This window comes from Dreissena polymorpha, chromosome 9 (assembly GCF_020536995.1).
Source record: "Dreissena polymorpha isolate Duluth1 chromosome 9, UMN_Dpol_1.0, whole genome shotgun sequence".
Taxonomy (NCBI): domain Eukaryota; kingdom Metazoa; phylum Mollusca; class Bivalvia; order Myida; family Dreissenidae; genus Dreissena; species Dreissena polymorpha.
In genome coordinates, this window is record NC_068363.1 from 101223660 (window position 1) to 101353601 (window position 129942).

General features: G+C 34.7%; 5 protein-coding genes and 1 long non-coding RNA gene across 8 annotated transcripts; 4 read left to right on the forward strand and 2 right to left on the reverse strand.

The window, feature by feature from the left end:
- Nucleotides 1-23778: 23778 nt before the first annotated feature.
- LOC127846626 (uncharacterized) lies at nt 23779-24577 on the forward strand. Its single transcript, XM_052378055.1, has 2 exons — nt 23779-24033; nt 24411-24577. The coding sequence occupies exons 1-2, from the start codon at nt 23842-23844 to the stop codon at nt 24561-24563; spliced, it is 345 nt and encodes a 114-aa protein (XP_052234015.1). The 5' UTR covers nt 23779-23841; the 3' UTR covers nt 24564-24577.
- Nucleotides 24578-31725: 7148 nt separating this feature from the next.
- On the reverse strand, nt 31726-112089 carry LOC127846321 (RING finger and SPRY domain-containing protein 1-like; the record flags this gene model as incomplete). The annotated part of the gene is made up of 14 exons (XM_052377487.1): nt 31726-37071; nt 42307-42411; nt 42571-42726; nt 45767-45869; nt 90514-90625; nt 96052-96195; nt 97534-97638; nt 98915-98925; nt 100296-100436; nt 101614-101680; nt 106465-106523; nt 107267-107393; nt 109346-109511; nt 111863-112089. Coding segments are annotated over 14 exons (1944 nt in total), but the record flags the coding sequence as incomplete, so codon positions are not given.
- On the reverse strand, nt 37696-39080 carry LOC127843622 (uncharacterized). The gene is made up of 2 exons (XR_008032242.1): nt 38383-39080; nt 37696-38227 (listed from the first exon to the last, which is right to left on the reverse strand). It is a non-coding gene; the product is annotated as an uncharacterized LOC127843622 (long non-coding RNA).
- LOC127843619 (uncharacterized) lies at nt 53187-63266 on the forward strand. 2 transcript variants are annotated; one of them, XM_052373308.1, is made up of 2 exons: nt 53187-53269; nt 60405-63266. In XM_052373308.1, the coding sequence occupies exons 1-2, from the start codon at nt 53215-53217 to the stop codon at nt 62114-62116; spliced, it is 1767 nt and encodes a 588-aa protein (XP_052229268.1). In that variant the 5' UTR covers nt 53187-53214; the 3' UTR covers nt 62117-63266. The 2 variants fall into 2 exon arrangements, with proteins under 2 accessions (XP_052229268.1, XP_052229267.1); XM_052373307.1 differs by lacking the exon at nt 53187-53269 and adding an exon at nt 56355-56792.
- Nucleotides 64586-77303, forward strand: LOC127843620 (uncharacterized). Its single transcript, XM_052373309.1, has 2 exons — nt 64586-64707; nt 75424-77303. Exon 2 carries the CDS (start codon nt 75438-75440, stop codon nt 77070-77072), a length of 1635 nt encoding a protein of 544 aa, XP_052229269.1. The 5' UTR covers nt 64586-64707; nt 75424-75437; the 3' UTR covers nt 77073-77303.
- Nucleotides 112090-116181: 4092 nt separating the features above from the next.
- On the forward strand, nt 116182-125980 carry LOC127843621 (uncharacterized protein C5orf49 homolog). Of its 2 annotated transcripts, none has more exons than XM_052373310.1 (3): nt 116182-116379; nt 123689-123805; nt 125285-125980. In XM_052373310.1, the coding sequence occupies exons 1-3, from the start codon at nt 116215-116217 to the stop codon at nt 125432-125434; spliced, it is 432 nt and encodes a 143-aa protein (XP_052229270.1). In that variant the 5' UTR covers nt 116182-116214; the 3' UTR covers nt 125435-125980. The 2 variants fall into 2 exon arrangements, with proteins under 2 accessions (XP_052229270.1, XP_052229272.1); XM_052373312.1 differs by lacking the exon at nt 116182-116379 and adding an exon at nt 117496-117636.
- The last annotated feature ends 3962 nt before the right edge of the window (nt 125981-129942 follow it).

A 129942-nucleotide genomic window follows, 5' to 3' on the forward strand; every position in this document is an offset into this window, starting at 1 on the left:
AAAAAACGAGATTCGGTCCTGTATATTTTCTTTAATATGTTGTATGCACACATTTTGAGTGCCAGAGCATCATAAAAATGGACGAAATGTATATTTTAAATTTTAAAAATCCAATTGTTTCATTTTTAACTTTTGTTGCTTGGACTTTCTAAACCAATAAGATGAAAGTCCACAACCGTAATTTCACTGACATTTCCTTATACTTTCTACTGAGTCTACAGACTAGTGTGTAAGAACCAAAGGTATACAATGGCAAGTATGCGGAATTGTTTGCCGTTTGGCGTATTAACACGTTCGTTAACGTCAAATGAAATCATGTGATAACTCGCGAGATATGACAAGTTCCAAACAAAACGTCACTGCATATAATCGCAACGTAAATACACCATGTTCCCAAGTACAAATACACACATTTTCTGTCATACTTTCTTGTATTATGTACTTGTTGTACTACGAAAATACGACTTTTTTGGTTTCCTTGTTTTGCAAAAGTGATACCTTGCTAAAAGCATTTGCTCATATTACGTCATTTCTTGTTGCTAAGATATATGTATAATTAGAATCTTCATTTTTTTTCTTTAAAATATTCAAAATGCGATGCTTTTGTAAACTAACGAACTTAATAATATGTTTAAACTTAGCTTAATGCAATATCACGCTTCCCGATAATTTGTGTGACCTTTTCATACAGATCTGCATGCCACAACAACAATAGGTTAAATGACCATTGTTAGCAGATATTTGAACTGAATTGGATTACTATTTCTACATGATTACATATTTATACTAGTGTCGAAACACGCCAAGATTATCATTAACGCGCTATTTTCGGTGAAACCAATCTTAGCCAATCATTTATAGCCTGACAAATGTTTTTGTTTGTTAAAATTATTTCAGTATTTTTATAGGAAAGTTTACATCATGACACTCATGAAAACAAAAGCGCATAATGCTTCTTGCACATTGGACGATTAATAGTATCTAAAAAAGTACCAGTAGGTGGTGTAGAATATCTTTTTTAATGAATGATTCATGTAATACCAAACCATCTTATAAAATTGTAATTAACATATTAAGTGCAACGAGTAAAACATACCTCTTTGGAGGATACACGTTAGATAGAATTTGGTGCTATTGGAAATTGTTTGAATATTTCATAAATGGTTGTATCTTCCGAAGGAATCTACGGGACATACAGATAAATATCGTTCCTACAACAGGGCATACATTCAATTCATATAATTATTGTTTATAAAAGGCAATTTGTGCATTAGAATCATTAAATAATTGGTGTTGCAGACTAGCACCGTTGATGCAGATCTGTTGATATAACGGTGTTTCGGACTTGGGATGAAGCAGGGTCTTGACCAGACCGCGTTGTGTTAAGAATCTTGGCTTGATAAGTTGGGAGGGAAGCTCCTATATGTTTATTGTAATTTTATGGTGTACAAGCAGTCTCCGAATAGGGTACTATAGTATCCGGGAGTCTCCAGATTTGGTAAGGTGTATGTTTAGAACATGATGCTGTGGCTTATACCAGAATTCGATGGGTCCAAAACGATATCACGTTCGTGGTTTTATTTAGAATTATTTGACGTCCGTTTTGAACGAAGTCGAAAGCCGCCAGAACACACACAAGCTCTGAAACGTGTGGGTCTTGGTTTCAGATTATCGAAAAATAAATTTCAGGGAGGAGGTAGGTTTAAGAAGGTAATGGAATGAGGTTATTGTCGACGTAATCTTTGTTCTCGTCTGCGTCGGCATTGTTTATGAAGACGAAATAAAAGTTGAAACGTAACGTATGAATTGCAGTGTTTACCAAAATATATTGGCGGACTCAGGCATAGTCGGGTCCGAATGATATACAATTGTTTTAGATTGTATCACGATTTTATTAAGAAAATTAATTTAAGTGATATGATTTAAAGTTTTAAATGTAATGTGTTCAGTAAAATTTGTGGATGGTTGAACTTAATCTGAACATTACTTGTGAATGTCTGTTTATTTAATATACCGCTGTAAAACCAATGCTTTAAAGTGTTTGACAGACAGAAAATTTCTTGAAGTTCTAGCAAAAGTTAACTTATAATCATTGCTAGGTATGCGTGTACTTATACCATATAACAGTATAACTACTTTAATAAACTCAACTGTTGTATTTTCCCGGAAAATGAACAACATAAAAACCAACAAGAAAAATCAATGTTTTTATTGTAACGAATTGAGGCTGAAAAAAAAATCATGGGCATAAGTTGAATATCCATTTCGTTTGAAGATGTTTCCGGGTGCCGATTTTGAAAGAAAACGCACAATGTTTTGCATAATGATGCCCACAATTAACTCATGGTCCATCACACATGTTAGATTAACCTTTCTCATTTGTTCAACACCTTATTACAAAACTCTTCTAATGAATTAGCAACATGGAAAACACATTACATTGCCTGTTGATCACTTCCGGTCGAGATGCCATTCACGCGGCGCGCGCGAATTGTTCTTTTGCAGACGAGATTTTATATTTGAAATAACGACTTGTAATTGAGTGTAGAACGCAGTCAATTAAAGCAACATTTAATGACCAAATTATTTCTCACCGTTCGGAAGAACAGAAATTTTAAAATCGATGCTATCGGGTTGTGAAAGGTATTAAGTGCGCTACTTACTTCCGGTTTCAGCTGTCCAATCGATGACGGGATCTCGTGGACGGAAAATGGCGGCCATTTGACTGAGAAATAGTTCAATAGGAATTTTTATCGGGTGTATGTTAATGAGATACTTAAGGCAATTAACGGCAGGCCAGATTGCTATTTGAGATGAGAAGCGCTATCGTTCCTACCGATATCGGCTGCTATTGTGGTAGTCAATATACAATAAACACGAGAAATAATCGTTGAAAACATGGCTATAACATGCGATATAACAAATCTGCAATAAATACATGAAGATACTTCTTAAAGTCAAGGTAATATATTGCCGTGAAAAAAAACAACATTAAACGAACATGATCACAAGCAGGCGATCTGAAACTGCCCCAGGACTGAATCTAAGCGTACGAATAGACGCGCATGTGTAGTCTCTTGCACATTGACTACATACTACTTATAGATATATCTTGTATAAACCCATTTATGCCTAATGGACTGTCCCATCCATCTAAATTGGATCAATTTAATTCCAAAATTAGGGATGTCTAGTATATTTATTTTTATATTTAGAATGTTTCTTACAGAAATTCCTTTAAGCAAACAGCGCAGACCCTGATGAGACGCCGCATCATGCTGCGTCTCTTCTGCGTCTACGCTGTTTGCCAAGGCCCTTTTCTAGACGCTAGGCATAAATGGGTTAAGCAGTCCTTATTTTTTTATTAGAGCTACATAAGTCAAACATTCCAAATAGTGTCACATATAATCTTTCTCACTCTTTATAATTTTTATTACATACTCGAGAGGACCTTCACGGTCAAATTCCCGGGCCGGAAAACAGTTTTCTGCAACGTTTTCTCCTATTTTTATATACTTATTTGATACTTTTCCAAAATATTTTAGCTTTGTAAATTAATCAATTATTAATTAAAAAAAACAACAACACAAATACGAAGAAAATGTTACCTAGTCCCTTTATTTTCCTGATAAACTTCCCGTATTTGACATTATGGACAACGTATTTTAAATTTCAAGTTTTGGGTGAATACATATCGGCCTGAATTGAAGCTACCATGTAAATATAACGTTGTAGTCACTATGTATAAATATATTTCAATTAAGGATACATCATAGCAAACTATTAGAGACTGTTTTGGCAATTGGTCACTTGCCATAAATAAAGGACCACAAACGTGTGTAGAATAGGAAAGCAATACTGCTGGGGAAACTTGAGTTTCACATCTTTAAATTTGTATCTTTTATGGTTTTCAGAGGGTGGACAACAACATCTGAGTGCTTGTATTTTCATAGTTCCACTAGTGACACCGTATTAAATACTGCATAGGCATGTATTATGGCTTCATTTATAATTATACACCACACAAGTATAGTGACACCGTATTAACTACTGCATAGGCATGTATAATGGCTTCATTTATAATTATATACCACATAAGTATAGTGACACCGTATTAACTACTGCATAGGCATGTATACTGGCTTCATTTATAATTATATACCACATAAGTATAGTGACATCCGTATTAACTACTGCATAGGCTTGTACAATGGCTTCATTTATAATTATATACCACATAAGTATAGTGACACCGTATCAACTACTGCATAGGCATATATAATGGCTTCATTTATAATTATATACCACATAAGTATAGTGACACCGTATTAACTACTGCATAGGCATGTATACTGGCTTTATTTATAATTATATACCACAGAAGTATAGTGACACCGTATTAACTACTGCAAAGGCATGTATAATGGCTTCATTTATAATTATATACCACATAAGTATAGTGACACCGTATTAACTACTGCATAGGCATGTATAATGGACTTCATTTATAATTATATACCACATAAGTATAGTGACACCGTATTAAATACTGCATAGGCATGTATAATGGCTTCATTTATAATTATATACCACATAAGTATAGTGACACCGTATTAACCACTGCATAGGCATGTATAATGGCTTCATTTATAATTATATACCACATACGTGTAGTGACACCGTATTAACTACTGCATAGGCATGTATAATGGCTTCATGTATAATTATATACCACAGAAGTATAGTGACACCGTATTAACTACTGCATAGGCATGTATAGTGGTTTCATTTATACTTATATACCACATAAGTATAGTGACACCGTATTAACTACTGCATAGGCATGTATAATGGCTTCATTTATAATTATATACCACATAAGTATAGTGACACCGTATTAACTACTGCATAGGCATGTATAATGGCTTCATTTATACTTATATACCACATAAGTATAGTGACACCGTATTAACTACTGCATAGGCATGTATAATGGCTTCATTTATAATTATATACCACATAAGTATAGTGACACCGTATTAACTACTGCATAGGCATGTATAATGGCTTCTTTTATAATTATATACCACATAAGTATAGTGACACCGTATTAACTACTGCAAAGGCATGTATAATGGCTTCATTTATAATTATACACCACATAAGTATAGTGACACCGTATTAACTACTGCATAGACATGTATAATGGCTTCATTTATAATTATATACCACATAAGTATAGTGACACCGTATTAACTACTGCATAGGCATGTATAATGGCTTCATTTATAATATATACCACATAAGTATAGTGACACCGTATTAACCACTGCATAGGCATGTATAATGGCTTCATTTATAATTATATACCACATACGTGTAGTGACACCGTATTAACTACTGCATAGGCATGTATAATGGCTTCATTTATAATTATATACCACAGAAGTATAGTGACACCGTATTAACTACTGCATAGGCATGTATAGTGGTTTCATTTATACTTATATACCACATAAGTATAGTGACACCGTATTAACTACTGCATAGGCATGTATAATGGCTTCATTTATAATTATATACCACATAAGTATAGTGACACCGTATTAACTACTGCATAGGCATGTATAATGGCTTCATTTATACTTATATACCACATAAGTATAGTGACACCGTATTAACTACTGCATAGGCATGTATAATGGCTTCATTTATAATTATATACCACATAATTATAGTGACACCGTATTAACTACTGCATAGGCATGTGTAATGGCTTCATTTATAATTATATACCACATAATTAAAGTGACACCGTATTAACTACTGCATAGGCATGAATAATGGCTTCATTTATAATTATTTACCACATAAGTATTGCTTGCTTAGTATATACCACATACGTATTGCTTGATTAGTACGTACCACATAAGTATTGCTTGATTAGTATATATCTCCATAAGATTGACATTTTGTAAATAATTCGTTCAAGAAAAATAATGGGTTAAAATATAAAGGGTTGGAAACTTGGAATATCTGAGAATCACTAATTGTTTGTTAATTTTCCTAAACTTGGAATACCATAACAGAAGAAATAAAAAAAATCAAAATTGTGTAATACGGTTCTTATACCTTATTTGAATGTTCTTATGTCTCCCCAGAAATATGACTTGGTAAATTATGACTAATTTTTGACTGGTTAATTAAAAACAAAACGAAAACAACTACTGTTCCAAGCTCTTTCTTTCATTTGCCATCACGACGTAGTATTTGATCCATGCAGGACCCAGATTCAAACCTGTCCGAGATTTCAGAACAAATGAATTAATCATGGTTCGTTTTTATTATATAAAATGGCCTTAAAACTTTTCACACGCATGTTCAATTTGTCGTAGAGTTATGCTTTCAAATCACATGGTGCAGTAGCAAACGTGTCCGAAATATTATGGAGCACATCTGGGCAATTTGGACCATAGAGATATTCATAGCATGTACCGTAACAGCTAAAGACCAAGACAGACCAATTGTACATTAGTCCAACCTTTTGAAATCCTCGGTTTGTATTTGTTGCATTCAAATGCCAACGTGCAGAAATTTGTATAGTTTATTTCGTCATATTTGTGTTGACCTCAGCATTTCGAAAATGTTTACAATTTAAATAATTATTTGTTTTAAAAGGATGTATCAAAACAAAACATCTTTAAACTTTACAAATTGTAGTGATATAAGAGATAATTAAGCACTTTGAAGTGCATAAGGGTCAAATATAAACACTCTGAGAAAACCCATTATACGGACCAATCTGTTTCTTGCGAAACACTGACACTGAACATCGTTCAACTGCTTTATCAGTTGTAAGTATCCTATTTAAGGGCTGGTGTGTTTGATATCATGTTTCGTAAATTCGAAAAAAGCCAGTGAATATGCAATGCCACATTGCATAAAAGAAATTGAATATCAGCATTCCTAGCACTGAACGCAAAGTAGGCAACATATATAAATGTTCTCTTCAGTTCTATAAAAGTCCATTAAAACTTTTAAGTAAATGAAAAATCTCTATGGTTGAACCGTGGATTATTCATTGTTATCAATTATCTGGTAGGTTACGCAGCACGAGATGCGCTGTTTAATGTGCTCGCAATCGCAGGAAAATTCCAAATTGACATTTGAAAGTCCCCCAAAAATGGTTCTGAAAACTGGTAAAAAAATAAACTATAATATTGATAATTAATGTTGAATTTATAGTGAAACTATGCGCATTCTTAATTTGCCTACATTTTGTGCAGAACTAGCCATAACATTTATGATATAGGTTTTTCGGGTGTTGACATTATCGGTTTGCACAAGCTCGAACAGCTTTTAAGTCCAAATTAAAGTGACAGACAAAGGGTATGGAAAGTGTTCACATGGTATGTGCTGATGCCGTATTAAACCATGAATGGTAAGTACTGTTTTAAAAAGATGCTGGTCACATTAGCCATTTAATTGTCAGTCATACAGAGTACCGACAACTGTGTATACAATGGAAATTACCGATAACTGAGTAAAGGAAACTGGGTGTTCAATATATGAACATGTACTAGGCATCATGAAAAGAAACGACGGGTTTAAACTGCCTCATTTATCAAATACGTGTCAGTTCGATATATGAAATCATTTTCAAACAAAACCTAAAACCTTATGTTCCCTTTCATCTGAAATTATGACAGATTGCGCTGGTTTTGTTTCCACTGTCCAAATTCATCAAAGAAAACGGAGGCATGATTCTCGTGTACTATTGCTGATTTAAACAAGTATCAAAAGTATAGTGTCCATATCGAAACAACAAGTACATGTTTGTCTTGCTTATCACGCTCCTGTTAATAATGAAACAATGAACGTTGTTTGTTTCATGTTATCTCGTTTCATAATGATGTAAGCGACATTAGTTGAGTGTAACTCACTTCAAAGAGGACTTAAATATCGTTCAACGAATGAAAATTGCGGTTTTAAATCTTGAAAAGTGTCGGACTGGAAACTAAATTAAGTTTAGTATAATTCGAGATGAAGGTTTTATAATATATTTCTTTCGTTCGTCAACAACGTAAGCGATCAACGACATTTATTGGCTACATAAAGTCTGCACACTTCTCATCGTCAGACGACAATAAGATAGCGCACGCGCGATTTATGATCTCGCGACAGAGAGAGGAGACGATATTTTTAACCTTAAGACAAAAATCATCTAGCTGTATCGGACCTTGACAATAGAAATAAATAAAATAATAAAACAATGATCTGGTACAATTAAGATTCTATTTTAAGGTTAAATTATGAAGAAATTCTCGTCGGTTTGCACGTCGATGGAGTTTAACTTATTAAAATTGAAACTGGTACAAATACATGTATGTAATCCAATTCTAAGACGCTTTTCAAAACGTAGAGGTCCCAACATTGTAGACAGATAATCTATCATTCGTAAATAATTTTTTATAGCCTTGAAGCATATAATAAATTAATAACTTTTTAAACCAAGAAAGAACAAAGTGTGACATAAAGAGTTGCTGGTTATAGACATGGCTTTCAGTCGCATTTTGGGTATATAAACGCATGCCTTCTTGTCTCGACTTAAGTTTTCAATATACTGATTAAATCACTTTTTAAAACAAACCTCATGTTTGTCGAAAAATATGCCTCTAGGTATCTGACTGAAAAAAACAGTCCATATCGTAACATCCTGGAATTAAAAGTATGTTCCCTCTTTCGATTTACAACCACGCCTTCTCAAGGTAAAACAATTTACCCATGGATTTGTTATTTTCAGAATTTCTTGCACACCGGCAACGTACTTTCAACTCTGTTTTTGACCGCTAAGAACCTTTAAAAAAGCAATCAAATAATCGTAACAATGAAATGTTTAAAAACAAGCCTTTTATGCCTTCTTAAAGTAAAACTTCTTATGGTCATTTTATTGGAGTTTTAAAAATGTGGATACTAAAATTTCAATTAGCTTATAAAAACCCTATAAATAGTATGTAAATTTGTAAAACATATAATATCCACAGTTTGTTTTCACGTCAACTCCGCCCCTCACCCAAACCCTCTCGTTAAGTAAACCTTTTTGGTTTATTTAAACAATTATTCAATTGAAAAATCTCGAAATGGATTCAAACTTTCAAAGATTATACTCGCCCAACGTCGTTTCCTTCACATAAATCATATTCACACGATTGTTTATTAGTCAGCATAACCGGGAACAAAATAAACCAATGTGGATGGCAAAACATGTGATAAATAGTGAAAAACATACGAGTAAAACATAAATCTTTATTTTAAAGAAATATTTCATATAAATATTAATGTTGTTACCGCAATATGTCTAAAACCGCCAACACAAATAGCTATACGTTGACTTTGCCATTTCTAATGCTTTGTATCATGGATAGAGCCCCTATATTAGATGTTGGCCCGCATATTTCTACTTTATTGCCACTGCGATCATCTCAAAAGCCCTTCCACAGCAAGGCGCTTGGCCTACCTTTGTCTGAATGAAATAATAACACAACCTATCAATGATTGAATATCCTATGTAAAGAGGTTTTTAATTTGTAATTATTAATTTCGTTCAATTTCGCTCTTTTGACTCAACCAGGCTTACTTCCGGTTATTGGGTGCCATTTTGCTATCCCGGTAAGAGATAACAATGGAAATTACGCTTAATGTTCGGAATATACACGTGTCGATATAATTATAAGGATAGATCGATACCTGGGTTTTGTAACCACTCAACAGACTGAAAAACAAATTAGCAGTGCGATTCCGATTACACACATTTACTGCAGGCTTACAACAAAGGCGTAGAGTTTCCAGTAATGAATTTTGATCGTTTGTATTTCCCTCGTCTGGACAGGAAATTTCTATCCAACCGAGCAAAAATATCTTTTCCAGAGCGAAATGAAATGGCCAGCGTGGAACACACAGAGCGCTGAAATGTAAATCTTATTGCTTTCATGCAGGCCAACCACTTTATCCAAAACTCTTTAACACAACAATAACATATTAATTCATTACCTATATTAACTCATTGTCTATAATAAATATTTTACACCAAGTTACATGTGCGTGACCTTGTTTATTTCATATTGTATAAGCATTGCAAGTTTCAGATATAACCATACACATTGACTTTTATTTTGATGTTTTACTTACAAACAGAAATGCACAAGTATGTGCATTGCCAGTTTCATTTATAAACACTGTCATAGCATAACCAGTACAGACATAAAACAAGTATATACGTTTTGGTTTCATAATTTAATGGCAGAAATATGTATGCATAAGACCTACCAGTTTTAGACAAAGTGAACCTTATGTTGCATCAGCAGGCCATAACTAGACTCTGAGATACAAACAGTGCAGAAGCTTATATTAACAAATTATTTTCCCGTAAGTTTAACAAGAATAAACAAACAAGTCCATATGACACGCATTCATCGCATAAATTGTTCAGCATATATCGCATATATTATGACTCATGTAATTTATGACATTTTAAGACGCACACCCCCGCGGATCCAGGGACATTTGTAAAATTGAATGCACAATCAACTAGTGATGACCAGGGCTATTATGAATCGTTGTTTGCGTCTTTATTTGCATTACATATTCGATTTCCACAAAAAAACGAACTCCTTAAATTCAGTAAATATGTCGGTGAAATATAAAGCTAAGGACCTGGGTTATAGTAGCTTCTTGAAAAGTGAAAAATACCGCGGTTCGTTTTAATAAAGCACGTCGATTCATATTGCTGTGTACGTGGACATGAAAGCTTATTAAAAATGCAATTACTATGTGTTATTTTGTAACGGTATAAAATATTTTGCGAATTATTATTTAAAAGCAGAGCTGCACATGTGTAAGATCATTGTTCGTGGTTTTATCCGACAACGCAGAAGGAATATCTTTACTTAACTCATACAATAACGACGTCCTCAGATTCTGTAAATGGCAACAAAAGATTAAATGTGTTTTCCGTGTACCGATTTTAAGGCAATAGCTGTTTAGTGCCTCGGCACAAATTAACACCAATGTAATTACAAAATATCATCGCTAATGGCCCGCGACTTTGGATTCAGTGCAACGCTTATGACATCCACGCAGACGAGGTCTATATTGGCTTAGGCTTTTACTTGGACTGGCTTTTCTTCACTAATAATGATTAATGAAAGGCCTCCGCTGCCAGTTCAAGACGTTAATTTCCTTAAGTAACCGTCGCGCGACGCTTTATTGTGCCTCTTGACATTTCGGGACCCGAAAACCAACCGTTGTTCGGCGTTTTTCTTCGTCTAAACAAATTATTAAGGTCAGTGTAACGCGAGTTTATAAAATGATTGGTTAAGCGTCGACATTTGATGTAGAAAAATGCAGATTCAAAATATTCTAAATGATTTTTGTTGAAAATTTATGAATGGGATCATTAGCTAAACGATTTTTAGTCAAACTTCACAATGTGTACCCCCCTCTCGCCAAAAAAAACCCCACACACTCAAACAGAAACAAATAGAGAAAAAGAAGATTATCAGGTTTGATTTTTTTAATGCTTCGGTGCATTCAGTATGTTAATATGCGCATGTACTTAGTACATTTTTTAACTAAATTATGAAACAGGATTTTGGAATGAATACTGTATTTATGGACGAGTAAAAGGTTATGATGTTAGACATAATAATTCATTTTATGATCTATGTCAACATGATCAGAATGTGAACACAGGTCGATCGCTTGATTATGTTGTATGACACCACCATTACAAGCTTTTAGATGGCCGGAAAATGGAGATATTATCTTGTCCACAGGCCGACACTAGCATTCGAAAATGTTCGGTAATGTTAGCTTTAATTGGACCCGTCAACCCGCGAGATGTTATCGGTTGAACTATTCATCGCTGAAACATCTACACTTCCGGTATTCCAAAGGATGTCATGAGCCTTGACAGTCGAGCCAGAATTACGTCGAAGTCGATTGTGGTCCCCGTTTTTTCGTTCGCGTTTTATTTAAAATCAAAGCAAACTTTGGCTCGCTTTTCTATTATTTGCTCATTTCACTTTGAACAATTGCAGTTAATGGATTTAAATGTGCACGATTAAGCACATTTATTAATATGTCAAACTGATCACTTAGTAGTTTAGTTTTAGATGAACTCATTAAGTACAACAATGCGTGTATCTAGATTCACTGAACATTCATACCAACCAAAACAAACACGGCATTTAAGTATCGCAATCAAGATCTTTACTGTAAAACATCTATCAAATAAAGAAATGATTATTTCCGTAATATTGCCCATATTTTTTAATGTTTTTTTTTAATAATCCTTGATAAATATTTTTGTCACTGCTGTATCAATGTGGATGTATTTCATAAATCAGTTTTGTTGTATTTTTAGCAACTGTCACCTGACATTTGACCTCAGTTGAAATTTTTATGAAATCTGAGTTCTGTCATGCCTCGGGAATACTAAGTTTCATTACCATATATAATGTACTTTTTAAATCATTACTGTAGGCAGTTTATTTCTTCTTTAAAAGAACTCCGGTGAACAACAGGTCGGCATAATCCGTGCATTGTTCTTCTTTTAGTATACAAAGCACCTTTTTGGAATCCCAGAATCCAGTTTCGCAGATGGTTGGTCTTATAGACTGGCATGACTGACGGATGGTAAACCTTTAGTTCCCTTGTATAGGATTGACATATATTGAAACAATTTGGATTCCCTTCTTAAACTATTAATCATATTAAAGAAGTTTGTAAAGCCTCTTACTTTACGTGTTTGGAAGCTATCTGTTTACTGGTTTAGGGGTCTTGCCATCGTATCTGGGAAGTTAAAATCTATACTTCGGAACGGCTCTTGGATTGCTTTATGTCTTTTCATTTATATAATCGTTAACACGCGCCGTAGCAAAAAATCCCAATGTCCAGTACCGTAGGCTGGGAAAAGCTGAAATTAAATGCACCGTCGCACACAACTTGAAGGGAGAGGGAAATAACAGGAGGACTAATGAAGTAATGTAATAAAATAGGAATGGTTAATAGGAAAGTAAACGCGATTACTTATTTTTTTGACAGAAGAACGTAGATTAATACATTTGCTCCAAAATGCATGCTCTTTAATATTAACATAGCAACTACATGTTTTGGCTATAATTTAAATGATAAGTTTATTATTTTACTGATGTCTGTTTTACAATGAGAAAAGCAACCGAGAAATGACAATCATAACCGACTCCGGTAAACCTCTCTCCTCTTTATGTTAAGCAACGACAACGAATGTCAATTGTCTGATGTTCATTTAAAGAAGAACAGTTAGCTTTATTCGACTAAGTATTGAATAACAGAAACATAAAGATCCCATTGTCCTTAAGAACTTACCAAGTACGAAAAACACAATTCGTGTTGTTTTTAACCTTAAAGTCATTTTGTTATTTAAAATCTGCAACGATGTAGAATGTGTGAATGCTGTGCGTGGTAAAAGTAGAACTCAATTAAGAAATCAGACAACAACATCCGCATGATATATCTAGATCGAAAAAAAAAAGAATACATTGCAGACAGAGTACAATAATTGAATATCGAAGTGAGGAGTGCCTTTATGGAACCAAAACAGGTGTGCACGACAATTATATAAAAACAAGCGACAGTAGACATTTATACCTAACTAAAATATGCGACATATCAAGATAAATGTTAAAAAGACAAATTATTCGAATTAATAGATGGCAGAACTTTGAAAAAAAAACAGTAACACATGTTCAGTTGAATTAACCCGTCTAAATATTTCTTAATTGTGGCTAATTAAAATCCTCCAGACATATCAACAAGAAACAGTCTTCAAAATAACACAGGACGAGTCACAATGGAAGAGCTCGTCAAATGCGAATGGTTACGTGACCAATGGGACTTGCCATCGATCTATCAAAGAAAGGAATTATCGATTTTTTAGCAGTCCGACTGTTGGTTCTGTCAAGGAAAAGTTTTTTTATTAGAGTTTATTTACTACATGTATAGATAATTATTGAACGTGGTGTACTGGATTTGTTGTCCGCCTAGCGACCGGGAGGTCACGGGTTCCATCCCCACCGTGGGAGCGTTCTTTAGATCTTCCCCAAAGACACCAAGTACTGCTTCTAGGCCCAGGAAACAGACTCGAAAGCGTTTAGGCTTTCGAAGCAATCGAGCTAAAATAATAAGGTTTAAAAAAATCGATGCAATCGAGCTAAAATAATTAGGTTTAACCTAAACTAATTATAGAACATAGATATGGCGAATAGAGACTAATTTTCGGGGAGACATGCAAGTTGCGAATAATGATTGAGCTGACACTGGAATAGAAGCCAACATAAACACATTGTAAATAAACTTTATTTTAATACTCTTTAAGAAAGGTTTGCCATGATTAATCGACACATGCGGACGATACTAAACGTCAAAGTAGTTCATAGGAAATAATCATCGTACCATCTCACATCGTCCATCAACATATCACCATTATCAGACTAAACAAGTATTAACCGACTGAAAAAGGTGTGCTGTGGCGAGTTAAAACTATGAAACTTTCTTGCAAAAAATTAGGAAAACCACTAAGAAATGTTAGGAATATCGATACGAAAACAACCAGGTAAAAAATGCCAATTGATTTCTTTACGGAAGTTTTCCAATCTAATAATGATATATAAATGTGAATTTACATCAGATAAAGGTTGAGATTTGTATGAAACTTGTTGCCAAAATATATCAATACAAATTGGTTTTCTACAAACGTATTTGAAAACAACTATCCCCAAAGTCACTTTGGCAACATAATCTGAAACTCAGGGTGCGGAAATGCCTTTAAAGCCAAAGTATTTGAGACTTTGTATTTGAATTTAAGGTATCTCCTTAAAATATAAGGTCTTTCATTTTAGAGATAAGTCATCAAATAAGTTGCTGATACATTCTAGGAAAGCATGCTTGTTTAGATGTTTGCTATTGTTTGGTTCAGTCAACATTTGTTCAAACAATACTATACACTTATAATTTATATTTGTATCTATATCACCAAAAGAGTCCCATTTCGTTTATCAAAAACAAAAACTTGTGTTTGTAAAAAGTACATAAAACTGTTATGCACAATGTGTGTATCAATTAAAGAAGATATATTGACGACATTAGTCTTCATACAAAATCTTAAGTCAACTATTAAAATTACTACACAACAAGAATCTTTTCATTGAAGAAAAAATGATATGATTTGTATGATTTGAAAAATTAACTACATTATGGATGGATTGCTATGGAAGGTAAAGGTCATAATTGGCAAAGCACATAATTATTTTCAATATCCAGATCTCAAATAGGAAAACGTTCAAACTAAACACACTAAGCGAACTTGTTTACGTTCAGATGGTCAAATAAGAGTTTGTTTAACTCCAATATTTTCACACCTGACTCTAAAGCATTCATCAGGTCCAACGTTATTAAAGTAGAAATATATCCGTATTTACCGGAAAACCAATCCAACTTACGTACCAGACGACTTTATTATCTGACAAGTAGTGCTTATTTATCTGATAAATCCTAATCTCGTAAAAGTAAGCACTTCCGGGACTTTGATCAATTCCAATATCGAGATCAAGCTCTCAATGGACATCGATTTTTGAAAATGGCGTCAAACCATTTTCCGTTTCCGGTATATGTAGTACACAGACGATGATCTCGTCTGAAAGTTCCTTGAGAGGAAATTAGAAATCGTGTTTTGAAAGAAGAGAGTCCATGATATTACGTTGATAATCAAGTGTTTATTGAATGTAGCGTTAATTTGGCCTCTGATTTTACAAGTGTTACACATAAAACTTTGTTTTTCCCGCTGCGTAGATGTATGTATGAGCTGTTAAATGATTTTATCAATCACCAAGGAACATCGCTTTACATTGCAAATTAATGGTGTAAATGAGAATATCAGTACTAGCCTTTAATATTGAATAAGGCAAAGCCTCAAAGCGAGCTCGATTAATGTTTAATAGAAGAAACTAACAAAACACTTCAATAAAGATAATATTTGAATTAAATTATTAAAGGCACTTCCTAGCAGAAGAACGTGGAGTTCGTAAAGACTGGTATTGAAAATACGGACATGAACTTTTAATTATTATGTTCATTAGAAATTAAACAACGAACGGGCAATATTAAAGGGTTTCATGTGACCTGATGAACTGAACTGTAAGCCCAAATACCCGCCCAAAACAGATTGTAACACTTTTAGTTGCCACCATTGCAACCACAAGTTAACCTACGAAGGTCAGATCGAGATTCGAACCCGAAACCATGAGCCATCCAATGAATCAGTAATGATACCGGCCTGAATTACATTTAATTGAAATTTGTTATGATTTAGAACAGTATATTGTCAGTTCATAAGCCCACATGAGGTAATGTTTGAAAAGCCCACAAAAGCGTCTGTTTGTAAGATGGTGCTAATTTGCCGACTTTGTTGTTGAGATAAAATCTGGTAAAATATATATGGTTCGAATACCAACTGCGGATAGAGCAACAGAACAGTCCTTCTAACTAAATAACTTAAATATTTTTTATAAGTAATTATCTAAACAATAAAGTGACTTATTCTTCAATCATTATGTATACCTGAAGAGAAGATATAGAGGTGAAAGTTGAGGTAATGCATGAAACTATAAACAAATTGTGCAGCAAACAAAGATTGGTATATACCAAGGACATAGATATTAGTCTAGTATGTATGTCCTTGGCATTACCTCCTAAAAACACTAAACAATCAACTAGAACATACAATGTAAAGAACAAACAACTGTTGCTACCTTGTCAATTATAATTTTCAGGTGCACATCATCGTCTCTGGCATCAGCAATGACTCCTCCATGTTGCATACTGTACATAGATTTCACAAGGGCCAGGCAGCATATTTGTTTTATTTTCCTTTTTGAGCATTTAATTTCAAAGTAATTTCAAATTGCCATAATTTAGGAATTAATGCAAGGTAGGTTAGCGACTTTCATGTCACCCACTTAAACATATTACCGGTATTTAATACAATCGATATAACACTTTGACACTTTTACACTTGTAAGTATATATTTTTATAGTACCAAAATACTATGATTAAATTCATTTGTATATTCCTAACTACTGTTTAAAAGTCATTCTGGTTAGCGACTGTCACGTCAACCACTGTACTCAAGGTAGCGACTGTCATGCCACACACCGTACTTAAGGTAGCGACTGTCACGTCACTCACCTCAAAGTTATTTATATCTTATTTGAATCTATGTTTTATATGTGGTTAATCACATTTGATCACATCTTTTGATTGCTTGAATCAACCACATTTTATAGTATCTATTATAAGTACGAAAATACTATGATTTAATTAATTTGTATATTGACTATATTCCTAACTTCTGTTTAAAAGTCATTCAGGTTAGCGACTGTCACGTCACCCATCGTACTCAAGGTAGCGACTGTCACGTCACCCACCGTACTAAAGGTAGCGACTGTCACGTCACCCACCTCAAAGTTATTAATATCTTATTTGAATTTATGTTTTAAATATGGTTAATCACATTTGATCACATCTTTTGATTGCTTGAATCATCCACATTTTATAGTTTCTATAAACATTACACTATATGTAGTAATTATCAAATAATTAATATAGAATGTTCTTTACCAGACAGGTAAGCTCAGATGTCAATTAGGACTCTATCTCCGTCACTATGAGATATTGTCAAAGGAAGCAATATTTGTTGGTATCATGCCATTTTGTGAGGCATAAAAATTAAGCTAAATTTTTGTAATTTTTTCAATAGAATAGATCACTAGAATATAACCACTGATAGACAGTGAAAGAAACATAAATATACTATATGAAATGATTACGAAATAATTAAGAAATCGAGTTTTTGACTGTGCATGTTGCTGTTTTGAAAAGTTTGGTCCCTGAGTACATGCCAAACCAATCGTGTGTTTGTTCCTCAATGGCAATCGTCCAGTTAAATAATAGCACTTACTTGTTTTGCCCTCATTTGACACTTGTTATGTACACATAAAACGCTGACGTCATTCGTTACTTGGATAAATTTGGTGATGACGTCATCGAATGGGGGAACTCCCGGAATAAAGACAAATGTTTTACACGAAGAATACTGATGCGTTATTCGAAATATAGCCACAATAAATACAGAGAAGAATTTAAGAATATTAAAAAGCCGTAAATTTGATCATTTTTATCTATTTTATCATTATGATCAATCAGGAGACGCCGGTTATTTACTTCGAAAATGTCCAGTTCCGGTTTCCGGTTTGGATATTGCGCGCGCAGATACCAAACTTTTCAAAACAACAACCTGTACCGTCAATTACTCGTGTTACCGTAGTGTTCGCCTCGAGCAAGCCGCTTTTCGAGTTCGCTATTAAAAAATTATAGCTGAAATATTCAGGCAAATAAGTCATTAATCTGAATGAATACTAATGTCTAGAAAATATAAACTTCATGATGATGACATATTTGAGGCTTTAATTTAATCACTTGAACAATGTGAAAACAGTTTAATACATATTGACTGATATTGACCGAGGACGCACCTGTAAAAGGAAAGGTGATATCGGCAGATGACGCAGCTGTAAAAGGTGATATTAACCGAGGACACACCTGTACCATGTGATATTGACCGAAGACGCACCTGTATAACCTGTAAAAGGAAAGGTGATATCGACAGTTGACGCACCTGTAAAAGGTGATATTAACCGAGGACAAACCTGTAAAATGTGATATTAACCGAGGATGCACATGTAAAAGGTGATATTGACCGAGGACGCACCTGTGAAAGGTGATATTGACCGAGGACGCACCTGTGAAAGGTGATATTGACCGAGGACGCACCTGTGAAAGGTGATATTGACCGAGGACGCACATGTGAAAGGTGATATTGACCGAGGACGGACCTGAAAAAGGTGATATTGACCGAGGACGCACCTGTAAAAGATTATATTTACCGAGGGCGCACATGTGAAAGTTGATATTAACCCAGGACGAAACTGTAAATGTGAAATTGACCCAGAACGCAACTGTGAAAGGTGATATTGACCGAGGACGCACCTGTGAAAGGTGAAATTTACCCAGGATGCACCTATAAAAGGTGATATTGACCGAGGACGCACCTGTGAAAAGGGAAATTAACCGAGGACGCACCTGTAAAAGGCGATATATTGACCGAGGACGCACCTATAAAATGCGATATTGACCGAGGACGCACCTGTAAAAGGCGATATTGACCGAGGACGCACCTGTAAAAGGTGATATTTTCAGAGAAGACACTTTTGAAAAGAAATATTGACACAGGACGCACCTGTGAAATGTGAATATTACCGCGGACGCACATGTAATAAGTGGTATTGATCCAGGATGCATCTGTTAAAGGTGATATTGACCTAGGACGCACCTTTGAAAGGTGCTATGACCGAGGACGCACTTGTAATATATGATATTGACCGAGGACGCATCTGCAATAGGCAATATTGACATAGAACGCGCCTGTGAAAGGTGATATTGACCGAGTACGCACCTTTAAACAAGTGATGTTGACAGAGGACGCACATGTGAGACGATAATCGTGTACGCATCTTTGAATGGTGATGTTGGCAGAGGAAGCACTTGCGAAAAGTGATATTCACTAAGGGCGCACCTTTGAACATGTGATATTGACCAAGGATGCACCTGTTGACATGTGATATTGACCAAGGATGCACCTGTTGACATGTGATATTGACCAAGGACGCACCTGTTAACATGTGATATTGGCCATGGACGCACCTGTTTACATGTGATATTGACCAAGGACGCACCTGTTGAGATGTGATATTGACCAAGGACGCACCTGTTAACATATGATATAGACCAAGGACGCACCTGTTAACATGTGAATTGACCAAGGATGCACCTGTTAACATGTGATATTGACCAAGGACGCACCTGTTAACATGTAATATTGACCAAGGACGCACCTGTTAATATGTGATATTGACCAAGGATGCACCTGTTTACATGTGATATTGACCAAGGACGCACCTGTTAACATGTGATATTGACCAAGGACGCACCTCTTGACATGTGATATTGACCAAGGACGCACCTGTTCACATGTGTTTTTGACCAAGGACGCACCTCTTGACATGTGATATTGACCAAAGACGCCCCTGTAAACATGTGATATTGACCAATGACGCACCTGTTTACATGTGATATTGACCAAGGATGCACCTGTTTACATGTGATATTGACCAAGAACGCACCTGTTAACATATGATATAGACCAAGGACGCACCTGTTAACATGTGATATTGACCAAGGACGCACCTGTTAACATGTGATATTAACCAAGGACGCACCTGTTACCATGTGATATTGACCAAGGACGCACCTGTTAACATGTGATATTGGCCAAGGATGCACCTGTTTACATGTGATATTGACCAAGGACGCACCTGTAAACATGTGATATTGACCAAGGACGCACCTCTTGACATGTGATATTGTCCAAGGACGCACCTGTTAACATGTGTTATTGACCAAGGATGCACCTGTTACCATGTGTTATTGACCAATGACGCACCTGTTTACATGTGATATTGACCAAGGATGCACTGTTGACATGTGATATTGACCAAGGACGCACCTGTTAACATGTGATAAAGACCAAGGACACACCTGTTGACATGTGATATTGACCAAGGACGCACCTGATAACATGTGATATTGACCAAGGAAGCACCTGTTAACATGTGATATTGACCAAGGACGCACATGTTTACATGTGATATTGACCAAGGACGCTCTCCTAGATCAGTATTACTTTTTTACAATTCTGAAAAACAGTCTACACACCTAGACATAAGCCTCCAATAGTTATAATATATACCAGCCTGGCTCATAATATATACCAGCCAGGCTCATACTATCATATTGCAAAGTTATGTTCTATGCTGCATTTATTTATGGCGTAATTACAGCCCACGTCATCTGTGACATCATATGCTTACTGTTCTAGCTGTGATGGCATTAATTGTGTCAATTGTTTAGTCATTTTCCTCCAAAATAGCGTTTGGACGGATGTAGCCTATAGTATTACATTTAAAATTTAAATCTACAAAGTGTCCAATGTTGAAATACATTAACACAACGTGTAAATTATATACTATGAGTAGGGAATTTTAAACTTAATGAGAGAATGTATGTTACTGCTATGTATTATGTGACAGAACACTCCTGCTTGTGGTACTAGAAATTCGAGACTGAAGAAAAACATAATAATCTTGATTTACTCTTCACTGCAGTAAAAACTCTTATAAACAAAGCATTCCGTGTAATACATTAAAACATACTTTAAATAATGTCCAGGCAGTTGCTTGTTCATTGAATCACTGTTGACCGAACTAACAGTTCTAACTGTATCACAGGTATGCATCTGTTTCATTGTATTTATTTTTATTGCGAAAACATGCTTAAAATGAGAATTGGATGGCTGATGTACATATTTAAATACATGTAATGTTGGCAGCGGTCGTAAACTAGAGGAAAACGGATGTACATTTAGGTGACTAGATCTGATTGTGACAATCAAAGCTTGAATGATGAAGTTTATAAAGCATCTGTTTAATTGTTAGCTGTTTTATTGCGATATCATTCGTTATCATGCTTGAAAATTAGAATTGTATGGCCGATGTTCAAATTAACATAGATTAAATGCTGGCAGTGGTCGTAAACTAGAAGAAAACGGATAAATTGGTTACATATAGTTGACTAGATCTTCTTTTTCTTCTTCTTCTTCCATGTGATGTACAAATCTCACTCTGGAGCATACTCGAACATTTAATTGCGATCTAACTGCGATAATCAAAGCATGAATGATGAAGTTAATTAAAAAACAATCCTAAATATAACTTGTTAATACAATCAGTCAATGCCATAAACATATAAATTTCAATCAATAAAATAAAAAACGGTATTAAAAATCGAATGTTTCTCTATCTATTTCTTGATTAATGTGCTGGGTTTTCGCACAATTGTGAACTATGTACACGTTTCTTTAAGTAGTTCTAATTTCAGTAAAACGGTGAGTAAACAATATATTTAATAGTCAAATTGTTAGTATTGGTAAGTGTTCCTCTAATTCTAACCCTGTTTCGTATGGTGTGCCACAAGGCAGTACTTTAGGGCCTCTTCTCTTTCTTTGTTACGTGAACGATATGAGTATAAGCATAGACAAAGAATGCAAACTTATTTTATACGCTGATGATAGTACAATTTTATTTAGTCACAAAGATCCTGATTTTATATCCCAAAAGCTTGGTCATGTTTTAGAATGTTGTTTTGAATGGCTAGTGGATAACAAGTTGTCACTACATCTCGGAAAAACAGAGCGTATTTTGTTTGGGCCAATGCGAAAAGTAAGCAAACTGAAAGTGTCTCCAGTAAATTGTAATGGCCATACGATAAAAACTGTTAAGAAGGTTAAGTATTTGGGCCTTCAGATTGTTAATACTCTTTCTGGTGATAAAATTGTAAATAACATCGTTTCGAAAGTAAATGCAAAACTTACATTTTTATACAGACACAAAACTTGTTTAGATTTTAATTCTAGACAACTTTTAAGTTCGGCTCTTTTACAATGTCATTTTGATTATTGTTGTTCACTTTGGTTCCATAGTTTAAATTAAGCCTAAACGAACAAATTACAAATTATGCAAAATAAAATTATCAGATTTATTAAAGATTACGAACCAAGAACCTCCATTACCAATGATGATTTTGTACAATTTAAAATGTTAAATGTGAAAAACAGAGTGAAACAACTTAAATTAAGTTATATTCATAAAATTTATTATGGAAAATATCCTTCATATCTCAGCGAGAACTTAAAAATCATCAAGATCTGGAAAAAGTCATTTCATAATACCAACTGTGACAAATGCTTATTAAAAAAAACCATTCAAATACTCTGGGTCTACAGACTGGAATTCCCATCCAGACGACATCAAAAAAGTGGAAAATTTTGACAAATTTAAAAGAATCGTTAAAAAACATCTACAAAACAAACAAACTGAGATAATTGAGGACATAATTATATATGTATTATTAATATAAGAATATGACTGTGATATAGAAACAATTGGAATCTGTGATATATACTATTTGAATTGAAATGTTTTCATATTTGCAATAATATGTATTTAGTTAAGCCTCATGATTGTAATGTTTTTCATTTTTTGCTAACATTGGTTGTGTTGTCGGATTGAGACATAAGGCTAGGTTATTCACATGTTTTCTCTCAATCAAACACCAAAGTATATGTGTATAAGTTAGATCATATAACAACTTGATCTTTTTTTCCTCGTACTTTTAATGGACCCCATTGGAAATAAGCTTTTAGCTTAATGGGTTATCTATAGGTCAGATATTGCATTTCAATTGATAACTAATTTTCATAACTGTTATAATATATATATATAGATTAAATTATTTAAATATTAATATATTATTTGATTATAAAAGCTGTCAGAATAACATTGGTGTAACTATGTTTTTATGCTTTTATGTATTGTGATATTGTTATATGCGTTTGACCTAGAATGTTAATAAATAAATAAATATATATTATATCTTCGTAATGCTTCAATTTCAAACAATGCTGACGCTGTGTTTCGACGTCATAAATGAAATTTACTTCATTTTTTACACGACGTCAAACGTTACGTAAGTTACATAAGCGTCATAGTAACGCAAAATACCGCGTTAAGATGGATGGTCGTTACGAATACGACGAGGTAGTTTGCGAGTATTTGAAGAAACTAAACGCACCATCGTGCGATATACAATGCGTGAGGGTCGCACGAGTGAATTCAGAGAAGACAAATATTCCAAAGGCCAAGATGAAGAAAAATACCAGTTTAACTTTCAACGAAACCACGTGCCAGGCAACTGAACTGGAGGTATGTGCTAAATGTGAGTGATGCTTTATATATGTATGGTTGTGTTTAGTTTTACATATGAGTCGCGTTCTGAGAAAGCTGGGCATTATACATGTGCGAAAAGTGTCGTCCCAGATTAGCCTATGCAGTCCGCACAGGCTAATCAGGGACGAAACTTTCCGCTTTTATGACTTTTTTCGTTTAAATGAAGTCTCTTCTTAGCAAAAATCAAATTTAGGCGGAAAGTGTCGTCCCTGATTAGCCTGTGCGGGACTGCACAGGCTAATCTGGGATGACACTTGACGCACATGCATTATGCCCAGTTTTCTCAGAACGCGACTCATATGTATTGATTTCATGGACAGAGAAATGTTTAATCTTGTATCACTATATATCAGATGGTGATGCCACACGACCGTCGGCTGCACAATGACACCGTTGCCAACGCTACGATCACTTCAAGTGACAGATACAGTCGGTTGCTAAAATACGGACTTCTAGGCGCTGCCGGTGTTTTTGTCACATATTTTGGTTTTAAAAAGTTAAAATGAAATCACGTCGCTTGCTTGTGTGTGTTATAAATATTTTGTTCCCAACGATTCTAAAATCCACAGTATACCATGACAATAAGACATAAAAATTTGTTTGTTTCCACTAACCATATCGACCCCAATTTATGGCTCAGACGATAAACGTTTTGTTTTTGGCATTCCACGTTGAATGGTCCGTCATTTTCAGCTAAGTTTAATCGACCTACTTACACTTTTTGCGGAGAATAAGTAGAAACAACTTGCTGGCCATAGTCATATTTCCATATAACACCATTGATTCCCGGTATATATAGGATCTGACATGAGTTGTCATTTTAGCAAAATAACAAAATGTGATTGGTCAATAAACGAAAACTAAGCCAATGAAAACGCTTAAAAATGTATTACACATGTGAAATAAAAAATATGTAATGGTTGTATAACATAAGCAACAGGGTATAGCATGTGATAGAAGAATAATCTAAAGCGTTTTTTATGTCTTTGCCCTGTCTGTTGGTTGGTTGGTTTGTTTGTGCAAACTTTAACATTTGCAATAACTTTTGCAATATTGAAGATAGCAACTTCATATTTTGGAATGCATGTGTATCTCATGGAACTGCACATTTTGATTGGTGAAAGGTCAAGGTCATCCTTCAAGGTCAAAGGTCAAATATATGGGTCAAAATCGCTCATTTAATGTACACTTGCAATATTGAAGATAGCAAGGTGATATTTGGCATGCATGTGTATCTCATGGAGCTGCACATTTTGAGTGGTGAAAGGTCAAGGTCATCCTTCAAGGTCAAAGGTCAAATATATAGGGACATAGTGTTTCACAAACACATCGCTTGTTTTGTTTTGGGAATGTTTATCATTCCCATTGTTATACGCACTTAGAAAGAGGCTAAAATCCGTTTCAAAACATTCGCAACAAAAAATAAGTATACGTTCAATCATAAAAAGGACTCATTGAACTGATTATAAAAACATGTAAAGGTCCTATGTCAACAAATCCATGATCGAATACGTTATTTTGACACTTACATTATTAGATGGAAACGAGCATATATTAAAGCATTCTTTTCTAATACAATGCAATCACAGACTCATTCCTGAATCATGATCGAAATCCGTTAATTTGATATGCTTTTGAACAAAACTAAAAATTGCACTACCAATGGCACAAAAAGGCATAAACAGACAAAATAACAAGAGCTGTCTCCATCGGAAGACATATGCCCCCGACAAACGCTTTTTTCGAAACCTAAACGCGGACCCTTAGTTCAAGGTCAAGGTCAAAATTTGTGTGCGTGATGGAAAGGCCTTGTCTATATACACATGCACACCAAATATGAAGGTTACATCTGATGCGACATAGAAGTTATGAGCATTTTTCAAAACCTAAACGCAAAAGTGTGAAGGAAAGACAGACGGAAAGACAGACGGACAGTGCGATCACTATATGCACTCCTTCGGGCGAATAAAACATGACCCTGACAATACATTAACTATACATTGAAACTATTTTATTACACATAACTTACCTGGTTATCACGAATTAAAGTTACAATACATGGATGTTGTAACCTTCCCGAGGTTTCTGAAGTTGGAAGAGAACGGGGCCCGTATTTACCAAAGTCTATAAATAAAGAGTATTCTTTCAATTGGAATATTCAAGAATTGCAAAAATTCGGAGTCAAATTAGGCATAAAACCATTTCTATCTACATCACACTTAATATAGAACGTTTTGTTCATGGCATTAGCCTTATATATTTAAATACTGAGTATAGTTGTCGTGGTTATAGGTGTATTTTATTATTAAGTCTAAGAATCGGTTGGAAATAACGGGCCCGGGATTCCAATGAATACGCGTATGTCTTTTCTCTGGGCTTTCTCTACACGGCAGGTGCGCACATAGTTGTCGGCTAAAACGATTGCTTGCAAATATCAAAACACGACAGCATTTTTCGCGCTGCATTGTACATAAAATATCGTGCAGCACGGTGACATTTAGGATGTAATATATTTTAAAACAGGCGAATGACACTGGGGCAAATAATTCAAAATGTACGGGATTATATTTTTATATTTAATTTTAATAATCCCTTACCAGAAGTTTTCTTAGCCATTTGTGGGAGAATGATCTGTACACTGTGAAATAAGAATTTTAGCGTCTTTTTTTACTTAAATTTGAAAGAAAGTTGTATAAATAAAACCACCAACTTTTGTGAAGATTTTGAACGCTGTATCACCTGCAACTCACGAATGTGGTGTAAGAATGTGTAAATTGTTATAAAATAGTCGGCTTTGATAATAAATAAATTACTTTCATATATTGTTGACGTACTTTTGATTGATCATTATCGGCTCGGGTACTACTTACATGTACCACGGGTACTCTTAAGTATATTAATATGAATGCCGGGTACGGTAAATATACTTAAACGTCGATAATAGACTGTACCCCGAGTTGTATTCCCGCCAAAAATCCGATATCGTAAAACGCGATACCGATTACTGTAAAACGGTATTGCTTATCTTAAATTAACTTCTCTTAAAAAGGTTACAATACATTAAATGAACGCTTCATGTAGGAAGGTTACAATACATTAAATGAACGCTTCATGTAGGGCTGTACTCTCTAAAAAAATATCATAGTTGACAGGAAGGCATGTTTTACACTTTTTACCATTATTCAGGTGTTATCTTGCGGAGATAATGGTAGGGCATGAATAGGTGTTCACTACTGAATCCCTGAAATATGATACACTTGAAGACTATAGTAAACCATTGCACTAGAAAAGGTTACATTCCACTAAGAAACGGCCGAAAAAAAAAGTTGCAAAAACAGTCGATTTTGATTTGTGTCAAGTTCTTTCTTGCATTGTACATGACATATCTTTTTTATTGCATAAATCGATTCCGCTTAGAATGGCCTTTAAGAAAAGGTATGGTTATGGGGGTCTCTATGTGCAAAATGTTGCATTTATTTTCGCTCAAAGTTATCGCTTTTACATTGAATTATATAGGGAAACTATTTGGTGTATTATGACCTAAAAAAACATACTTTTTTATGTCCCCCACCACAATAGTGGGGGACATATTGTTTTAGCTCTGTCTGTTGGTTGGTTGGTTTGTTTGGGCAAACTTTAACATTTGCCATAACTTTTGCAATATTGAAGATAGCAACTTCATATTTGGCATGCATGTGTATCTCATGGAGCTGCACATTTTGAGTGGTGAAAGGTCAAGGTCATCCTTCAAGGTCAAAGATATGGGGACATAGTGTTTCACAATCACGTCAATTTTTTAGTATGAGTTTCGATAATATACAGGCCATTTAACAGAAAATATGACATAACTGTGAAAAAAAATAATTTTAAAAAGCAGACAACGACCGATTTAGCATTAAAATACCCGGGTACGTTAAATAGTTTTCTTAAGTTAAGAGTACCCGGGGTACATGTAAGTAGTACGACATTTACCAATCGAGCCTTAATTACATGCACAGACGTAGATAACAGTGTTATCTACGTCTCTGTTACATGCCATGGTATACTTCAGAAGGAATTAAACAAAAATATTGTTTTATTTTAATTGTAGTGCATACGTTTAATAGTATAATAAATGTTCTAGGTGGATTTAACACAATTAACACACATTAATTATAAATATCCTTAATGTTTAAAAAAATGTAATTTGCAATAGTGAAACTCATTACTTTAATTTTGTAGCTGAAGTTAAGTACACAATGATCTAGGGGAAGTTACCTGTGCTTGCCCTGCATGTTTTGTAAACAAGAGTTTTCTGAAATTCTTCGCGTTCTTAAACAAACCAGCCCCGGAAACCAGCACTTTGCCTTTGATTTTAAGAATATCAGAAACTGCGTGAAATGCGGGCTTATTTGCGTGTTAAAAGTACAACTAACAAATATGGTTTATTTAGAAGTGAATGAGAAAGGTTCACAAAATGTGAACAAATGAAATATCACTTACCAATCAGACGCCATAATAACGGAAAATAACTGGGAACAGAATAAGGGGCAAAACTCTGTTTGTAGGCTACATACTACCGATATGTGTTACGCCAAGAGACCTCTCACTTGGATAAGGCAGTGGAAACGTGATAATTGTAACAGATATTACAAATGTTTATTAAAAGCGCAATAACATGTCCGTTGTAAAATATGTACGTATATGGACCTAAGGTTGGTGAAATCGGCCAATTTCTTTATCCAGTGAGGTTGTGGGCTCATAGATATGACATAAGGCCACGACTTTTTTTTTTATTGGTTTACAAAAATTATTTTGAAAATGGTCCATCGGGCGGTCGAAAAAAAAAAAAAAAAAAACATCATTGGAAAATTAAGTTATTACTAATAACATCAGAACAAAGACATCATATCTTTTATAACCTTAACACAGAGACGAAAAATCAAAATATGCAATGAAAGACATCTATATCTTCAAATGAAATGAGTCACCTAAAAGCACCTTTTGTAACATCAGGATATTTTAAACACTCCATTAAATGACATGCGTTCTTCTCCCATTAAAACGAAAAACTGCGCTTAATTTCCGTAATTCGATGCGCACCATTACGCAATGCGATGCCCGTTGCATAAATCTCATATAAGATAAACTACTCATACACAAAGTATGTGTTTGCTCTTATTCGATTTATGACATCGCCCATGCAAAAAATCGAGGTAGATCGATCCCCGCGTCGTCGCGGTAATGTTTGTTAAAGTTGTTGTTGTCATGAAAACTCGTTGATTTACAACGCAAAACGTCTTATTTGAACTGACGCGAATTAATACAATCATATTTGTCAACTTGGCTTTTGCTTTATTTTGATAATTTAATCCGAAGTTTAATGTTAGCAAGTGTTTTGACTGGAATTGTAAACAAGGAGCCAGTTAAAGTCTTCCGAAAATGTGCAGTCTGTGTGAATTGACAGTTTGACGTCATCAAAGGAAAGCCGCTTGCTTTCTCAAGCAATAAAGCGACAAATTTCGCGCCGACAAAATTGGCTTCCTTTGTCTAGCAATCAACATGCCGAACCAATCGTGCGTTTGTTTCTCAGTTGCAATGCTCCAATTTAATAATAGCACGTGCATAGCTCCGCCTTCGAATCTTTTGCAGAGAACGGAGGCGGAGTTTAACGGTTAATTGAGCTAGTATTTTACGCAAGTTGAGTTCCGATTTGCCGAAATTACTCGGCCCTAAGCATTAAAACGACAAATACATTTATCAATGATTTTCCGAGATATACCGATTTGTTCCGATTTCCAAACTTTCTGTACAGTTCCTTTAAACTATGGCGGACGTGTTAACAAAATTCCTAAACACATATATTGTAAATAATGGCAGTGTTTTATTGGATTATTTATACTAATTATCAAATTGCACGGTAATACTTTTTTTTATCTACTAGAATATCGGGTTTGTTTTATATAATAAACATGTTAAACAATATAGTTGCGTCACAGACTCGGAAATAAATTATGATGCGGTCGACATTTTACTGACGCTAATTTTCCTATTGTCTGTAAATAAATAAATTTTGAGAAGTGCCCATAAAAGGACTGGTACATACTGTGTCACATTGAAAATATCCCGATCTCTGCAATATATGTGAACCAATCGTTGATTGTACTTACTTGATTTTATTCGCAACAGTACTCAAACCGGATCGTTTTTTTCTCGGTTCGCTCGTTTTTCAGTGCGGTCGGGAATAAAATATATAAAAAAAAGACGATTTTCCGATTTTATTTTTTTTCCCATTTTCCAAAAATTAGGGTCGGCGGTTTTGTAAACCAAGAAATATAAAAGTCGTGGCCTAACGTCTTTGGTCAGTCTGTACCAAATGTTGCTGTTTTAAATTTACTAATGCAATTTCATGTTGCTAAATATGATCCTTGTTCTGAGAAAACTGGGCTTAATACATGTGCGTAAAGTGCCATCCCATATTAGCAAGTGCAGTCCGCACAGGCTAATCAGGCTAATTCCGCTTTTATGGTATTTTTAGTTTCAAGGAAGTCCCTACTTACCGAAAATCAAGTTTAGGTGGAAAGTATCGTCCCTGATTAGCCTGTGAGGACTGCACAGGCTAATCTGGGATGACACTTTACGCACATGCATTAAGCCAAGTTTTCTCAGAACAAGGCTCATATATTTGCGCAGTGATGTATAACAACTGAAAAGTTCACAAGTCAAACTAGTTGTCAAGGTCATGATCATTAACAAACCAATCTCTTCGCAGGAACAATTATTTTAACATGTTCTTTCTTCCTTTAGCGTTTGCCAAAAGAAGTAGTCAAACGTGCCCTTTTGTTTTAAAGATGTGCACACGTTTAGTCAATCTTAAATATAAATCCCACCTTTGTTTTAAACTGTTGAGAATGACCCATAACCGTGACATACCTGTAAAAATATTTTTTTTTTATCAATATCTATTTTTGTACTAATATTAATATGCTGGCAATCGAATTTGGTTCAAGAGTCTCTGTTTAACTAAGGTTCAACATATTCATATATTTGTACCGCCAATTGCATTTACAGTTATGCCATGAATTTGCAATACAAATCTTCTATGATTTTCCTGTTGTATCTATAACAATTCATGCATATATCATCATGTACTAAAACTGATGCCTTCTTTAAACTTATGTGTTCTGTGACATAAACCATCAAACAAGCATTTATTTTCACACTTGTCTGCTATGTTGCAATACCTACATACCATAATATTGCCTTTACATTTTTGTTGCCCAATACAATACATGCATACCATAATGTTCCTTTACACATTTGCCTTCCTTTAAAATACATGTGTATCATAATGTGTCGTTAACACTTTTGTTATCCTTTAAAATACACAGATATCATCATGTGCCTCTGAAATGTTGTCATCCTTTGCAATACTTTTATACCTTCAAAGTGCAATTACACTTTTGGACTCCAATACAATACCAATTTATGATCATTTGCCTTAACACTTTTGTCTCCAATAATATAATTAAATGTCATGGTGAGCCTTACAATTTATGTAAGAATGTCAAGAAAGTACTTACCTCAGTTTCAAAATCAAGGATATCCTTTCTTTCAGTTTCAAAATCCATTTCAGATTGTCAAGGCAATCTTTACTTTCAATCTCAAAATTCAGTACAGAAAACAATAACACACTTGATATATATTTTACTATAAAAGCATGGTATTTTTATATAATAAGTAAAAACATGTAGTAAAAGAACATTATGTACTTAAAACATTGTGACATGCATATAAAAAGCAACTCAGTTTCTTAAATATCATTATGTCTTTTTCATGTTATTATTTTTTTTGCTTTTAGCGCAAACACAAACATTCCAAAACTAATTGGTTTCATACTTTAAGACATAACAACAACTAGCTGTACATACATATCACTATATAAATGCCACATATCACATATCCCAATTGTTATAAGACTAAAGCAACATTTTTTTGTACAAAGACATGCTAATAGACAAACAAAACTCCTAATAAAATGTATAACTGGTTATTTATACAATCATGTTCTGCATGCAAAAAAATAAATAAAAGAAAGACTAATTTGATACAGAAAATTCATTTGAATGTATAGCAGCAAAAGAGCACTTTTGCTATAAAAAAACTTGTCCAACGTAAAATCATGATAGAAAATATAAAATCAGTTATAAATTGGGGACACACAATTGTTGATTGGTTGAATTTTATTAAAGCACAGGGGCTACCTTAACACCTAGCATGATATTAATTGTCAATTAATTGTCTTTGAATTTAGGAAAAGTACAATAAACATAAAGGAAATACTTTACCTATTTCATAAAATCAAAAGATTATTATTTTTTATTTTTTTTTACGATACATACTTTACTTCCAAAATATCTAAAAGTTATTTTAAGTTGGCAGTGGTCCATTAAAAAAAATCTTGCAATCAACTACCATACAGTTAGTGTTGACAAAACTGATAAAAATAAAGAAGTAAACTACTTCCGATTACTAAAATTATGCAATATATAATATGTGCCAGTGAATTATACAATGCATAAGCCCAAATTATTTCAGAGAATCAAGTGCCACCTAATAATCTGCAAAACAATCAATAACAAAAAGTTCTAATAAAATTATGGCACTAGCAACATCAAAATCGGATTCTGTCTGCTTAGTCAAAACGTAATTTCTAACGGGAAGTTAACTCTTTCAGTGCTGGAACCAAATTTTGAAGGCCTTTGCAAACCGTTTGGATCCAAATGAGACGCCACAGAACGTGGCGTCTCATCAGGATCCAAACTGTTTGCTATTATGATAGTATCCTTTGAAAAAATTCAAAGAAAATGCTAATTTTAGAAATTCAGCAGACGACATTTTAGCAGACGACAATTTTCCCAGCATGCAAAGGGTTAAACCAAACACTAACATGGGTCTGTGATCACAAAAGTTGGGTCTGTGATTGAAAAAGCTCACCTTGTGAAGCCCCTAAACAGAAATGTTCAGTTCAAGCTAAGCTTAATCCATTTTTCTATTTTTGAGTAACGGTGACCTTGACCTTATGTAGGCCCCATGAAATCCTGGAAAGGTCTGGATATAAAGTACTATACATGTACATGTGTACTGAACAGTATATTGAATTTCATGTAAATTTAGTCTGGAGTTATTGCATATAAACATTTGTTTCCATACATGTAGTTTCTAAAAATGTCCTTTACCTTAACCTCACCTGACCCATAAATGATAATATTGCAATCTAAAGGTAGGTCTAAATACGACGTATTTATGTTTGAAGTTTTATTACAATAACTCAATTTGTGACCAAAACAAGAGCACTGCATAGCGGGTGCCAACGCTCGGCTGCGGGTGCAGTTTTGAATTAATGAAAGCTTGTCAGAAGATATTATTTTACAGGTCATATTGACCATGACCTTTGACCTACTGACCCAAAAAATGGGTGTGGCATGTAGAACTCATCAAGGTGCTTCTACATATGAAGTTTCAAAGTTGTAGGTGGAAGCACTTTGATTGGCAGAGCTAATGTAAAGGTTTAAGCACGACGCCGGATGGCATACGACCATTTTGCTATTTTTAGTAACAGTGACCTTGACCCCACCCATCCTATTCACAATTCCAAGGAGCTTGTCTTTGTACAAGATATCTACATATGAAGTTTGATGAAATTTTCCTTGCCTGATGAGCCTGTCTACAAAGCTTACGTGTACAATTGTGAATAGCAAAATAAATGCTGTGAAATCACTTTCATTTTATCTCTAAAAAGCCTTATTAAAACAGTTCATTGATTATCATTCATATTACTTACAATTAGCGGTATTAAGGTCGAAACAAATTAAAATACATAAAGTTAAAGAAATATATCATTTTACAAAAATATAAAACTAATAAAACCCCTGGATGATTAAGTTTTGTTTCTAAATAAAGCCCCATACCTTTTTAAAGATTTGTATCTTTAAATATTGAGCAAGTGTTTATGTTCATATCCTATACATGATTCAAATGTACAATTAAAGCTAAGATCTAATGAAACATGCATGGCTGTAACTAAAGTTAAAACTAAAATGAGTGTTTTCCAACCCTCTCATTTATTAAATAACCAACAAACATTAATCTTTCAAGTCTTACATCACATTTAAAAAGAAGAGATGTGTTTGTCAGAAACAAAATGCCCCCTAATGCACCGCTTTGAAGCCATATATTTAACCTTTTACCTTGAAGAATGACCTTGACCATGACCTTTCACCACTCAAAACGTGCAGCTCCATGAGATACATATGCATGCTAAATATCAAGTTGCTATCTTCAATATTGGAAAAGTTTTGGGCCATGTTAAAGTTTTCGGACGGACGGACTGACGGATGGACTGACGGACAGTTCTAAAACTATATGCTGCCCTTTGGGTGCATAAAAATGTCCATAAAGTTCAGATCAAACAAAAATGCAAGATTTTATGAATCCAAGAAATTTCATTTCAACGAAAACAAATGAATCTAACACATATATAGACCAGAAGCAATATGGAAAGCCTCACTTACTGTTCATGCTAGATCTTAGCAGCAACAGTTGTATGACTCGTAACTTAAAACAGCATATCAACAAAAGGACCATGAATTGAAACACAATTGTACAAAGTTCCACTAATGTTTGTTAAATAAGATTTCAATTTCATTTTGTAAAGCTTTACAATAGATTTGTAAACAGCACTGTGCGGTAGCAATGAGCACTGATGTAAATGCATATCCACTTATAATGAAGAACCACTATTAAACTGAACATGTTAAAATAATGATCCACTGAAAAATGTATGATAACCTCACAAATAAATTCTGATACAAAATGTTATACATTAAAAAGTGGTATGAATCTCTAGCAGTGCTCTGATTTATGAAAATATATGAGATGCGCTCTTTGAAAAGGGGGTTTAATGCATGTGCAAAAGTGTCATCAAAGAAAGCCTGTGCAGTCAGCACAGGCTAATCAAGGATGACACTTTCTGCCTAAACTGGATTTTTGCTAAAAAGAGACTTTGTTCAAATAAAAATATCACAAAAGCGGAAAGTAACGTCCCTGATTAGCCTGTGCAAACTGCACAGGCTTTTCTGGTATGACACTTAATGCACATGCATTTTCACAGAGCGCGGCTCATTTCGTACAAATGAAGTCGTACAATGCGACCCCATGGTAAAAATGCTATTTTATCATATGAAGTCTTTAAGGCTTGCTGGTGAAACTGTTGTATGGTGAATCCATTAAAAGCTCAGACAAATCAACATTGACTCTAAATGTCAAGAGGCTTCGCTTAGCTCTGTAGTAAATCCTAGAGCAATCATGACGTGTTAAGGAAATCATTGTTGTTTTTATATTGCTTAATTAAATTAAAATTAATACAAATGCGTCACAAATGAGGCAACCAAAAATCAAATAGTCGAACAATATAGATAAAGTTTGGACAGTACTGAGTTTTTCTATTTAAAGGGATCTTTTCACGGTTTGGTAAATTGACAAAATTGACAAAAGTTGTTTCAGATTCGCAAATTTTTGTTTTAGTTATGATATTTGTGAGGAAACAGTATTACTGAACATTTACCATAGTCCAATATAGCCATTATATGTATCTTTTGACGATTTGAAAACCTAAAAATTATAAAGCGTTGCAACGCGAAACGATTGAATAATTTGGAGAGTTCTGTTGTTGTTGTTTAAATTTACGAAACTACAAAGATTGCTTATACATGTATAAGGTATAAAATACTTAACCTGTGTATACCCAGCGGAATAGCTGAGAGGGCTAATGTGTTTTTACTTCAGACTAACTCCAGGACTCCGGGGGTCACTGGTTCGAGCCCTGGTACCGGCTTCTTTTTTTTCCTTTTTTAAATTTTATTCTTGATTTTTTACTGGAGTTTCAAGATCCAATGTTTACATTTATCAATATAAAGCATTTAATGACAAACTTCAAAAAATGCCAAAATCTGTGAAAAGGCCCCTTTCATTACATGGTCAAACTTTATTTTGACACCCAATAAGCAGTCACATTATATATAGTTTGCATTCTTTAATAAAACCAAACTCGTAGCGGACATGCTATTTTTCGACCATACACTTTTAAAATATGGTTCTATCAGTTCAAGTAACTTATGAAATACTATAGATATTGAACTACAAATGAATTTCACCAAGATCGCTTGAAGTCCAAATATCCACGGATTTGCCCTATCTGATTAACATTTGAGTCATGTTCTGAGAAAACTGGGCTTAATGTATGTGCGTAAAGTGTCAACCTAGATTAGCCTGTGCAGTATGCACAGGCTAATCAGGGACGACACTTTCCGCTTTTATGGTATTTTTAGTTTCAAAGGAGTCCCTCCTTACCGAAAAATCAAGTTTAGGCGGAATGTGTCGTCCCTGATTAGCCTGTGCAGACTGCACAGGCTTATCTGGGACGACACTTTACGCACATGCATTATGCCTAGTTTTCTCAGAACAAGACACATTTCTTTATCAGACACATCAGTGTTACACTCAAGCCTCGATATTATTGTTACAAATGCTTTCTATTAAAACACATGCCTTTTTCACGAATCATCAAAACAGTCTTCACTTGAGCTTTGATTACTGTCTTCATCATCACTATCACATTTATTATTTATCCCTTGAAGATCTCTCTGGTTCGTTTCTCTTGAGATATCGTGCGTAACGGGTATTTCAGCTTCTTCTGCAGGTTTGAATTCATCCACACTTTCTGTTTTTGAACTTCGGTCTGATTTCCCTGTGGTGAAATATTTCCGCTTTTCCATGAACTCACCAGAGTTTTTGGAACTATATCCATTGGCTAGCAGTTCTGTCCGTTTTGAGTCAACAGTAGCATTAGTGTCACTAGTTTGAGAAGGTGTAATGTGAGGTCTTGGACCAACGTACACCTCTTTGCGTTCTGCAATTTCCTGACGACATATTGGGCAGGTCTCCAGCTGCAGAGCACAGATGTTACAGAAACCCCTAAAAAAACGGGAACCAATCCTTGTAAAATTCTGTTCATGTCATGAATTTGGTATTATATGATGGTAAAAACTCAATTCCAAGCAGTATGCAGAATTTCATTAAAATGTACAAAGTTACCATATAAATGTTATTGAAATATTAATTGTCCTTATTTATAAATGTAACATAAATATATTGTTAATTGGAGCTTTTTCTTGATAAATCAGTGTTTATTTTTTATGTTTTACAACTGAATTGAGCGATCTCATTAAAAACAAATTCTTTTTTTCGATATATTGTTTATCATTGTAAGTGGAAAGTATATAGCATTTAGATGGATGTGAATAAAATAAAAAAGAGTGAATTCATAAATCAAGTGAAATTGAGTGATAACTCAGTTTGGTTCTATTAAGTTAATGCAAGTATAAGTAATCTCCCTTGAATAAAATATTGAATTTTCTTTTCCACAGAAAAAAAATTCTCAAAAATTATGGAAGCCAACAAATATTTAGTGAAGATTGAGCTATATGCTTTCAATGACAATTAACAGATTCTTCTTTATTTAATAAAAGCTGCGCCATGAGCGCATGATACGCCCGTCGTTCGCCAATGAAGTAGTAAGGTAATAAATAACCCTTTGAATCATTTTTTTACTTCAGTTTATTTGTATTTGAATACATGGTTTATTTTATAAGTACATGAGCATGGAAATCACGAAATTTTGAAGAACAAGGTCCCATAACTCTGGAACTACAATTCAGAATTCCGTCAAAAACGAAAGGGGATCAGGGTTTATCAATATTAAGATTGTGTTGAAATTTGAAAAAAATCCATCGAAGGATATTTGAGCTACAGTAGGACATTCAATGAAATCACGAAATTTTGACGAACAAAGTCCCATAACTCTGGAACGACAATTCAGAATTCCGTCAAAAACGAAAGGGGATCAGGGTTTATCAATATTAAGATTGTGTTAAAATTTGAAGAAAATCTGTCAAAGGATATTTGACGTAGCGTACGACATTAACAGACGGACGGACGGACGGACGGAGAGACGGACGTGGGGTATACCATAATACGTCCCGTCATAGACGGGCGTATAAAAAATCCATCGGGGGATATTTGAGCTACGGTAGGATACATGAACAACAATAACATTTAAGGTCACAGTGACCTTGACCTTAGAATGAATGACCTTGAAATGACCAGTGGTCATCTAAGTGTGCTTGCAAACCTTCATGTCAAGTTTTAAGACTCTATGTCCAAGCATACCAAAGTTATAACAATTTTAACATTTTAACATTTAAGGTCACAGTGACCTTGTGTGACCTTGACCTTAGAATGAATGACCTTGAAATGACCAGTGGTCATCTAAGTGTGCTTGCAAACCTTCATGTCAAGTTTGAAGACTCTATGTCCAAGCATACCAAAGTTATAACAATTTTAACATTTTAACATTTAAGGTCACAGTGACCTTGACCTTCAAATGAATGACATTGAAATGACCAGTGGTCATCTTCTAGTACTGGCCAATCTTTATTTCAAGTTTGAAGACTCTAGGTACAAGCATACCAAAGTTATAACATGAAATAAGAACTTTAACATTTTTACATTCAAGGTCACAGTGACCTTGACCTTCAAATGAATGACCTTGAAATGTCCAGGGGTTACTTACTAGTTCTGGCCAACCTTCATGTCAAGTTTCAAGACTCTAGGTCCAAGCATACCAAAGTTATAACAACTTTAACATTTTTATATAGCTACAGTAGGACATTCAATGAAATAACGAAATTTTGACGAACAAAGTCCCATAACTCTGGAACGACAATTCAGAATTCCGTCAAAAACGAAAGGGGATCAGGGTTTATCAATATTAAGATTGTGTTGAAATTTGAAAAAAATCCATCGAAGGATATTTGACGTAGCGTACGACATTAACAGACATACGGACGGACAGACGGACGGACGGACAGACGGACGCGGGGTATACCATAATACGTCCCGTCATAGACGGGCGTATAAAAACCAAATAATGATGATACAATTGAACAATGATCTTGGTAGCAACAATGATAGAAAGAAGCTAAAATCATTCAAGTAATGACAACCGGTATTTTTTAAAACCACTTTGCCATTTAGTTGAAAAGCAAGCTCTAATTATGCAATATTTATTAAAGATCAGCAAAACTGATGTACTTAATTACAGGCAACAGCAAAACAAAAAGCCTTGTGCTGTTGGCGAGAATAATTAAATTGAGCAGAGATATTATGTTCAAAACATTTTCATAAAGCTTGGCGAAGAAAACTGATAGATTTCAAATTAAACAAGAGCTGTCAGAGGACAGCACGCTCAACTATTCAAGTGCTTGACAGTATAACGTAAGCCATCATAGGGACATTGTTCATATTCAATAATTTATTAGACGATCTTTTATTTTTAAATAAAAAACGGAAAAAAAAATTAATTTTTTTTTTTGGGGGGGGGGGGGGGGGTTGAGAGGGGGTATAATGTGGGGTGTGGTCATTTATTAGACGATCTTTCAAAAATAAAAAAGGAAAAAATATTTGGGGTAGTACGCAAACTTAAACATAGATTTATCAATAATTTGCATATTCTAAATATAAAAGGGGGAATTATTTGTGACAAAATGCTTGATAGAGTTGTCTACTCTTGTTTATAGGTTGGGGTGATGTTGGTCAACAAGTATGCAAAATATGAAAGCAATATGTCAAGGGACAATGAAAATAAATGGGGTAGTACGAAAACTTTAACATTTGCTGCATATTATAAGTGGAAAAGGGGCCATAATTATGACAAAATGCTTGATAGAGATGTCTGCTCTTGTTTATACGAACGTTGACGAGTGACGTCACGCGCACCTGCTAAATGACCCGAGTTTCTACTGGAGGGCAAAAAGCGCATATACAGAAGCTCTATCTCAATATCTATCTCATAGTACTGCCTTGACAAAATCAACGTTTTTGTTGATAATCATGCATAATATCAAATATAATTTTAATTATGATGTCTGAAAAGACATAAGCATGCAAGGAACTTTATTTTTGAATAATATTGTTATTATTTGTTTTTACTTCAAACGAACTCGGGAGTGGAAAACCATTTAAGAGCACATACGGTATATGGTTACCACAAAATTTCTCTACTTGCACTTCTTTGCGACCATTTGAAGTTAAAACAAGTCTCAGAAATTGTAATTCTTTCAGAATAAAATAGATTTAATGAACGAAAACAATTGAGGATGAAGACAAACAACAAATAGATAGATTTTATCTTAGCAACATACCTGTATGCATGTAGTAACCTCTATATGTCTAAAAAAACTAACCTTGTTACACATTAAATTATCGATTAATGTTATTGATTTATTTAATTGTTACACCAGTTTTGACACTCTGTGTTGCAGCATAGGTGTTAAATTGCACCTTTGTTCATCACAAATCGATTATCTCGTTATGATCGGAGACCGTCCAGACAAAGACAACAGGGTGTCATAAACCAAGGCACATTGGGTCCATGCCATAAACCACATGTTGCAGACGATTGTCTGTTCATTAAACACAATTCACGATACCTCCATGACATCTCTTGGCATTTTGAGAAATCAGTAAAGCCAAATTTTAAAGCAAAAAAGAAAAGTGGCTTCAATAAAATATTTCAACATTACAAAATGACGAAATCTGTCAGAAATGGATTAACAGGAACTAGTGCATTATATAAGCCAGTTAATTGAATCATTATAATACAGTGTTCAATAAATATAATTTTAACATATTGTGCAGTATTACTGCTACGTCATTAAGGGATCCGGCAAATGTAAACTTCGCTAGTACGTGTAAAGGTTTTACGTTACTTCAGTGTACACAATACCATCATGAAAAGAAGCTATCACAATATGGTAAAAAATACTTGCGTTAAAGAAATGAAATTTATAATGTGTTTATAACAGAATGCTAGACTTTAAATTATCACTAATTATCACTAGCACGGACTCTAGATGACAATATACGCTCCGTGTCACTAGTAAAGAGATTTCAATATACATGCGAAGACAATTCAATTTGCATAATATGCAGGTTTTTTTCCGCGTTTGTATGATAAAATTTATTAACATTGGCATTCAATGTTAACGAAACGAAAATTTATTGATTGGAAAAGTATATAACCATAACATTTAAATTTTTAATGTATTCCGTTTTTGGCTTTGTTTGATAATTGATTAAATGCACCTCTTACAAGCTGATGAAAAACAACCTATCCATACCACTAAAAATTATTATCAAATTAATAAGTGTTTTATTATTTTTGCAATATCATTTATTAAAGTCTACTATCAGAAACAATAAGGCAATTTCATTGTTTTGTTTTGTGGGATTGTCAGTATTTAGTATTCCCACCACGTTTACTCTGATGCTTATAACTACATTGTTTTTATGAAGAGGGATCGATATATATATGTGAATATACATTTATTGGTACTAAATATAATATATTAGCACTATTTCTTTTAAAGATATTCATTTTTATTTCGCATTTGTTATCAAAATATTGACGAAGCAAAAGCCCTTTATACATGCTTTACGTTACTGTAACCAGTGTTTTTGCCAGTCAATGCGCATGCGCGGAAATATCGAAATGTAAACAATAACAATCAACGTTCGTATAGGTTGGGGTCATGTTGGTAAACAAGTATGGAAAATATGAAAGCAATATGTCAAGGGACAATGAAAATAATTGGGGTAGAACGAAAACTTTAACATTTGCACGCTAACTGAACGTAACGGCCGCTACCGGGGTGAGTAGGATAGCTCCACTATATATATTTCATATATAATAGTCGAGCTACAAATGGTCACAGAAGAAAACTGAAGGGGCGGATATCATGAAAAAATCTAATGGAGCATCACAATAACATATCTAACAAGACTATTGCCAAGCAATAAAAGTCCCCTTCCGGTGAAACTCCACCATTTTCAGCAATATTTTTAGTCTATTTGTTGTCATAGCAACCAGAATTCTTGATAAAGGAACAAAATGTAATGACTTGCATAATCTCAATATTGCCATCTATCAATGTTTCAAGTTTCATAAAAAAATATGAAGAACTTTTAAAGTTATCGCAGGATCTAGAAAAGTGTGACAGACAGAGCGCAACCCACATGTCCCCTCCGGTTTCACCGGTAGTGGACTAATAACCGTAAAGAAGCACAACAATAAATAAAACGGTTGCCTACCTATGCCCACAAGGTTCCAGTAACAGACACGCCTGGTTATCAAAACACAGGGTGCATGCGTCCTCTAGAACTTTAAAGTTTCGAATCAACTCCAGGCGTTTGTGTCTGTAACAAAGAGTTGTGTTGTAATTTGTAATCAGAAAGGTCATGAATAATATTTAGTTTTCTAAGGGACTACAAATGCGTCAAAGTTCATATCTAAGTGGAAATGGTTAAAAAATTGCATTAAACCCCCTTTCTCCAAAGCATGGCCCAAATATTTACCGTGGCACTATGATTTTCTCCTCTGGTGGAAGATTGCCGTAGTCATTGAAGCACTTAAAGTTGTGGTCGACCGGTGGGAACCGGAATGGTTTGGCGCCGAAATTAAACTCACACTGCTGATAGGACATGAAACTAGCTGCCGCAAAGAAGCCACTTCTGAAGGAGACATTCAGAGTTTTGTATTATTTATTTGAGTCGTGTTCTGAGAAAACTGGGCATAATGCATGTGCTTAAAGTGTCGTCACAGATTAGCCTGTGCAGTCCACACAGGCTAATCAGGGACAACACATTTGGCTTAATTGGATTTTTGCTAAGAAGAGACTTCATTTAATCGAAAAATGTCATAAAAGCAGAAAGGGTTTTCTCTGATTAGCCTGTGCGAATTGCACAGGCTAATCCGGGTCGACACTTTATGCACATGCATTATGCCCAGTTTTCTCAGAACATGACTCATTTTATTAAATGCAAATTTCACATACATATTGGATAAAATGAGAAACTTTCACTTGCATTTTGATAAAATTTGAAACTCTCACATGAAATTCTGGTATGATGTCAAACTTTCACATGCATAAATAACTAGAGCTTTGTCACAGACGTGACGTATACCCCCACATGCTGCATTGACACAGAATATTTTGCATGTTTCACAAAACAAGAGAAGCTAATTTATGGCGATTTTTAAGAATTATTTTGCCATTATCATTTATGGCCATTTTTACCATTGAACTCTTGAATTCTTTCAAATGACACGCTGTCTAATGACTGTGAACAAAATTAATGTACAGAGTCAGGGACAGTCAACCAGATTGATAATTAATTAATTAATGTAATATACCAGTTGTGACATTTTAATCAATATAAACTAATAATTGTAAAAAAAAAAGTTTTTTGTAAACTTTTTTTTTTCCGCAATCTGGTTAAAGGTCCCTTTAAAATCTCACAATGAATGACATAGTTATGGCCCGGACAAACTCATTTATGGCCATTTTTGACTTTTGAACTCCAAGTGTGGCCTTGACCTTGAAGATATCAACGTAATTCTTTCGCATGACACACCATCCAATTATTGTGAACAAATGCACCAAGTAATTTTAAAATCTCACAATGAATAACATAGTTATGGCCCGGACAAGATCATTTATGACCATTTTTTCCCTTTGTACTAAAAGTGTGACCTTGACCTTGGACATATCAACATAATTCTTTCGCATGACACACCATTCAATGATTGTGAACAAATGAACAGAGTAATTTTAAAATCTCACAATGAATGACATAGTTATGGCCCGGACAAGATCATTTGTGGCAATTTTTTACCTTTGAACTCATTGCAGATATCGACGTAATTCTTTCGCATGACACACCGTTCAATTATGTTGAACAAATGTGCCAAATGATTTTACAGTGGGTATGCTAAATTTTGATATGTGTTAAATTGTAATATATTGATAAAAACATGTTACAATAACACAAAAAGGGCAAGAACAATTTTAAATTGAAAACAAATTTCATAAAATGCAGCAGAGACAAATTAGCGTCCCAAGCCAATTGTGACAAAGATATTTTGTGCATATATTCGTCTTTTTATTAGGATCAGGACTAGTGTTTGTGTGTCGTATGAATAGATATCGTTGCAGGAAATTAAAATGATAGGTAAAACTAAATTTAGATTCACATCGTACATGCATGATATAAATACTAGCAAATTCGACTGTACAGACATTTTTTACTCAGAATTAAATATCTGGCTTATTTCGCATTTTTCGTCACATGTTCTTCTTAACTTTTATTTTAATTTATATTGAAATATATATGTTTTTTTACACATTTTATATGTATTCATTAATATTTGACAAAATCGTGCATACCCACTTTAAAATCTCACAATGAACATCATAGTTATGGCCTGGACAAGCTCATTTATGGCCATTTTTGACCTTTGAACTCAAAGTGTGACCTTGACCTTGGAGATATCAACATTCTTTCGCATGACACACCCTCCAATGATGGTGAACAAATGTGTCAAAAGATTTTAAAACCTCACAATGAATAACATAGTTATGGTCCGGACTAGCTCATTTATGGCCATTTTTTACCTTTGAACTCAAAGAGTGACCTTGACCTTGGAGATATCAACGTAATAATTTCGAATGACACACCGTCCAATGATGGTGAACAAATGTGCCAAATGATTTTAAAATCTCACAATGAATAACATATGGTCCGGACTAGCTCATTTATGGCAATTTTTGACCTTTGAACTCAAAGTGTGACCTTGGAGATATCGATGTAATTCTTTCGCATGACACATCGTCTACTGATGGTGAACAAATCTGCCAAATTATTTTAAATTCCATATTCAAACTTGACCTAGACATCATCTCGATACAACTTCTGACAAAGTTTGGTGAAGATCGGATGGAACTTTCAGGACGGTCAGACCGACAGAATGACAAAGTGACTCCTATATAGCCTCTATTACCAATGGTAATGGGGGTGTAATAAGATGTTAAACTAACATATGCACGTAGGGTAAGAAGTTGAACTTTGCCATTCATTTTAGATATGATCTGCAAATTTCACAGGCATATTGGGTAACCCTTTCCCAATGAGAAAATGGCTATGTGCAAACAGCATTAAAACCAGACTAGACTGCAAGTAACTCGCAGTCTGTTCAGGTATTATGCTTTTTGCTACTCATTAGTAAGGTTTGGAAATGAAGCCCTTTAAACTTGAATCTAGTAAGAAAGGTCTTTAATTAAATTTAACTGTCTCAGGTACTACAAAGGCGTACATATCTAAGTGGTAAAGGGTTAAAATGGGAAACTTTCACATCTACATGGATTCAGATGTCAACTTTTCACATCAGTGTGTTTTAACATGTTAAACTTAAGTTCAAGAATTTAATTCAACTAATGGTCAAGAAAACCGTTTAATCCTTTACCACTCAGATACGCATTTTGAAGCATTTTTATCTGTTAGAAAATTTAATTTAATTTAAGAACTTACTAGATTCAAGTTTTAATGGCTTCATTTCCAAGTCTTAGGTACTGATGAACAGCAAACAGCATAAAACACAGTCTGTTCTGTTTTTATGCTGGTTGCATACAGCTATTTTTCATTGCATCTGAGCGAGAAAGGGTTATCTGTACAGACATTTCTGTACCCTTGCCCCTGTTGTATATTGGCTTACCGTGCACACAGAAAGAGATCCCTTTCCTGAGGCAGTGGCACTCCATTGAGCGAGAATATGATGTACTGATTGTCTACCTCCAGCAGTAAGCCCAGGATGTCACCTGAAATCATACAAAGGTAAACAACATTAAATGATGGAATGAAGCAATTCTGCATTTGTAAACTGAGGAAACTTTCTGTATTGAAGGCATTGACTAATTATAAGAAGAATATCCCCTGAAATGAGACAGATATTTATTTATAGAGAAAGTCATTAAAACTCTAAACACATATTGTGCAAGTCATATGCAGTGAAGAATCCTGCTAAAACTTTTGTTAGTAAACGTAGGAGTTAAAGCTCCAACAAGGCTCTTCTTGGAAAAGATGACATTCTATCAGCTTTATTTTCAAGGATAGGCCTTCAATTTCAAGGATAATCATTTATTTTCAAGGATAGGCATTCTTTCAGCTTTATTGTCAAAGGTTGGCATTATATCATCTTTCTTTGAAAGGATGGCATTCTAAAAGTTTATCAGGTTCCAGTGGCTGATGAATGGCTGGGAAAAATTAGCTAGATATTTACCTGCAGACATAAACACAAATTATAAATAAGATTACAATGCAAATTATTGCTTTCTTTCAATAGTAGCAAACACATTAAACATGTGCAAGAACAAAACAGTAGTATAACAAGAACACAGCATAGTGGGTGCCAACGCTTTGCAGCGGGTGCAGTTTTGAATAAATGAATGCTTGTCAGAAGAACTTTTTTTTTTTATATATTAGAGGTCACGGTGACCTTGACCTTTGACCTAGTGACCCAAAAATGGGTGAGGCATGTAGAAGTCATCAATGTGCAGTTTCATATGAAAACAGCCTAGCTTAAAATGAAACAAGACACCATGCAAGTGTTTAAGCACCAGGTTCAGGACTTCTACATTTTAATATAAATTTATTTGTTTAGTTAATTATTTTGCAAATAAAAGATCCACAGTATCTTACACAGCTTATAACAAATTAAATACAGTATATTAATATTTTATATAAATTATAATAATAATAATGATAAACTATTAATGTAACGTGGTCACTGATGCCCCCCACAACACTGGCAAATAAACTTATTTACTTATTTATCCTACACTTAACAAAACGACAAAAGGACATAATTCAATTAAAGTTCCAACAAGATCCACTGAGTTGTAGAAAAGAAGTTAACAAACAACTTTTTTTACTTGAACAACACACAAAGGGCCATAAGTCAACCAAACTACATGCACCACAAAGTAATTCCTAAACACTCATCTACACATATCCAGCCAGTACCATTTATGCCTAGCGTCTAGAAAAAAAGGCCTTGGCAAACAGCATAGACCCAGATGACACGCCACATGATGCGGCGTCTCATCAGGGTCTGCGCTGTTTGCGTAAATTAATTTCTGTAAGAAATATTCTAAATATAGAAAGAAATATACTAGACATCCCTAATTTTGGAATAAATTGATCCAATTTAGAAGGATGGGAGAGTCCATTAGGCATAAATGGGTTAAAGAGGAGATGAAAACGCAAGCATTAGGACAAATGTAAGTACAGAGGTGTGAATGGACGAACTGACAAAATGTTTAAGGCCTCCCTCTGTAGGGGGGGGGGACATAGTAATATCCCATTCTGCATTCTGCATGTTCCTTCAAATGCCTATAGGATAAGATTTTTCCATAACACTGTTACAGTTTTGTTCTTAATTCATTTAAGCAAACACTTTTAAAATCAAACATCAATTAGCCATAACATGTATTGAATCTTTGTATTTAATTTAGCATTTAAAATGTTTTGACCTCCTGTTTATTGAAATTCGCTCAGGGCTTCTTTTAATATCAACCTTCAATACACTTCATTGCAGAATGATTAACCCTTTCCCACTCAAAAGCAAAGAGAAAATGTCTATGTGCAAACAGCATAAAACGAGAGCGCCGATGGCGTTAAAAGCATAGGTGCAAGATACAGGGAAGAATGGCGTCACGTGGTATAATGTAGTTCGATATCGCCATCCGCGAATTTCTCAAATCAATAATTTCAAACAATTACCGACTATTTAAATAGATAATCTTTCCATTTACATCAGTGTTTGAAACGCTTATGAAAAATAATTACCCAAGCCTTTCGAAATTTAAGCACGGAACAGATTTGTATCGAACTATTGTTTTCACAAATGAAAATAGCCGCTACCCTATTCGTCTGCGTCAAGAATTTGTCGTAAAACTTGTGGTAAGCGTTAGATGCAGACGTGCACAACAGATTGAGTTCTGAATACAGATTTCTGAATGCAGATTTTTATAGAAACTCCTCACAGCAGTTACTTCCCTTGCTTCGCCCAGTCAGTAACTTCTAGTATAAGGGAGGCCACTGCGTAGGAGATTGAGATTTATAGTGCAGATAGAATTGTTTTACGAACGAAATTTGTTTTAGGTTATAAGAAGATTTTTTGACATAAAAGGGTCTTAGAAAAATTCACTAAAAACGGTGTCAGCAATATTCTTGGAAGAAAACGTTAGAAAAACGTTTCCAAAAAAAAATTGTAAGAATGACCATATACTTAATTAAATAGATATTTCGTCTGATTTTTGATCAGGTAAGGCTTCATAAAGGGCAACCGATCGATGTGGATTTTTGAAATGTGGTATATACCATAAGCATAGGTGCGTAAACGCACCTATGCTAACCAGAACAGCCTGCGACCTTTTCAGGTGTTATACTGTTTACTGCTCATCAGTATCTAAAGGTTGGAAATGAAGTCTTTAGAACTTGAATTTAGTACGAAAGGTCTAAAATTACTTTAAGTTTCTAAGGGACAACAAATGCGTAAAAATACGTATCTAAGTGATAAAGGGTTAAACAATGACATCAAACTAATGTACAAGTACTTCAACAGTCATGTCAATTTTTTGTAAAAGTTTTCAATGATTACTTTACAAATTGCTATTGAAAATGCAATACTTTGGTTTAAACCTTTTCCTTGTGTAACCATATCATTTATACTTTGGCTTTATTGTATAAACACTTCAGTCACAATGATCAATGTACAAACAAAATCTCTTACAAAAATACAAAAGTAACTTTAAAAGCAATATTGAATCTTGTAATTATCCGTTTTGCTTTTTTTCTGTGTATACCTCATGTACGATAAAAATGCATTCAATAAGTGAAAGTGATAAAACAGATATTTTTGATTAAACAATTCATTGTTGGGAAAAACACTATTTAAATATGGAAATAAACAAAAAATAACATTTGCTCATTAAAAGCAACAAATGGCAAGTGTTCATAAAAAAAGTTGAATGCAAACATAACTTAGTAATGAAAAATCGAGAAAAAGACATGAATATTAAGGATACTGAAGTTATTATTTATTGATTAGTTAAGAGTGAATTAAAGGATGAAACAATCTTCATGAATTTTAACACTTGTGCTCACGAATAGTGAACAGCAAATGATAAATCAGAATAGTTACAGAAAAGCAAGATATGACATAATGTTCATAATTAAATTTCAAAACCGTGGATAAAGTGTTCCTAAATACTAAACATATTTAAAATACAGAAAATTATACAATATGTTCATTTATACTAAATACAAAGAAACCTTAAGGAAATATGTTCATAAATTATTTGAACAGCGAACTTACTGTTCACCAAAACTGAACAGTTGCACATCAAATGCAAAAAAAGTGTAAATAAGAACTAATTAAAAAACAACATAACTATGAAATATAATAATGAGTTCAAACTTGACATGTGTTCATAGCTGTTATATGGTCAATTTTGACCTTTGACTTCTAAGTGTGACCTTGAGTAGGGAGACAAATCCTACAAGAAAAATGTTGTCTTATAATAGTTTACATCTGTGTCAAGTTAATTGAAAAGCAATCTGATAGTGAACAGTTGTGTCTGAGGAAGAAAGTTTTCTGTTAGAAAAATGTAAAAAAATAATTGGTTCATTATTAAACTTATAATCATCATTTGAATAATAAAGTGTTTGTCCTTGATAATTTGGAAAATATATATGCTTGGAAAATATGTGTAGATCTTACATAGCGTTTACACTTCCCTGAAAGTTATTTGTTTTGGAACTTAATATGCATAGATTTAACTTTGTGTTTAAACATTACCAGAAGATATGAAAGACAGCAGGCCTAGTGGTGGTGCAAGATATGAAAGCCAGCAGGCCTAGTGGTAGTGCAAGATATGAAAGCCTGCAGGCCTAGTGGTAGTGCAAGATCTGAAAGCCAGCAGGCCTAGTGGTAGTGCAAAATCTATAAGCCGGCAGGCCTAGTGGTAGTGCATGATCTGAAAGCCAGCAGACCTAGTGGTAGTGCAAGATCTGAAAGCCGGCAGGCCTGGTGGTAGTGCAAGATCTGAAAGCCAGCAGGCCTAGTGGTAGTGCAAGATCTGAAAGCTGGCAGGCCTAGTGGTAGTGCAAGATCTGAAAGCCAGCAGGCCTAGTGGTAGTGCAAGATCTGAAAGCCAGCAGGCCTAGTGGTAGTGCAAGATCTGAAAGCCGGCAGGCCTAGTGGTAGTTCAAGATCTGAAAGCCAGCAGGCCTAGTTGTAGTGCAAGATCTGAAAGCCAGCAGGCCTAGTTGTAGTGCAAGATCTGAAAGCCAGCAGGCCTAGTTGTAGTGCAAGATCTGAAAGCCAGCAGGCCTAGTGGTAGTGCAAGATCTGAAAGCCAGCAGGCCTAGTGGTAGTGCAAGATCTGAAAGCCAGCAGGCCTAGTTGTAGTGCACTAGCTTTTGCATCTAGCAGGCCTGGGTTTGAATCTTGGCTAAGGCCTTTTTTATCTCAACTTTTTTACTTGCTGTTGTTATTTGTTTAGACTATTATAATCAGTATAGACTTGTTAGTCAATATATTAAATGACATTTTTCAAAAATACGAAAATGTGTGAACAAGTCCCTTTAAGGTAAAGACATGGTGTCAAATCTTGGATGCTGCATTTTAATTGGTATTTAATGATCACCAACACATGTAAAAACAACATTATTAAAAAAGGCAAACAGAAACGTTCCTTTCATGAACAATTGCACAGCGAATAAGAGAAGTACGTGTCAATTAATCACATGCTTCGTGGTGCAATGCTGTTGTAAAAGTGACATAATTTCTTTTGAACCTTAATTTATTTTATTTGGAGGTAGTTCACAGATGAAGATATTAATTAAGGAGGCCTTATCTGTCTAGATATTAAATGCCTGAATGCAGGATTGGGATAGGACTATTAAACATATTGCAGACTGTTATTCAGTTATTCACAGAAGTCAATTAAGTCTTATAGAGGAACTTTGATATATCTAACCACCACTTAACAAAACAGGCAATGAATAGTTGACCTTCAAAACTAGAAAACTTATAAAGCCATATTCATGAGATTTGTGTCATTTCTTTTCAAGATTTTCCAATTATGTTCTGATCTTGATTTCCAGACTTGAAGAAGACAGACACACTTATACTATACTTACACTATTAATAAATTTAACTTCCAACCAAAACATGTGTTTAATGAATTATTGTAGACATAAATGATTTCACAGAATGACATTTTGCTGTGCATTTGCTGTGTTTATGACAATTTGTCAAAGTCTGTTCAAATTACTGATTTGAGTTACTTTGGAGGCACATTATTCTGAACAGAAACGAACAGAGATAAACTTATGCACTGGAAAAATTCTGTTGAAGAAATCAAATTTAACTGAAAAATACAAAATGGTTCCTTTGAAAGATGTCAAGCCAAGGGTATTGTACCAAATTGGTAAGTTCATTTTATTATTTTTCATAACATGACTTCTTTCATAAAATGAAAAAAAGAATACTACAAATAAGTTATACATCCCTTGTACTTCCAATAAAATCAAAGTTGATTATACATTAGAAAAAATCATTCCAAGAAATATATGCATTACTCATTTACAATATGCTTTCTATTTTCAATGTCTAATGTATTCAACATATTTAATTAAAACTTAATCAGGGATTAAAAAGGTACAGGAAATAACGAAAATGTGTAAGGAGAAAAAAATTGCATATTGTCTCAATTTTACATAAAAATTGTCTTCTAATCTTTTTTCCTCGTAGAAAAAGACCAAGAAGGTTCTAAGTATATACACAACTATAAACTTCCCATATTGACTTTATAGATATTGACTTAATAGACACAAAGACTATTTTATCCACTGCACTTTTACATATTTTAATTCTATCAATTACCAACATATTTCACAGACATATAAAAACAATCCATTTAAAATATAATTAAAACTTTCAATCATCATTTACCTACCGCTCTGTTAATTGATTTTTTTAAATGCTTATCATATAAAAATAAAATAAAATGTCTCCCAAGGAGTTTAAACAAAGACATGGCTTTTAGAATGAAATTCTACTAACTTTGATCATTTAATTTAATGTTATATTATAACTGTTTTAATATTCTCCTCTATTGTGCTTACAGCATTTAGTCTACAATGTTAGAATAATTGAAAATTTGCCATTATAACACCATTTATAATTCGCTTTTTAACACCCGTGGGTTTTTTGGGGGCATCCTTAACTGTCTGATTGCAATCTGAGAATGCTTTGACTGTATGAAATGTGAATTTAAAACTGTTACCAAAAATTTTATATTGAACATGCTGTTTAAAATGCAACTTCTGATATTTCTATATACAATCCTGACCGTAATGTCGATTTTAATACTTAACACCTATTTACATAGTATCAAATTTTTACACCTGAGATATTATGAACTTAAATTATTTGCAAATAAATCTCTCTATAAAGTGCCAACGTCATTTTTGCTACATAACAATGCCGAAATAATTAAAACCTAAAATATTCTTTATGTAACTTCCATTCAACATGTCAATACTTAAAAGATCAGATTAAACGTTTCCGTACAGAATTATCATAAAACAAACTTCATTCAGTTAATTGTTCCTAATTAGAAAGATAATGTTCATCCAATGCCTGGCATTTAAAACTTTGCCACACAGTTTGCTTTTTCAATGCCTGGCCAAAATTTGTAACAAGATATGGGCATTATTAACATGATAATAGTGTGAACTATCCTGATGTATATAAACTGTTCTTAAATGGTACAGTTTTAATTGTGACACTTAAGTCACGCACATTTTGAGTATTAATGAATACCTTGTTTAATTTAAAAGTCTAAAATATTTGAAGAAATATAATAAGTCACAATTACTTTCAGACAAAAACATGAATAAATTTGAAAAATGTCTTGGCGTACCAACATATGTGAAAAACTAGATACCCATAAAATCAAGATGTACACAAATGTGGACTACAAATAAATGGATACTAATTTTTCTAGTCAAAAAGCGAAGATGTATCTTATTGATTTTGGGAAATACTGAAACTCTTTGATATAATTTGATATTTAACTAAATCATTCCAAGATGTCTGAAAGCAGGTCCAGCACTGGAGCTTTTACTTCAGCCATCGAACAAGCAGGTATGTGGGTGAAACATTTAAAAAAAAATCTCTGCTGATTTTGGTTTATGGCAGACAACGTATCATGCAGGGTCATGTGATTTTGTGAAGGTTTATGTGGGTCATGAGACGCATGCTTCAAGGGAGGGTCATGGTTTATTGTCAGTGTTAAAGTAGATAATAAGTGAAATACTTCACAGGAGGGTCATGGGTTAATGTGAGCCCCCAAGGGGGTCATAATTCCCAAAACTCACTAAGGCTCATTGGTAACTGTTAGTGTTCAAGTGTATTCTATGTCAGTGAGGGACGTGGATTTGTGTAAGAATTCAAGTGTGTCATGAGTTATTGGTTCACTAAAGATTATGGGTTACAAGTGTTCTAGTGGATCATGGATCCATGACTGTCATGGGTTATTGTGAGTGTGTATTTAGGTCAGGAAAGTCCCATGGTTCCCTGGCAGTTAATTGGTAAATAAGGGTGTACAAGTGGGTCATGGGTGACATGCTTCACTGAGGGTTATGGGTTACTATGAGACATCAAGTAAGTCATAGGTCAAATGCTCCACCGAGGGTCATAAGTTACTGTGAGACATCAGGTAGGTCATGGGTGACATGCTTCACTGAGGGTCATGGGTTAGTGTGAGACATCAAGTAGGTCATGGGTGACATGCTTCACTGAGGGTCATAGGTTACTGTGAGACATCAAGTAGGTCATGGGTGACATGCTTCACTGAGGGTCATGGGTTACTGTAAGACATCGAGTAGGTCATGGGTGACATGCTTCACTGAGGGTCATGGGTTACTGTGAGACATAGAGTAGGTCATCGGTGACATGCTTCACTGAGGGTCATAAGTTACTGTGAGACATCAAGTAGGTCATGGGTGACATGCTTCACTGAGGGTCATGGGTTACTGTAAGACATCGAGTAGGTCATAGGTCACATGCTCCACTGAGGGTCATGGGTTACTGTAAGACATCAAGTAGGTCATGGGTGACATGCTTCACTGAGGGTCATGGGTTACTGTGAGACATAGAGTAGGTCATGGGTGACATGCTTCACTGAGGGTCATGGGTTAGTGTGGGACATCGCGTAGGTCATAGGTCACATGCTCCACTGAGGGTCATGGGTTACTGTAAGACATCGAGTAGGTCATGGGTGACATGCTTCACTGAGGGTCATAAGTTACTGTGAGACATCAAGTAGGTCATGGGTCACATGGGCCAAAAAGGGTCATAGGTTACTGTGAGAAATCGAGTAGGTCATAGGTCACATGCTTCACTGAGGGTCATAAGTTACTGTGAGACATCGGGAAGTTTATGAGTCACATACTTCACTGAGGGTCATGGATTACTGTGAGACATTGAGTAGGTCATGGGTCGCATGGTCCAAAAAGGGTTATAGATTAATGTGAGAAATTGAGAAGCTCATGGTTCACAAAGGGTCATGGGCTACTGTGAGACTTCTAGTGGGTCATGGTTCACATGGTTCAAAAAGGTTAATGTAAGACATTAACTGAGTAATGGGTCACATGGTCCAGTTGTGGTCATGGTTTACTGTGAGTGTTGAAGAGGTCATGGATTGCATGTTCCTCTGGAGGGTAATGGGTTACAGTAAGTAAACAAATAGGTCATGCATCACTAATAGTTATGTATTTCTGTTTTCAAGATTCATAAAGGCCCTTGAGTAATTCAAGTAGATGAAGACATTATTTGACAAGCAATTCAAAACTTTCAACAAATCCTCTATCTGTCATGTCATTTCCCCTAATCACTTGCATATTATTATCACCCAACAAACTGTATCAATTCAGAGCTCTTATCAGATGGGCAAATACCATTTCCCTCTATGGTTCATTTCTTTCCCCGATTAGCTGTCAGTCTTGCTGCATATGTGGTCAAAGGCACTAAGGTGTCCATGTGGCAGATGAAAGAATGAAACAAATATATGGATTAGAGTTGTCAATATTAATGTCTGCACATTAAAGGGACAGTGAAATCATGTTTAGAGTTTTCTTGTCCACTGTGATGAAGGAATACACATTTACAGCAAATAATAGTCAAAGATTGTCTTTACCCAAAATTACAGCCACAGGATGTTTCAAAATGGCAAAAAGTAACATTTTTTCCCAAAATCTTACGAAAGCCCCCCACCAATGCCAAAATTTTCCAATAAACTGAAATGGTGATGTATTGAGTTTATTATACAGCTATACAATTCTTTAACATGTAAAGGAGAGAAACTTAATAAGACTTATTTCTTTTGTTTCAATCCTTTTCTGAAATCGATTGTATTGTGTATTTTGATGTTTTGTACTTGCCAAAAGAAATAAATATGTTAAAACTAACATTAATTTTAAAATGCAGTTAAACATTCACTTTTATTTAAAATCATATTAATCCAGTTCAATTTTTCCCAATACATGTATCATCATTAATAGCACTATTTTCCAATCCAAAAGGCACAGGCTGTGAACTATCAAGAAAAAAATCACTTATAATGTGTACAAAAGTTTATGCGATAGCAAATCTCATTATTGTAAATAATAGGGTTTGTTTTGAATTATTTATATATTTATATATTCTATGTTATGAAGTGCATCATTCAAAAATGGGTCTCATGCCAAATGTGGCCAGCACAGCTCCAGACAGCCCATCTGCTCAGTCTGGTCAGGAGCTGCGCTATCAGCTTATGACACCACGAAACCTTGCATGGCATCATAATGGAAAGCGACGCTCCTGACCAGACTCTCTGCCTGCGCAGGCTGGTCTTGAGCTACCCTCGCCACATTTGGCATCAGACCCATCGTTGCAAAAGAACTCATGATTCTGTTTTTTACTTTCAATGAATATATCATACATTAATATGTCAAAAGCTGCATTCAAATTTGTATACATTGGTATAGGTAAAATAATACCTTTATTTTAACCAATAATAAATGCCCCCCCCCCCCCTTAAAAAATGTAAAGGACCTTTATTTCAGAAAATTTGGTACTTTAAATGATCCACAGCAAAGCCCATACCCGTCTGGTTTATGCCTTGTGTAAAGACAGTTACACAATGCTACAGGACGGGTCTTCTCAAAGTCTGATTATGGGCCTTTAATTAAAAAAGGATGATTGAAGAATCAATGTTTCATTACTGATGCAGAGCTATTAAGAAATCCATTTTCTTTGTTATCAATAATTGGTAGTCAGTGAAAAACAAATTTCGACCAATATTTCAGGAAATCTAGAATAAGAGAATTGTTCACAGCTAATGATTAAACTAGAATATGGATATTTGCTTGTTTAAAGACAAGCGAAAGGAAAAGTTCCATAATATTGTGATGATTAAATAAAGGAAATAAAATAACAAACTTTTTGCTTGCTAAAGATGGAAATTTAACAATTGTCATCATCAACATGCAGTTCTAAAATATTGAAATACACACGTAATGAATGAATATTTGTTTTATGTTAATAATAATAAATGAATGTTTAAATATTGTGAGAAATACAATCATAATGGATGCAATTGTTAATGGTTTAGGTCCAACACAAGATGGTAAGTGTCAATGTCTGTTACTTGTATTTATAAGAATTATATTTCTTTTGAGATGTATTCAAATTTAGAAACTTTAATTGTGTGGGTGTTTTTTCTGCTAAACAAATACAAATAGAGAAGACTTAAAACTCCTATTGATATTATTATTTTGTATCAAAGATATATAACTTATGAACATGAGCACAAAAAAAAACTTGTTCATAATCTGAGAGAGTAACCAATTAAGTCTTATAGAACTAGTAAAGAGCAACTCATATATATTTTTGTCATAAAAATGATTGTTTTGTTGGGACAAAAAATGAAAGTCCAAATTAAATGACGTAAAAATGCAACAACTTTGATACCCTGCCTGACAGATGCCCACAAAATGTCAAAATTTGGTAAAATGTCAAAATTTGGTAAGTCCAAATAAAATTATGTAAAAATGAAACAATTTTAATATTACACTGCCTCACAGTTGCCAACAACTGAAGTCTAAACTTTTTTAGTCAAAATCTGATCATGTAAAATACAACAACCTCAATACCCTGTCTTACAGTTGCCTACAAATTAAAGTCACAATACAAATCAAATGACATACAATACATCAACCTTAATACCTAGCCATAAAGTTGCCTGCAAATTTAAGCTATGTTAAGATTTAACCAATAACAACCAAAAAGTTACAGGGAGGACAGGGTGTACACAATTTCGGACTTTCTTACATACATACAGACCAAGATGATCATTGTTTCTACCATTTATGCCTAGCGTCTAGAAAAAAGTCCTTGGCAAATAGCGTAGACCCAGATGAGACGCCGCATGATGCAGTTTGCGCTGTTTGCTTAAAGGAATTTCTTAAAGAAATATTCTAAATATAGAAACAAGGCTATTGTCAAGCAATATTGTCCCCTACCAGCTCCACCATTGTCAGAAATTTCACCATTTTCAGAATTTTATTTTTATTTTTTGGTTGCCATAGAAACCACAATTTTTGACGTAGGAACGAAATGAAATGACGTGCATAATGTCCATATTGCCATCTATCCATGTTGCAAGTTTCATGAAAAAATATTAAGAACTTTTAAAGTTATCGCAGGATCCAGAAAACCACCATTTTCAGCAGTATTTCTAGTCTATTTGTTGCCATAGCAACCAGAATTTTTGACGTAGGAACAAAATGAAATGACGTGCATAATGTCCATATTGCCATCTATCCAAATTTCAAGTTTCATGAAAAAATATTAAGAACTTTGAAAGTTATCGCAGGATTCAGAAAAGTGTGACGGACGGACGGACTGACAGAAGGAGCGCAAACCATAAGTCCCCTGTGGTGAAACCGGTAGGGAACAACAAAATATACTAGACATCCCTTATTTTGGAAATAAATTGATCCAATTTAGAAGGATGGGAGAGTCCACTAGGCTTAAATGGGTTAATGTCTCCCACTCTGTGCAGGCATACAAATTCTCATTAGCTTCATTCAAGCACGGATGTGCCCCCATGAAGATCTTGTCGTAATCACTGTTAAATACTTTTACACTAATCCTCTTAATGCCATTTTGGATTCTTTGATATAACAACTAAAACTACAACAACAAATGACATGAAAGGGTACTATACATCCACATCAAAGAACTTTTCCTTTTCTTATACAACGTTAAAGGTACTGTATTAGAATGATATAATATGATATAATGGCACTTATATCATTGCTTAAGGCAGATAATAGCACAGCGTAATTGCTATTTTATGGATTTGAAATTGTCGCCAAGTCATTAAACATGGTTAATTGATTGCCAGATACCACTTAGTGTTTAGAGAAGTTTCCATTAGTAAAGATGTAAAAATATTTCATGTGAAAACTAAAACTGTTTGTCTTGAAAATAAGATTTACTCAAAATAAAGATGAAGCAACAAAAAGGACAAACCAAACATTACAAAAATGGGAATACAACTGATATATATATATATATTGATGTTGAACCATTAATTTATAAGGATAACAAAAAGTGAAATGTAAAGTAGGACAAGTGTTAATGTGGAACATTTAAACAATATTACAGTGTAAATCTATAAAGTTCGGACTACTACCTAATTATACAAGTGTTTAATTCATTATGGACAAGCAAAACTTCTTACATAAGACAATCTATATATACAGTTATAAATCTTAGTGATATAAAGTAACACAAAGAATTTGTTTAAACCATGAGAACAGTGCAAATACTAAATAGTTGCACGGTCATTCAAAGTGACAATTTCAAGCTGCAAAGGAATTCAAGAGGTAATAAGTAGCATCTATGGCAATAACTTTATCATCACCAGCATCATCATCATAATAATCATTATTATCAGACTCAACATTATCATCATCAATAGAAGTAGAGCTCTTTTTCTATAATCATTAAGCATTTTCAATATCAAGGGCACTATAATGCGGTCAAAATCAGCAACAACAAAAACTTCATTATCACAATCAGGAAAATCAATGAGAAGACAATTTGAAGTGTCTGCACTTCCAGCCTTGTCAAACTTCAAGTAGTCGATAATACTTCTTTGGTGCTAGCCTTGTAGTCTTCTTCAGTCACCTTTAACTTAAGGGTGACGACTTTGCATTGGAAATTTTGTAATTTTATGTACATAAGTTCCCAATAAGATTCATATTTTGACCCGTTTCATCCCAATTGGAAACAAACCCAAATATAAAAAAATTTCCTTAAAAAAAAAAAAATTACTTGCTCTGGTCTTGTGAACCAGGAAATAAAAAAGTTGTGGCCTAATAGGACTTCAATAAGAACCTTAACAAACTTCTGTTCTGTTTTAGGGAACTACTTTATCATAGACACAAGGGAACTACTTTATCATAGACACAAATGTCTGTTCTGTTTCTGAGAACTAATTACAAAAAGGCAAAAATATCTGTTCTGTTTAAGGGAACTACTTTACTCTATTTGGATTAAAATAATTTCTTTTGTTAATACCCTGGCAGCTGGAGTAAGTTTGACCTACTTTGGCTCAAAATGAAATGTTTTCCCCTGAAAGGTCACAGGGGCAGGTCAGCACATAAGGTAGTCATGAAGACTCATGATGACCTGTAAATAAACTCTGACATACACACACACACACGGGAACTACTTAATATGAACACAAATGTATGTTCCGATTGATGGAAATTCTCTCTACAGACAAATTTTCTGTTCTTCTTCATCAAACTACTTTATGCAGACACAAATGTCTGTTCTGCTTTAGGCAACTACTTGTACATGTACACAAATGTCTGTTTTGTTTCAGGGAACTACTTGTACATGTACACAAATGTCTGTTTTGTTTCAGGGAACTACTTGTGCATGTACATAAATGTCTGTTTTGTTTCAGGGAACTACTTTTACATGTAACCAAAATTAATGTATGTTTCATTTCAGGCAACTACTTCAACATGAACATAAAATGTCTGTTTGGTTTCAAGGAACTATTTCATCATGGACATGTCTGTTCTCTTTCAGGAAACTTCTTTATCATGGACACAAATGTGCTGTTCTTTTTCTGAGAACTACTTTATAATTGACACACATGTCTGATCTGTTTCTGGGAACTACTTTATCACTGACACAAATGTCTGCTCTGTTTCAGGGAACTACTTTATCATGGATACGGAGCAGGTGATCTCCAATCCCTACCAGGACCTGCAGTCAGAGGCTGTGGACAGTGCAAAGAAAACCACACTTACTGAAAGACTCACAGCAGTGCGCAACAACGTGTGCGAGCACAACCTTCGCACCACTACCAGCCACCTCGACAAACAACGCACACACTCGCTTCGCAATCTTCACATGGACACCAGCAACCTCAGATACCAGGTCAAGGTTATGGACATAAATAAACGTCAAAACGACCTATTGATGCAGCAGAGAATAACTCCTAAAAAGGACTTCTCCTACGATAATAGACAAATTCAGAGCTCTTCAAAACGACTTGGTATGAGCTCTGAAGGATCGTTTTACCTTGAGAAAAAGTTGAAATATCCATTACGTGGCACCATAAAGAAAGACCACAATAAAAAGCCCATAATTCAAAAAGCAAGAAAAACTATGGTGGACCACTCAAAGCGTAAAAAGGTTGAGCATGAAAGTGAGCGTTCACACACTTCCCTCACTTATGAACGCATTACAAGCGCTCACACAGTTTCCACAACTGTTGAAATACTGACTCCAGAACCCTCGCTTCCAAAGCAGCATTCAAACTTTCAACGAGTTGGCTCTAAATCAGCACCTACCCCAAAAATTGCTTTAACTGACCAAAATGGAACGACTAGTCGATTGAGTATAATTAAAGATACTAATCCGAAGTTAATAAAAGAACCCGCTAAAAGTGATCACAATAGAAAAGGTGCACGCAGTACTAAATCACATGTAAAATTTGATTTCAAGTCCAAGCCTGTAACAAACCTTCACCGGTCACAAACTTTCCATTCTGGCATGCCACGTGTTTCCAGATCTTATAGCGAATGCTGGAATAGTGATTCTGATGATGACTATGATTATCGTGAAAAAGTTGATTTACGAGCGCTATTTTTTGGTGATAAATCACAAAATGCGGAAACTAAACCTTCACTTAGTGGTAATACAACACCCCGTACCATACCAACAAGAATGAGTTCAGATATATCAACAAACCCTCGATGTTCCACTGCAAAACCTAAAGTTACAGAAGAAATGCTTCTAAAGGAACAAAAAGAAATAAAAAACAAAATTGACAGTTTTCTTGGTAATATACCTAAAGAGGACAAAACATCGCCTAAACCAGTCCAAGTAGAGGAAAAGCCAAAAGTGGAAGAAACTAAAGAAAAGAACCAAAAGGAAATGTTATCCAAAGCAGCAATGCTATTAAGTGTGTTTTCAAAACCAATTGAACACGAGAAGATTTGGGGTTACACGCCACCAAAACTAACGCAAGAGGTCAAAGTTGAAACTAAAGTAGAACAGGTTGTTGAAAAGCCTAAGTCAGCTGATGTGACTGAAGAAAACAGGCAAAAGAAGCTATGGGAGCTCATACGGACCAGTGTACAAAACGGCAACATAAAACATAAATACACGGCTAATGACCTTCTGCTTCAACAGCTTACTGGCATTCTTGTGCAAGCTGACAAAAAGCTGCTTATTCCACTCCACTCCGCAAGTCGAGCACTGCGTCACACGCCAACATTTAAGATGAAGAGAATGGTGGAGCAACTAATGGCTGAACGAACGTCGTACCAGCAACAAGAGATTGAGAAACTGCAACAAGCCAATGCCTCGATAGGAAATGGGGATGACAAAAGTGACATCAAAAATGAAGAGATATGAGTCAAGCTCATTAAAATTTCCCTATGGGTTACAAATGGATCATTAACAAAGAAAGTAAATCTGGATATTAATCTGCTAATGTTTCAGCTATGATCATGTATAAAATTACTGAGACATAACATTACAAAGAAATGTGCTAAAGATTGCATTGATTTATCATTCAATTAATTAATTAATTTATTAATTGAATTATGTTTCATATATACTATTCATTTATAATGTGTATTCTACAAGTTTGATGAACAATATTATGTTGCAACAAAACTTGTTTAAAAATCAGAAATGACAGAAAGGATTAAATAGGGATGGATTTCTGACTATAACATAAGATAACAAAGATTTGTGCCAAAAGTTGCTTTTTACAGATAAATGTATTTAATATTTATTTGGTTGCAACAGTATCATGAATTGAATGTAAATACTATCAATATTAGCTATTATTATATTCTGTATCATACAATTAAATATTAAAAATCTTACAAGCTACAAACATTTTCTGTTTCAATATAACAGAAGTAGCCTGACTACTTTTTATTTCAACACAAATGTTCGGATATATTGTCTTAAAAACAGTCGACTTTGAAATTTATCATTATGCCTTGAAAAACTGTTAACTTAACCCAGGGAGTGACGTCAATGTTTCCTATTCATGTGCTGTTGTTTGGAGGAAAAACTGCTTATCTAAATTGTCACATAGTTCTGGGTATCTGTGAATCGTAGAAACAAGGTGTAATGTAATTGACAACAAATTCATTGGCAATTGAGTCCACTTGAGTTTTGTTATCTAAAGTTATTTTACCAACAAAAGGGCCAAGATGGCCCTAGTTCGCTCACCTGAGAAGAGTGTGTTCATTGAATTTTTACCAAATGTATTGGGCTGTTTGTCAAACATGCATGCCTGCATATGGTCTGTCAGTTGTAATGGCAGCCATTGTGTGAATATGAATATATTAGTCATTGTGACTTTCACTTTTGACCTTGGTTTCTTGAGTTGTCATCTGGACACCATTTTACAGTGTTGAGTCATTGTTATTAAGACGTTTGACCTAGTGACTTGAACATTATGTTGGTCATCTGCCAGTCATGATGAATGTAACTATGAAGATCATGAATCTAGGCGTAAGCATTGTCAGTAAATATCAAGAAACAATTTTATTGTTTTGAGTCACTGTGATGTTGATCTTTGATGTAGTGATTTGAAATTCAAAAGGGGTATTTTTATAATCATGATCAATGTACCTATGAAGTCTTTATCCTAGGTGAAAGTGTTTTTGAGTTATCATTTGAAAACCAATTTTTGTATTTTGAATCACTGTGACTGTCACCTTTGACCTAGTGACGAAAAGATCAATAGGGGTCATTGGTGAGTCATGATCAATGAAGCCAACAGTTAGCAATTTAAATTCCAAACCTAAACTTGGTACATGTAGCTGTATATTTTAGAACCCTTTATCAGCAGTAGCATATATCCATTGTTAATGTCTTCTTTGAACACAGCCTGTTGATCAGAGCTCACACACCAACAAATTACAGCAAAATGTTATTCCTGATCCCATACATTGACTTCAAAAACAATCAATTTATCCCATTTTCACCGCGACATTGACGGTATAACACGTTGTGGAATATACTTGCCTGTCTTCAACACTGTGGGATATACCTGTCACATGCACGGACTACTTTTTACTTTATCACTGTATGATTTTTCGTAATTAATAAAGTCGAGAAAACTTTAGCTTCAAAATTATACGACGTTCAACCTTTAAATCTAGTCATATGACATAAATTTTCGCCATCCGTGTAATGAATCAGCTGATTGATGGCGTCATAAAATGACACTTTTTGCGTCATTTTCCCAAAATAAATTGACGATTTATTATAAACGCGACTTATTTCACATGTACATGTACTGTATATCGACATACGGTATTTGAATTGTCAATTAATCACATATTCCTTATTTCGTGTAATGTGCATTGTTTATAATCCATGCATACACTTTTTTGACATTTAAGAATGTACAACAAGCCATACAAACATCGCACAATTGATAAATAATCAGCAATATTTGCTATCCGATTTAATTCTCGTTAATCATAGAGCTGTGTAAAGTATAAGATGGTAAAAATAGCACCACAGTGGAATTCGGAACGTCCCATTTTGTACACGGGTATATCCACTGATTAATCTGTTGTGTAATGGAATGTTTTCCATTCTTTGTGTTTTTATATATTAAATTATTTTCTTGTACACAATGAGGGCATTTATCATAGACAGATAACATTGTGCAAGTTTAAACATAATTATGTTTGTATGCAGAAATCTGCAAATGCATCCGAGTTTACCAACGGCTATTATTTGATAAACTGCTCCGGTTCATTTTAACAGCAGTAATGTACATAGAGTACATGATGTAGCTTGTGACGAATCAGAAAGTTTATCGCGTTCATAAATTCATTTGAAAATAGTGCTAGGATGGCATGAGGGTCTTTATTTAACTATGCTTAAATAATTATTAAAGACCCTAGATGCAAAATCGCCAATTATTGAGTTAAATGGATTATTAGATGGATTTTAAAGGATTATTAAAGGTAAGATACTAGTTCCCAAGTGTTTTTTGGTTTTTGTTTGTACTTTTGTCGTTCCCTGTTCTTGGGGAAATGATTTTAACATGGGGGCCATTAATGCATTTGATCACACACGGCATACCCATAACATTATATAAAAAAACACGTTCTGCGCGTCATTAAATTCGTTGTTCGAAGTCGGAAAACGTATTGCCCTGCATATTAAGTCAAATAAAGTGTCAGTCGCTGCAATTGTCTGTTTACTCGTCGATAGTGTACATGTAGAATCTATGTTGACATGGACATCATTTTGTCACGAGCAATCGCCGCCATATTGGATTTTGATCATTTTCTTTCGAAAATAAAATTAATTATAGTAAAGAAAAATCTTCTTTTCGCGGTCGTAATGTGTTACAATTCACATGCTGCTTAAAATTGAATCGAGGCATATGGTGATATTTTGACTAGATTTACAGCTTGTGTGTGAATTTTTTAAGACTATTTTGCGTACCAGAACAAATACATTTATATCACTACGCATGGTTACATTCGTTAGATTTTAAGCGATTTTTAAGAATGAAATAAACTAATTGTTAGGCTAAGGTTATAAGTCTAGTTATGTTAAATGTCGCGTTGAAAAAAAAATAAAATGGGATAAATAGAATACTAGGATTAGCGTTGAATACAGCAAAGTTTATTTTGCTCGGCTCGAACACCGAAAGCGCTCGCCAAGGCTCGCGCTCCCGGCGTTCTAAGCCTCGCAACTTCTCTGTATTCAACGCTAACCTAGTATTCTCTATGTGTGTATCCTTCAGCATGACTCATTCCTTCCTCTCTCTCATAATCAATGTTAGGCATCAATGGGTTAATATCAAATTGAGTTGTGTGTGTTTGTTCTTGTAGATTTTAGAGCACATATGAACTGTAGTGTCCTAGTCTGATAACAAAATAATAGTTGTATAGTGTTTTCATAGTTGACATGTTAAGATTTTAAATTACAAAACAAACACATGAATTACATTCCATTTTGCATCGTTTCAAGGTCAGCCCACTGTTAGTCTGTCTGGAAATTGTCAATTTTGTGCTTTGTGTTTAATTACCAAAAAAACAACAACCTTTAAACCACAAACATCTTTAAAAAAGATGCAATGATTATAATGCACACATGTCAGATGGATATCAAAGTTATAAGATGTTCAAAACATCTACATGATAAATTCCATTTTTGATTGATTTAAGTAGAAAACTTGACCATTATATTGTTTCATGATCCTAGGCGTAAGCTTTCTTGAGTTATCATCCAAAAACCATTTTACTGTGTCAAGTAACCGTGACCTTGACCTAGTGACCTGAAAGTCAATACGGGTCATTTGCAAGTCGTGATCAATGTACCTATGAAGTTTCATGATCCTAGGCATAAGCCTTCTTGAGTTATCATTTTGAAACCATATTCTAAGTTGAAACACTGTGACCTTGACCTTTGACCTAGTGACCTGAAAATCAATAGGGGTCATCTGCGAGTCATGATCAATGTACCTATAAAGTTTCATCATCCTAGCATAAGCGTTCTTGAGTAAAACAATTTTACTATTTTGGGTCACCTCAATGTACCTATGAAGTTTCATGATCCTAGGCCTAAGCGTTCTTGACTTATCATTCGGAAACAATCTGGTGGACAGACATACGGACCAACATGAGCAAAACAATATACCCCCTCTTCTTCGAAGGGGGGCATAAAAATGTGACTTCCATAGTGTTCGATCACAAGGTTTGACCAAAACCATTTTTGAACTCAACTTTTGTATCAAAGAAACAAATGTTCTGACCAAATTTCATGAAAATTGGGCCAAAAATGTGACTTCTAGAGTGTTAACGTTTTCACTATATACATATAGAGAAAAATGCCCCGCCCACTGGCGGCCATGTTTTTTCACAGATCCTGACCATTGTTGAACTCGTCCAAGATATCAATAAAACCAATGTTTTGACAAATTTTCATGATGATTGGGCAAAAATTGTGACTTCTAGAGTGTTTACAAGGTTTCTCTATAGCCAAATAGGGAAAACTGCCACTATATACACTTGGAGACACTTCTAACGAATCACTTAATCATATTAATATAGCTCCCTTATTTTTGATCGGATTGTGTTGAAATTTGGACCAAGAATAATTCAACACATATCTGATAATGCCTGAAAATTTAATTGAAATTGAAAAAGAACAAAATGTAAAACTTAACAAATTAAAAACGTCACTTCAAAAGTCAAATTCGCAGACTCGTATAACGTTAAATAATAACAATGTGAAAATAAAACGCATAAACTTTCACGTCTTAATAACTGACCGGCTTGCAACATGCCGATTGAGCAATTTCGCTCGTGAATATTTATACGAGCCATAATGTTTTTCTTAAATTAATATTATGTTGTTCTTGTGTAAAAACTTACCTAGAATTATGAAATTGAAATTAAATTGGAATAAAATGTATATCGCCTTTTACTACACTTGGTGATTTTTCTAACGCAACACTTTTAAAACTTACATATCTCAGTAATGAGTGAATATTTTTATTTAAAATTGCACATGTGATCATTTGACTACAGTATGTGCAAGCTAACAATAAAATCATTCATCAGTGACGATCGGACGCTTTAGCAAGTGGAAAAGGTAGCCTGTAAAATGTAAAGTGCGCGAATGCGCTCCTGAATATTCATACGAGCTATATTGTTTTGTAAATTAATTTTATGTTTTCCTTATGTAAGAACCCACCTAAAATAATTAAATTGAAATAAAACTAGAATTAAATCGCGTTTCAACATTTTCACGTGAAAAAATATAGAACCACACCTACCCCACGTGCTAACGCGTCCAATCGTCACGGATAAATGATTTTATCATGAGCTTGCATAAAACGTAGTCAAATGATCGTATGTAAAATTTTTAATCAATATCTTTACTCGTTACTGAGATATTCAAGATTGAAAAGTGATGCGTTAGAAGTGTCTCCTAGTGTACATATAAAGCCCACTGGCGGCCATGTTTTTTCACCGATCTGGACCATTTTCGAACTCTTCCGAGAAATCAATAAAACCAATGTTTTGACCAATTTTCATGATGGTTGGACAAAAATTGTGACTTTTAGAGTGTTTACAAGGTTTCTCTATAGCCAAATAGGGAAAACTGCCACTATACACTACAGTTCCATTATATCGCGATTGACGGGGTCCAAAGATCGCGATCGCGATATATTGGGAGCGCGATATAAATCCAGACATGTCTGACTTAGTTGTTAAGCAGTTGATGTGCAGTTAATGTGTTAATTTCATCGGTGTTTTCATTTTATGTACGGCGCTGCTTTATCTTTGTATCGTAATAATTGCAAACCAATTTTACATGTACTTTTGTACAACAACAACAAAATATTTATTTGTATAAAAGTAATATCGTAAATAAAGTTTTGATTACCGTGAAAATTGTAATGCCATTATTAATTTTTATTTTCAGGTACGATCAGCGTAATATACACCTACATTTGTGTAGTGTATAAAAGATATACACCTACATTTGTGTAATGTAGAAACCTAGATTAACGCTACTTTTCTATTTTTTTTTTCACGTTTTAATAAGTGATATGGCATGTAATGGGCTTAAACAAATTATCGTTGCATTAATTACGCACAATGTTTCGTTTGATTCTCAAATGAGCTTTACTAAATTTGTAATCCGAAACACGCTTCTGAATTTTAATGCTAATGCGACATTAACAAATTCTAGCGTCAAAAAAACAGTGCTAAAATATCCTTTGTCTCCATGAAAAGCGCGTGAAAATTATGCAGACATGTAGAAAGTCGCATGGAAAGTGAGGGTATATTTTGTGTTGTATAAAAACATGAACATCACGTCAGGCGATTTACACGTGTTCAGTGGAATAAAAACGCCCCGATTGGACGTTATTTCATCACATCTTTAAATAGTAACAAATGCCAAAATGTATTTGATACTTAAGAATAATTGCGAATGTGTGTGTGTACTGAGCACTTTTATTTACCGGAGTTTGCTTTAAAACTGGAATATACGGGATTATCGGGTAATGATGAGCGATATCAACTGTATAATATAAACAAAATGAAACGACTGTATATACGCATAGTCAAACAATAGTTATAATAAGCTGATAATTAACAAAACGACAATTAAGTGTTGATTATTGATGTGGCTTCAAACTGCTAATTGTCTCAGCTAAAATATTATAGCAAAAACAACAAACTGACATTATTATCGAGAATGAGACACTAATAACTCAAGTGCTGCAAACAACTCAATCCGTGTTAAAACAACACTGTCACTTACGGTCTGTTTTCACGCATCACTGTGTGTCAAGTATTAGCCGCGAAATAATGGGTGATCAATAACTAGCCAGAACCGGTTGTTATCGCAGTTTGCATATTGTCAGATTAGAACTTGTCACCGAATTTTTTTTTTAAATGTGTTTTTGTGATCATTCTTGCCGGATTTTTTGGCAGCCATAGCCAACTCGCGATATAATGGACAGCGCGATATAACGGATCGCGATGTAACGGAGTTGCAGTGTATGCATATAGAGAAAAATGCCCCGCCCACTGGTGGCCATGTTTTTTCACCGATCTGGACCATTTTCAAACTTGTCCGTGATATCAATTAAATCAATCTTTTAACCACCTTTCATGATGATTGGGCAAAAATTGTGACTTCTAGAGTGTTTAAAAGGTTTCTCTTTAGCCAAAAAAGGAAAACTGCCCCGCCCACTGGCGGCCATGTTTTTCAACAGACCAGAACCACTTTTGAACTCAATCAAGATATCATTAAGACAAACATTTTGACAAAGTTACATGAAGATTGAACATAAAATGTGACTTCTACAGTGTTTACAAGGTTTTTCTTTTTTTTGACCTAGTGACCTAGTTTTTGAGCTGGCACAACCCAGTTTCGAACTCGGCCGAGATTTTATTGGGGGAAAGCTTCGGACCAAGTTTCATGAAGATGGGACAAGAAATGTGGCCTCTAGAGTGTTTACGAGCAAATATTAACGAACAGACGGAAGGACGGACAAAGATTGCTCAGGTGAGCTAAAAATGTTACAATTTTAGATAAATGTGTCCAGTAGTAAGCCTAAATATTCCCATTAAATAACCAGCCTGAATCTGAACTTAACTCCTACAGACTTATTACAGAACACCCAGTACATCTGCACTCCACTCCAGAGCTGAACCCTTTGACCTAACTGAATATACAAATCTCGCTTGCATTTTATACTATAACAAGGAGGCAGTTCTGCTAGAACATCTGTTAACAATAACATTTAGTGAGTTCATGCCTTTCACTCTAAATGAAGCTAAATTTCACTGTTATTCAAGAGTTATGCAAAAATATCTGCTGGTTGCAAAGATACTTGTGAAATGTTGACTGAGCCATTACTTATGTGTATTCTCAGCTTGTAAATTTGTAAATGCAGAAATTTCTTGGTATTTTTCTTTAACCCTTTCCCACTCAGAAGCAAATTGAAATGACTATGTGCAAATAGCATAGAACCAGAACCGCCTGCCAGTAACTCTCAGTATGTTCAGGTTTACAACTCAGAAGCAAATTGAAATGGCTATGTGCAAATAGCATAGAACCAGAACCGCCTGCCAGTAACTCTCAGTATGTTCAGGTTTACAACTCAGAAGCAAAGTGAAATGGCTATGTGCAAATAGCATAGAACCAGAACTGCCTGCCAGTAACTCTCAGTATGTTCAGGTTTACAACTCAGAAGCAAAGTGAAATGGCTGTTTGATGCTCATAAGTATCTAAGGGTTGGAAATGAAACCTTTGAAACTTGAATCTAGTAAGAAAGGTCTTTAATTAAATATAATTCTACAAGTGACTACAAATGCATCAAAATATGTATCTAAGTGGTAAAGGGTTAAATGACATATCTATGATACAGTTTTTCATATGATAAACAAGAGTGCAACTACTGCGACTGCATCACAAAATAAATTGTGAATTTGCTGTGTCAAGTAGCATGGCCTCTTGTACCATACAACTTCAAACAGTCACTTCGACTCAATCAAGGTGTAAGAACACCATTCTAGCATAATATTCAATATTTATTATCATTTGTCAATCTTCCATTATTATTTCAAGCCTTAAAAACTTAAATGGTGTAGAACTTTAAAAATAATATGTTTCTACCAAAAAATGTAATCTTAAAAAGTTTCCATTAACAAAGTGGTGTTACTTTGTAACAAAACTTAATTGCTTTGAGATTTGCTACAGACATTTATAATGGACTACTAAGGTAAGCGCTGAAAAGTGTTTTGTTGTCATTACATCGACAACCTAAACAATGAGACTGGCCAAGTGGATAAAGTTTTTGTTATATGTACGCATGATTTTGAACTTTGAACAGATCTGAATTGATTGAACATGTTTCTGGAACAGTGGCTATGGTTATTGTTATAACTGTCCACATTAGTTTTTCAAAAAGTTATTTTCAAAATCCCAGTTCCTTCTTTTTTGTCACTATATTATACAGGTTGCAGGATCAGGTGACTTTGTTGGGTTCCCAATTAAACGTTAATGAATGTAAACACGCCGGTAAGTACTGCTTTTTTTTCCAAATAACTTTTTAAAACAATTTTTCTTAAGAATTTCAACTAGTGCATAAAATAATTATTTTTATGCTTCTTATGGCATTATGAAATAGATCATAATTACTTTATTCAATAAGATTGTGTTCTTGTTCAAATATTCCATTTATACTGCACAATTATGCTTCAAGCAACGTGAAATTTTGTAACCGATTTCAGACGTATTCAGGGATTTTTTGTTTACCTTACGATATTGGCACAAACTGAAAGAAAACCCCTCTTTTATGCACTAAGAGTTTTGCAAATGTATTTCAATAACTTGAGATATTGACAAAAATACAGTTGTTAATGGCGTGTTTACATTCTGTCCAGCCCGTGTGTAAATCCCTGAAAACCCCGTTGATTCTGCACCCTGTATAGTTTAGTTATTGAAATTCCATCTGTAAGTCTTATTTAACAAGACTGCCCATTGACATGCAGTAAAACAATTGGCATAAAAATGACTAAGGACATTGGTCAAATAAGTCTTATTGGATTAAATTGTAAGCAGCATTAATACAAGTAATCCTGCCTAACAACTTCAGATTCATATTATACTCAATCCGAAATGTGAATCATTAATACTAAATCAAATGTTTGGACTACAAGCTATACAATTATGCAAGTGTTAAATCCATTACAGACAAGCAAAATGAGTTATACATTTTTATATAAGAAAATCTGTACATAAAGAAATAAATCTCTATGACATAAAATTACAGAGAGGATTTACCAAGATTTTTCGAAATCATGAACACGGTACAAATACTTAATAGTGCCATGGTCACTCAAAGTGACACTTGCAAGGTGAAAAGGAATTCAAGAGGTAATAATTATCATCATTAGCAACAGCAAAAACATCAGCATAATTGTATTCTGTGTCAACAAAATTTTCATTTCCAGCATTATCATCATAATAATCTTTATGATCAGACTAAGCATCAACAGTAATATCATCATAATGATCCTCATCAAAAGAAGTAGAGCTCTTTTTTAGCGATATTATCATTATCCATCATTTTCAATATCAAGGACACTATAATACATTGATTGACTATTGGGCCATTCAACTCTTCAATATGCCTTAGACAACAGTACAGGGCAACCACAGATCCAAATTGCAATTTATATATCCAGATTGGGATTAAACCTTTGCATGCTGGGAAATTTGTCTTTTGCTAAAATGTTGTCTGCTGAATTTCTAAAATCATCATTTTCTTCACTTTTTTTTCAAAGACCACTATCAGAATAGCAAACAGTTTGGATCCTGATCAGACGCCATGTTCTGTGGCGTCTGATCAGGATCCAAACTGTTTGCAATGGCCTTTAAAATTCGGTTCCAGCGCTAAAAAAGGTCAGATCATTTGTGTATATATATGCATGCATCAGCGTGGTTTGACAAAGGACCTTATTTACCTAATTATGGTTGTATTATGAGATATAAACATATACAGTCCAACCTGAGAACCGCAGTTAGTCAAGGGAAATGACCAAATTGACTGTTGTAGACAGGTGTCAACTTTTTAGATGGTTGGTAAGTTAGGTCATTACCCCACCCAGTCGTTTGCATATTACAAAGTAATTTAAACAATGGCTTATTGCCGATAAATTAGTATAACATTCATTATTTCTAGTGGATAATACAAATTAATATCTTATAAATTGATTTAAATTCATACCTATTTTTAAACTAATGAACAATAATATTGTTGTTAACCCATGCATATCGTTCATTCAGTAAATAAGACATTTGTATTACTTTTGTTTGAAGATGTTTTTAAATCATTTGTCATTGACTTCATGTCTGAAAAAGTAATAGCACATCGCTGTTATAAACCAAAACTAATATATAACAGGAGCGTTCTCATTTAAAGAAACCAAAAGCTTTTAAAATTTATTTAAATTAATATTGTTTTAATGAAATAGCTGTTTGTGTGATGTTTATATCATAACACAAACAGCATTTTCATTAAAACAATCTTGGCACAATTTATCTAAAATTCATGGTCAAACAAAAATATTTAACCCACATACAATCATTCTTACTCAGAAAACAACATATCACATCACACAAACTTTAAACCAAATGCAATCCTTTACACACGAAACAATCTCCACATATCACACCATGCTAAATAACTCACTAATCTTCTTCAGTATGTTAACCATTGCACTCTAAATTTGGGAAATAAATGCCTCCTTTTACACTAAAAGAAATAAATGCCTTCTTTTACCTGATCTTGTTATTAGCGCGACGTTCTGCAGATGTTTAATTAACTCACAGCATTGACCTACCGAGAAAGCTTGAGGGGGAGGGCTGGACTCTCCCCCTCATCATCAATGTCTTCATCCTGCTGTGCATTGTTCAGCTTTGCAACGATCTCCAATGCTGTAGCCTCAGAGAACCACTTATAGAACATAGCGTTCAACTCACTGTATTTTGTGTACAATTTCGGACACTACAAACTCACAATTCCATTAAACTCATAGTCCATTATTTTACGCTTATATTAAAGCACAGTCTGCACTGGCGTATGCCCAGCACATAACTCAAATAGTTTTTTCCAGGTTCAAACAATTTAACACACTGTACTCGTTCCTCTAACGTGAGGAACTTGCATTTATAACTCATTGTTGATTTATTATTCCAAATGCATGTTAACTCAGCATGAACATTAAAAAGCTCTTTTAAGGAATGATCAGAAAATGTTGTTTTCAAATCCATTTTTAGATCCTTTATTACTACCTCAAGTTTTTAAGTACATTTTGCTAATTAGTGGTCTTTAAATTAGGGATAATTACTTAAAACGTGTTACCTACTCTGACAAAACTTATTTCGAAGAATCCCCACATAATTATCCCCGGAAAACAAATCTTCTCAACACCCTATTATTTGTTTGCTCACAGTGGGTCACATTTATCACATAACCCCAATCGCATTCTTTGGTTGCAAAACAGACGCAAAATAGACGCTATGACTTTATTTGTAAGAAACAACAACAACAACGCAGTTTGAAATGTTTACTTTTTGCATCACGAAACGACAGACTTGTGACCGCTATTCTCAGGTTTAAAATGGGTTTGGGGGTGAACTATAGTGGCCTTTAAGGGAAATCCAGACTAACTGTTTTCGACAGGTGACTGTTGTTCTCAGGTGACCAGTATGTCAGGTTGGACTGTATTAAAAATTATGTACTTGTAATTTTATGTTCTTAAATTTTTTGTCTATAACACATACTGAATTTTATTTTTCACTTGACGTTAACATATTTTAGCACCAAAAGACAGTTCTTGTGTATTTCATGTAAACTCTTTGTCCTGATTCAGAGCATGCCAAAAATTATATTCCATGTACATCATTACATCATCACATCATCCTAATGGAAAGCGCAGACTTTAATATTTGTTTGCTGAGTGAAAAGTTCAAAGCATAGAGGAACGTTTACTTTTTGTTAAAAAATATGTGGGGCATTTTTACAAAATATGACAAACTTTTTTTCAAAATGAAAAAATTTATGTTGTATCTACAGTGCTACGGTCCTTGCAATAGGACAGATAGTTATTATATACACCTATATGTGGACGCCATATATAGGGCTGCCACAGCGCTGCTAGGATTACTGAGAACATTTTGAAATACAGCTGGCATCATGTCATTAAAGCAAATTCGTTGAGAGAACATTGTCAAGTAATATAAAAGGTCCTGCACGAACTGACATAAAATGCAAGCATCCATGCCACTTTCAAACTTCGAGCAGCAGTGAATACTTCCCTTAGGCAAGCCTCCTACAGTTATTACTTTAGCATATGATCAACACAAACTACTGATCTGCTTCTGGGAACTACTTTATCATGGACAAAAGTATGTTCCTTTTTCAAGGAACTTTTATATCATGGAAACAAATGTCTAATCTTTTCTGGGAACTACTTACTCATAGACACAAATGTAAGTTCTGTTTAGAGATACTATTGTATCATGGACGCAAATGTCTAATCTGTTTCTGGGAACTACTTTCTCATTATACACAAATGTCTGTTCTGTTTCATTGAACTTCTTTATTATGGTCACAAATGTCTGCTCTGTTTCAGGGAACTTCTTTATCATGGATACAGAGCAGGTTATCTCCAATCCATATCAAGACCTGCAGGTCAAGGCACTAGAAAGTGCAAAGAAACCCACGCTAACAAAACGACTCACTGCCGTGCGCAACAATGTGTGTGAGCACAACCTTAACACTGCTACCAGCCACCTGGACAGGCAATGCACCCATTCGCTTCGCAACCTTCACATGGACTCAAGCAACCTCAAATATCAGGTAAAAGTTATGGAAATAAATAAACGTGAAAATGATCTAGTGATGCAGCAACGAATCACGCCTAAAAAGGACTTTTCCTATGATAAACGGCAAATAAAGAGCGCTTCAAAAAGAATTGGCATGAGCTCTGAAGGATCCTTTTACCTCGAAAAAAAGCTGAAATATCCATTACGTGGCACCATAATCAAGGACCACAATAGGAAGCCAATAATACAAAAAGCTAGGAAAACTATGGCGGACCATGCAAAGCGTAAAAAGATTGAGAGTGACAGTGAGCGTGCACAAACTGCCCTCACTTATGAACGTGTAACAACTGCTCACACAGTTTCAACGACTCTAGGAGTACTGACTCAAGAACCCTTGCTTTCAAAACAGCATTCAAGCTTCCAACGAGTTGGATCTAAGTCAGCACCACCCCTGAAAATTGCTTTTATTGATCAATATAAAACTGATTCAAAGTTACCAAAATTACCTGTTAACAGTCCTTACGATAGAAAAGATGAACGCAGTGCTAAATCACATGTTAAATTTGATTTCCAATATCGTGAATCCAAGCCTTGTTCTCTAAAAAACCTTAACAGGTCGCAACGTTTCCGAGATTTGAAATGCTGGAATAGTGACTCCGAAGAAGAATTTGATCTTTATGACAAAGTTGATTTAAGAGCAATATTGTTTAGTGATAAGTCACAAAATGGGGATGCTAAACCTTCACTCAGTGGTAATACAACACCTCGTAGCATACCAACAAGACCGAGTTCAGAACTCCCACCACAGGCTAGATGTTCCACTGCAAAACCGAAAGTTACAGAAGAAATGCAAATGAAGGAACAGAAAGAAATCAAAAATAAAATTGACAGTTTTCTTGGTAATGTTCCTAAAGAGGACGAGGCACTACCTAAATCTGTCCAAATAGAGGAAAAGTCAAAAGAAGAACAAATTAAAGAAAAGAACCAAAAGGAAAAAGCTGCATATCTGCTAAGAGTGTTTTCAAAACCAATAGAACAGGACAAAATTTGGAGTTACAAACCATGGAAACCAAGGCAAGAGGTCGAAGTTACAAAAGTGGAACAAGTTGTTGAAAAGCCTAAGTCAGCAGATACCACAAACAGGCAAAAGAATCTATGGGAACTGATACGAACAAATTTGCAAAACGGGAACATAAAACGTAAATACACAGCAAATGACCTGTTGCTGCAACAGCTAACTGGTGTTCTTGTGCAAGCAGACAAAAAGCCGCCTATTCCCATCCACTCCGCAAGTCGAGCATTGCGTCACACGCCAACAGTAAAGATGAAGCAAATGATAGAGCGACTAATGGCTGAACGAACGTCGTATGAGCAACAAGAAATCGAGAAACTGCAACAAGCTGAAGCTTCTATTGGAAATGGATATGACAAAAGTGAAATAAGGAATGAACAATGAGGAATTGAAATGTCCGCAAGATTTACAAATAGATCACTCAAAAGACATAGAAGCTGAAAATAAATACGTTACTGTTTAATCTTTTCTTAATTACAAAATTACTGAGCCATGACAGCATAGAACTGTGCCAAGAGTTTATTGAATAATTAATTGAAAATTAATTAATTCACTTTCATTTTAAAAGTATGTTCCTTTATAATGTGAACAATACACATTTGATTTACAATATTATGAAGCATGAAAACTTGTGTGAAATTCTGCAATAAAATAAAAGATTTTATTGTGCTGGATTTCTGACTACATGTATAACATGAGATAACAAAGTATTGCAGAGCTCCAGATAAGGGCCGTACAGCCGTAAATACGCGTTTTTCATGAAGATTTACGCATTTATTTTTATAAACTGGACGTACAATTACGACATTTATATCCATTTTACGCATTTACGAAACAAATCTGGCCGTACCGATACGTCTGCGTCAGCGCGGCGTGATTTGTTGGCCTCTAACCTAACGGCGCTTTTCGTTAATTTAAAATACCGAAAAGTTGTAGACTGGGTTCATATATTATTGTCTATTCTATCGCGTGATTTCCTGTAACTTGTAAATCCGTCAAAAACGATATGTCTGCGCGCAATTGAATGCCGGCTTAACCGAAAGCGGCTCAAAACAACACTTTGTTATCACATAATGACTACATACGGTGTCTTCTAACCATCCTGACATTAAATCTGTAAACCCAGAAAAAGACATTGTCGCCCCGATATTAAACGATTTGATTTCATCGGTGGCGTAAAACGTTAGAAAACACAATGGAAAACGGATGAGACAGTGAAATAAGTGTTCATTTAGATACTTAGCTTACTTGTTGGCTTGGTTTTTCTTGTCAAGAAAAATAAAGAAATAGTATTAGTCATGAGTTTTAATGTGTAGTTGTATTAGTATCATAGTTCAGTATGGAAAACCTAATACAGTAACTGTTTAAGAAGCTACATATATTTATTATAATTGCTGCAAATGGTTCTGTAAAGTCAGTTATACACCCTTCAATATCCAAGAACACGGGTAGTACAGTACTACCTGTATTTTTGGATATGGTAGTACAGGTACTAATTGATTTTAAGTGTTACTCCTTTTCTTTCTGTCAGTGGCAGTACCGTTACTAATTTCACAAATCCTTATCTAGAGCTCTGGTATTGTGCCAAAGATGTTTTCCTTACTGACAAAGTTTATTATAACACTAATTTGGTTGTAACATTATTATGAAATGAATTCCAGTTACAAGTATTTTCTGTTTCCATATCATAGTAGTAGCCAGGCTACTTTTTATCTTAAGACTAATTTCAGTCCACTTTGGCGATTATGAATATTGGTTCAAACTATAAATAGCCAAAGAGGCGAAAACTGAAGAACAACTTTTTTTTTTTTAAGTTCAATCTTGCCAAATGATTTTTTTATCGTAGAAACAAATTCCCTTTCATTCCAGTGTTTCTAATAAGTATTTATATAAATACAGTGTTTTAATTCTTTTGTGTACATGTGTGATGACATACTTGGCTGAGACTGTGGTTCCCAGTGCATATGGACAGACATTTAACATGCGGGTTGAGGCCTGTCATGGGGTAGGTATTTTGTTGTCATGAATAAAGCTCATTTAACAATTGCTGTTCATAAATGTCAGTTATTTCAAATGTATATATTTGTTCTTAAGTCTACTATGTAATAATTATCAATTGAAATTTTAGGCAAGGCAAAATCATAGCATAACTACCGTAATTGCTCTATGTTTTCGGACACTTAAAAATAATTAAAAAAATTTATGTCCGAAAACTTAGATACGAAAAATATTCACAAAATACAGGTGTTCGAAAAGTTAGAGTCGAAAATTTAAGTGTCCGAAAAAAGCGTCAATTGTATCAACGACTACCGGTAATAGCACGCACCAGTCTCTTGCAAGACGGTTACATTACATTCACCTCTGTGTTGGGCTCAGAACGGACTATTGTTATGAAAGCGTCTCATTTATGTCATGATCATTCCAAGCGTTCATCATTGAGGTTACAGAATACTAAACAATTTCTTGCACGACGGTTACATTGCATTCACTGCATTAAAGAAAACCATCTCATACCATGATATCTTATATCAATCTTAATTCATTATTATAAAATTGATATGTTTTTTTATGTTAAGAAACCAACATACATACACACGTCACACACGTCGAAGCAATTCCTAACGTCACTAAAAAAAAATATGTTCAATTGTTTACATTTGTGAAGTGCGTGGAATGATTCCATCTGCGTAAATGGGCAATAAATTAGTTCCAAAGAGTTGCATTAAAACTCGCAAGTTTTTGCACGATTTATCGTTCATTTAAAAGTCATATTTCTTAGTTTAATGCATGCGATCTTAAATATCCAGTAAAATATACGTTGAATGCGTTTGTTCGGTTTTATCTATTTTATAGACAAAATGGAGGGCTGAGCCTTTAGCAGAGTTGTATGTGAGAGCAAGGAACGACAACTCTGCGTGGAGATTGAGCACGCGCTTGTAAAATACCATGCCGTATAGTATAAATTACAGTTATATATTTTTGCACTGCATTTCAAATAATTTTAAATGCTTTATTTATTTGACAGAAAGTTACTGCAAGGTTGTACTTTGACCAACGAGTTCAAAGATGAGCATGTGATGTACCGATACTCGCTAGTATGAACCTGTAATTAACGCATTAAAAAAGCAAACTATGAATTCTTTGTTTGGTCATTTCAGATAATTGTTGTCTAACTCCTTCCATTGTTCGTAAAACTTGCAATAGGGTGCATCACACTTTGAAGCGTTTAGTATTTGAAACAGTTATTTTACTGAGAAGGGTTGGTACAATTTCAGTAGATAATTGAACTGTTAATTGGCACTACCCATGGTAATTGTCATAATGCTTATTATACTATCGGGCGAAACCATTGTTTAATACCAGCTTACAAGGTTATTTACCCAATAACGCAAATGTAATGGTCCGTTGCCCTCAGGCACCTGCCATGTTTTAAGATGTTAATCTGGTTGTAAAACCCCTTGATCGAAGTGTAATTAGATATCGAAAACAGGACCGAAATTTGGTAAAATAACGCTGTAAAATATACTGTCGGAAAACTTAGAGACATTAATTATGGACGAAAACTCGTGTGTCCGAAAATTAAGAGTCACGAAAAATAATTATTTTTGCTAAAAAAAGGGGTGTCCGAAAACTTAGAGTGTCCGAAAACATAGAGTAATTACGGTACACATTTGGAAAAATTTGGAAGGATGATTGCATAATTTATCTTAGCAACTTCACAATTTTTTTTATGTCCACTGTGATTTGGCTTCTATTTGGCAAATTTGGTATTATTTAGAGGCCTCAAGTTTGGCCTCAATAAATACTAGACCCTTCTTCATTACATCTGGAAAGTTAAGAAAATAAAAAGAAGAAACACTGACCTCAATTCAGTTGCAGTTTCATTTCAACAAGAAACCGTCGAAGACGGGTGATGCTCCCCAAAGGTTTTTTTGGTCACAATATTGCACTCTATATTCAGATAAAAGGAAACGCTTTGAGGGCACAGTAGCTGGGGGGACAAGAATTTTTTTATAAAAAATTTCAAAGGGCCATAACTCTGTGAAAAATCATCCACCCAGAACCCGCTGATAATATCCACATCTCCTCTTGGTAGTGAAGCTTCCCATAAAGTTTCATTGAATTCCGGTCATTAGTTGCTGAGAAATAGCCCAGACAAAAATTGTGCACAGACGGACAGACAGACAGACGCACACATGGACAGACGAAACGGCGACTATATGCTACCCCCAAAATAAATTTTGGGGAAGCATAATAAACAGTGTATTAACTATACAGAGTTCCTGCTGTTGATAGGCATTGTTACCAATGGCGACAAAATCATGAAAAATATTTTTAAAGTAGGGATGCAAGAGGTAAACCGGTTAATCTACCGAAACGACAAGTTAACCGGTTACATTTTTTGGAAAAGGTTAACCTGAAAAACAACTTGAGTGTGCTTTTTTCTTAGAATAATTTGTTCTCTTATTCATAATATAATTTGAACGATTTTACCTTTTGCTTGCAACAAAATGCCATTCTGCGCTGGAGACTAGTAAGAACAACAAGAACAACATGCCGCACCATTGACGGTAGTAAATACCAAACAAACAAGTCAATAAAGCAATAAATCAGTACCTTTGTGGTAAAAAACAGGGGGTACGTTTTGATAATTGTCACTTTTGTTTTGTTTAACTCACGAAAATTTAACGATCAAATGACACGTTTATCAAAATCGCAATAAAATTCAGTTGAGACATTGGAGGGCTTACTTTGATGTTTTGTAATCCAATTTCAACATGCCATTGCCCGCGAAAATAAAGTATTTATAAGTAACAATTTTATCAAGAATTGCATTAGTAGTTAAAATCTTGTCAGAGTTAACGTCTTATTTGTTATATCAGAAATTTAAATCATTGTTAGTAATTTACGTCATCCACGATACCTCAATTACCGTCTGATGCAAGTTTTATTAAAGAAAGCAAATAATTAAAGTAATTTAATAAATAAACATTAATAATAACATTAAAACAGAATAAACAAAGAAACACACCATTTGCGAGCGATACCACACGAACGTAATGTAAGCGGTCGAACCAAAAATAAGTTTAATAATGACACGTGAAAATGAAGATTGTGTAAAAATATTTATTTACGCATTTGTTTACGCAGAAAAAATAAATACAATTTATAGCAAACATTTACAAACTTATTAAAATAAATGTTAAAATACATTTTATTAAGAAACAGACATGTTATCAACCCAAGCGATCTCAAATTACTTTCGTTTCTATAGAGAGTACAGGTACGAGCGGTATTACATTGTTTAGATATGCTTTTACATTCCATCTACTGAAGGTGTTTCGGTTATCCTTTACGGCAAAATGTTAACCAGTTAATGATTTTTGTAACCTCTTGCATCCCTAAGTACCTGACAAAAGCAGTTTTGTAATGATGCCAATTTATGGCAGTCAATTTATGATGCAGATAAAGCCTGTTAAAACATGCTCCAAGGGTATCCTTTTTATCATAATTATCATTAAATATCCTATTGTTGCGAATGATAGCAGGTGTCAACCTGAAAGCAAATCTCTAATATCACAGAATAAGTATTAAGCTTGGTTACACACATTTTACTGCAAACTATTGATTTTTAATATTTTGACAAGTTATTATTTTGCAAGGATGTGTTTGCAACTGGTAAAGTTTCAATTTAAAATAACAATTAAAAGCATAAAAGAGCATTTTTGGAAATTTTGTGTACTTCCATTCCAAAACGAAGCTGACATAAGATATAAAGACAAAGAGGAGAACTGTGTCCAGATTTAATTAAAAACAAGCAAATTCGTTGAACTGATATCCCTGCCAATATGCTTCTGGACACAAAAGTCTTATATTTGACACTCACAAAAGCATTTTTTCAAGATACAAAGGGCCATAACTCCGTTATTAACAGATGGTGTACAATGACATTTGGCGTGCATCATCCTCTTATCCATATATATACTAATACCAAGTTTCAATGAAATCCGCCAAAGAACTTCCAACATATGGCTCTGGACGTATGAACAGACGGAAAGACGAACAACGCCAAAACATTATCCCTCCGCCTATGGCAGGGGAAATAAATAACAAATGATGTGTTTGTTAGAAACACAATGCCCCCTACTGCGCCTCTTTGAAGCCATATATTTGACCTTGAAGGATAACCTTGACCTTTCACCACTCAAAATGTGCAGCTCCATGAGATGCACATGCATGCCAAATATCAAGTTGCTATCTTCAATACTGCAAAAGTTATGGGCAATGTTAAAGTTTTCGGACTTAAGCACAGACTGACAGACGGACTGAAGGACAGTTCAACCAGGGGCATAAAAACTATAACATGCACAGTTTGTCATTCATTATATTGCATTATATCTTCTGTGACATACAGATAATTGTAATACCTACAAAATCAGATGTTAATTGGAAAGAGCATTTAGAAATCTTCCAGTAAGGTGTCATTTTTATATTGTCATACATTTGTGTGAACCTACAAAGCAAATAACAATTTTGACAACAATAAAGATTATTTCTTGTGTTGAAATTTATGGTTTGTAAACAGAATAGTTTCTTCAAGTAAGAATTGTATTTTAAAGTTTAATCATATCCAGGCTGTTCATGCTATTAATTGGTAACAATTACATTTAAACAGAGGTGTCATTTTTATATTGTCATACATTTGTGTGAACCTACAAAGCAAATAACAATTTTGACAACAATAAAGATTATTTCTTGTGTTGAAATTTATGGTTTGTAAACAGAATAGTTTCTTCAAGTAAGAATTGTATTTTAAAGTTTAATCATATCCAGGCTGTTCATGCTATTAATTGGTAACAATTACATTTAAACAGAGTCTGAATTGTGGCCAATGCCGTTTTCAAAATAATTGTGACGTTTTAAAAGTAGCAAAATTAACTGGCAACAACTTTTTTTAAGTCGGCAAGAAGCCTGCAATATAAGATATATTTATGTTCTAATGTTATATTTAGCTAATACAAAAATTGTTTCCTTGACACAAGGAGTTATGTCAATGTATTCAATAAATATGTCTATTGATATTATTTAATCAGATAAAATGTATGAACATTAAATATTGTGAGAAAACTTTAAATGTTTGGTAATATTCAAAAATAAGCCAAGAATAATTAAATAATCAAACAACAATTAGGTATTTCCTTTAATACTCATTTCTTGAGACTCTTATTTTAGCAGTTTTAACACTTATTTGCAATGAATACAGGTTAAACTAGACATGTTACACAACAAAGAAAATGTGTATCAGCTACTGATAAAACTGCAAACATTTTAAACCTGATGTACAATGATTTCTTTAAAACATAAAGAATCATCGGCTATTATTTGACAAGTGGGTGCTTTACCAATCAGTTTGAGATTTTTATCAAGCAACCCCCGTTCTGCAATAATATTCAGATCATAGATATAACTCAGTATGGACAATAGTCAATCAATTGGCAGTGGGTCTAAAATGCCATAACTCACATGTGAAGATTAAAAAACTTACAATATTCAAGCAATTAGTCATCCCCTCCTGGTCCCATTCGGACCGTCATCAAATGACAAAGCAGTTTTCCTGGCTGACAGAAATGTCAAGTGTTTTGTTCACAAGGATCTCAATTGAAGTCATCCGAATAAAACAGCGCGTTGATTTTTTTTAGCTGTTGTAAAACATATTATAAAGACCATGTCAGAGCTTTAAACATATATAACCAAGGGGTAATGACAAACAATCATAAAGTTTGATCATTTTGAACAGGACCGAACATTATTTTACAACAAACACAATCTAAACTTTCAAGTGTTAAACACATTGATAATACAAAATACAAAATAATTCAACAACTCTAATTTTAACACCATTTATTCCAAATAATTTTACGAGATTTAAGCATATTCGCAAATCAGATTTTGCTTTGGCCAAATTCTTAATATGTTCCCAAATGGCTAAAATGGCGAACGACAGCATAATTCCTGTAATCTTAAATTCCCTACAACTTTGAAAAAAGTGTTAAATTGAATGTTTTTATTGGTTAATTGGTTAGTTTTTAATTTGTTTAATTACATAACCCTACCCTTAAAATAATTGTATATAAACCCATGTGGACATCAAGGATATCAAAACAATCGGTTGAATATGATGTTGCTATGGCGCTTTGTAATACACACAACAATAAATGTTGGCTGTAAAGACTTAAACAAAAATCTCAAATTGTAAACAAAAGCATTTTACTATTTCAAAATCAATATGGACATCAGAAATAGAGGATTAAAATCATATTTCAAATCTGACAAGAAGATCAAAGCAATTCATAATAACTTTAATAGTATTAATAATATATTATTCAATACCAACAGGTACTTATCGCTTTATTGGCTTAAGGGATTTCTATCCTAAATTTGCACATGGTTTATAACATTTTCCATAAAGGACATTGAAATATCATGTGACACTTCAGTTTTACACCGTCAAGGGGTTTGTTTAAGGGGCAATCTTGCACAATGGAAATAGTTGAGCTAAAAACTTCTCATTCAGTTGCAAAAGTATTGTTGTCTGATCATGTTAGAATTTTAATATCTTTTACAATATCCTTCTCAGACAATTAATTAGTTTATCATTTTCAAGTTTGTCTATAAATAATAATTATGAATTTCCTTCCAATCAAGATTGTTTTCAAGAGACTGATAAAACAGATAAAAATCAACAATCATTTCTTAATTGTTTAATCCTTATTTATAGAAGTACTTTCCATATAATTGCAGTTTTGTTGTGTAAGTGCTGTCCCAAAACGATGTGAGTTTGATTTGGGACTGTTCAAATAATAATTTAAGATAACGACACCAAGTAGTGGTTCTACCAAGAAAAGGCAGTTGAAACAGGATATGTCACAGATAATGATTCAAAATTACACATGTTTTGACCCAGCAGAATCCACTTGTAAGATACAGAGGAATTGCTGTCATAAACAATTTTACTTAAAGATGAAAACAAATGACAAAGGGACCATAATTCACCCAAAATTGGTTGCAGCTAAAAGAACTTCCTTTATGATCATTTTAACAGTTAATGCATCGAGTGCTTTTGTGAGGATTTGAGCATATACAATTTTGGAACTATATTTTATGGTAGAAAAAAACACACAAAAAGAGTAACAATTCTGCCAAAAGTGTTTGAAAACAAAATTCATTTTTTATGATGACCTACACATAAAGGCCATTTAGATATTAAAGTTTGATTGAAATCTGCCAAACATTTAAAGGCAGGATACAAGAAGCGCTCACGTGAGACCCCAAGATATATATAATTTCTTAATGTTCTTTTTTTTATTCAATTTGACTTTTTGCCCCAAAGTGACCTCGTTTTAAACTCAGCATAGATAATGGGACAGATTTTCTGCCCAAGTTTAATGAAGATTAGACAATGTATTGTATGTTTCTTCAAGAGAGTTAACAAGGTTTTTTCTTTAATTTCACCTTGTGACCTAGTTTTTAATCCAACATGGCCCAGTTTCAAACTCAGCTAATATTTCATTGGGAAAAATGTTCTGACTAAGTTTTATCACGGTTGGAAAATCAATGTGGTCTCTAGAATTTTCAAGAGCTTTTTCTTTAATTTATCCTAGTGATCTTTTTTTTACCTAATGTGACCCAGTTTCAAATTTGGCCATCATATCATTAGGAAGAATGTTCTGACTTAGTTTCATGTAGATTGGAGAGTAAATAAGACCTACGGCAAAACGTGGCGACAAACTACACACAATCGGCAACAACAGTCTGACAAAAGGAAATCCAATAAGGTCAACATGCGCAAAAAAACAAAATATTGGGACTAGATATTCTATAGTGTAAGAAAAGACAAAGGGACATAATACTGAAAAAAAACTGATTGCATCGGAAATTCCTGTATTTCAAAGCAATATTCACATTCAAGTCATTCAGCTCTACAAGTTTGAGCCAAATAAACCAAGCAGATGAATAGGTGATAAAAACCCAACATTGTGAGGACTAAATTTTCTAATTGAGTCGTGTTCTCAGAATACAGGGCTTAATGCATGTGCGTAAAGTGTCATCCCAGATCAGCCTTTGCAATCTGCACAGGCTAATCAGGGACGACACTTTTTGCTTTTATGATATTTTCAATTTCAAGGAAGTCCCTCCTTACCGAAAATCAAGTTTAGGTGGAAAGTGTCGTCCCTGATTAGCCTGTGCAGAATGCACAGGCTAATCTGGGACGACACTTTACGCACATGCATTATGCACAGTTTTCTCAGAACACGACTCAATTGAAAAAAAAGACGAAGAGCCATAATTCTGCCAAACCTGGTTGCAACCAAAGATCCTGTGCTGATGATCGTCAACACTTCAAATCATTCAGCTGTGCAAGTTTGAGTAGGATCCACCCAGTGGTTGAATAGAAGTTGAAAACAGGTGTAAGGATGTTGAAAATAAAACGCCTCAGGCTTTTAAAGACATCACACTAAAAAACATGTTAATTTAAACTAATTTGACTATTATCATCAGTTTTTGTCAAGCAACTTTCTATCAGGTACTATACCCTTCAGAAATCTTAGTCATTCTAAAATAAAGCTTAAATTATATACCTTATAATTATAAATTCACAGGTAAGCATTAATTTGTGGGCAATAAAAAGAAGTAGAATATTTGCTCAAACATCCAAAACATTGTTAGACACAATACACAAAACACATATTTAGACAAACCCACTTGTCAGTTACAGAGGACTTGCTGCTGCACAAAAATAACCTCAATTTTTTGCAATAATGACAAATAGGCGGTAATTTCAAACACTTTGTTGCAGATACAATTATTACCTTTTTGTTAAAGCTGACCGTTTTAGCAAATTAACAAACCAACGAAGATTTGGCACACAAAATTTGGTTGTACAGTAAAACTGCGATAACTCGAGGAAGCACGGGATTGACCTCGATGCTCAAGTAATCGCAGGTTTCGAGTAATCCATGGTATCATTTGATTTCACTGTTTCAGTTGGTGATGCTTAAATTCTGACCGCAAACGCTTTATGTACATGTAGGACTATGATTGGAAATGAACAGGCTTTGTAAAAAAAATCGCTTAAGGTTACAGTATACTAAACTAAACAATAAGAGTGATCGTTCACTCTTTTGTATACCATACATTTTATCATCATTATGGATTGCTGGTTAATATTTAATTATCATTATAACTGTGTAGCTTATATTTGCATCTCAAAGGATGACAATTTGCAGTGTTTCTAAAACTGCGACAAACTTCACACCTAATCAAGCGTTTTTTGTCTGCTTGATTGCCCTTTTTTCACAACTCGAATATTTAAACCATCCACCAAACGAGAAAGTGTCTTGGAATAATTGCCAGTTAATAAGGTGTGAAATGCCTTTCAGGGACCGGCACACATCCTCGAGTTATCGAAAATGGCATGTTTGAGTTATTGCGGGCATTTTTATATAGAAATTAAAGGAAAATGTTAGGGACTTTCTTTCATGCTCGAGTAATCGCCAGTTTTCGAGAAATCGCCAGCTCAAGTTATTGCAATTCTACTGTATATCTATTTTATAGAAGAAACAAGACATGTGTCCATATGGCACAGATACCTGCCCATTCCATTTCTATCTTAAAACTATGCTCATGTCAGAAACAGATTTAAGATTTAATAGTTTATTTACATCTCATCAACACAATATTGCACATCACAGAGTATTACTATATAATCATAAAACACATGTGCTGCCGCTCAGCATTCTGAGCTATAATAGATGGTAGCGTTGCACAAATTATGTCATCCACTAAGCAGCCCTGAGGCAAGCGCTCAAAGAGCCAGACACACAAACACAGAGAGCTGTTTACTGCTTGATATTATTTGCACAAAATGCATCATAATTTATGTATAAAACACAGCCACTAAATATTTACACATATTGCTAAGAGTATTACTTCAATTTCTTTGCGTGAAGAACGATAACTTGAGACAATCCAACAAGATGTTTATGACCATGTATGAATTTTGACCTCATAAGCCTGATCTTGACCTTTCACGGGTGGTACACATGACACTCACTGTCCTTTTGGTTGCCGTTCATAGTTATTTTTAAATGTGATTACGAATGACAAAGTAATAGCCTGAAGAAGCTTTTTTAATTTTCCACTTTGACCTTTTAACTTGTCCTCTCAGGTAGAGAGATCAGAGTTTTACACACTTTATGATGTTTCCAAATGGTTATCATTGTTGGTAAGTAATTTTTAACAAAAGCACCTCATAACGGGTGCCACACTCGGCTACGGGTGCAGTTTTGAATAAATGAAAGCTTGTCAGATTTTTTTTTTAAAGGCCACAGTGACCTTGACATTTGAGCTAGTGACCCCAAAATGGGTGTGGCATGTAGAACTCATCAAGGAGCATCTACATATGAAGTTTCAAAGTTGTAGGTGGAAGCAATTTGATTTAGAGCCAATGTTCAAAACCTTAACAAAATGTTATGGTTTTAGCACGACGCGGACGTCGGACGACACGACAAGCTGGCTATGACAATACCTCAGGTTTTCTCCGAAAACGCCAAGCTAAAAAGCAAGATGAACAACAATTTTAGATTGGGACAAACTGTTTCATGGCAAATTGTTAACTTTGAACTTTTAATGTGGCCTTGACCTTTAAAGTTTTAAACGTTTTACACACAACACTTTGCCATATAACGGATTGCACCTTTAACCCCTAAGTGTTACTTTAACCTTTCAGGTAGTAAGAAAGGTTTAAACGCAACATGTTGTCTAATGATGATGGACATTTGTGGCATGTTATTACAAAATTCATTAATATGATAGCAAAGTTATATCTGAGACAGGAAACCTCACACAGACAAACAGACACACAGATAGATGGACAGAGAAGACAGTTGGACTGCCATATTTAATCTTATTCAAATAAAGGGACATAAAAATGAGGCTAAAGCATGCCATAATTGGTAACTCTAAATCAGTTGCATATGGAAGGGGGGGGGGGGGGGGGGGGGGGGGGGGTAATGTCCACATATTAAAAAGTATTATTCAGTGGGGAAAAAAGACATAATTCTACTGATAATGGTCTCAGTTCGAATTACCTCCTTTATGTAGGTTCTGTAATGGCTGAAGATAATATCAATTCCAACGAGTTCAAGAAGAGTTTGGTACAAACCTTTGGGGACTAATACTATATATTATATAGTGAACTACCTGGGACATCAACAAAACAGACTGGCCGTCTCTAGAAGAGGCACCTAGGCTTACCATTTCCCATTTCCCACTCAGAAATAAAGTGGAAATGGCTATTTGTTAACAGGATGAAACCAGAACAACCTGCAATTAACTCGCAGGCTGTTCAGGTTTTAGGCTGATTACTGCTCAACTGTAAAGGTTGGAAATGAAGCCTTCAAAACTTAAATCTAGTAAGAAACTAGAAGAGACTACAAACACATCAAAATGCACAGCTGGGTGGTAAAGGTTTAATGACATCCTCAATATATAATTATGTAAAACAGTGTATCTGAGTTGAAAAGGGTTAACCCATTTATGCCTAGCGTCTAGAAAAAAGGCCTTGGCAAACAGCGTAGACCCATGATGCGGCGTCTCATCAGGGTCTGCGCTGTTTGCTTAAATAAATTTCTGTAAGAAATATTCTAAATATAAATATAAATATACTAGACATCCCTAATTTTGGAAATAAATTGATCCAATTTAGAAGGATGGGAGAGTCCACTAGGCATAAATGGGTTACTGACAAGTTGAGTACACCTACCTGGTTTCCAGCAGGGGTGTGTGTGTGGCTGGCTGTGGGCACTGTACCAGATCCTCTGACGACACCCATCATAGGCGATTGAAAACTCATCGTCACCGATGCCATAGCCTTCCTAGAGTTAAGGTGGGTTTATTTCATTATTAAACTTTGAACGCTTTTCTTTTAGCTCAATTCACATCAAATATACCTTGATGTCATACTCCCAATTCTGTCTCCATTGAGACCATTACACCTGCAAATGATGGCATGGTCTTTGTTATAACTTAAAAAATAAACAACAATGATGACCTGTGAAAAAACATTGTTTGGGACAAAAATAATATTTCAAATTAGAAATGAATTCAAACAAGAAAATTGAAAATTCACAAAATATATGTTTAAAACATTAAGGTTGGAAAACAATTTAAAAAAATCATTAATTTGATTTTAATGTTGTTCAAAATAAAGATTTTGCATAGACTAAATCTCAAAAAATTATTTGAAAGATCTGTGTATTTACCTCTCTTTTTTTAATATGAATATTCATTTATTAAAAAGTTGTATTTCCTATCTTTCAGTATAATACTTAAAATTGTTTCTAGTGAGAGCTGCCCCCCAAAAATGAGTAGTGATTTAGGAAACAATTGAAAAATGTTTATATGTTTGTCTTTCTGAACATGTGTTGATGTTGGTATCCAGCAACAGTGTATGTTTTAAAACAAATTTCCCTCCAGTACGATGGCTTAGAAAACACATGTACAGACACATACCATGATTTTATGTAGCTAATCCCTAGTGAACATTCATTAATAATATATTATACAGTGCTCCAGCTAGGATTTGAAAAGGGCAGGGGGGCTTTTTTGTCAAAAGGGCACTTTCGACGCGCAGTATTTTGTCAAAAGGGCACTTTTGACGTGCAGTATTTTGTAAGAAGGGCACGTTCGAGCGCGCGGGTGTTTCTGGAATGCTTCCTATTGCATGTTAATTTATATGTTATAAATAATTGTATTATTCCCATTATTATTAAACCATTCAAATATAATGTCTACAATGAGAATTAAACTAATTACATTATGAATTATCATATGTAAAAAAAAAAAAAAAAAATTTTTTTTTTTTTTTTTTAGGGGGGGGGGGCAGGGCGGAGGTTCGGGGGGGCAGGGCGGAGGTTCGGGAGGGCAGGGCGCGGCGCCCTTCGATTTAGGCCTAGCTGGAGCACTGATTATATATTGATCATGTAAAACTTTGGCAAGCTCTGTTCTAGTAAAAATCAAACAAAACATCAAACAAGATTAAAGTGGTTATGAGGTCTTAGATTTAATCCCTTCTAAAAAAGAGTTCTCAATATGTTCACAAAAGACACCAAGTTCTGGCTCAGACCAGGCCATTTGTCATATAAAATTTTAAATGTCCAGTTTAACATGTATTTGTAAGTGCAGCAGGTTCATACAAACATGTTTGTTAAGTTTCAGTCTTCTGGCTAGAACAATTTTTTCCTAAAATGCAATGCAAGTTGAACAAGATGTGTTTGTCAGAACTACTATGTCCCCATTTGCGCCCCTTTGATGCTATATATTTGACCTTTGGCCTTGAAGAATGACCTTGACCTTTCACCACTCAAAATGTGCCGTTCCATGAGATACACATGCATGCCAAATATCAAGTTGCTATCTTCAATATTGCAAAAGTATTCATTAAATGAGCGATTTTGACCCATATATTTGACCTTTTACCTTGAAGGATGACCTTGACCTTTCACCACTCAAAATGCGCAGCTCAATGAGATACATATGCATGCCAAATATCAAGTTGCTATCTTGAATATTGCAAAAGTTATTGCAAATGTTAAAGTTGGGGCAAAAAAACAAACAAACACACAAACCAACAGACAGGGCAAAAACAATATGTCCCCCACTTTAGTGGTGGGGGACATAAAAATGTAATTTTGGCTAAAAAGGGGCGATTACGTCAGTTATATATGGTGTTGCACTTGTTGATATGATTGCATAAGTTCATTCCTCTAGCAGAAATACTGTTTAAGTTATGCATGACACAAAACAAAAATCTGACAGACTGACAAAAATATGGAAAGACTGTTTGGACAGACAGATAGAAGGAAAGATTTAAGTGATACATGTTCAATATCTGATTAATGGGAGTCAACTTAATAAACAAAAACCATTACTTTGAATGGTTTTGATTGCCCCTATCTTGGAATCAATGTGATTGTGAAATTCATTTGGGACCTTTTCTGATGAACAAAGTTATTAGTCTAAGACAGTTGCTTGGAAAACTATTGCCATTGCAAAAATTGCATTTGAAGATTATTTCTTCAACAAGGGCTGTTTGTAAAACATGCATGCCCCCAATATGGGCTGTCAGTTGTAGTGGCAGCAATTGTGTGAATACGTTTTTTGTCACTGAGACCTTGACCTTTGACCTAGTGACCTGAAAATCAATAGGGGTCATCTGCCAGTCATGATCAATGTACCTATGAAGTTTCATGATCCTAGGCATAATTATTCTTGAGTTATCATCAAGAAATCATTTTAAAGTTTTGAGTCACTGTGACCTTGACCTTTGACATAGTGACCTCAGAACTAATAGGGGTCATCTTCCAGTCATGATCAATGTTCCTATGAAGTTTCATGATCCTACGTGTAAGAAATCTTGAGTTATCATCCAGAAACCATTTTACTGTTTTGAGTCACTGTGACCTTGACCTTTGACCTAGTGACCTGAAAATCAATAGGGGTCATTTGCCAGTCATGATCAATGTACCTATGAAGTTTCATGATCCTAGGCGTAAGCATTCTTGAGTTATCATCAGGAAACCATTTTACTATTTCAAGTCATTGTGACCTTGACCTTCGACCTAGTGACCTGAAAATCAATAGGGGTCATCTGCCAGTCATGATCAATGTACCTATGAAGTTTCATGATCCTAGGCCTAAGCATTCTTGAGTTATCATCCGGAAACCATTTTACTATTTCAAGTACCTCTGACCTTGACCTTTGACCTAGTGACCTGAAAATCTTTAGGGGTCATCTGCCAGTCATAATGAATGTACCTATGAAGTTTCATGATCCTAGGCCTAAGCATTCTTGAGTTATCATCCGGAAACCATTTTACTATTTTCAGTCACTGTGACCTTGACCTTTGACCTAGTGACCTGAAAGTCAATAGGGGTCATCTGCCAGTCTTGATGAATGTACCTATGAAGTTTCATGATCCTAGGCCTTAGCGTTCTTGAGTTATCATCCGGAAACCATCTGGTGGACGGACCAACCGACCGACGGACCGACGGACCGACGGACCGACTGACCGATATGTGCAAAACAATATACCCCCTCTTCTTCGAAGGGGGGCATAAAAATAATGTGATTTGAAATGTTGCATAAAAATTTATGATTGAGAAAGTTGCTTGGAAACTCAAAAGATTGAGTAAATCGCTTGGAAACCCCCTCATAAGAAAGCTAATTTGAAACTCATGTTTGAGAAAGTTGCTAAGAAACTCACACATTTGAGGAAATTACATGGTACCGTAATTACTCTATGTTTTCGGACACTCTAAGTTTTCAGACACCCCTGTTTTTAGCAAAAATAATTATTTTCCGTGACTCTTAACTTTCGGACACACGAGTTTTCGTCCATAATTAATGTCTCTAAGTTTTCGGACAGTATATTTTACAGCCCTATTTTACTAAATTTTGGTCCTGTTTTCGATATCTTATGACACTTCTATCATGGGGTTTTACAACCAGATTAACATCATCAAATATGGCAGGTGCATGCCTGAGGGCAACGGACCATTACATTTGCGTTATTGGGTAAATAACCTTGTAAACCGGTATTAAACAATGGTTTCGCCCGATAGCATAAGCGTTATGACAATTACCAGGGGTAGTGTCAATTAACAGTTCAATTATCTACCGCAATGTTACGACCCCTTCTCAGAAAAATAACTTTGACAAATACTAAACGCTTCTAAGTGTGATGCACCCTATTGTATGTTTTACGAACAATGGAAGGTATTAGACAACAACTATCGGAAATGAACAAACGAAGAATTCATAGTTTGCTTTTTTTTATTGCTTTAATTACAGGTTCATACTAGTGAGTATCGGTACATCACATGCTCATTTCTGAACTCGTTGGTCAAAGTACAACCTTGTTGTAACTTTCTGTTAAATAAATTAAGCATTTAAAATTATTTAAAATGCAGTGCAAACATATATAACTGTAATTTTTACTATACGGCATGGTATTTTACAAGCGCGTTCTATTACCGGTAGTCATTGATACAATTGACGCTATTTTCGGACACTTCAATTTTCGACTCTAAGTTTTCGGACACCTGTATTTTGTGAATATTTTTCGTATCTAAGTTTTCGGACAAGATAAAAATTAATTATTTTTAAGTGTCCGAGAACATAGAGTTATTACGGTAAATCATTTAGTAACTTGCTTGGAAATGAATCACTGAGTAACTTGCATGGAAATGAATCACTGAGTAACTTGCTAGGAAATGAATCATTTAGTAACTTGCTTGGAAATGAATCATTGAGTAACTTGCATGGAAGTCATTGAGTAACTTGCTTGGAAATGTATCACTGAGTAACTTGCTTGGAAATGAATCATTGAGTAAGTTGCTTGAAAATGAACCATTGAGTAACTTGCTTGGAAATGAATCACTGAGTAACTTGCCTGGAAACTTACATGATAAAGAGGTTTGCTTTATGAATCATTAAGTAACTTGCTTGGAAACTTTCATTATAAAGAGGTTTGCTTAATGAATAATTGAGTAACTTGCTTGAAAACGTACATGATAAAGAGGGTAGCTTAATGAATCATTGAGTTACTTGCTTGGAAACTTACATGATACAGATATTGACTTAATGAATCATTGAATAACTTGCTTGGAAACTTACATGATAAAGAGGGTTGCTTAGACTAACATTATATAAATAATGCAGCGAGGAAAATGTGGCTTTCAAACTTACATGATTGAGGAAGTTGATTGTTAACTACTGGGAATGCGATTGACAAAGTTAGTTGGAAGTTCATGAGATGGAGAAAAATGCTTGAAACTGTGCATGATTTATAAATTTGATAGTTAACTCATGATTGAGATAGTTGCTTGAAAACTCATGCGATTCAGAAAGTTTCTTTGAAATGTTTGTTCTTGAGAATATTATTTGCAAAAAAAGTAAATAACAAGGTTGTCAAGCAACTGATATGATTTAGATAATGGCTCGGAAGTTCAGTGATTGTGAAATTGACTGAAACCTCACCTGATTGAGGAAGTTGATTGGAAACTTAAAAGACTGTGAAGATTGCTTTTAAACTTCTATGATTGCCAAAATAATTTGGGAACTCACACCATTGAGCATGATGCAAATAAACTTGCATCATAGGGACAATTACTTGAAAAATAAGATGATAGACCAAATTTGCTGTGAAACTTATGTGGTTTAGATGACAGCTTAAAACATACGTGATTGAAAAGATTGCTCTCAGATTTATATGATACAGAAACATTATAGAAGACTTACATGATTTAGAAAGTTGCTGTCCTTGGTGGCCCAGCCAATCTGCATCACCCCTGCTGTCACTATGGTTACCTCATAGTACCAGACACCAGAATCCACTTGGAATGTACAACGTACGCTCTCAAACGATGACACATCACATCGAGCCTGGTGTAAACAATATATAAAAGATTGAGCTGCAGTCTGAGAAAAGGGGGCTTAATGCATGGAAGTAAAGTGTTGTCCCAGATTAGCCTGTGCAGTCTGCACAGATTTATCAAAAACGACAATAACTAGTTTTAAGGAATTTTTCATTTAAAAGGAGTCTCTCTTAAACCAAAATTTCAGTCTAGGCAGAAAGAGTCTTCCCTGATTAGTGCAAGGCAGAAAGAGTCTTCCCTGATTACAGCAAGGCAGAAAGAGTCTTCCCTGATTAGTGCAGACTGCACAGGCTTAAATACATTGTCACAAAGCGAGGCTCATATAAAGATTTATAAATAAATCCAAATCATGAAGATTGTATAATAAGGAAGTGAAAAATAAATGTATAAGCCCTAATCATTTACACATTCGCATGGTCTTATGACCAGGAGGTCCCTGGTTCAATTGTCACTCAGGGTTAGTTCTTAAGATCAATCCTAATTCTTCAAAGTACAGGTCCTACCAATCAAATGCATTCTTCAACACCTCAATAAGCCCCAGGGTACAATTCATACAATCGAGCTTAAATATATACCCTTAAAAACTGCATTAATATAAAACAAGGGACAAAATTGTCACAAAACCAGGTTTTCATTGTGAAAAAAAATCTGATAAAGGGAGACAACTCAAACTGAACTTTTTAAATGAACAAACAAAATTAACACCCTTTGTAAGTTTGTTTTAAAATAAATCTATTTTTAGTCGTGGCGACCTTGACATTGGAGATATTGACGTGATTCTTTTGTGCAACACACCGTCCCATGATGGTGAACAAATGTGCCAAATGATTTTAAAATATCATAATGAATGACATAGTTATAGCCCAGACAAGCTCATTTATGGCTATTTTTTACCTTTGAACTCAAAGTGTGACCTTGACCTTGGAGATATCGACGTAATTATTTCGCGCGACACACCGTCCAATGATGGTGAACAAATGTGCCAAATGATTTTAAAATCTGACAATGAACGACATAGTTATGGCTCGGACAAGCTCATTTATGGCCATTTTTGACCTTTGAACTCAAAGTGTGACCTTGACCTTGGAGATATAGACGTAATTATTTCGCGCGACACACCGTCCAATGATGGTGAACAAATGTGCCAAATGATTTTAAAATCTGACAATGAACGACATAGTTATGGCCCGGACAAGCTTGTTCCGCCAGCCCGCCAGCCAGCCCGCCAGCCAGCCAGCCAGCCAGCCAGCCCGCCCGCATTCGCCAATCTAATAACCAGTTTTTTCCTTCGGAAAACCTGGTTAATAAAAAGGGCAAGTTAACAGCTAGTCCAATTTTCACACACCTCCAGTCCGTTGGGTGCTATCTTGAGATATTCACTGACATCTTGACTGTTCAGCATGACGTTGATATTACGCACGTCCTCTTTCTCATACGAGTATCCTCGTACCTACACAGAAATTGTGTATAAGTGACCATTAAAATGTTGTATTGTTCCACATGTTTTGTTTGTTTGCATATTCCAATTTTTCACTGTGCTTATCAGTATTTCAGGCATATTATGGCAGTCAGTTAACCCTTTCCCACTCAGAGCCAAAGTGAAAATGGCTATGTGCAAACAGCATAAAACCAGCACAGCCTGCGAGTAACTCACAGTCAGGTTTTATGCTGTTTGCTGCTCATCAGTATCTAAGGGTTGGAAATGAAGCCTTTAAAACTTGAATTTGTTAAGAAAGGTCTAGTATGATAAATCCAACAAAAACACATATTTTTCTTTCCTTTTTTATCAACGTTTCGGCTCACGCCTTCATCATGATAATACAAATAATAACAGAAAGCGGATGTTACAAATGTTATGTTAAGAAAGGTCTTAAATTAAATGTAACTTTCTAAGGGACAACAAATGCATCAAAATAGCCTTCTCAAAGGTAAAGGATTAATCTGCTCACACTTTTCCAGGGTTGGTTTACCAGTACTAAGTGTACATTCTTATGTCAGTAAACGATGACTGCCCTACTTGACAGCTCTAGAAATAATTTCACAACTAATAGCCACACAAGTTATGTTGTCGGGCTGGGAATCAAACCTGAATTCCTCTGATTTGTAGCCCAGCGCTCTACAAGTAAGCTACCTGGAGTTTTTACTTGGAAAAAGTTTTTTTTGTTAAACACAATGCCCCTTACTGCGCGGCTTTAAAGCCATATATTTGACCTTTGAACTTGAAGGATAACCTTGACCTTTCACCACTCAAAATGTGCAGCTCCATCAGATACACATGCATACCAAAATATCAAGTTGCTATCATCAATATTGTAAAAGTTATGACCAAGGTTAAAGTTTTGGGACAGACACACACATACAATGACAGACAGACACATACAATGACAGACAGACAGGCCAAAAACAATATAGCCCGGATCATTCAATCCGGGGGCATACAAATATTAAAAGCAATAGTTTGCTTAAGATAAATATTTATAAAGTGGAGAAATGCATTTTTATTTTCCAAAAAGAAATCATGTTAAATGAACACCCCTTACTTTGGAACTAACAATTATATACAGAAAACCAATCCAAACCAACATGTACACAAATTTTAATTTGAGTAGACTTAAAGAATGAACTGTATAAAGTATCATAGCATGTATATTCTTAACACATGCATAGTTGATAAAACTATACTGTAACATTTGCAAGTTAATGTTAACTGTAAATTGTGTACTTACTTCAGAGGTAACTGAAATGGAAATGTTTGCAAATATCAATCATTTTCTAAAAAAACATCAATACATACACTGGAATACATAACTGAATGGACTATAACAGAACTTGAAGAAGACAAATGAAATTGAAATGGATAACCTGCAAATGTTGAGTATAACTATAAGTAAAGTCAATCTCTAAATTGTGTTATTAGCTACATGTACTTCACAAGGTGATATATTCAATCAATGACCTCAGGTGATGAGCATGCAAATCTGCCATATATACTTTGAAAATACCAAAAATAATGTATCCCTCTTCTAATTGAGTTGTGTTCTGAGAAAACTGGGTATAATGCATGTGCGTAAAGTGTCGTCCCAGATTTGCCTGTGTAGTCCGCACAGGCTAATCAGGGACGACACTTTCCTCCTAAATTGGATTTTTGCTAGGAACAGACTTCAATTTAACCAAAAATGTCATAAAAGCGGAAAGTGTCGTCCCTGATTAGCCTGTGCCTACTGCAAAAACTAATCTGGGACAACACTTTACGCACATGCATTATGCCCAGTTTTCTCAGAACACGACTCAATAAGTATTAACAACACTCCATAAAGCTCCATGTTGATACCCAGAAACGTGAGAGAATAGTTTGCAAAAGCAAATTCGTTGAATATTCCATGCCAATATGCTTCTGGACACAAAGGTGTTATATTTGACACTCAAAAAAGCATTTTTTCAAGATACAAAGGACCATAACTCCGTTATTAACAGATGGTGTACAATGCCATTTGGCGTGCATCATCCAATTATCCATAATTATACTCATACCAAGTTTCAATGAAATCTGCCAAAGCACTTCCAAGATATGGCTCTGGACACAAAAGTGCCGGACGGCCGGGCGGAAAGACGGACGGATGGACGGACAACGCCAAAACAATATCCCTCCGCCTATGGCGTGGGATAATTAGCCTAAGTGCAAAGGCACAGAGCTCTGCAAAAAATATTGAGACATACAAAATTAACGTCTTGCACTTTTACATACTCTAAACACCATATCTATAAAGTTTCATGCCAGTAGGCAGAACACTAAGAGACAGGTTTACAACACTTAGTATGCATTTACAATTATGTGAGTTCCCCAAGTTTCCCTAAGTTCAAGGGCATATAACTCTTCAAAGAATATCGCGATATTCACCAAAATAATGTCTTCCACTTTTTCATAGTACAAACACCATAAATATGAAGTTTCTTGCTAATCAGCAAGAAAACTGAGAAACTTAATGTTCAATACATAAAGCATACATGCACAATAACATTGGTAAAAGATTTAATGATGTTGTGTGCCATTGCAGCTATGAAGTTATGAACAAGAACAAAAACAACATAAACAACAAAAACGCTTACACAGGTTGTCCAGGCTCCAGCGTGCACAGAATCCGACCTCACGTTTCAAGAAGTCGCCATCTTCCCAGAGTTTCTCAAGACTCTCCAGGGGATTTGGTGTAACGTCATTTAAGGCTTTTGATATGATCACTTTATTTTCGCCTTGAAAGGTACATTATGTCAAGTGAATTTATCATGTCATCCAACGATTTCAATACAACCACAAAATTTGCGTCTTGAAAAGATCATTATGTAAAAGGTATCGTCAAGTCGTAAAAGGCTTTCAAAAGGATAACGTAATTTACGCCCTGTAAAGACCATTATGCAAACAGAATTTATCCTATCATCTGACGCTTATTACACAATCATTTTATTTTTCCCTTGAATAGATCATTAAGGAAAAATAAATTGTAAATTTTTTGAAGGCTTTCAATATCATAACATCATTTTTGCCTTGAAAAGATCATAATGTAAAGGGACTTAATCAATTTGTTGAAGGCTTTTTGTATGATCATTTTATTTTCACCTTGAGAAGATCATTATGTAAAGGGAATGGGCAATTCATAAATTGCTTTAAAGATGATCAATTTATTAACACTATGAAAGATAGTATAAAAAGGATATGTGTCAATCGTTACATGCTTTTTATATTGCAAGATATATAAATTACGTTTGCGATATGCCAAAGTTTGCAGTAAAAAAGTTTATCTTGTATGAATAGAAATAAAAACTTATTTTCAATACCCAGCAAACTTATTACGGCCTCTTGGTCTGGTAACATAGATTTTACATGATACAAAATGCTCTTTTTTGTTTTTATGCGGGACAATATATTCAACACATGATCATGTACCAAGTTAGTGTTTGTGTGTTGTATGAACAGATATTGTTGTGGGAAATTAAAATGGAATATATTGTTCCACACAAAATATAAAAACAAGCATGTTGTATTTTGTTAAATCTATGTACGTTACCATACCACATCATTGAAAGTTTGGCTGTAGCCATAAGGAACACTGATTTTTTATGGGTTAACTTTATTTTACAAATATTTTGCGAAATATTCGTTGATTTTGAGTATTTAAATCTTGTAAAATTTGCTTAAAATCTGCAAAGCGTTTCAGGAGAAGCTGTTTGATGGAACAGTATGGACGAATGTAGGATGACAGACATCATGGTATCCTAAAAGCTCTGAATGACCACTACCTTGTGGGTGAGCTAACTAAAAACTCCCTGACGTATGGTATTATTATTATCACTAGCAGAAGAAGTGTCAGTGTACTACAGTATTTTGTTTATTTCACATCTTTAATACCTTATACAATAAATGTTCACTTACTTGTCTGCGAGAATTTTTCCAATGCCACAATTGAATGTAAAATGATGACATATGCATTTGTTCTACCCTGCAACATAACAAAAATTATTATTACCTCACGCATTACTGGTATATACGTTTAAATAGCTTTGATTTGCTGTTTTATTGAAAAGATTTGCTAATGAAAATGAATTGTGAACTGTTGCCTGGCCAATATTTGAAACTGTTTACTTCCTCAAAACCAGGAGTTTCTGTAAAAATAACAAGAGCACCGCCTTGCGGGTGCAGACCGCTCATCTATTTTCTTTTTAAAGGTGAAGGGACTCTCATTTTCAATCATAAAGGAGGGAGGGGTGAAGTGAAGAGGGGTGTATAGTGTGTGGGTGTGGACATTTATTACATTATCTTCCAAAAATGCGGGGGGGGAGGGATGTTGGTGAGGGGGGATTCTTGGGTGCGATGGTTGGATGGTATTTCAAACATAAAATAATAAAAATAAATATTTGTGTTTTTTAACCGTTTCAAAAAAAACTGAGGAGCTGCGCCATGAGCGCATGATACGCCCGTCGTTCGCCAATGAAGTAGTAAGGTAATAAATAACCCTTTGAATCATTTTTTTACTTCAGTTTATTTGTATTTGAATACATGGTTTATTTTATAAGTACATGAGCATGGAGCGCCGTCTCCTTGACATTCATACCATATCTTTTTTTGAGTATATGTATGCATTTCTTTAGAGGATATGGAGTTGAAGTAAACCTGTTATAGATATTTTGACCAATAATAAAAGAGAAATGTAGATGGGTAAGTGGTAGTGTACAATCGGAATAGAAAAAAGCTCACCTTGTTCAATTTTTCAGGGATACTATTTCAATGGAGCATAATGTATCATCTTGCAACATCAATTTAGATTGAGGTTTGTCCATAGAGCAATTAGAAGAATACACAAGTAATATCTGCAAAAATGTTTGTCAATAATGTTTGTCATAAATGAGATGGTATACTCAAGATTTATTGACTGAGAGAAATCCAGATAGCTTTATGATCTGAGAAGTATGTCTCTAGTGTGCCACATTGGAAGTTGTCAATATTTGTGAATATCAAATCAATAGTGGATCCGTAGTCATTAGTAGGATCAGTTACCACTTGTTTGTAGTCCAGCTGTTGAACCATTAGTTTGTGCAGTCGGTTTTTGTCTGGTGTTTCTTTATTCCAATCAATGTTGAAATCACCCATCACTACTACTTTTGAATCTTTGATGTGTTTTTTGTGAATAGATAAAAGTAGCTCGCAAAGTTGTTTTGTTGGTTTATTTGGCGGTTTATACACATTTATTATAGCCAAATCTGCCATTGCTGTTGTTCTTGAGATTGCTATTTCAATGCCTTCAAAGGATTCATTTGATGGGAAATCACATTTTTTTTGTTTTTTTGTTTGTTTGTTGAAATTTTGACGAACAAAGTCCCATAACTCTGGAACGACAATTCAGAATTCCGTCAAAAACGAAAGGGGATCAGGGTTTATCAATATTAAGATTGTGTTGAAATTTGAAAAAAATCCATCGAAGGATATTTGAGCTACAGTAGGACATTCAATGAAATCACGAAATTTTGACGAACAAAGTCCCATAACTCTGGAACGACAATTCAGAATTCCGTCAAAAACGAAAGGGGATCAGGGTTTATCAATATTAAGATTGTGTTAAAATTTGAAGAAAATCTGTCAAAGGATATTTGACGTAGCGTACGACATTAACAGACGGACGGACGGACGGCTACGGTAGGACATTCAATGAAATCACGAAATTTTGACGAACAAAGTCCCATAACTCTGGAACGACAATTCAGAATTCCGTCAAAAACGAAAGGGGATCAGGGTTTATCAATATTAAGATTGTGTTGAAATTTGAAAAAAATCCATCGAAGGATATTTGAGCTACAGTAGGACATTCAATGAAATCACGAAATTTTGACGAACAAAGTCCCATAACTCTGGAACGACAATTCAGAATTCCGTCAAAAACGAAAGGGAATCAGGGTTTATCAATATTAAGATTGTGTTAAAATTTGAAGAAAATCTGTCAAAGGATATTTGACGTAGCGTACGACATTAACAGACGGACGGACGGACGGACAGACAGACGGACGGACAGACGGACGGACGGACGGACAGACGCGGGGTATAAAAATTGGGGGAGGGGGGGGTGGGGTTGGGGGGGGGTATAGTGTGAGGGTGTGGTGGTCATTTGTGAGATGATCTTAAAAAAAAAAAAATATGGGGGGGATTCGGCGGAGCGGGGCGGAAGGGGTTGGGGGATTCTTGGGTGCGATGGTTGGACGGTATTTCAAACATAAAATAATAAAAATAAATATTTGTGTTTTTTTACTGTTTCAAAAAAAAAATTGGGGGGGTTGGGCGGGGGGGGGGTATAGTGTGAGGGTGTGGTGGTCAGTTGTGAGATGATCTTAAAAAAAAAAAAAATAGGGGGGGATTTGGGGGGGAGGGGGGAGGGCACGGGGGATGGTTTGGGTGGAGTCTATTGTGGTATGTCAGGTAAGAGTAGTTTTGTCAAAGTATCTATCAAATCTAATCATAAATAAAGAAGTTATGGACATTTTAACAAAATTTAATAATTTGACCTTGAGAGTCAAGGTCATTCAAAGGTCAAGGTAAAATTCAACTTCCCAGGTACAGTAACCTCATGATAGCATGAAAGTATTTGAAGTTTGAAAGCAATAGGCTTGATACTTAAGAAGTAAAGTGGATAGAAACACAAAATTTAACCATATATTCAAAGTTACTAAGTCAAAAAAGGGCCATAATTCTGTAAAAATGACAACCAGAGTTATGCAACTTGTCCTTTTACTGTACCGTCATAATAGTTTGCGAGTGTTCCAAGTATGAAAGCAATATCTATGATACTTTAGGGGTAAAGTGGACCAAAACACAAAACTTAACCAAATTTTCAATTTTCTAAGTATAAAGGGCCCATAATTCTGTCCAAATGCCAGTCAGAGTTACATAACTTTGCCTGCACAGTCCCCTTATGATAGTTAATATGTGTTGCAAGTATGAAAGCAATAGCTTTGATACTGTAGGAATAAAGTGGACCAAAACACAAAACTTAACCAAATTTTCAATTTTGTAAGTATAAAAAGGGCACATAACTCTGTTAAAATGCCAGTCAGAGTTACATTACTTTGCCTGCACAGTCCCCTTATGATAGTTAGTAAGTGTTGCAAGTATGAAAGCAATAGCTTTGATACTTACGGAATAAAATGGACCTAAACACAAAACTTAACCAAAATTTTCAATTTTCTAAGTATAAAAAGGGCACATAATTCAGTCATAATGCACGCCAGAGTTATCTAACTTTGCCTGCCCAGTCCCCTCATGATAGTAAGTAAGTGTACCAAGTTTGAATGCAATAGCATTGATACTTTCTGAGAAAAGTGGACCTAAACGCAAAACTTAACCAAAATTTTCAATTTTCTAAGTATAAAAAGGGCACATAATTCTGTCAAAATGCACGCCAGAGTTATCTAACTTTGCCTGCCTAGTCCTCTCGTGATAGTAAGTAAGTGTACCAAGTTTGAATGCAATAGCATTGATACTTTCTGAGAAAAGTGGACCTAAACGCAATACTTAACCGGACGCCGACGCCGACGCAGACGCCGACGCCAAGGTGATGACAATAGCTCATTTTTTTTTTTCAAAAAATAGATGAGCTAATAAAATGGCAGTATTCCGTACATTGGAGCAATGCTTCCAATTTTTGGATTATACCCAGAATATTTTTGGTATCAAATACAACAGACCATACAAATGAGTCGTACTCTGTGAAAAGAAAGTTAAATGCATGTGCGTAAAGTGTAGTTCCAGAGTAGCCTATGCAATCCGCGCAGGCTAATCAGGGACGACACTTTCTGCTTTTATGATATTTTCTGTTTAAAGAAAGTTTCTTCTTAGCAAAAATAAATTTTTGGCGGAAGGAAACCCATAATCATGTTATATTTCTTATAATAAGGTAATAAAACATATATGTCATGTGTACTTGTGGAACAGTTAAAATTGTGGGCCCTTTGTGTTTGAATTAACATTTCGAACTGTTCCAACAATATCCAAGAAATAATTGTGTATTTAGGAATGCACTAATTTATCACGGCAAGTAGTGTTGACTTCTTGCACCAAGCAGTACATGTAAAAATTTCTGTGAATGCTCTCCAGCTGATAAACCTTTTCCCACTCAGAAGCAAAGAGAAAATAGCTATGTGCAAACAGCATAAAACCATACCAGCCTGCCAGTAACTCGCAGTCTGTTCGGGTTTTATGCTGTTTGCTGCTCATCAGTATCTAAGAGTTGAAAATGCCACCTTAAAAACTTGATTCTAATTAGATAGGTCTTCAATTTAATTTCTAAGGGACTTAAAATATGTGAAAATACGTATCTAAGTGGTAAAGTGTTAAATATGTATCTAAGTGGGAAAGGGTTAAATACGTATCTAAGTGGGAAAGGGTTAAATACGTATCTAAGTGGGAAAGGGTTAAATACGTATCTAAGTGGGAAAGGGTTAAATACGTATCTAAGTGGGAAAGGGTTAAATACGTATCTAAGTGGGAAAGGGTTAAATACGTATCTAAGTGGGAAAGGGTTAAATACGTATCTAAGTGGGAAAGGGTTAAATACGTATCTAAGTGGGAAAGGGTTAAATACGTATCTAAGTGGGAAAGGGTTAAATACGTATCTAAGTGGGAAAGGGTTAAATACGTATCTAAGTGGGAAAGGGTTAAATACGTATCTAAGTGGGAAAGGGTTAAATACGTATCTAAGTGGGAAAGGGTTAAAGTTGTTCAGCATGATATACATCCTACCAAATTGTTGATCAAGTAGTCCAAGACTTCCTGAGATAACAAAGTGATGCTGTTAGGACCTGAAAAAGAAATGAGCATCGCTATGTGAAAAGGGGGTTTAATGCATGTGCGTAAAGTGTCTTCCCTGATTAGCCTGTGTGGACTGCATAGGCTAATCTGGGAACAACATGATACTATCGTCTTTTATTGTATTTTTCGTTTGAAAGAAGACTCTTTTTGACGAAAATCCAGTTTAGGTGGAAAGTGTCGTCCCTGATAAGCCTGTGTAGATTGCACAGGCTAATCAGGGAAGACACTTTACGCACATGCATTAAACCCTTTTTACAGAGCAATGCTCAAATTAATAAAACGTTTATTAGATAATCTAAAATAACCAACAAATAAATTGCTGAATTTTATTTTAACATATGAATCGAATTAATCACCTTATGTATTTAAATGTAAACCATTCCTATAGAATCATTCAGTCATTGTATTGGAATTTACTAAATATTCAACTTTTGTTAGTGACTTCTATTGATAGAATTCATGTAATTTATAATAGAGATGTTAAGTATATAAATGTCTGCTCATTATGCTTATCATTTCTGCCAAGTTATTTAAAAATCCATCCATGGCAGAGACATAGAAATTCTCAGGAAACTGTGTAAGTTATTGATCTTATATATTTCACCTTTGAACTGTGATCTTGAACTTTGACCTAGGGCCCTTCATCTTAGCTTTTTTTTGCAGAAAATTTGATGGTGCGCCAGTAATGCAAGAATTGAAAATAAAAAATAATACAAATATAATAAGTCCAAACCTGCAAGTTTTTCAGCAAGACATCCAAGCAAGACACACATGTTCCTTTGGCAGCGTAGGTTTTTATAAGCAGATGCCGGTCCATGTTTGGTAAGGCCAAGGTTGCGGCGTAATTCTACGATGGCTTCCTAAAAAACAAATGGGAAACAAGTTTAACTGCATACAAGGGAACTTGTGCTTGAAATGCAAAGCGGGGAAAAAGAGGCTATTATTTTGTTAATAATCTAAACTTGTGACCTTGACCTTTGACTGATAACAAAAACATGTACTTGATACAATGACAAGAAATAATAACCAAGAGGCAAACAAATCCTCTTGCTGACATAAATTGGCAAATATGATTTTTTGAAATGTGATATAAAAAATACTCCCCCATAGGATAACCCCTTTTTACATCAGAAAGCTTTGTAGCAGGTGCTTGATATAGATTAAATCCCAGGGTCTGGTTGCTCAAAACTTTAAACTGAATGGTTGACCCTTTGATATATGTGTTAATTGTAAAGAGATGTGTATGCTCCAAGAATGTGCATAATGTTTGATTATAAAATTGCTTTCAACATTAAGTTCATTTGTGTTCGCAATTAACAGTCTGTTACCTGTAATGACCTATAAAGTTCTGAGCAACTGGATCCTGGATTTTGCATAAAAGGAGATGAAAGCAGGCTTTTTTTCCAAATTCATTACAAAATGGTGATATGTTTTGATATTTTTAACCATTTCAATCACTAGATTCATGTAAAGTATTTAAAATCAAAGCAATAAGAAAATATAATTTGTGAAGTGAAGTTGAAGAATTCAAATAAAAAATTTCAATTAGAAGTGACCGTTAATTGTTGTCATGTGATGTAAACCAAGCTGCTGCTACTGGAGTGTTAATATCTGCCTGAGAGAATCCAAGTTGTATCAGCCTAGTGAAATATTCCCTTCCTAATACGTTCATCTCTGGACCACTACTTCCTGCTACACTGGACAAATAAGCTGTGCTACACCTGTGCTAGTACTAGTATTTAAATTAACCCTTTAGCACTTGTATACATATTTTTTGCATTAGTAGTCCAATAGAAAGTTAAATTTAATTTTAAATAATGACCTTAATTAATAAATTCGAGTTTTAAAGGCTTCATTTCCAACCCTTAGATACTGATGAGCAGCAAACAGCATAAAACCTGAACAGACTGCAGTTACTCGCAGGCTGTTCTGGTTTTATGCTTCATTTCCAACTCTTAGATACTGATGAGCAGCAAACAGCATAAAACCTTAACAGACTGTGAGTTGCTCGCAGGCTGTTCTGGTTTTATGCTGTTTGCACATACATGTAGCCATTTTCACTTTGCTTCTAAGTGGGAAAGGGTTAAAACAATTAATAAACCTCCCACACCCCGTCTCCACAAGTTGAACAGATAAACTGAAATAACAGTAGGTCCTACCACACCTTTGTGTTAAATGCGTCGATCACACTTTTGTTACCAGCAGATTTGTGTGAGTCAGGTTATATAAACATTTACAGGGTTTGACTTTAATATTCTCTGTTCATTAAATAAAATGTTTAGGAAGGAGTGTTTTTGACAACTGTGAAAATTGTGGTGAGCGACTAGAAAGTAAAGTAAGAGCTACCTGTTTGCCATCTGGTAGCCATGCAGGGTAACTGGCTTTTTATAGATTTTAACACACCTTCATTGATGAAAATTTTGACAGTTATTTAAAATAAATTGTAACAAAATGCAAATATTAATTAATGGACCTTGAACACTGCCAAGGCTAACATATGTGAACATGTACATAGAACCAGGAGCTTTGTTAAATAGAAACTTTTTTAGAATTGGCGATATAAATGTATGATGCCTTAGATATTTTAGTACCGCTTGAACTAAGAAAGGACTGTACACAAGTTAGAAAAAGACATTTGCTCAAGTTTACAATGATTTAAATAGCAGTGTTCACCTTATTACATGTAGGCTTTAATAAACAAACCAAACCTTGTTCTGGTAAAACTGGACTGCACAAGCTAATGTTGGATGACACTTTACATACCTATATATGAAATTGGCCCAGTTTTCCCTGAGCAACGATCAATCAATACCTTGGTGGGCAGGGGGCACTCATCAAGAAGCAGTGTGATCACAGCAGGTCCCAGCGGGGCATCCATGGGTATGGCCAGTATAAGTGACTGGGCCACGTCAAGCCAGCCCATCTCGGTCTCCGCGATCTTGTGCAGAGTCATCATCGCGTGTGGAGGTTCAGTCTCACTGAAAAGGGAGGCAGTGATTCATTTCGCCGTGCGTCCCGCGTGCCAGACGCACGTTTTGGGGGGGGACGCATCATTCTCAAACATGTACATCCTCTGGACGCCTCGTTTAAAAACTCTGATTTTCAACATCGTCAAAGTTGTACATGAGACAAGCCAAACACATGTCAACACCGTTTTGAAAAGTAGAACGGAAGTAACATTACTAAATTTGGAATGTAGTACGCGTATTTTGAAGTACGCGTTTGTTGATTGGTTGAAATGGTTGAAATATATAAATTATCCAATCAGTTACAGCGTTTTATTAATAGTTTGTTGGACGTTTAATTGGCTGTCCCTGATGGTACACAAAGAAAATTCCCCCAAAAAGCTTTTCAAAATTGATCCTCAACAATTTAAACTCGCTTAGTAGATATTTATCGATAACGCAGCCTCGATGTAAACCATGTGGTTTAAATGTGAAGAATTAACGACAGAAAACAAAGTTTGCGTTCGTCTGTTGTGAGCGCAGACAGTTATATAGTAAATCGATGTTATTATACTTTTCTGGATTAATTGAGCATATTTTTTTTCTAAATTAACAATAAAATTTTTACAAGTTCTGAAATAAATAGCCTCTTTTATTTTTATACGGTACATACATATTAGTGATACAGATCGTACAATATTCTGTCCTATGTAACGTAGAATGTAAGTACATATAACAACACAGACATCTGCTGTTCATACTGCAGGATGTGAAAGGGGTTTTTCTGTACAGAATAAGGTCTTGACCAAATTCAAGAACAGGTTTACTGTAGGGAAACAAGACAAACTTATGGGAGTGAAATTGTGCAATTTTGCCCAGAATGAATTTGTGGAAAAAGCTCTCCCTGTTTGGAGAAAAAACAAGTTGAGAAGGCTATACACCTTAAATACAGTATGAATGTTTTAACACTACATGTTAATCTGTATCGAAGGTGTAAACCTTTGACCAAAGGAGAAATTGTCTTTTGTCACACTGTTTGAAAGGGCTAATTTTGACCAAAAAATTATAAACACTAGTCATCCAATTTATTAAAACTCTAGTCAATCCAAATTGTTAAAGATGTTAAAAGTTCTCTGTTTAAGATGTTATATGTTTCACTGTTTGTTATTAAAAGTAAAACAAATAAAGATTTTACTTGCTATAAACTTATTTCTGTTTTTAGCTCTTAAATTGCATAAAAGAGCCCCTGGCTAAGGTGTATCATTTTAAGTAGATTATTTGTAACTAATTTACAAAGACACAATCTGGGACCCATTGTTTTCAGTTTGGACCCATTGTTTCAAAATATGCGAGTCCCAGGGACTCATTGATGTAGATTTCAAAATGAATCACTGGGGAGGTAATGGGTGAAGACTGAAGGACTGAAAGGAAGGTAAACTGGTAGGTGAATGAAAGATGGGTAAATGATAGGTGACTTAGAGGGAAGTAACTGGTGGGTGACTGAAAGGGAGGTAATTGGTGAAGACTGAAGGACTGAAAGACAGGTAAACTGGTAGGTGAATGAAAGATGGGTAAATGATGGATGACTTAATACATGGAAGTAACTGGTGGGTGACTGAAAGGGAGGTAATTGGTGATTGACTGAAAGGGAGATAACTAGCAGGTCAATGAAAGATGGCAAAATGATTTGTGACTGAATGGGAGGTAACTGGTGGGTGACTAAAAGGGAGGTAACTGGAAGGTGAATAAAAAATGGGTAATGATGAGTAACTGAAACGGATGTAACTGGTGAGTGACAGAAAGAAAGGTAACTGGTGGGTGACTGAAAATCAGGTAACTGTTGGGTGACTGAAGGGAGGTAAATGATGAGTGACTTAAAGGGACGTCAATGGCGAAATACTGAAATGATGATCATTTAAGGATGCATTCTATATAATGTGACCATTGGATTATACACCTTTAACCTGCAAATATATCTTGTAGTGATAAGAAAATCTTCTTTAATTTTCTGGTTTATTGCATGCTCTCAGAGGATGCGTACTTTAAAAACAATTCAATTTAAGCATCACAATGTGCTCCATAAATATTGTGGAGTTTCATTAAAGAGGCAATTTTAACTTGCACTGTTTCAATATATTTGACAATATTGCTACTATGTTTGTAAAATATTCACATTAATGTATATTTACCTATACAGGAAAAACCAGAACAGAAAAGTGTTAAGTTTACTCTAATTATAAGAATTAACATTGTTCTGTTAGTAAATAAATAACTCATGACTTACTGCTACTAAATTCAGAGTGTAATATTATTATACAGTGAATAAAAAAAATGTGAATTTGCAACCAACTATGCACTATAAGTATTAAAGCAAGGACATTTACTTATCAATCAATGTCCGTATGACAGACAAAGTGTCAAGCACCAAGGCCATGGCAAACTTCTTCTGTGAATGCGGCATCATTCCTCCACTAGATGAATTAGAGCCTGCAGGTTCTACATCAGATGCCCTCTCTGGGGGACTACGAGTATTTCTTGATGTAGATATCACTTGCGGAGACCCATTTTTATCCTTACAAACACAACTTCCCATGGTATGTGTTGTCTTCAGTCAAATTTGAATGAATCGTCTGGTAATAGTTTTATAATTGTTTGATGGCATAATGATTAAAGTTTCCAGTTTAATTTTTCCAACATCTAGTCATATTCCCATCTTTTGTCTCACTGGTAAAATGAATGACGATACCGGTAAAGGTGTACATGGTGTTATCTGAAGAAATAAGAAAGGCATGAACAAACACCAGAATCTCATCTATTAAATCAATGAATTTGGGTATTAACATCTGGTCATGATCTCTCATTGTATTTGTCATTACTTTATTACATAGCAATTTTGTGATAAGACTTCCATAAAAAACACTTTATAAATTAATATCTACAATTACATAAAAAACAATCATACACACTTGTTTCATGATCATTAAAATAAACATGTTTAGTGTGCTTGTAAATATCACTAGTGACATCATAGTCATTACACCAAATGATCACCGACACTTTGACTATGACATACAATCTGAAATCACATTAAACTTGGATGGTTCGCATAGATTATAATGCACTCTACCTACAGTACAATCTGAAAAATGTGGATTGAGTAAGCCCTGTCTTATTTATTGTCTCCTGATATATAGACCAGTTGAATGTTATTGTTTACATTCGAGATTTTCCGCGCATGCGCACTGGCTGGTTGGCAAAAAACACTGGTTACAGTTACGTAAAACATGTATACATGTCGTTTGTTTAGTCAATAAAACTATAAAAAAAATCTGAAATAAACATTAAAACTCTTAAATAATAGTGCAAAAATATAATATTTAGTACCAATAAATGTATTTTCATAAATATAATTTCCTCTGTATAAAAACGCATTAGTTATTTACATCAGACTAAACGTGGTCGGAAGACTAAAAACTGGAAATCCAACAAAACAAAACAATAAATATTTTTTCCTTTTCTTTGTGATTGTAAGATTTTGGAAAATTATATTTCAAATATAATAACACATACTTTAATTTGATTAAAATTATAAGTGGTGTAGATATTGTTATTGTTCATAAGCGAGCGAAAGTGTAAGAGGGGCGTTTAATCAATTATAAAACGAAGCCCTAAAGGCGGAATACATTTCAATTTATAAACATTGTAGTAATTTTATTTTCCATTGAATGAATTACCGTTTGGTTTCCATCGAATGACAATATCATAAAGTTTAGCATACATATGAAAAACAAGAACTGCATATAAAGCAAATTAAACTGTCTTTGCGTGCACTCTCTTTACTGGTGGTAAAAAGTGATAACAATCTAGCATTTTATGATAAATAAATCTATATATTAATTTATTTTACGCAAGTATTTTGTACCCTTTAGTTGTTTGCCTGTTTTCATGATGTCATTTCGTACACTACAGAAACGTACAATCTCAACACGTAATAGCCGAGTTTACATTTGCCAGTACTCGTTAAATACGTTAATTGTGTAGCAATGAAATTGCACAATATTTTTAATTTATAGTTATTAACACTCTATTATTATGATTAAACAGGCTAATATATACATACACTAATTCCTGTTAATCCATTTCGGACAAATATCTTCATTTTCTTAAATAAGTTAAACTATTTTATTAAAGCAACTGTTTCGTATTTTGGCTTAACAATTTTTGCTTAGATGATTGCTCAATATGCCAAGAGATGACATGGAGGTATCATAAATTGTGTTTAATGACCAGACACTAGTATGCCACATGTGGTTTATGCAGGGGCCCAAGAATAGGTCCCTGGATTTATGACACCATGTGTTCTTTGTAATTGTTTGGACGGTATCCGATCATAACGAGATAATCGCTTTATGATGAACAAAGGTGCAATAAAACACCGGGTTAAAAACGCTGGAACAAAAAGCGTCAAAATTGGTGTGAATAATTAAATAAAAACAATTACATTTATCAAGAGAATTTATTTAATGTGTAACAAGGCAAGGTTTTACAGGCATAAATGTTCAAATCAGTTACTATATGTTGCGTACATAAAGTCGATCTATTTGCTGGTTGTTTACATCCTTATTTTTGTTCGTTCATTAAATTGATTTATTCTGAAAGAATTTTACTATCAGAGAATTTTTTATCTAAAAAAAATGGTCGCGAAGATGTGCCAAGTAGAGATTTTTATGGTAACCGCATACCGCGCCCGTATATTGTGTTCCACTCCAAAGTTCGTTTATAGTAAAAACAAATAATAACAACAATATAATTGTTCCAAAAACGCATTTCCTTGCACGCTTATGTTTTATTCAGACATAGTTAGTAAAATTATATTTGATATAGTGAATGATTATCAATAAAATCGATGATTATTTCAACCTTCTCTATATGCGCTTATATATATTTCACCTCTTTTTGCCAACCAGTGGGCAGAGTCTAATATTTGCAGGTGCGCGCGACGTCACTCGTCAACTGTTCTATATGACAGTGTCCCAGATAACAATCTTCCACCAAGATAGAGTGTAAGTAACTGATGTGTCTAAGCAGTAAGTAAACCCCAGGCAAAATGTGAGTAAGTTACCGGATGGCTGTTGCAATATAAGACTAAAATTTGTGCTGAAATAGGTCAAGTGCCCAAATAATCAAAGAGCCTATGTTTAACCCTTTCTTTTTTTTCACAAACCTTAGACATGGGTTCAAATAAAGCTAACTTTAGATACTGGCACAGGGGTGGCGAAATCAAATGTCCGAGTTGCCCGAGTCGTACATTTGCTTATCTGGGCAACTGATTGTTTTCAATTAAGTTGTCCGTGGACAACAATTTTTTTTAAAGTCGGGTCCAGGTATACACAAAAATACATTGTAATAAAGCCGTAATTAAGTTTTACAAAACCGGATGTTGACACGCGATAACATTGTCAGTGCTATTTGCGGAGCAATCAAGCTAACATACGGGCACTCTCCTGTGCAGTGATCTCCCTTATTCTATAAGAGACCGGTAGCATGCCGCATTTTCGACATTCGGCCCGACTGTTAGACAGTGTACAGACTGGTTTCTTTATTTTTACAATCAGACGGAAATAAAAAGTATCAAACTAATATAATGAAAACACGGTCTACCTAGTTATTTAAGACGACTTTAATGGTAAAAATGGAACATTTAGTGTTTTTTTTTAAATCTTCAACAACGGAGCAGAAACCCGAAGCTTCGAGCAGTCCACCTCCCAAAAAAAATAAGAAAGATTATGATAAAAAAATATGATCTAAGTAAACGCACCGAAACTTTTCAAGAAACTTGGCTCACAGATTTTCAATTGTTACCAGTTGATGATAATCAAATTGCTACCAGTAGCGGTGCACAGCCTCAGTTTTATGAGGTCCACATATTGGACTAGTTTAGTTTGTTAAGATTACGATGTACTTATGTTCAACACATGTTTTAATAACACTAGCTTTGCAAGATTAAACGTTTTAGAAAGTGTTTATATTGTTTACAATATGCTGCTATAATGAATGTACCATTGAAATACAACTATAAACAAAACAAGCAAATCATACTCATTTTGATATATTCCACATTATATTAAATTAATCAAAATATGCGTGTATAATTTATATAAACACTAACGGACAAGTGTAGTTCAGCAACGGACAATCTAAATTTCCTAAATGGTTGTCCGCGGACAAGTATAGTTTTTTGAGATTTCGCCACCCCTGTGGCACTAGTGTGTGCAGGAGGCTGAAGTGAAACAGGAAGAGTAAATTAATTATATTTGATCATGTAATCCAAAGTTAATGCTAAGATAGATCTATTGAAGCTAAAAATGTATGCAAAACCTTGAGGGAACAAGATCCAACTGTCAAAACTTGTGCATCAAGGTGACCACACTAAAACGATACAAAATCGCGTTCCGTACAAAATCTTGTTTCGAGACAGTTTGACAGATATGGTTGATGCAGGCTGCCATATTGGATTTTAATTTTTTCGAAACTTTGTTATTTGTTTAAAAATATGTGTAGTAACCTTCTAAATTAAAAACAACTGTCCCTATTTAATGTCTTATTTATTTATAAATGTAAGCAGATTTCAGGATATACGGAAAAAAACACAAAGTCAATTAATGCGAATCTAACGGGCACCTGTTGGCTTGGAAACGGAAATTGATTTATCCAACATACAACAACAACATTCAAGATGGCCGAGGAGCTGGACCAAAATCGTGAACACGGACTGTCTGTGAAAACAGAAACAGACGAATTTTATCTGCAAGGAAGACCGTGCGAATTATCTGCATTTTCATTTGTTCCCACATCCAGACAGGATCCGCCGCAAAGAACGGTGTTTAATTCTAAGAAACCTGTAAGTTTCTTTGAAGGCTTTGATTGTTTACATTGGTTACCTCGTTATTATATAAAGTAATAACCTTTTCTTGGAACCTCTATGACGTTGACAGGAAAATTTATAACGGCAGTATTTCATTATATTTTATGTGTCCTGAGAATGGTTCATATAACTTTACCTTACTTCGTTTATCATCTCATCATACAGCTATTTTTGCAGTAAACATATCCTCGAGTGCCCAATTTCGACGCATACAAGCAGTTTGTTGAAGTTTTGTTGCTCAATATAGGGATTTATGTAATAAATTTTGTTATTTCATTACACATGCACCTTTTATTTACACATTTTAAATTCAATCGATTGTGTTATCAACAAAAATTCGTTGAAAAACGAAATGACCCAAGTATATGTAACGGCGGCCATATCTGTTGAGAGTGCCCTAAAACGACGCATCTGATTGGTTATATGATTTCAATGTAAATATCACTCCTGTGGAGACTGAATGAATAAAATAATAACTCATGGTTGTTCTACTTAAATGTGTAATTGCTGTAAAAGTAATATGAAACTGAAATTAATTAAATCAATTAAGATTTTTAATTGTGTGATGCCATACTGTATGGCAGTGGTTTTAATAGGGGCCTGTGTCAGCAACCCTGTCATAAGCTGTGTTTATGGAAGATATGTGAATATAACCTGTAGTTCTTTTGTGGAACCTGCACTTATAATTAATTAAATGAAAATTAGTAATAAACATAATATGCAATTACCAACATAAACACGTGCTACATATAGTTAAAATTGTATTACGGCATAACGAAAAACATATCCGGACTTCAAATGAAAGTTTACGCGTACACTTTTTTCATAGTGAAAATAAATCTATTTATACCATGTTTTGTCAAATGGCAGTCACGTGACTTATGAATGAAATTGTGAACTTTTGCATACGAAACCGATGCATTATCCCACGGTCTTATTAACAAAGACAATTGGGTGTAAAGTGTTCAAAAGTTTTGCATTAAGTAAAGTACATAAAAATCCATCAATTGCAAACCGATCAACCATATCTTACCTTTTAACCCACTATTTTCCACATAACACACAATAACTATAGTAATTTGTGCGAAGAGTACCATTTGCTATTGTATGACGTCAACGGATGTCGCTCATGTATCAAACAAAGGCAAAACAAAAAATGCGTCGAATTGGGGCAGCGTCGATTCGGGTCACTCAACGATAGATCTGACATTAAAGGGATCTTTTCGCGTTTTGGTAAATTGACAAAATTGAAAAAAGTGGTTTCAGATTCACATTTTCGTTTAAGTTATGATATTTGTGAGGAAACAGTTATACTGAACATTTACCATGGTCTAATATAGCCATTATATGCATCTTTTGACGATTTAAAAACCTGAAAATTATAAAGCGTTGCAACGCAAAACCATTGAATAATTTGGCGAGTCCTGTTGTCGTTTTTTTTGTGAAACTACGAAGATTGCTTATATAAAGTATAAAATATGTCTGTTATACATACTTGGCAGGATGGCCTAGCGGTCTTATAAGTTTTTACTCCATGGCAGGACTCCGGGGGTCACTGGTTCGAGCCCTGCTGCGGGCTACTTTTTTTTCATTTTTTAAACTTGATTCTTGATTTTTTTACTGGAGCTTTGTAGATCTAATTTTAACGTTTATCAATATAAAGCATTTAATGATAAACTTCAAAACATGCCAAAATCTGTGAAAAGGCCCCTTTAAACATGGGACCTCACCGTATGCAATACTTGTAGAAAATGAATAACTAATGTGCAAAACACCAATTTATTACCAACAGTTTAGATTCAATCCCTCAATCATTATTTCACAATACAAAGTTTACAAACGCATGTATTCCATTTTGAGGAGTAAATTAAAATCGTACAAGCAGAAAGTTTATGACCTGTCAAAACGTCGGTAAAATCTAGGTCACTCCATTGTATCACGCTATTTTGACAAAAGGAAAAATGTTCAAGTATGGTGGGGCAAATATTGCCATAAATATTGTAATAGTGTACACTATATTGTATTTTATCAATATAAAGAATTTAAAAAACAATTTTATCACCCAGAAAATAATATTATGCAGTATATATATATATATATTTTTACACAGAGAAATAATCTATGATTTCACTGGTACTCAAAGGCGAGACAAAGAACATAAATTGATTACAATTTTATTGCCTTTGACCAATATTGTCTTTTTAGTTTATACTGAGAAGGAAAATGCATAATTGTTATTGCCATGAATGATTGTTTTCAGGTCATAACAAATCTACAGGTAATACTTGCCAAACAGGAGCATGTTTAGATATTTGTGCTTTTATGTATTGGTAGACCATCACAGCTGCAATTTTAAGGGTTTAGTTAACACTCAATTTGTCATTGTCTGCTTAGGTCATACTAATAAGTACTTGGGTACAAAGTACTCAGGGTACATGAATACCAAGATAACCATTTAGCTGACAACTACCAATCAAGACAACCATGATTGGCCATTGTCTGCTCAGTTACAACTTAAGTTCCCCAGGTACTCTTTAGTGTACTTCAAAGTATCCAGGGTACAGAAACTATACTTGTAAGTACCACAAAGTATGGCCGGAAGCCTTTAAGCATATTTTTTGTTCCCAGTATACAATCCAGTGTACAGTGTAGTATACTTGAAGAGTACCCTGGGTACTCTTAAATAATACCTGCGCCAACAACAGCTATTTCAGTTCAACAAACTTAGAATCTTCTTTTGAATTCATGCAAATGTACCAGTTGTCATAGTCTACCTATACCAGTAGGTGTTTATTTTAAGCTAAAACAAACATTTTGCTCATTGTTTGTAAAACCAAAATGAAATGTTAAACATGTACAGTGCATGCTAACATAATACGGTATTTTATCATTAGTATGGGGCTAACATTGCAAAATTAAGGTTAACATAGTAATTTTTTTTACATTATAATGCAAATATTACACAAAAGAAAATTTTGCAATACAATGTCTTGCAGGAAATGAATTGTGTTAATGAATACAAATTATTGAATGATAATTGTAAGCATGATAAACTATATATGTAAGTAGTTATAGAGAAATATGTTAGCATGATTAGAAAAAAGGTGCAGCAATATCTTTAGTGCTAGCTATTTAATAAATTACATTATGAAAACATTTTATGAATATACTTAGTGTCTTTTGCATATAGTGTTTTAAATAAATTTCAAAATGTTGTTTATTTATTTTTTTGAAACTTTATTAAGTTGGTTTTATATGAATACTTCAATAAAAATAATATCTGATTAGAAAGATGAATGGGTTTTATTGGTACTATTAATGAACGTTATGTTCAGCTTCAAAAGGACTTGTTCACAGTTTGGAAAAATGACTATTTAGATTAAAAAATAGTGTATGTATTATATGCAAACGTGCAAATTTACACTTCTGAATAAGAACAATATTAAAAATATCACCCGCATAGCCTTTACGATTCACTCCACTGACATAGCCTTGACAATTTTCTCCACCAACATAGCCTTTTCAATTCCCTCCACCAACATAGCTTTTACAATTACCTCAACCAACATAGCCTTTACAATTGATCAGTTGCCAAATACGCGATCGCTCTGTCCACTAAGTTTTGTTTTCATATAACGTTTTATTTGTTACTCTGACAGTCTTTGTTTGACGGACCATGTGGCCGCAATAAACGAAATCTGATTGAGTATTACGTGAGTTTGATAGGCAGCTGGCGAGTGGTCAATTACCTCCACCGACATAGCCTTTACAATTACCTCAACCAACATAGCCTTTACAATTACATCCACCGACATAGCCTTTTCAATTACCTCAACCAAGATAGCCTTTACAATTACCTCCACCGACATTGACTTTTCAATTACCTCAACCAAGATAGCCTTTACAATTACCTCCACCGACATTGACTTTTCAATTACCTCCACCTACATAGCCTTTGCAATGCCCTCCACCAACTTAGCCTTTAAAATTCCCTCCACCGACATAGCCTTTAAAATTCCCTCCACCGACATAGCCTTTAAAATTCCCTCCACCGACATAGCCTTTAAAATTCCCTCCACCGACATATCCTTACAATTCCCTCCACTTAGCCTTTACAATTCCCTCCACTTAGCCTTTACAATTCCCTCTACTGTCATATCCTTACAATTCCCTCTACTGACATAGCCTTTACAATTACCTCCACTTAGCCTTTACAATTCCCTCTACTGTCATATCCTTACAATTACCTCCACTGAGATAGCCTTTAAAATTCCCTCCACCGACATAGCCTTTACAATACCCTCTACAGCCATACTGACATAGCCTTTAAAATTCCCTCCACCGACATAGCCTTCATAATTCTCTCACCCAACATAGCCTTTACAATTCCCTCTGCTGACATAGGCTTTACAATTCCCTCCAATTGTGAAAGCCTGCATGGCAGTGGAAGCATACTAGCTATTTCTTCTAGAAACTATTGTTCATACATCAGGGAAGGCAAATTCTTTTATTTTTCTTTCAATACATTTCCAAATCATCATATAAACAAGGGGCAAAATTGTCACAAAACCAGGTTTTCAGTTGAAAAAAGTCTGATAAAGGGAGACAATTCAAAATATGTATTGTTAACCCTCTTGTGTAAAATTGACCTTGATTTCAATTAGAAAAAAACAAGTGATGTGTTCGTCAGAAACACAATGCCCCCTTTTGGGCCGCTTTGAAATAAATATAAAATTTTTATTTTTTTTGACATTTGACCTTGAAGGATGACCTTGACCTTGAACTTCCACTACTCAAAATGTGCAGCTTCATGAGAACGCCGCTTTGAATTATTATTATTTTGACCTTTGACCTTGAAGGATGACCTTGACCTTGAACTGCCACCACTCAAAATGTGCAGCTTCATGAGAACGCCACTTTGAATTATTATTTTTTTGACCTTTGACCTTAAAGGATGACCTTGACCTTAAACTTCCACCACTCAAAATGTGCAGCTTCATGAGATACACATGCATGCCAAATATCAAGTTTCTATCTTCAATAATGCAAAAGTTATGGCCAACGTTAATGTTTTTTTTTCGGACAGACAGACTGACATACACACATACTGACAGACAGTTCAACTACTATATGCCACCCTACCTGGGGCATAAAAAGTCTGATAAAGAGAGAATTCTTTCGCGCAACACACCGTCTAATGATGGTGAACAAATGTGCCAAATGATTTTAAAATCTGTCAATGAACGACAAAGTTATGGCCCGGACAAGCTTGTTCCGCCAGCCAGCCCGCACGCCAGCCTGCCCGCCGACATTGCCAATCTAATAACCAGTTTTTTCCTTCGGAAAACCTGGTGAAAAATCCAAATATTACAGTTTTGTTAGTAAATTCATTGAATGACATTTCAAAAATGAATATCTGTGAACAAGTCCCTTTTTATACTGGTAGATTATTTGTATTGTCATTCTAAGTTGACATATAGTTAACGCTAACAAGATAATAGTTTGATGTTTTGTGTGTTGCCATGTCATCTTTTCTTACAATAACTACAACTAAAGTCTGTTTAATAGTTAAACTTAATTAACGATAAAATAGTGACATTTAAGCGTCTGTTTTGGTCATAAAATGAAAACTAATAGTTGAGGCAAAATAACAAAGGAATTACTTCTTTTGGCTCTTTCCCTAATCCACTGACCTGAAAGACACATGCTGATTATTTGATTCTCAGACCTAAAATATGTATGACCTTCATTTTGTCTACTAAACTGAAAAAGTAATTACCTTCCCGTAATAAACTGGCTGCAAATACTTAAGAATGGCCTTAATGCACTCAAAGACATATTATATTTTCTTCATATCTGACCTCAAAAACCTTTGACCTTGCCTTTATACACTTGCATCATCAAGACATATTACCATTACCTTATCCGCTTTCCTCAAAGACATATGACAGTTACCTAATCCGCTTATCTTAAAGACATATGACCTTTCCATAACATTCTGACATCAAAGATGAATTACCCTGCTTTAATATTCTGACCTTAAAGTTTATAGACCTTTCCTTAATCTGCACACCAAAAAGGTGTATTAACTTTATCTCATTTTCTGACCTTTAGGTTGTGTGACCTTTCCTTCATTTTCTGACCTGAAAAACACAATTTTCTTTGTTCCTTACCTCAGAAACATATGACTTTTCCATTATACACTTTCTCAAGATGCATAACATGTCCTTCAATTACTGACCTTAAAGCATACGACCTTTTCTTCATTTGCTGACCTCAAATATATATGACCTTTGCTGACATGAAAGACGTATGACATTTCCTTAAAGGGGCCTTTTCGCAGTTTTGAAGTTTGTCATTAAATGTTTTATATTGATACATGTCAACATTATATCTAAAAAGCTCCAGTAAAAAATCAAGAATAAAATTAAAGAAAGAAAATAAAAGTAACCCTCGGCAGGGCTCGAACCACTTACCCCTGGAGTAAAAGAAAACCATTTTGACCACTCGACCATCCATCCTCACACAATGACGGAAGTATATTATACTTTTAATAATATAAGCAATCCTCGTAGTTTCACAAAATATAACGACAACAACAGAACTCTCCAAATTATTAAATCGTTTCGCGTTGCAACGCTTGATAATTTTCAGGCTTTTAAATCGTCAAAAGATGCATAATAATTTTAGAGCTTGATAAATGTTCAGTATAACTGTTTCCTCACAAATATCATAACTAACACGAAAAATTTGAGAATCTGAAACAACTTTTTTCAATTTTGTCAATTCACCAAAACGTGAAAAGGCCCCTTTAATCTGCTGATTTCAAAGAGATATTATCTTTTCTTCATTTGCAGACCTGAAAGACATGTGACCTTTCCTTAATCTGCTGATTTCCCTCATTTTCTGACCTCACTGACCTCAAAGGTGTATGACCTTTCCTTAATTTGCTGACCTCTAACACGTATTATCTTTCCTTTATTAATTGAATGAAAGACATATGACCTTTCTTTCATCTGCTGAACTTAAGGAAATAAATACAGACTATTTGTGTTCACTTACCAAAAAGCCTTGTAACCTCTCCTTAATCAACTGACCTCAAAGAATCCTGACCTTTGGCTTTGCATTATCCCTTTCATAAACATGTAGCATTTCCATCAGCTGACCTCATAGCAGTGTTAACTTTCTTAAATCCAATGACTTTGTTTGAATGTTTAGTGGAGGAAGAGAAATGACTTTATTTCTTTATTTTCTTCTCCTGACTCTCTCTTCATGTCTATTGCAGGACACTGCCCCCAAGACGTATGATCGCCTGTTTAGGAAGGACTTTGACTACAACAACAAGCTTCACCGGGATGACAGGGAGCATGCCAAGTCTCGAGGACTCGTCGTGAATGCGGAGGTGTGTGGGCTTTTTGTTTATCCCTTTTACCACTTAGATACGTATTTTTACAAATTTGAAGTCCCTTGGAAAGTTAAATATAACTTAATATACCTTATTAACTTGATTCAAGTTTTTAAGGCTTCATTTTCAACCCTTAAATACTGATGAGCACCAGACAGCATAAAACCTAAACAGACTGCGAGCTGCTTGAAGGCTGTTCTGGTTTTATGCTGGTTGCAAAAGCCATTTTTACTTTGCTTCTGATCAGGAAAAGGGTTAATAGTGCATTCTTTTTTTCTGCAGTTTTTGGAACGCTATGGGCCTTTTATAGATGTTAAATAGGAATAAGGTTTCCTTTAAAGCCAAAAATTGAATGTGTAGCTTTCACTTTATTATTCCCCCTCAAAAGAAGTGACGTTATATTGCTTTACATTTGTCTGTCAGTCATTTGCTTAGTTTGCGGTAGGTCTGTCAGTTCATAGACCTTTGGTTTCCATGCGATATCTTAAGAACGCTTTTAAAAACAGCAATGCAAATTGGTATCATGGTTGGGAGGAAAGAAGGATGTTCATAGATCTTAAGGTCAAAGATGAAGGTTTCAGGGACTTGTCACAATTAGTTTGTGTCCACAAGATATCTTGAAAAAACTTTGACCTATGATCATGAAAATTTGTTTAGTGTTTGCCTCTGTAAAAGGAAAGTAACCTTTTTGTTTTGAAGTCACCATGTAAAAGGTCAATGTCGCAGGCACTTTTAACATGAAATCATTCAAAATGCTAAAGTTGTTTCATGGCATGAAAAGAGGACACACTTTTATTCTTAGGTCAACGTTCAATTTCACATTTGCTTGTTTCAAGAAAGTATTTTCTTCATATCTTGACTAATTTTTGTACCTATCATCTTTATTCGTATGCTTGTTACATGGGAGGACATTTAAAATGCATATTGATTTATAGTTCAATAAATGAAAGGTCAGTGACTCAAGGGATTTGTTTCCTTCCAATCACTTGAAAACTCTTTTTAAACGATCATGCATATTGGTGTAGCAATTACATGGTTGGAAAGTAAGATTGAAATAAAAATCGAGGTCATAAGGTCCAAGGTCAAGGTCACATGGGATTGCCAGGGGGGGGCATGTTTTGCTGATATTGCACTAGAGTAGATCACATATGTGTTTATAAGGTCCACCTTATGATTATTGAGTACAATTTTCTGTTCTAAATCACTCTCAATGGTTTCAAATAAGCTAAAAAATTCATGCAATATTTTAAATATATATTTTTACTAAACAGTGCTTAAGTTGGAAGATACAAGTATAATTAAAACTATTTTGTGCTTGAAGTGTTTTACTGTGCTCGTTTAAACAGACTATTGTATTAACAGTTAAATCATAAAATTTGTATAATTCTACTTGCTGATGATTCTGTCTTTGTTTTCAACAGGGAAATTAATCAAATGTGCATCATTTATTAAAATGGATATAATTCTTGTTTCCAGGAAAAGGAGAAGGAGGTTCCAACTCTGTCGTCATCTGAATATGGCCACCGGTTACAGCTGTTTAAGGATCATCCAGACCGGAAGCATGTTAGAATTGCCCACGTAAAAACTGAGTTTTATCGACGAAATGGAATCGAGGGCACATCTTAAAACTTTAGCCTTTTTAATACACTTGTTTTGTGAAAAATCTTCACAACTTCTCAATCTGTGAATTCTGTAAAAATTGCATGTGTTACCAGTATATGCGGTATTATATGCAGTATTGTAACCATTACTATTTATATACAGTTATCCTATATTTTAATTGTTAAAGGTATATGTGGTATTGCAACAGTTATACATGTATTATCAAATATTAACTTGCTTCTTTACCAAATATTTTAAGAATTGAAAAATGGGTACACGTACTATACAGTTAAGCAAGACACTGCAAGAACAATATTTGTAAATGCAGTCAAACATGTGTTACCATTTTAGTTAACTTTGCTAAAAACATTAGTTGTTCACTGTTTTCTAGTTTCTTAGTTTTAAACTTAGTTAAACAAATTGTGAAATGCATATCTGTGATATAAAATCGACTGCAATTCAATGTGTGTGATTAATTAATACATGTTATTAACTGCCTGTTTGATTCATTCCAATGAGTTTGTGATTGTAAACATTATTTTTATTAAATAAAGCAACTAATAAACAAAACTATGTTACTGTACTGTAGCAAAAATTAAACATTTGCAACATGAGCCCAGATATAAACAACTTTCGAAGGTTCTAAGCAAGTTCCAAGGTGAATGATTAAAATAATGTGAATTATTGTGTATGAATGGTTTACTGTTTCAAAATAAGGAAAACTGCTGTGCCTCATGGTGGCTATAATTTCTTAAGGACAGGAATAAAATCTTACAATACAATGACCTTGAACTTCCACCACTCAAAATGTGCAGCTTTATGAGAAGACTGCTTTGAAATATTATTTATTTTACCTTGAAGGATGACCTTGACCTTGAAGGATGACCTTGACCTTCCACCAATCAAAATGTGCAGCTTCGTGATAACACCGCTTTGAAATTATTATTTCTTTGACCTTGAAGGATGACCTTGACCTTGAACTTCCACCACTCAAAATGTGCAGCTTCATGAGAACGCCGCTTTGATTTGTTTTTTTGACCTTAAAGGATGACCTTGACCTTGAAGGATGACCTTGACCTTGAACTTCTATCACTCAAAATGTGCAGCTTCATGAGAATGCCGCTTTGATTAAAAAAAAAAAAATTACCTTGAAGGATGACCTTCACCTTGAACTTCCACCACTCAAAATGTGCAGCTTCATGATAACACAGTTTTGAATTTTTTATATATTTTTTTGACCTTTGATCTTGAAGGATGACCTTGATCTTGAAGGATGACCTTGACCTTGCACCTACACCACTCAAAATGAGCAGCTTCATTGCCGCTTTGAATTATTATTTTTTTACCTTTGACCTTGAAGGATGACCTTGACCTTGAAGAATGACCTTGACCTTGAACTTCCACCACTCAAAATGTGCAGCTTCATGATAACAGCCCTTTGAAATTTTTTATTTGTTTTTTGACCTTTGACCTTGAAGGATGACCTCGACCTTGAAGGATGACCTTGAACTTCCACCACTCAAAATGTGCAGCTTCATGAGAACGCCGCTTTGAATTTATTTTTTATTTTTTTACCTTGAAGGATGACCTTGACCTTCACGTTTCACCACTCAAAATGTTCAGCTCCACGAGTTACACATGCATGCCAAATATCAAGTTACTATCTTCAATATGGAAAAAGTTATGGCCAATGTTAAAGTTTTCGGACGGACAGACACCATAAATTTTACATTTGACCTTGAAGGATGACCTTGACCTTTCAGCACTCAAAATGTGCAGCTCCATGAGATACACATGCATGCCAAATATCAAGTTGCTATCGTAAAAAGTGAAAAAGTTATGGCCAATGTTAAAGTTTTTTCGGACGGACAGACAGACTGACTGACATACTGACGGAAAGTTCAACTGCTATATGCCACCCTACCGGGGGCATAAAAATTATTTTTTTGGGGTGGGGGGTGGGGGCGGGGTATAGTGTGAGGGTGTGGTGGTCATTTATTAGATGATCTTTAATTAAAACAAGATGTGTTTGTGAAACACTATGTCCCCGTATATGACGTTTGACCTTGAAGGATGACCTTGACCTTGACCCTTCACCACTCAAAATGTGCAGCTCCATGAGATACACATGCATGTCAAATATAAAATTGCTAGCTTCAATATTGCAGAAGTGACATTACATGAGCAATTTTGACCCATATATTTGACCTTGAAGGATGACCTTGACCTTTCACCACTCAAAATGTGCAGCTCCATGAGATACACATGCATGCCAAATATCAAGTTGCTATCTTGAATATTGAAATATTGCAAAAGTGTACATTAAATGAGCAATTTTGACCCATTTATTTGACCTTTGACCTTGAAGGATGACCTTGACCTTTCACCACTCAAAATGTGCAGCTCCATGAGATACATATGCATGCCAAATATCAAGTTGCTATCTTCAATATTGCAAAAGTTATTGCAAATGTTAAAGTTGGCGCAAACCAACAGACCAACCAACAGACAGGGCAAAAACAATACTACTATAGTGGGGGACATAAAAAATAAAATAATGGGGGGGGGGGGGTTGAGGGGGGATTCGGGGGGGGGGGGGGGGATGGTTTGGACGGAGTCAATTGTGGTATGTCAGGTAAGAGTTGTTTTGTCAAAGTATCAATCGAATCTAATTTTAAATAAAGAAGTTATGGCAATTTTAGCACAATTTAATAATTTGACCTTGAGAGTCAGTCATTCAAAGGGAAGGTAAAATTCAACTTGCCAGGTACAGTACCCTCATGATAGCATGAAAGTATTTAAAGTTTAAAAGCAAAAGCCTTGATACTTTAGAAGTAAAGTGGATCTAAACACAAAATGTAACCATATATTCAAAGTTACTAAGTCAAAAAAGGGCCATAATTCCGTAAAAATGACAACCAGAGTTATGCAACTTGTCCTTTACTGTCCCCTTATGATAGTTTGCCAGTGTTTCAAGTATGAAAGCAATATCTATGATACTTTAGGGGTAAAGTGGACCAAAACACAAAACTTAACCAAATTTTCAAGTATAAAGGGCCCATAATTCCGTCAAAATGCCAGTCAGAATAACATAACTTTGCCTGCACAGTCCCCTTACGATAGTTAGTAAGTGTTGCAAGTATGAAAGCAATAGCTTTGATACTTTAGTAAACAAGGGGGCCAAGATGGCCCTAGTTCGCTCACCTGAGAGGAGTTGGTTCATTTAATCTTTACCAGATGTCAAACTTGACCTACATATTGTCCAGACAAACATCCTGGTCAAGTTTCATCATTATTTCATCTGAAAGTCATGATCAATGTACCTATGAAGTTTCATGATCCTAGACGTAAGCATTCATGAGTTATCATCCGGAAACCATTTTTCTAAGTTGAGTCACCGTGACCTTAACAGCCATTGTGTGGCACTGTGGCCTTGACCTTTGATCTAGTGATCTGATAATCAATAGGGGTCATCTGCGAGTCATGATCAATATACCTATGAAGTTTTATGAACCTAGGGACAAGCTTTCTTGAGTAATCATCCAGAAACCATTTTACTATTGCAGGTCACCGTGACCTTGACCTTTGACCTAGTGACCTGAAAATCAATAGGGGTCATCTGCAAGTCATGATCATTGTATCTATGAAGTTTCATGATCCTAGGCATAAGGGTTCTTGAGTTATCATCCAGAAACCATTTTACTATTTCAGGTCACCTTGACCTTTGACCTAGTGACCTGAAAATCAATAGGGGTCATCTGCAAGTCATGATCAATGTACCTATGAAGTTTCATGATCCTAGGCATATGCGTTCTTGAGTTATCATCTGGAAACCATTTTACTATTTTGGGTCACCGTGACCTTGACCTTTGACCTAATGACCTGAAAATCAATAGGGGTCATCTACGAGTCATGATCAATGTACCTATGAAGTTTCATGATCCTAGGCCTAAGCGTTCTTGAGTTATCATCCGGAAACCATTTTACTATTTCGGGTCATCGTGACCTTGACCTTTGACCTAGTGACCTGAAAATCAATAGGGGTCATCTGCGAGTCATGATCAATATATCTATTAAGTTTCATGATCCTAGGCATAATCATTCTTGAGGTCATCTGGAAACCATTTTACTATTTCGGGTCATCGTGACCTTGACCTTTGACCTAGTGACCTGAAAATCAATAGGGGTCATTTGTGAGTCATGATCAATGTACCTATGAAGTTTCATGATCCTTGGCATAAGCGCTCTTGAGTTATCATCCGGAAACCATCTGGTGGACGGACGGACCGACATGAGCAAAACAATATACCCCCTCTTCTTCGAAAGGGGGGGGGGGAGGCATAATAAGAAAACTGCCCCACTCCCAGCAGCCATGTTATTCAACTGACCGCATCCATTTTTGAACTCAACTCTCGTATCAAGGAAACAAATGTTCTGAGCAAATTTCATGAAAATTGGGCCAAAAATGTGACTTCTACTATATTCACATGTTTTCACTATATACATAGACAGAAAAATGCCCCGCCCACTGG

What these genes read in the sequence shown, in the direction of transcription:
- LOC127846626 (XM_052378055.1), top strand. Translation starts at nt 23,842, where the DNA reads ATGGATGGTCGTTACGAATACGACGAGGTAGTTTGCGAGTATTTGAAG. An exon ending in GCCAGGCAACTGAACTGGAG is followed by an intron (nt 24,034 to 24,410) that starts GTATGTGCTAAA and finishes ACTATATATCAG; the next exon opens with ATGGTGATGCCACACGACCG.
- LOC127843619 (XM_052373307.1), top strand. Translation starts at nt 56,687, where the DNA reads ATGAATATTTGTTTTATGTTAATAATAATAAATGAATGTTTAAATATT. An exon ending in TTTAGGTCCAACACAAGATG is followed by an intron (nt 56,793 to 60,404) that starts GTAAGTGTCAAT and finishes GCTCTGTTTCAG; the next exon opens with GGAACTACTTTATCATGGAT.
- LOC127843620 (XM_052373309.1), top strand. Translation starts at nt 75,438, where the DNA reads ATGGATACAGAGCAGGTTATCTCCAATCCATATCAAGACCTGCAGGTC.
- LOC127843621 (XM_052373310.1), top strand. Translation starts at nt 116,215, where the DNA reads ATGGCCGAGGAGCTGGACCAAAATCGTGAACACGGACTGTCTGTGAAA. An exon ending in TGTTTAATTCTAAGAAACCT is followed by an intron (nt 116,380 to 123,688) that starts GTAAGTTTCTTT and finishes TGTCTATTGCAG; the next exon opens with GACACTGCCCCCAAGACGTA. An exon ending in GACTCGTCGTGAATGCGGAG is followed by an intron (nt 123,806 to 125,284) that starts GTGTGTGGGCTT and finishes TCTTGTTTCCAG; the next exon opens with GAAAAGGAGAAGGAGGTTCC.